General features: G+C 37.8%; 19 protein-coding genes and 3 pseudogenes across 20 annotated transcripts; 8 read left to right on the top strand and 14 right to left on the bottom strand.

The window, feature by feature from the left end:
* The first annotated feature begins 7,108 nt into the window (after positions 1-7,108).
* LOC103932114 (probable galacturonosyltransferase-like 4) lies at positions 7,109-8,682 on the top strand. Its single transcript, XM_048584493.1, has one exon. The coding sequence runs from the start codon at positions 7,463-7,465 to the stop codon at positions 8,513-8,515; it is 1,053 nt and encodes a 350-aa protein (XP_048440450.1). The 5' UTR covers positions 7,109-7,462; the 3' UTR covers positions 8,516-8,682.
* Positions 8,683-8,919: 237 nt separating this feature from the next.
* Positions 8,920-13,312, bottom strand: LOC103932113 (AP-5 complex subunit mu). Its single transcript, XM_048584492.1, has 8 exons — positions 13,175-13,312; positions 12,635-12,769; positions 11,939-12,250; positions 11,227-11,519; positions 10,194-11,089; positions 9,775-9,831; positions 9,574-9,621; positions 8,920-9,222 (listed from the first exon to the last, which is right to left on the bottom strand). The coding sequence occupies exons 1-8, from the start codon at positions 13,240-13,242 to the stop codon at positions 9,151-9,153; spliced, it is 1,881 nt and encodes a 626-aa protein (XP_048440449.1). The 5' UTR covers positions 13,243-13,312; the 3' UTR covers positions 8,920-9,150.
* Positions 13,313-13,822: 510 nt separating this feature from the next.
* LOC103932112 lies at positions 13,823-18,125 on the bottom strand (annotated as a pseudogene).
* Positions 18,126-20,459: 2,334 nt separating this feature from the next.
* Positions 20,460-24,709, top strand: LOC103932111 (calcium-binding protein 39). The gene is made up of 11 exons (XM_009341662.3): positions 20,460-20,732; positions 21,383-21,547; positions 21,628-21,746; positions 22,349-22,423; positions 22,713-22,806; positions 22,905-22,964; positions 23,220-23,285; positions 23,376-23,474; positions 23,611-23,655; positions 23,982-24,084; positions 24,217-24,709. The coding sequence occupies exons 1-11, from the start codon at positions 20,610-20,612 to the stop codon at positions 24,297-24,299; spliced, it is 1,032 nt and encodes a 343-aa protein (XP_009339937.2). The 5' UTR covers positions 20,460-20,609; the 3' UTR covers positions 24,300-24,709.
* A 734-nt stretch (positions 24,710-25,443) lies between these two features.
* On the top strand, positions 25,444-27,206 carry LOC103932110 (annotated as a pseudogene).
* A 272-nt stretch (positions 27,207-27,478) lies between these two features.
* LOC103932109 (BI1-like protein) lies at positions 27,479-29,378 on the bottom strand. The gene is made up of 4 exons (XM_009341660.3): positions 29,044-29,378; positions 28,369-28,482; positions 28,070-28,227; positions 27,479-27,979 (listed from the first exon to the last, which is right to left on the bottom strand). Exons 1-4 carry the CDS (start codon positions 29,321-29,323, stop codon positions 27,773-27,775), a joined length of 759 nt encoding a protein of 252 aa, XP_009339935.2. The 5' UTR covers positions 29,324-29,378; the 3' UTR covers positions 27,479-27,772.
* Positions 29,379-34,394: 5,016 nt separating this feature from the next.
* On the top strand, positions 34,395-37,652 carry LOC103932107 (protein FAR1-RELATED SEQUENCE 7). Its single transcript, XM_009341659.2, is given in 3 exon segments — positions 34,395-34,742; positions 35,114-35,576; positions 35,578-37,652. Coding segments are annotated over 3 exon segments (2,613 nt in total). The 5' UTR covers positions 34,395-34,458; the 3' UTR covers positions 37,444-37,652.
* A 601-nt stretch (positions 37,653-38,253) lies between these two features.
* Positions 38,254-39,850, bottom strand: LOC103932106 (membrane protein PM19L). The gene is given in 5 exon segments (XM_009341658.3): positions 38,254-38,548; positions 39,007-39,052; positions 39,258-39,336; positions 39,339-39,476; positions 39,639-39,850. Coding segments are annotated over 5 exon segments (510 nt in total). The 5' UTR covers positions 39,766-39,850; the 3' UTR covers positions 38,254-38,428.
* A 500-nt stretch (positions 39,851-40,350) lies between these two features.
* Positions 40,351-45,001, bottom strand: LOC103932105 (glutamine synthetase leaf isozyme, chloroplastic). Its single transcript, XM_009341657.3, has 14 exons — positions 44,842-45,001; positions 43,077-43,346; positions 42,916-42,955; positions 42,724-42,827; positions 42,594-42,642; positions 42,396-42,502; positions 42,084-42,171; positions 41,825-41,953; positions 41,649-41,723; positions 41,476-41,529; positions 41,357-41,394; positions 41,089-41,248; positions 40,924-40,984; positions 40,351-40,743 (listed from the first exon to the last, which is right to left on the bottom strand). Exons 2-14 carry the CDS (start codon positions 43,328-43,330, stop codon positions 40,604-40,606), a joined length of 1,299 nt encoding a protein of 432 aa, XP_009339932.2. The 5' UTR covers positions 43,331-43,346; positions 44,842-45,001; the 3' UTR covers positions 40,351-40,603.
* A 5,203-nt stretch (positions 45,002-50,204) lies between these two features.
* LOC103932104 lies at positions 50,205-56,292 on the top strand. Its single transcript, XM_009341656.3, has 15 exons — positions 50,205-50,393; positions 50,479-50,553; positions 51,063-51,144; positions 51,409-51,512; positions 52,090-52,216; positions 52,604-52,698; positions 53,258-53,381; positions 53,620-53,700; positions 53,857-53,955; positions 54,250-54,408; positions 54,511-54,571; positions 54,677-54,750; positions 54,985-55,029; positions 55,299-55,469; positions 55,565-56,292. Exons 2-15 carry the CDS (start codon positions 50,516-50,518, stop codon positions 56,072-56,074), a joined length of 1,770 nt encoding a protein of 589 aa, XP_009339931.2. The 5' UTR covers positions 50,205-50,393; positions 50,479-50,515; the 3' UTR covers positions 56,075-56,292.
* LOC103932103 lies at positions 56,104-59,649 on the bottom strand. Its single transcript, XM_048584463.1, has 2 exons — positions 57,339-59,649; positions 56,104-57,141 (listed from the first exon to the last, which is right to left on the bottom strand). The coding sequence occupies exons 1-2, from the start codon at positions 59,430-59,432 to the stop codon at positions 56,716-56,718; spliced, it is 2,520 nt and encodes an 839-aa protein (XP_048440420.1). The 5' UTR covers positions 59,433-59,649; the 3' UTR covers positions 56,104-56,715.
* Positions 59,650-61,275: 1,626 nt separating this feature from the next.
* On the bottom strand, positions 61,276-64,516 carry LOC103932102 (guanylate kinase 2, chloroplastic/mitochondrial-like). Its single transcript, XM_048584220.1, is given in 3 exon segments — positions 61,276-62,493; positions 63,499-64,106; positions 64,108-64,516. Coding segments are annotated over 2 exon segments (888 nt in total). The 5' UTR covers positions 64,396-64,516; the 3' UTR covers positions 61,276-62,493; positions 63,499-63,506.
* Positions 64,517-66,321: 1,805 nt separating this feature from the next.
* On the top strand, positions 66,322-70,469 carry LOC103932129 (BTB/POZ and MATH domain-containing protein 2-like). Its single transcript, XM_048584466.1, is given in 5 exon segments — positions 66,322-66,756; positions 66,759-67,134; positions 67,812-68,160; positions 69,106-69,385; positions 70,121-70,469. Coding segments are annotated over 5 exon segments (1,230 nt in total). The 5' UTR covers positions 66,322-66,713; the 3' UTR covers positions 70,303-70,469.
* A 982-nt stretch (positions 70,470-71,451) lies between these two features.
* Positions 71,452-77,390, bottom strand: LOC103932101 (mitogen-activated protein kinase 16). Its single transcript, XM_009341653.3, has 10 exons — positions 76,643-77,390; positions 75,397-75,805; positions 75,137-75,264; positions 74,959-75,018; positions 74,170-74,319; positions 73,895-74,050; positions 73,604-73,815; positions 72,719-72,820; positions 72,400-72,560; positions 71,452-72,181 (listed from the first exon to the last, which is right to left on the bottom strand). The coding sequence occupies exons 1-10, from the start codon at positions 76,664-76,666 to the stop codon at positions 71,889-71,891; spliced, it is 1,695 nt and encodes a 564-aa protein (XP_009339928.1). The 5' UTR covers positions 76,667-77,390; the 3' UTR covers positions 71,452-71,888.
* A 7,341-nt stretch (positions 77,391-84,731) lies between these two features.
* Positions 84,732-87,640, bottom strand: LOC103932098 (endo-1,3;1,4-beta-D-glucanase). Its single transcript, XM_009341648.3, has 7 exons — positions 87,458-87,640; positions 86,855-86,876; positions 86,278-86,398; positions 85,867-85,957; positions 85,614-85,703; positions 85,255-85,355; positions 84,732-85,175 (listed from the first exon to the last, which is right to left on the bottom strand). Exons 1-7 carry the CDS (start codon positions 87,603-87,605, stop codon positions 85,035-85,037), a joined length of 714 nt encoding a protein of 237 aa, XP_009339923.2. The 5' UTR covers positions 87,606-87,640; the 3' UTR covers positions 84,732-85,034.
* A 1,665-nt stretch (positions 87,641-89,305) lies between these two features.
* LOC103932099 lies at positions 89,306-91,757 on the bottom strand (annotated as a pseudogene).
* An 8,594-nt stretch (positions 91,758-100,351) lies between these two features.
* Positions 100,352-103,021, bottom strand: LOC103932100 (endo-1,3;1,4-beta-D-glucanase). 2 transcript variants are annotated; one of them, XM_009341650.3, is made up of 7 exons: positions 102,859-103,021; positions 102,538-102,559; positions 101,996-102,122; positions 101,580-101,670; positions 101,267-101,356; positions 101,064-101,164; positions 100,352-100,673 (listed from the first exon to the last, which is right to left on the bottom strand). In XM_009341650.3, the coding sequence occupies exons 1-7, from the start codon at positions 103,004-103,006 to the stop codon at positions 100,533-100,535; spliced, it is 720 nt and encodes a 239-aa protein (XP_009339925.2). In that variant the 5' UTR covers positions 103,007-103,021; the 3' UTR covers positions 100,352-100,532. The 2 variants fall into 2 exon arrangements, with proteins under 2 accessions (XP_009339925.2, XP_009339924.2); XM_009341649.3 differs by having other exon boundaries at positions 101,064-101,356.
* A 999-nt stretch (positions 103,022-104,020) lies between these two features.
* Positions 104,021-107,088, bottom strand: LOC125477369 (endo-1,3;1,4-beta-D-glucanase-like). The gene is made up of 7 exons (XM_048584390.1): positions 106,818-107,088; positions 106,500-106,521; positions 105,811-105,937; positions 105,400-105,490; positions 105,030-105,119; positions 104,829-104,929; positions 104,021-104,438 (listed from the first exon to the last, which is right to left on the bottom strand). The coding sequence occupies exons 1-7, from the start codon at positions 106,963-106,965 to the stop codon at positions 104,280-104,282; spliced, it is 738 nt and encodes a 245-aa protein (XP_048440347.1). The 5' UTR covers positions 106,966-107,088; the 3' UTR covers positions 104,021-104,279.
* A 132-nt stretch (positions 107,089-107,220) lies between these two features.
* On the top strand, positions 107,221-111,672 carry LOC125477368 (ribonucleoside-diphosphate reductase small chain A-like). The gene is made up of 9 exons (XM_048584389.1): positions 107,221-107,552; positions 108,906-109,066; positions 109,247-109,296; positions 109,403-109,528; positions 110,212-110,277; positions 110,414-110,530; positions 110,758-110,920; positions 111,059-111,129; positions 111,232-111,672. The coding sequence occupies exons 1-9, from the start codon at positions 107,381-107,383 to the stop codon at positions 111,344-111,346; spliced, it is 1,041 nt and encodes a 346-aa protein (XP_048440346.1). The 5' UTR covers positions 107,221-107,380; the 3' UTR covers positions 111,347-111,672.
* A 5,480-nt stretch (positions 111,673-117,152) lies between these two features.
* On the top strand, positions 117,153-125,301 carry LOC125477411 (mediator of RNA polymerase II transcription subunit 33A-like). The gene is given in 13 exon segments (XM_048584480.1): positions 117,153-117,552; positions 118,732-118,842; positions 118,940-119,287; positions 119,607-119,923; positions 120,027-120,118; positions 120,738-121,098; positions 121,448-121,658; positions 122,295-122,409; positions 122,566-122,727; positions 122,823-123,035; positions 123,037-123,484; positions 123,654-123,860; positions 124,004-125,301. Coding segments are annotated over 13 exon segments (3,978 nt in total). The 5' UTR covers positions 117,153-117,277; the 3' UTR covers positions 125,122-125,301.
* Positions 125,302-125,459: 158 nt separating this feature from the next.
* On the bottom strand, positions 125,460-128,975 carry LOC103955621 (pentatricopeptide repeat-containing protein At5g19020, mitochondrial). The gene is given in 10 exon segments (XM_048584481.1): positions 125,460-126,062; positions 126,235-127,129; positions 127,132-127,699; positions 127,701-127,819; positions 127,822-128,106; positions 128,109-128,152; positions 128,154-128,560; positions 128,562-128,701; positions 128,704-128,750; positions 128,752-128,975. Coding segments are annotated over 9 exon segments (2,019 nt in total). The 5' UTR covers positions 128,916-128,975; the 3' UTR covers positions 125,460-126,062; positions 126,235-126,884.
* Positions 128,976-130,025: 1,050 nt separating this feature from the next.
* Positions 130,026-133,078, bottom strand: LOC103934174 (uncharacterized protein At5g19025-like). Its single transcript, XM_048584290.1, has 2 exons — positions 132,369-133,078; positions 130,026-130,325 (listed from the first exon to the last, which is right to left on the bottom strand). The coding sequence occupies exons 1-2, from the start codon at positions 133,028-133,030 to the stop codon at positions 130,283-130,285; spliced, it is 705 nt and encodes a 234-aa protein (XP_048440247.1). The 5' UTR covers positions 133,031-133,078; the 3' UTR covers positions 130,026-130,282.
* Between the last annotated feature and the right edge of the window lie 7,049 nt (positions 133,079-140,127).

Here is a 140,127-nt window from a genome sequence, read left to right as displayed (position 1 = left end):
CACTCCCCATGCACAGTAACACTGAACCAACACCACACGACTACTCCAGCAAATTAGACCATTTAACCACCACCATGCCTTGTCCTTCCTTATCTCTGTTAAGCTTAGACCCTAAACATCAAACCCAGGCATGGAGCTTGCACTGCACAGTGGCCATTACCATTGTTTATCATCTTCTTCAATGAGTTCTCGTCGATTCTAAATAAGGTAGGCCTCAGGAACACTTTTTTTCCATTCCTTTTTTATGTTTGTGAAATATCTTAGGGTTTTAAACTTGTTTTGGTAGGGTTTAGTGACTGAAAGGACAAAATGAAGTTTTTCCAGTTTTTTGGAATTTGAACCGTGGTTATCCAACCATTTTTAGACCACTTTTCTGGCAAACTCCGACCATGACTCGACCTCAAATAGGTATAGATCTATTCCCTGCATTCCTAACTTTATTTAGGTTTTTGAATCACGGATTTTGGTTGAGAAATGAGCTCATTTGGAGCTCTGAAAGTAAGGCCTGCAACCTGCAAAAACTGTAGGTTTCGTGAAGAAGGCGCATGGGCGCACATGGGAAGCCACAGTGTGGTGGCGCGTGGCTGCCAATGTAGTCACCTTGTGGCAGCGCGTGGCGGAACCCGAGGTCCTATCTTAGGTTTCTCGACATGCCAAATCCGAATCCACCCTCCATTTTTTGAAATTCGACATTTTTAAAATAGTTCCTTTATTAGCCGCACTTTGTACGAAAAACGCGTTTATACATTTGTACATTATATATTTACGTTAATGGTTTCGTTTCTGGGTGAAACGCATCGCAAGGATCTTCGAAACTCGCAAGGCAGGTTCGACCCAACGACATGATCTGTGAGTGGGTCTTTTCTTTGATATATATACATATATTTATTTACTTTCCATATATACATCTAATAATGAATTTTCTCTACAACTGTTGTAATTAAATTAACATTTATAGGAAATGACGTAACGGTGAGAATTAGGAAATCACTATAAATCTTACTGAATGCCTTAACACTATGTTTGGATGAAGAAATTTAAGATTACTAAGAAATTTTAAAATGACGGAAATTGAAATGACAGGATTTTATTTTTTAGCATTTGTGAATTTTCTTGTTTGGCTAACCTAAAAGAGCAATAAAATTGAATAAAGAATTTGTTATTTTTAAGCTCTCAATCATAGAAATTGGAAAATGACACCTATTTACATGGAATTTAAACTTGGGAATTAGAGTCTCAAATTCCAAGTTTTTTTTCCACACAAAAATTCTAAATTCCTATGTTTATGAATCCAAACAAGGGAATTGGTGTATATTAATTTATAAATTCTGACTTTATCCAATTTCTAAGTCTATTTCCCTCATCCAAACATAGTGTAATTGAATAGTCAAATCACTGTGGCATGACTACATTTATGTTATTTGCTCATCATTTGCTACACCGGTGTCAGTACTCACCCGGGCCAGAGCTAGTCTTTCATGTGTATGTGCACATCGTACCGTATGCTCACTTTGGATCCATTGTAGGTGCCAGTCATGTCCTAAATTGCTATAAGCAATTAGGACTCGTATATGCTACGCATAGTGCTAGTCTTCATGTGATTGTAGTACTAGAGCGTATATCATTGTTACACTCACTCTTGTTCATGTCAGAATATCTCTACATGAACTTGTGTGTCAGCATATGTCAATGAGCACTAGATATGATATGTTTATTTATGCGAGAATATGTGATTACGGACGTCAGGTGTTTATTTACGAAAGTTTGTGACGTATTACATTTCTTGAGATACTGCTAGTTCTGGTAAGTATTTTCATACTATAAATAGTATGTATATTTTGGAAACTATACTTGTTTTACGATGAGGGGTTATAATGTTTTCGAAAAAGTTTTTATAAAACTTTATTTTTAGGCCCACTCACCCTTGTTTTTCGCCCCTCCAGGTTTTAGTGGCTAAGCATTCATGTCGACGATGGCAAATCCTGGTATAGAAGGTTACCTTAGATGGTATGATTCTCATCCTACCTTACTGTACTTTAGTTATACTCTGGCATCACGTGTGAAATGGGTTCATTCCCACTCACAAGCGCACTCTTATATTTAGGCACCTTTAGGTTTAAATTTATTCACCTTTTCCACATCACTGCACTTTATGGCTTCGTCACCCTCCTAGTGACTGTCAGCACAACTCGATTCAGAGTCCAGGTGAACATTTCGGATCAGGGTGTGTCAATTTTTTTGTTTTTCTATACTATGAACAGTATTTCCTAATATTTCAGTATTTTCTTGTAATTCTACTAAATTAACTTCCAATAATCTATTATTATAACACTTTTCACACAATATTGAATATGTATTATAATATTTATTTGCAACTAACATGCTACACTTATGAAATTTTTATGGCCAACCTAAATTTATATATTTATATTGTTCTTCATGTTGTTCTTCTATGAATGCACACATATACTCTTCTAAATCACTATATGAACTACTTGAATCTTATGAGTTTGAAGCTATCATATTTATACTTTCTATACTGTAAATACTCTCATTATCACTTAAATCATCTAAACTATATATTGACTGAATATCTCCATCTTCTTCTAACTTAAACAACTCCATCAAATGTACTTTTTCTCTTGGCTTTTTACCTAATTTTGGACATTTAGGTCTAATATATCCAACTTCTCCACATAAATAACATTTACAACTACTCTTATTTTTTGGTGCTTTATATTTTCTAATCCAATGTCTACCATTTCTTTTCCTAAATTGTTTTGGAATATATTTTCTCTTTCTATATGTTCTTGAAGCTCTTATGCTAAAATTCTTATGTTGTTTGTATGGTTTGTACGACTTATATTTCTTTTTGTATATTTTCTTATGCTTATTTTTCTTGTAATAACCATACTGTTGTGGTAAATTTATATTTTTATAACTCATATAAAATTGTTTCCTAATTTGTCTCTTAACTTTTATTTGGCTACACTCTTGTCTAAGTATGTCATATACATGTTGAATTCTAGGTCCTATTGCAATATCATTTTTCTTTGGATGCTTTTGTTATTCATTCCAAATCTTTTCACCTATTGGTCCTTTTATTTTTGTCATATAAGTATCTAATAAATTAATATTACTCATTCTACATGTTCTTCCTAAATATTTAAAGAAATCTTATGTATACTTAGCTCAATATAGTAAATCACAAATTTGTAATTGTTCTAAATTTCTAATTGCTCTTATTTGTTCTTGTTCGCTTCTACTATCTAACCTATTATGATCTAAAAATTCTCTTTTAATTAAAGCAACAAAACCATCAATATTAAAATATGTTTTAGCTATCTAATGTTGTTCTGGATTTTGAACTTTCTATGATTGAAAATAATCAAAAACTAAACCATCTAAAGTATGCTCAAAATAATCTAACATATTTTGTGAATTACTAAAATCTAACATTAATGATGCATGTGCGCAACATTTTTCCCATCTCTCAATTGTTCTCTCTCAATCTTGTGGATCTATATTATCTAAGTTTAATATATCACCTGCTATATTAATTTGTTTTAATCCTCTTAAATATGGAATCCTATTTTTTCTAGATGGTTTCATCATACTTTTTTTCATGTAATCTACTCCTGCTTATTCATTATATTGTTCATTTGTTTGTCTCAAAAATTGTTGATCATTTCTACCTACATATTTTCTACTCATGATGTGCTACTTTCTTCTGTTGGATTAAATTTTACTTTCAACTCTAATAAATTATTATATTCTTTTTATCCTAAAATATGTTCTACTCCTATTTCTAAAATTAATTTTTTGTTTTTTTTTCATCTCTTCATTTGAAATTCTATGTAGTCCTAAATCATACGTCTTATATTTTTCTAAGTATTGTTCTTGATCTAAATGATCAATATCTTTTATAAGCTTATCTACAATATGATCAAAAAATTTCTCTACGAAACTAATATCTAAATTATCAAAAGCCTTATGAATACTTTCATTTTCAATTTCACTCTCATCATCTTCTATATTTTCTAATAGCTTATAATTACTAAATCTATTTGTTGCTTCACCTATACTAGTTTCATATATTTGTACTCTATTTGGTTGTCAATTTCTTGCTATTTGTAAATTAAGTAATATCCATTGAGTTCCTTCTAAAAAGCTATTCTCTAAGGGTTTTGCTTCTGTCATATTTACATGATTACTACCAAATGTTTAAACTAAATTTTGAAATTCTAAATTAAACTTATGATTATATTTATCAAACACTTTACCAATATACATTAAGCTAATACACAATTTTTTATACTCTCCTTTCATATTATAATTTTTTGTTCTTATGCTTACTTTAATATACTAAATTCATTTATTATCATAACATAATTTGGAATACATCTTATAACTGCTAAGTTTGAACTTAAGTCTACTTCAACTGTTGTTATTGCTGCTTGTTGATAATTATCTCATCTATCATCATATATGTATACTAAAACTTTTGTGCCGACTTGTGCTCTAGTTAATCCTGCTATTCCAATTAAGATTGTTCCTATTTGAATCTGACCGAAATGTGATTTTCTGAAATGGGAAACTGCTTCTTTACTAAGTAAATTAAGTGTAACTTCTTTATCAATACAACTAACTTCATGTTAACTAATGCTTCTTACAATTCTACTTCTATTTTCAAATAAACCTAATTGATACAAATTATATTTATTTCTTTGTGTTCTCTCAAAACCTCTTCTAATAAATTCTTGTGCTTCTTCTTCATTTGGATAAATATCTTCAGCTCCAACTACTTCTTTTTTATTTTCTCCTAAAGAGTTTCATTTTCTATTATCAAAAGGATTTATCTTAGGTCTTCTAATATGATTATTTGTACTTAAAGTTAAATTTCTAATTTTTCTAACAAAGATGGTGGAAGTGATGAAGATGCGTTATGTAAAACTTGATTTATTTATGGTATTTGTTCTTCAACTTGATCTAATTTTCAGCTATTAAAACTAATTGGATAATTAAATTATTTTGTCTAATAGGGATATTACTACTAGCTACTAGTGTTGAAAAATATGTTAAACCTATTGGTATCTAACTTACTAATTTCTTTCAAAGCTTGGATATATTTTCTATTAGTTCTATAATCGGTTATTAAACTAATAATCTGTCTATTTTATTATGCAACTTATCTACTTGTTCACTCAAATTTTTTTATACTAATTGAATTTTTTGAACTTCTAATTTTAATTGCTAAACTATCTCTAGCAATCTAAGTTCTACATGGTTAGGCTTACTATCTATGAGGTTAATAAGCTCTTTATCTCTCTTTTGCTAGGAAACCTTTGAATATTTTTATTATTATCTTTTAACTGAGATGTAATATAAACTAAATTTTGTCTAATTGTTTTTGTGGAATTTTTCTGAAAATGCTCTAACAACTGGCTTAACAAATGATTATGATTATTATTTTCTAATTTTATATTTTCTGTTTGACTAATAATAAGATCTACAATACTATTAATTTGTGAATTTTCTTCACTATGTAAAATATGATTATGCTTTCTTAATGGAAAATAACGAACTAAACTATTTTGGTCTAAGGTTTTTTTTTTTTTTTTTTTTTTTTTTTGTGGTTCGCTAATTTTTAAATTAAGATAATCTATCATAAACTACACTCTACCTTTCTCTAAAGTTACGGCTAACTGGTTTCTTAGAAACTTTCTTTCTTCTCTCAATGTCTCTGAAGTTTGATTTGTTGCTCTTTTGGCTTCTAAAACTCTATGCTGCACTTCTGTATTATTATATTTGCTAATAAATGAAGGGTATTCAAGATAACCAAGATAAAACTTTTGCTTCTTCAGAGTCTTACTAATTCTTTTGGATGTATATGTTAATCTTCTCTTTATGCTAGTTATACTTGGGTGTCTAGGACAATAAATACCTAGTGGTTGTGGTTAACAAGGTCTACAAGGACAATAATATCTATTGTTCATACAAAATTAAACAAGTGTGTAATATCAGTTGTGTTAATAACTTTCATCCTCAATGTACTTTACTATTATAATTATACTATTAAAATGTTAAACTTGGCTTTGATACCAAATTCGCAAAGCAAATGCCTGGTTAAATAGTCAGATGGCCATTATAACAACTAGACGTAAAACCTTGCACATGGAACTCGACATGTTTCAGCATGACAGTCACTCATAATGCAAGTATAAGGCCTTAACAGCTGAACTCAGAGGTACCCTAGTCAATGTCCAGTTATTTGTATGGCAAGCATTCAACTATAACAGAGTGCTCGAACAAAGTATGATCGTCAGTTTAGCAAGTTAATAATATAACTACAATAGTGTTTTCTTATTTTAGACTAGAAGTTTAATTAAACAAATACACTAAAGAAAGAAAGAAAACTTACTTAAGACTTGGAGATTTCTTGAATATGTACACTTGAACTTTTATTGATATGCAAAATGTTTACAAGGAGAAGTGCTTACAAAGGATGCTAGGAAGGCTTCGGATGCTTGAGCGTATGAAGATTGAAGTATGGTGTGAGTATGATGTGTTTTTGCATGGGAGGAAAGGCTCCTTTATATACAAATCAATTTCCTAAGTGACAAAACACAATTTTTCAAAAAGCAAACAACTATTTACAACTTTTTTGAATAGTAACTTTGCACTATTTCTGAAAACTGTCAGTGTCACTGTTTCTAAAAGTGGACCGTTATTTGTCTTCTTTTGCTTTTGTTTTGAACGGCATGTGAACTTGCTGAATGCATGTGTACTTCCTGCATGCCTTGTCTCCTAGAGCTCATGCCCATACTTTATTATCTTTTGCATTCAGTTGTTGTCTGAAGGTTTTCAAGGGCAACTTTGATATTTTTGAAATTATTTGTCTTTATGGTTAAATGAAAGTTTTCTAGAGTGTTTTGGATAGTTTCCCATATTTTTTTTAATCAAAAGCTCGAACACTCTTATGGGTAGTAAAAAAAATAAACATAAGAAAATAATTTATGCACACCATGTTTCACCTCTTGCATATGTATAGCTTTTTTATTTCATTCTAGCTATTAAGCTGAATAAATAAATAAATCAAGTATGCAAAACAAGTATGCAAAACGTGAAATTGGGTATGCACAAACGACTCCTTTAAATCCTGTACTTTTTGGATTCTTTTTTACATTGTCAACGCCTAACTAAGATCATCCAAATTTGCCACAAATAGAAAGAAAAAAAAACGACCTCTTTCGACTTTTCGGCAACCCAAAATCCTAGGAGATTTTCTCTTCCTCACAATTATACTCGGAGATTTTCCCTCTCTACCAACTTCTAACATCCCAACTTCTCACATCCAAAAACCCCCAATTTCTAATGTTTCAAATCGCTTCCGTTGCCTACGTCTTTAGAGACAACCTCCCAAAAGTCCCCAAAAAACTAATACCAAAACACCTTTGACAGGATGGCCTTGTTGAGTACTCCAACCTCTCTCCCAATACTCCTTGGCCTCCTGTCCATCCTCCTCTTCCACCCCATCACCACCACCTCCGGCATTCGCCTAGGCTTCGTTCCCCGTCCCTCCCCTGACCTTCCCGTCTTCCGCGAAGCGCCTGCCTTCCGAAACGGGGAGCAATGTGGCTCCGAAAACGCGGATGGCATCCATGTTGCCATGACCCTAGATGCCAATTACTTTCGCGGCACAATGGCTGCCGTGTTCTCTTTGTTGCAACACTCGGCATGCCCTGAAAATCTCTACTTTCACTTCCTCTCCGCGCATACTACGCCTAAGTTCTTTTCCAGCATAAAGTCTACGTTACCTTACTTGAACTTCAAGACGTATGCCTTTGATTCGGACTGGGTTCGCGGGAAGATATCAAAATCTATAAGACAAGCATTGGATCAGCCCATGAATTATGCTAGAATCTATCTTGCTGACATCCTTCCGAATGAGATGAGACGTGTTATATACTTGGACTCGGACCTCGTTGTGGTGGATGACATTGCCAAGCTATGGAGTGTGGACATGGAAGACAAGGTGGTGGCTGCACCGGAATATTGCCGGGCAAATTTCACAAAGTATTTCACTAACGCATTTTGGTCTGACCCGGATTTGTTGAAGACGTTCCAAGGAAGAAACCCGTGTTATTTCAACACAGGAGTGATGGTGGTGGATGTGGATAAATGGAGGAAAGGAGGGTATACGCAGAAGGTTGAGGAGTGGATGGCGTTGCAAAAGCGAAAGAGGCTATACCATTTGGGGTCTCTGCCGCCCTTTTTGCTGCTTTTGGCTGGAAACATCAAGGCTGTGGATCACCGGTGGAACCAGCATGGCTTAGGCGGTGACAACTTTGAAGGAAGGTGTAGGAGCCTCCACCCTGGTCCCATTAGTCTTTTGCACTGGAGCGGGAAGGGTAAGCCATGGTTGAGGTTGGACTCCCGGAAGCCATGCACCGTCGATCATCTCTGGGCACCATACGATCTCTACCATTCGTCGAGACACTTTCTGGAAGAATAAGAGAGAAGAAAGTTGAACCATGAAGAGAGAGCATGAAAGGAGATAAAATACAGAGTCATGAACTATGCACATCATAACACAGTCCTTGAATGGAGTGTGTTCCAAGGAGGCAAACTTCGCGTTGAGATCTCGGGTTCTCCGTGCCTTCGATGTCATTTTCGTCCGCTGGCTCCTGCGAAGAAGTTGGGACCTGGATGGCAAAATTTTGTCAAGAGTCGACCATCCAACTTGTAAATGGCCATTTGAAGGCTTCTTTGTATGGTTAGGAACCTGTAAATTCTTGTGTTTCAAGGAACAAACGTAAAGGAAGGACAATTTGTCGAAAACTAGCTTTCAAACCAATAATATTCATGTAATTAACAGCATATAAGCAACGACAGGAAGATTGGCTTCTCCTCCAACACTAACTAAAATTACGAGTGATCTATTCAGAAAATTTAAGACGCCATTTCATAACAAATCAGACCATAAACTTGACCTCCCTTCTTTTTAACACCATCTCTAGCAAAGAACAAAGGTTTACGCACACATCGGACTTTAAAACACAGATCTGGTGTACTCGGATTACATAAAGAGAGCATTCTTGATCCCTGAATTTACATTTTATATTCCGGGGTTGCCATCGATATCCATCCCTATACTTTTGCTACAGCAACAGACGGGCACCTACCCAACGTATTCCACAAAATGTAATCCCCAGAAGTAACCTGTTTAACAAGTGAAAAGGAACAATGGATTGACAAGTATACCCAACTTTCACATTTAAACAATGAAATTGCTACTATTAGAAGAAACAAGAAACCAATGAGAATTTTACTGTCACAGGTTATGAAACAATCATTGGTCCATCTGTAGCATTGCCATGACTACATATAATATACTTATGCTAGTTTCTATATGATGAGCACAAATCAGATTCAAACAAGAAGATGCAAAAATGAACTGCTATGGACAGTGACGTCAGCAAACATTTTCTAACAATTTTTCCGCAGCATGCATTCTTAGAGTAATACAAATATATCAAGCTTGAAGATAGAGAAGTCCGAGGAAAAACCCACCTGAGTAGAGAACTCCACTGGTGCTTTAACGGTTGGATAAATGCTTACCTGCGTGTAGAAGAAACAATTAAGAAAGCCAGCAAACAAAAAATACATGTAAATATGAGCTAAATACAACAAGACTATTCCTCTTCTTGCCTATCCCTGGGTTCGTGTAACGAACCAGGCCATGACAGGAGAATTAAAGGAAGCAAAACTTACAGATTTTGGATCTGATGACATTCCAGACAATGAAGCCCCAACAATCTTGAACGACACCTGTAAACATGAGTCAGGAAACGCCATCTTCTGTTAAAGCTAGGTCTTCAATAAATGCTTAAACACTTTAAAGTACAAACGAATGCTTGACTGACACAAACAAAATATACACTTGACAAAATTTGTATTATCATTACTATTTTAGTATTCAATCCACATAGACACTGGCAAGAGAATAGAAACAATAACAGAGAACAAAACCAATGAAACCAAATTTAAATCCGAATATTCAATCAATATAATGGAAGCCATATCTCTAATTTGTAATTTCTAACAGACTTTTTTGGATAAGACATCACTCTCTGTTGCAAGAAATCCCAACTGATTCTGAGATAAAAAAAAAACAAAGACGAAGCAAGTACCTTGGCATAATTGTATGCATGCCAGCAAAATGGCTCCTCCAAATCAGCTGGATGAAGATCCTTGCTCATTTTTTCCGTTAGGAACTCATCTACATTTACCATATTATTATTGTTACCATCTGTCTCAATATCACTATCTTCATCAGCTATGCTTCCAAAGGCTGAACTAGAGGTAGGTGATTTTTGAGGTTTCCATGGTGCAAACTGAACTTTCCCAGGGAAAGTTGCCTCAATACTTTTGGTGAGGCCCCTCCCACCCATGACAATCTTCCATTCCACAGAATGGTCTGTAGTGGAAACCATTCCAACCGATGGAGTGCCATCAAAAGATACAACCCTTCTTGTTGGAAAAGGCATAGTCACAGTACAAAACTCCATAGCGAGAGGAGACTTGTATCCATCCAGTAGCCGTAATTTGAATAAGAAATCACCTTTGTCTTCGGAGACCATAGACAACTGGTAAAATCCTTTTATGGGTGGTCCAAGACCACAAACTGCTTGGTAACGCATTAGAACAAAATTACCCAACGGGGGTGAAAATATCACAGCTTGCTTGTCAGAACCTTGTTCTGGAACTTGAACACAAGGATGAAATGATAAAACTTCAATGTGATCTGCATTCAACCCTATTAAGGGGAAGGTCACATCGGGCAATCCTTCTAATTCTGCTCGGCAATTTATTTGACCAGAAATTGATATACTATCTGGAATCTCGTCTCGATCATACAAAGCAGCATGGACAGTCTCATGAACTGAGAACAGTATTCTCTGCCTTCCCTTGTATAGGTAAGGCTTCCAAGCAGGTTGCTTCAGGTCTGCAGGAGGAAGATCTGACGAAGAAAAGCCATTAACCCTAATGGAAACAATATTGGGGAAGCTCAAATCCAACGGTGTTCCTATATGTACAATCAGCAAGCACATCAGACACTAAACCAGCAACAGGTCAAAGCAAAGGTGAACCACTAAATTGTCAATAGTGATAATGATAATATAAAAATCCAAGATGAGAAATACCATAGTAAGAAGTACCAACCAAAGGGCATTGAACTACTTATGAAAGTTCGGAGAGCATCTTTATCTAAAGGCCTAGAACCAGTCTTGTGAGCATCTGATGTAACAGTTCCTGTTGCTGCAATGCCGGAAGGGGTTGAGGATGCAACTGGTGCAGCTACAGGTTTTGCCCTTGAGGAGATGCTTGATATTCCTATGCTGCCAGTTAGTGAGTCTAACAATCCTCCGACAGATGGGGATGCACTTACGACCACTTCAGGTTCCGCCACATCACCAGTTATTATGTCACCAATAGCATGTGCCACCATAAAAGCACTAGGGGATAACAAAAAAGAAAAATAACTGCTTACTGTTTTTAAAGAAAGTCGCACATTCCATTTACACGGTTGATTCAATTTATACTTTAGAGTTCATACAAACATGCAATGCCAGCCCTTTGAAAATGTAATGGAGGAAAGGGAAACGTGGTGAAATAACAGGAAAAGAAAAAAATTGGAATCAGTGCATCCCATCCATAGAAAGCAAAACGGAATGTGCAAGGTTTTAAATTTACACAAACATCTGGGACACACTAATCTCATTTATGCATTTTAATCTAATTTATGTGCCCTTCACGAGTTTAATTGAGGCACTGCTCATATGCCAATTTAAAAAATACGGAGAGGAATGACAAAACAACTATGGTTTCTCGTATGATATTCTTCCTGAACACTATTGAAAGCAACTTACCATACCCTGTGATGGACGGAAGATCAAGCAGAATGGTAGATATACTGTCCTCCACTCCAACAGCATTGCCACAATCAGATCTATTACATAACTTTACAAATGCCTTTAAATGCCTGGGCTCCACCATAGGCAATACAAGGATGCAATAATGGCCCTTTGTGTGCAAGATTAAAGGCCAGAGCAGATTATCGTCCCCTCCCTCTTCATTACTAATGTAAATTCCAATGATATGACGTGTGATTGGATCATCAACCCAAGAATCTGAGCCTTCAGCTGACTGACTTACGCGTACCCCAAACCCACGAAGAGACCCCTCCCTACATGCATAAAATGAAAATTCTAGTAACATTGACAAATAAAAAACATAGTAATAAAGTTACCATAATCTACAAAAGGAGGGATACAACAATTATAATGAGAAAATCACTTGTAATAACATAATACACGAAACCCATAAAACCCGAACAAGTGCGAGAGTGAGAGTGAGGTAACAGAGAAAAACTACATACTAGATGTAAGTCACAAAACTAACATGTTCAAACAAACAAAGACGTTTTAGCACATTAGTTGTGATTCAATCAACCAGGCTAATAAAATCTGATAGATCAAGATGTACAATTTTAGCAAAATACATATTCACATGATTTTTACAGAAACAGCCCAAGAAAAAAGTGACAAAGCAGAAATGAATCTCAACTGACCTTCTTTTTCTATCTACAAATGCAGCGGCTAACTCTGAATCACTAGGAAGTACAGGAAAAAAACTACCCTCGGCCGAAATCTCGTTCTCGCTCTTGCAAACCCCCCTCCACCGCTTCTCTACCACTGGAAACCTCCTGAGTAGTAAAAATTACAAAACAAAACCAAATTCAGCAAAACTCGGATTTTATAAATTCCTGTTTGGCTGCCAACAAACACAACCATAGACTCCAGTTATCAATCGTAGCTTCCGTACACCAATACACAAACTCCTCTAACAAATTAGTTAGCTTTACTCAATCAAATTAATAATTTTTTAAAAGAAAAAAAACAACAACAATTTGTATGTTGCTGAATTTTCCTCAGGAGCAAATTAGGGCGTTGGATTTCAAAATCCCAAAATCTAGCGTTACCAAATTCGAATCGAATTTGGAATTTTGAAGCAGAAGAATTGTATCTAAGATTAGCTCGTTGTGGTTGTGCAATATAATAGATGGATAGATATGGAGAGAGGGTAGCGTGAGAATTTGTTCGGAGAGGACCTAGAGAAAACGACGGCGTCGAGACTGTTGAGGATCCAGATGGCTCTGATGCTGCAACCTCCCGTCATGGCTTCTCTCAGCAACCGATTATCCGACAGAAAACAGCGTCACACAGCTCTGCGGGTTCCGGAAACGTTAAATCTTCGACTCACTGTTTTAAATTCCGTCACTACGCCGTCGTTTCAATGTACTTATTTAAAGGAAAAGGAAAGGGAAAATATTCTTTTTCATTTTTCTCTTGGGGAAGCAATAGGGGAAGTGATGGGGAAAGGGTACCGCTATTTTCAAATTCAATTTTACTTCTCACACATTTTTTTAATTTTCGTTTATTAGATCGAATGAATTGAAAAATATCAATGAATAAAAATTAACAAAGATGTGTGGGCAATTAAAATGAGCATTTAAATAGCACTACCCATGAAGAAATACTGAATTACAACTTCGTATTTTTTGCTAGGTGGATTCATTTTCTCGTGACAAGATTGTAATTGCACTTCAAAAACTTGTATGTGAAGAGGAATATTCTTAACCACTAAAACTACGAGTCCATGAAATTGCCCCCATAGTTTTAGCTCAAAGGAAATACGCAAGACGAGACAGAAGTTTAAGATTTTAGGTTAGAGTCTCGTTGTTGTAAGAAACTGTACGAAAATGAAAATACTCGAGAAAATTGGCCAGATAGTTACACCATCAGAGCATTACTTCTTTTATTTCTTTCCCCAACACTCGGAATAGGAATACTACTATTATTACAAAAGACATTACAAACATTTATTGCTAATATTACAGTACGGCCACAAAAAATAAACAACAAAAAAGTTAGAAAAATATAAGCAAAAGATCTTGGGCATGCGTACATAACTGGTTCTTACATGCGATGGGTTCACCACCACATGGCGTTCCAATCCGTTTTGACAACGTGCCATTAACTTACACATGTCATTGTTATATTAGAATGGAACGTTACAGTGGCGGTGAACCCGTTTCATGTAAGACCTAAGAGAGGATTTGGCTCCAGATGTTGTCTTCTATATATTGCTGTCCTGAATTCAGCAAGCTCAGGGTATGTACATAAAGCGGATTGCGGACATTACAGATCCACGCAAAGATAGGAAATGACAGAGGCTGCCCTCCGTTTGGTTCTTGGGCTAACCTTATACTTCTCAACCAGGACCTTCTTTATGTTGGGGCAACTCGAAACCACCGTGGCTACTCCGTCAGAAGTTATGCCCGGGCAATAAACCATGTGGCAGGATGTAAGCATTGTGCAATTTTTAACAAGATGGTTTATACCAACATCTGTTACTTGACGGCAATGTGACAGTACAATGTCCTTCAGGTTTGGACAGCCTTCTCCGAGTTCAGCCATTGCCATGTCCCCCAAATTCTTTTGAAAACGAAAATCATGTTAGGTTGAACACAGATTGGAAAAACGCAATCATGTTAGGTTGCATGTGCATCAATATGAACATGAAAACTTCCACTGTTTCTTCAAATGTAACAAGGATGCTTCCTGTGCTTCAGATATAAGTCACAAGATATATGTGTTTGTTGGGGGTGAGAAGAGAGAGTGCGAGAGAGGGAGAGAGAACACACCTGAAGAACACTTACGTCTAGGTAACTAATTTGCGGGCAACTTCTTGCAATGGCTATCAATCCAGCATCACCAATTTGGTGGCATCCACTGACATTCAGATATTGTAGGGATCTACACTGAGCAACAGCAATAAGGGCCTGGTCCCCAACTCTAGTAGTAAAAGGTAAGATTAGGAGATGACCAGTGTGATATACAACGTCACAGACATAATGTAGATAAGATTAGGAGATGACCCGTGGGATATACAACGTTAAAGACATAATGTAGATTCTGATCCACAAAACAACGAAAAAGTTACCTATCACAAAACTGGAGGCTAAGGTCTGTGAGTGACCTACAATAGTCTCCAACTGCTACAACTCCCTTGTTTCCAATCTATACCAGAAGGCAACAGATATTATCCAAATAAGTAACGAATAAAGAATTTTTTACAGAAGCCATATACAAATAAATCTTTTAACTTAAAAGAACACATTTATTGTTGAAGATAACATCTCAAAAAAGGGAATACGACTCAAATACAGAACCAAGAATTGCATTTTCTTGTTCCTGCATATTGTTCCGTTCTTCCAAACAAAAGGAAATATTGGATAACAGCAAAAAAAAAAATTCAAAATTAAATATAATCATATTCTGTAAACAGTAAATGAAGAATAAAAAAGGTGGTGATCAAGACTTTGTTAAGTTTGAGAGAACCTCAAAACATCGACTAATGTGAAGTTTCTTCAAATTTCTACAGCCTTTAGCTATATTGCAAATGTCTTCATCTCCAATACTTGAGCAATCTTCCAGACGAAGAGATTGCAGGAACTGACAGCCTCGTCCAACCTCACAAAGTGCAAAGTTGCCTATCCTTTGGCAATACAATAATGCTAACTCAGTAAGACGCCTGCACATTTTCAAATTCTTCGGATTAACTTATCATCAACAGATAAATGAATACATAACAAGAATGTAACATCAACTAGGTATTACCATAGGCATGCAAGAAATTATGTTAACGAACACACACATCAAATCTGCCAACTGAGCTGAATGTAAACAGGTCCAAGGATACAACTTCTGAATGTACATAAGTTTCCACCTACGGGCAAAACTGACTGCTAAACATCCATGCTAATTGTATCCTATAACCCATTCAAAGAAAAATACTAGTGAAAGCATGTAGCTCAATGGAATTTTCCCACAGCTTAGCAGCATCAATAAGCTAAACATGAGAACCACTCCAACCATCCATATAATTACCATCTAAATTACCAATTTAAGTTAAACCGAGACAGGAACATACGGGCAAGATTTTCCAATGGATTCCTGACCCAATGTTCCAATATTGTGACAACCATTCACTTCAAGATGTGTAAGTTCCTTGCAGCCAGTTGCAATTGATTCCAAAGCATTGTCACCCAGAAAGAAACAGTCACTAACAATAATATTTTTTAACTTCTTACATCCTTTCCAACAGCCCGTAAACCTCTGAAATGTAGCAGACATGAAAACAAAGAAAGAGTCATTTAACTGTGAGCTGAATTAATAAAATGAAACAGACAAGCTCAAAACTTCATCATTTTTCAGTAATCTTAAAAAATGATGTGTGCAGGCACAATCTGAAGTTGAGAAACTGTAGCGCTTCATTCCATAAAGAAGTTTCTTATTGGAAAGCCTCAATAAGAAACTACTAGGGAACAAAGAGAAGATAAAGAATTATGCTTAATTTTTTAATATGTAAGTCCTGTTACATTCATGTAATAAATGAAGAGCCATATTAGGAATAATGAGTACTGACTTATCAGTAAATTTCTGGAAGCTATATAGAGCCAACACCTCCAGCGACAAACAAGAAGTTCCAACAGCAGTCAAAGCCTCATCTGTGACATTAATACATTGTAGCTTCAAAGATTTCAAAGCAGGACATCCTTGGGCCACACAAACCACCCCTTTTTAGTGTATGAACTCTGCATCCAACGACAAGTATTCAAGAGACTTGCAGTGTAGCCCCACTGCTTCCATTGCAGCATCAGTTATCTTTGCACAGGCAGCGATACCAAGAGACTTTAATGAATTCCCAACACCAAGGGCTAATTCAACCACACATACGTCAGTCAATCCCTCACAAAACCGCAAATTCAAATATTCAAGCTGCTTGCAACACTTTCCCACGGCAGCTAGTCCCTGATCTCCAACATAGCAACCCTTCATAAACAGAAAATTAAGGTTAGCTGGTGCGTCATGTCATGCACTTAACATGTATATCAAATAGCAAATATCAATATGATTTTAAAATTATCGGGAACAATTATTGGCACCCCAAAAAATTCATCGGACACTGATACAGGTGCATTTTCTCTCCTATGTTTTTACAAGGAGTACAGGAAAACATTTTTTGAATGCTTACGGTAAAGAATGCACCTTTAACGAAAGCAAGATTGCAAGACAGTACCCAAAAGAAACCCATGTAGGAATATACTCATAATTTCCAATTAAGTGTCCAAACGAGGAATTGCAGACTTCAAGCATTTAAATTTAACTCTAACAAAGCAATAACAAAAGACATTAAAGGTCAATTAAGCAAAAATTCACCAGCAAATCCAATGATTTCAACAATTTACACTTATCAGCGAGCGAAGTTAGCCCGATACTGGAGACACTGGAGCACCAGATTAAGCTCAACTTTTCGAGCTTGGGGAATCCGTCGCCGATAAGCTGTTCGAATCAAGCACGCCGTCATCGGACCCATTGGCAGAATGCAGCCTCACCGACGAAACCGCCGCAATGTCAGTCGCGCGCCTCCTCCCCTTCAAAAACACAACCAAAATCATTTAGGCCCTGTTTGTTTTGACGGATTAGAATAAGTCGATTTGTATCGAATTGGGGATCGATCGAATCGACTGAGTGATTACGGGGGGAGTAGGGAGCGAAATGCTGAGGCGCTCGTTAATGTGAACGGTGCGGACGTTTCGGAAGCGGCGGGCGAGGAGGTCGACGACAAAGTCGGGGCTGCCGGTGGCGCAGATGCGGAGGGTTGTGCGGATGAGGCGCTCGAGGGAGAGCCAGCGGTTGCAGACGAGAGAGCAGGCGTCGCGGCTGAGCTTGGAGTCGAGAAGCCGGAAGACCTCGACGATCAGCTCGTTGGGGAGACACGCATTGATCCGATCGTGGCCTCGCATCGCGTCGAGATTCGAGATTCCTGAGCTCAGCTATGTGGGGGATCGAAATGGACGAATGAATGCGTGCGTTTTCAGTGTTTTTTGAAGGGGATAATAGGTGGAGGCGGCGGCGGTTAATATGCGAGGTGGTTTGACGACAATGCCCCTGCCAGGATTCCAAGGCAACGTTTTCTACTTTGTACTTCTGTTTTGGTCCATTTTCCAACTTTCCTCCTTAACCTCCACCAGAAACATGCTTTGCTTTCCTTTTGATGGAGTGCCATGTCAGTTTCGTTTCTGTATAATTATTTCAGTTTTTTTCTCAAAAAAAATTTATTTCAGTTTTAAGTTTTTTTTTTTTATGGATTTTTATTTTAAAAAATAAAAACTCGAATCAAGTTAAATTTCATATCCTTAATGTTTCTTTTAAAAATAAAAATGAAAATACTTAGAACTTATGACAAAACGATTAGTAAATATTCTCAGTGTAAATTACTAAACGGGGTTGTGTTATCATTCATTAATAAATCAATATGTTTTTACAAATTTATGTTTTAAAAAAGTGGTAATTTCAAACACGACATGAGAGAATGACTTATTAACACGATTACATAAAATTTGAAAAGAAAATTTTAATCCTTTGTGCACAAGCATACGAGGCTAATAATCCTCAAATTTGGATTCATGGTCCCTTTTTTAGAACAGCGAGGAGATATTATTCCAAGGATTCCTCGACACCTAAGCTGTCAGGGTCGATTATTATACTATACAAAGTTTGAAAAAAATTGTAGATAAAACTAGATGCCGCGGACAAGTCTGGACCAAAAAAAAAATATATTATTCAACGGGAATTTCGGATCACCTGGTCCCACTGCTTGACTGTCAAATGAGGGAGATGAATCTATATTTCGGAATGTTATCCACTCGAGTATTTGTACTTCAACCTCTTAAAGTAATGTTAAGGGCCTATTTGAGAGTGATTCTAAAGACATTGTAATTGCTTCGAATGAGAAGTCACGATGTTCTCTTACACTCCCAAACAAGCCCGAAGAGTCTACAAAAAAGAGTTATATTCCATAATTTATCTTCAACTTCTTTATTCTTAGGTGTGTTTGAATTCACACATACTTGTCAATCTAGATTTTATTTTTTTTTGGTAACAAAAAGTTTAGGGGAAGATTGACTACTTTCATCACCAACATCAAGGGCATAACCACAACCTCAAGCCGAAATAACTTACACATAGCACCTAACTACCAGTTGCAACCTATATGAATTTACATAGAAATTTACAAATCACGTACCAACGAGAACTGCTAATAGCAAAGATCAATCTTAGATTAAAAGTTAACCACAAACACACCCTTACCAACTGAATCAACTATCATAGGCGTGGTCAATTTAGATTTAGAAAACAATGAATTTTAGATATTTGTCCCATTAAGACATTATTCAATCACGAGAAAAGTAAGAAATGTCAACTACCTATTTATCATGGTTAATTAGAATTAAATTATTTAAAATCAGAAATTAATTATACTACGTAGTTTTTATTTTTGTTTTTCCTTCTTTTTCTTTTTAGGATAAAGTATGTAGATATTATTTCACTTTCATGATTTCAGAAATGTGTATCCAATTAGGAATTTAAGAGATTTTAATCGATTTATAAATTCATGGATTTTTATGGAGTTTAACTCATTTGAAGAGATTCTATGTAAAATTTTGATTCAATTCCCTTAAAATCTGATAAAGAGATGTGAAATTTGTGGATGCTTAAAATACACTACAAAATCTTTCCAATTCTCTCTAATTCCTCAACTTTTCCAAATTCTTTAAATTCTAATTCTAATTGAATACACCCGCAATGTTATAAACTTCTTTAAAATTCTAATTGAATACACCCGAATTTCTAAGAATTTTAATAAACTATCTTAAAATCCTAATTGAATACACATTAAATTTCAGAGGATCATTAAAATCCTAATTAAGGGGTGTATTCGATTGGGATTTTGAGGGATTTTAATTATTTTAATGAATCTATGTGTATTCAATTAGGATTTTAAGTGATTCTTTAAAATTCAATGTGTATTCAATCAGGATTTTAAGATAGTTTATTAAAATCCTTACAAATTCAGGTGTATTCAATTACGATTTTAAAAAAGTTTATAACATTTCAAGTGTATTCAATTAGAATTTGATTTTAAAGAATTTGAAAAAGTTGAGCAATTAGAGAAAATTGAAGAGATTTTGTAGTGTATTTTAAGCATCCATACATCTCACATCTGTCTATGAGATTTCAAGGGAATTGAATCAAAATTTTACATGGAATCTCTACAAATCAATTAAACTCTATAAAAATCTATGATTTATAAATCCAAATGTCTCAAATTCCAAATTGAACACACTCCTAAATATCCCTAAATTTTTGAGTTGTAAATTAAGAAACAGTTTTTGAGTTAAAAATCTTTAAGGAAATGGCTAAATTTTAGAGTTGTGAATTGAACAGTTTTTGAGTTAAAAATCCTTCAAAATCCCAATTCAATACATCCCCTTCCTTTCTACATACCCGCGTTTTATCTCACTGAGCCGGAAAAGGACTGGCTTGTCACAATCGCCATTGACAAAAGCTCCGCTGAATTTCCCTCAATTCTTCGTGGAGAGATAGGGAGAGGAGAATTGAACGACACCGACGATCATGTCGTTTTCGTTCTTCAAGCCGTCGAGGCCCAAAACCCCTCAGGAGGTGGCCAAGGCCATCAACGACAGCCTCCTGGCCCTCGACATCCAGACCGTTGTCGAAGTCAAAGCCCTCGAAAAGGTCCTCTCTCTCAATTTCTAGGGCTTATGATTTATTGTTCTTGTTCCAATTTCCCAAACTTGCATTTGTAATTTGGTTATGCAATTGGGGCAAATGGGTGCTTGGTTTTGCTTTGTGGGTGTGTGGCTTTGCAGCATTGCATAAATCAATGGGAAATTGTCAATTGGGTTGATTTATATAGACATAATTCTAAGAACTTCGATTAGTGCAAGCAAAATTTTAAGTGTAGAAGTGCTTTTCTCGATCGAATTTCGTACTTTGGTAAGCAAAGTTACTAGCTTTCGTTTTCCTAACTTTGTTGGCACTTGGCACTACTACTTGGGAGATTCGTAATCTGTTTTTATTTTGTTTTTGGCGTAACGGAGCTTGATGCGAGATGTAGTCGAGATTTAGTTTAGTTGGGGTTTACACTTTAGCAAAAAACACCCCATTAGTTTAGAAAAAAAACTGTACTTACTTTGTAAAGGAAGAAGGGAACCAAAGGAATTTCACGACTAAGAATCAATTAGAGCATGACAAGTGGATGGACGAGGGTTTTTCTTTAACTGTGCTCTCGAAATGTTTTACGTAAAACTTGTAGGTGTTGGGGTTTTAATTAATGATATGCAAGTTTAGTTTTTTTAAGCAGACGTTGCTTAACTTTATTATAGGCTTTGGAAGAAGTTGAAAAGAATTTCACGACAATGAAATGTATGCTTTCTGGAGATGGGGAGACCGAACCAAATATGGATCACATTTCACAGCTTGCTCTTGAGATTTGTAAGGAGGGTGTTCTTGATCTTCTAATTCACAAGTTACCTATACTGGGATGGGAAGTAAGTTACGGTAATTTTTGTCATACTGCCTAGCATATGAAGCATTGGTTGCACGTGATGATGAATTGTTTTCAATACAGGCAAGAAAGGATTTGGTCCATTGTTGGTCCATATTGATGAAGCACAAGGTTGAATCGACTTATTGCTGTGCAGAATACATGGAGAACCATTTGGAATTATTAGACTTTCTTGTCGTGTAGTAAGTTTGTTAATGTTTTATTAGTACGTCTGTGTAAAATAGAGATTCTTTACTTTGTGTTTTTACCACTTGTTTCCTCCCACACTTATTTGAGGTTTGTAAATTTTATTTGATTAGTCCCTTTCTCCTTCAATTTTTGGAGAATTTGTTTTCTGCTGCCAAACCGTGTGTCTGTGTTACAAACTAATTTTGTTAATTGGCAAGGCCGCTTTGTTTATTGTCATGTCACAATTTTGGTTCTCTATCTATGTAATAAACTACAGTTAGCATTGATTCTCAGATGCTACTTACTTATACATTCTATTTCATGAATGCATGTATGTTTCCATTAATAACTTTGACTATTTTAAAATTTGTTAATAAAACATTTTGTACAACCAGAGTTGTCTTGTCCAAATTCTGCCAATTTTGTCACATTCAGTTTCTTTATAAAGTTCTAGTAAGTAAACGACGGACTCATGCATGTAGCTAGGTGTAATTTCACCACCAGCTGTGACCAATGGGACATTGGGATATTGTCCTAATGTTTTATACTTGTCGTCATACTTTTTCAACTGGTAGATTAGTATTGCACGACCCTTATTGGTTTCTTTTTCAAACAGCTATGATAACAAGGAAATTGCTTTGAATTGTGGGAATATGTTGAGGGATTGCATTAGATTCCCTGCACTTGCAAAGTAAGACATTCAAACTTTTTATCTTTTTTTCTGCTAATGGTTGTTGCAGGTCAGTAGTGATCTTACTAAAGTAGATCATATTTTGTAAAAGGAGATGCTCTGTTACTTTCCATTAATGATAATTAATGATTGCAGAACGGGAAATTTTCGGAATAACTAATATGTGGGTACAGTAGAGCTGCTACCCCCTTTTGTTCATTCTTTTTATATTTTAAGTGTTTCTATTTTCCTTCTAACTGGCAAGCAAATTTCTTTTATTCACGCATTTGATTTGTGTAGTATTTTTCAGATACATACTGGAGTCTGCGAGCTTTGAGTTGTTCTTCAAATATGTGGAGTTGCCTAACTTTGATGTTGCTTCTGATGCATTCTCTACCTTTAAGGTCAGAATCATGAACTTCTTTGATGTTGGACCTTTCTAAACATTTCTGAGCTTTTGTGGCCCTATCTGTTCTCTCATAATATGTCCTGAATTTGGCAGGATCTACTTACTAAACATGGAACAGTGGTATCTGAATTTTTGACTGCTCACTATGATGAGGTTTGCTTACACTTTATCTTACTATAAACATGGAACAGTGGTATCTGAATTTTTGACTGCTCACTATGATGAGGTTTGCTTACACTTTATCTTACTATAAATTTCTGTACAAATATAGGACTTTTCATATGTTTATGTTAATGAAATATTTTACACATATGATATCTGCTTGATTAAGACGCTTTTTCACTGGTGTATTGTTAGATTCTAGTGTATATTATTCTGAGCTTATCTGATAATAAATTGTTGTTCCAGTTCTTCGATCTATATGAAAAGCTCTTGACATCTCCAAATTACGTGACCAGGAGGCAATCTTTGAAGGTTGGTTCTTGTATCTAAATTTTCAGCTTCTGTCTACTATTCTTTTGATTTATGAGATGCGCTAAAGGATAAATTGTTTATGGATTTTAGCTTCTCTCCGAATTCCTCTTGGACACTCCAAATTCACATATAATGAAGCGCTACATTTTAGAAGTTCGGTACCTGAAAGTCATGATGACGTTGCTCAAGGTTTTGAATTTATTATTGCTAGTACTCTCTAGGACTATGGATGGCCAAGCTATGGGTGCTACATTGAAATGTACGCAAATAGTGTTACTTTGTGCATTTAGCATGCTGTTTAATATTTTTATTTTAATATGAGCAGGATTCAAGTAAAAACATCCAAATCTCTGCCTTCCACATCTTCAAGGTGCGTCCCCTGCTCATTTTTCCCCTCCTGCTCCCTAGATGTGTGTGTTTGTATGAATGTGAAAGAATATGGAGTGCATTTTGTACGCTGCTTTTTGAACTTCATGCAATGAGGGATGTGGGTTGGAACAACGTACAGATTCATATATCGTATGAGTCAATTTTGTATGATGGGAATGTTGACCGGCGGTCTGATATTGATGCCATAACTTCTCATTTGTCAACTTCATAAATGAAAGTCTGAGATTACTTTGGTTCCCACCCATGTTTCTCATTTTTTGCATTTTGTTCATTATTGATTATTATATATCTGTGTTCTAAGTGCAGGTCTTTGTTGCGAATCCTAATAAGCCACGGGAAGTAAAACTTATCCTGGCTAAAAACCATGAAAAGTTGACGGACTTGCTTCAGAATCTTTCTGCTGGAAAAGGTTCTTAACTTGTTACTTTTCTGACCATGCAACTCTTTGTGTGAATTGGCTTGTGAAAGGATGATGGTGCTTCCAAAAATATTGAAACTTTCATGTCACGTTTATCCCCGCTGATTTATAGTCTCTTTGTAGGTGATGAAGACGAGCAATTTGAAGAGGAAAAGGAGCTGATCATCAAGGAAATCGAAAGAGTATCTCAACTAGTTAACCTGTAGAATACTACCTCACATCTGCTTGTTGTGCTTGTTCTGAAATCGTATTTTCTGCAATGATTGTCGGACAAAACGCCATGTGCCAAGAAAGGGAAAAGAGAATGGATGGAGTATAATGCTTTCAGGAGTGGGGTGTGTCAAGATCTGTATGCCCTTGTAATCTTTTGTTGAATTACAAAACGAGAAGAAAAAAGGAAGAGTCTTTTGACATACATGTAAAATATTCGAAAAAGTACGTAAAAATGGTTGGTTTTGGGTGCTCACGAGCACTTATGAGTTATATATGTGTTCTGTAGGTTTGCCATTTTATGGAGATTTTGTGTGTTGCTTTGTTTGATCAAACTCCTCCAGAATGGAGAGTTGTACATGGTAATGATTGTGAGATGAATTTTATAACTAGTTTGCTTCTAGAAGTTGCCCGTTACCTTTGGAATATGATTCTTGGAAGCATTGCATTGCTTCCTCAAGTCATGATTGATTTGGATATTTAGTTGGCTTTTTTTATTTTCAACGATAAATTTACATTAAGGCATGAAAGGAATAAGCTGGTATCGAACTCACAATTTCACATGCGTTTTGTGTAAGAACTAAAACAGAAAAATAAGTTTTTAACAAACGAGGAAGGGCCAAGAGAGACCTCACGGTGGATTCCTCTTGCTCTTTCTGCTCTTGGACTTCTGAGACCATTCTTCTTATTATTAGAGATTGCGCAAGAGCAAGGAGAATTTGGGAATTGATGGGAATGCCTAGACTGGTGCAGCTCTCCTTTAATCTAGATGTTACAGTTTGGTTTATGGCTAATTTGAAATCTAAGTTACGTGGGAGAAAAACTTGTCAATTTGAGCTATAATATGCATCTTGGATACCATTATTTTGAGAATTTTCTTGACTAGAGCGGAATTCAGTTATAGATGACATTAGCAATTGAAACTATAATATGCATCTGGGTACCATTATTTTAAGAATTCTCTTGACTAGAGCGGAACTCAGTTATAAATGATATTAACAATTGAAACTATAATATACATCTTGAGTATCATTATTTTAAGAATCTTCTTGACCGGAACGGAACTCAGTTATTTGATGGTACGATAGGACTCGAAGTATTTGAGTGATCCACCCCCTCCGCTACAATGAAAAAACAGAAAAATATCAATTTTAGCATTTAAACGGATATTTAATTCAAATTTCCATATTTTCAAAATATTAAAGCTAGATTAAGCCACCCATGTCACTATTATCGTAAAGAGTATTTATTCGGTACGAATAGAGCTCCGGGTTAATCTCGGACTCCGAATCCGATTGCAGAAAATCTCTAAGCCCCAAAAATTTCCACAAAAATCTCGAAAACCCCGAATTCTCCTCCTATCACGGATGAATTTCTTCAACTCGGTCTTCTCCGACGAGCCCCTTCCATCCGACGATCCGCACTACGACGCCCCAAACGACGGCGTCGACCCGAACCCGGAGTCGGATCCGGAACCGGAACTAAGTCCGCGTCCGAATTCCGGCACCGGGGCATGGAGCTTCGGAGGTCTGATCACGACTCTGGCGACGAAGTCCGGATCCGTTATCAAGAACTACCGCCGGGATCTCGAGGAGTTCGGCTCCGAGTTGAAGAAGGAGACGGCGGTGATCCGGGAGGTGGCTTCGCGCGCCGTCAAGGATCTTCCGGGTTCGCTTCGAGGTCGGCGCGTCGGTGGCTCAGGAATCGCTGGAGACGGTGGGCCAGGCGATCGATGATATCGGAGGCACCGTCTGGAAATCGACGGCGGAGATCATCTCTCACGGTAGGGACGCAATCTCAGCTGATGGTGATGTTGAATCTGATAATTTGGATGATAATGTTAGTGGTAATCGTGAGAGTAGTGGTGATAATAAGAGATTGAGTAGCAGTGGTAGTGATTTGAGAAAGTACAGTAGGTTTGAAGCTCAGGTGCGTGCGGTTCAGAGTAATTTGAATACTTATTTGGAGGAACCGGATGATTTGGAGAGCTATGGGAGCTGGAAATTAGGGTTTGTGCTGGACGAAAGGTGGAGGAAGTCGAGAATTTGATGAGGGAAAATGGAGGGCTTGGTGAGATTTATGGGGAGATTGTGCCTGGTAAGGTTGATAGTGAGAGCTTCTGGTCTAGGTACTTTTATCGGGTGCATAAGCTGAAGGAAGCTGAGGAGGCGAGAGCAAAACTCGTGAATCGCGCAATTTTGGGTGAGGAAGAGGATTTGAGTTGGGATTTTGATGATGATGGTGATGATGATAAAGATAAAGATGTAGGGAAGGAAGAGGGTGATGGGTCGGATATGAAGGTTGGTTCGAGTGTAGAGTTGGAGAAGCAAAAGCAAGCTTCTTGTGAAGGTGCTGCAAGGGAGGGTGACAATGTTGAGAGTGTTGAAGCTACTGCAAGGGAGTCTGTGAGTAGTGATGGTGGGGATAAGGCAGAGTCGAAATCTGATGAAGTGTCAGAAGGGAAGACTGATGGTGGTGATTCTTGCAAGGAGAGTGATGTTTCGATTGTTTCAAGCCAGCCCTCAATGCCTGAGGAGGAGGATCTTGGGTGGGATGAGATTGAAGATTTAGGAAGCATTGATGAGAGCAAAGGGGATGCAACGGGGAGCAGTGCGAATAGAGCGAATTTACATAAGCGGCTCAGTGCAGCAGAGGAAGAGGAGGATTTGAGCTGGGATATCGAAGATGATGAAGACGACGGCGCTATTAAATCATGATGAAACTGCGGTCACAAGAAGATGGCAAGCATTGTGAAGATAATTGTTTGTTTGGTTGGTTGTTATACGACGTAAATATGTTCTCTCGTCTGTTCTGTGATGTTTTAAGTGATTTACATTTGCGTTTATGTCACATTTTATAGTTCAATAAAATTAGAAACCCGATACGGGGTTTCCTTCGCTATACATTCAACGGAGTTCCTTGCACCCTTCAATTCACGTTATGTTACATTTCGGGTACAAATTTCAAAGGTGCACCGTGCAAATGCTTCGGAGTTGAGCATGGAGAATCATCCTTAAAAACCAAGTACGTTATCTCGTTTATATCGGCACCTGGTAGATACATTCTTGGCATCAATAGCCGGGGCTTTGCCGGTAAATAGCGTGTCGTGTGAGATACATTCATGGCAGCAATAGCCGGGGCTTTGCCGGTAAATAGTGTGTCGTGCGAGCGAAAATGAGAAAATCCGGTGTTCGAACAAGTTGAGTAACCAAATCCATACAATGTAAAATGTTTCGCATAAATGAGATGTAGCACACTTAGATTGGGCAAAAGTAAAAATACTAAGAAATCGGCGTAAAGCGAGGCAGCTCACTAGGCTTTAGAAACTGTTTAAAGAGTAAAAGGGAAACACATACGCCACATCCACAATGATTATGTTCAGGCTTGGACTATATATACGATGTCCGCACAGAGTTTAGCCAAAACCATACTGCAGAGAGTTGAGTCAGTTGTACGGTAATTGGCATGACTAATTGTTGCTCTGCCTCAGCATCCGCAATATGGTCAGGAAGAGGTTCAGAATGTCAAGATAAAGAGTGATGGAGGCCCAAATGTACTCATCGTACGTGAAGCGCTTGATCAGGTTGTCAGTGTCATAGACGATGTACCCAGAGAAAATGACAGCGCCAATGGCACCATATATGGCATTAGTTGTAGGGCCAAGAGGGAAGAACATCTGCAAGAGGGTACACAACCACCAGGTCAGGTCGATATTTCAAGTATTTAGGGAAAAGTACTGAACAAATTAATAGAAAGACAATCCGACCTGCATGAAACCAGTTAGGAGGAGGACAATGAGGCCAGTGAACAACACTGGTCCGAGGAAGCTGAAGTCCTTGCCCTTCCTCGACGCCCAGAAGGTGTAAGCAGTCAAGGATGCAACCACAGCTGAGGTTAGAATCAAAGCTTCAAGCACAATTGCTCCTGAAAGCACAAACATAATCAGATGAGTGTAATTCCAAAAGCTAAGGAATTCCCACAAAGATGAAAAATCAGCAACCCCCTACAATCTCGGATTGCAAGATGTCGGTAAAAACATTCAAAATGTAGGGAAATAAGATTAACCGTCCGTATTCGCGACGGCCACGCCAACTGTGACACTCAAACTCAGAGTGAAAAGTCCAAGGAAGACAAAATTGAGGGGATGCTTCTGCTGATACACATGCAGGGGCCACAACACTGCGTCGAAATTCAAGGTTAATAAGATAAAGCAAAATAAGAAAATAATGTAGAAAACAAAAACCCAGTAGTGGATATCGTAGTAATTAGAAAAAACACCCCAAGAAAGAAGAAACTATAAATTTTATAGAAAAAAACTTCCAAGAACTCATAAAAAAACCCCTCACCCAACAAACAATTAGATTAATGGGTAATTCAATGAAAATCTACCTTAGAAAACAGGCTCTTTCGAGTTTCATATCAATACGATCATATTCATATCACAGACCCGATAAATTTCTCAAATTTTCCAAGCATTTGTAACCATGTAACCGCATCATAGATAACAAAACTAGCAAATCAACCAATACCCAAATTCGATCACCAAATAAAAAGACCTAGATCGCCCACAGATAGTCAAATCTGAATCAATTTCAAAATCTAGTACCAAATAACCACCCAGCAAAACCCCAATTCAAAGAAAAAGCCTCGATCTTTGATTCAAAGTACCAAATTCAGATCTAAACGCAAATCCCACAACTAATGCAACAAATAAGGGTTTTTGTGATTAGGGTTACGTACAGATTAGGGGAAGGATGGCGAAGAAGAGGAGAATTCCAGGGCTGCCCTTGAGGAGATCGTTGATCGGAGCGTAGAGAACGGTGACGAAGGAGATCATAGTGGTCAAAACCATCTGGGCGGCCAAGATTCCGTACACCTTGCGGATGAATCCCCATCGGAGTTGGTTCTCGCCTTTACTCAGACCTGGGTACAGAAACTCCCCCGACTCTATGTCCACCTCCACCGCCTTGCCGCCGCTGTTCGTACCCACCTCCGTGTACCCGTGCATCTTGTTCATCATTTTCTCTCTCTTGCTCGAGAACTTTCTCTGGAATTTTCTGGGCGAGGGGAAAGGTCGTTGTAGAATGATGGGGTTTGTTTCTTCTGGTTGGCGGATAATATATAATAATTCAGTAAAAAATTAAAAATTGGACTTTTTGGCGTTTTGATAGAGTGACATGCGGGTGTCGTTTGGACTGTGACGCTGCGCTAAATAGAATTTAATTAGAACTTTAATTGAATAGTTTAAAATTCATTAACATAAGATTAGGTCAAGTGGCAGTGACATATTCGATAATGTCAAATTGTCATATAAAAGTGGGGAAGGGATCGGAATATCCTATATTCCCATGGGAGAAGTGATCTATATTTTGGGTGTAAATGACTCCAAATGAGAAATCCTATGTAAAATGTGATTTAAAAAAAAAATTGTAAATTAATCGATATTTATGAAATGGTCACACCGTCAGGCAAAAAAAAAGTAATTTTTTATGAAAATTTGATATTGCAAATTGGTATTCAAGTTAGTATCGAAGGCCTTGTTTATTCGTCAAATTGATGAGTTCTCAAAGTTTAAATTTGTTTGTATTAATACTGTGTATGAACTCTAGTATTTTAGTTTGGGGAAACATTGTCTTTTCGCATGGGGAAAAAGTACAAATTCAAGTTGACTTGTTTTGCTTTGTGTAGTTGGAAGTCTAAAACAATGTACTAACCATTGTCCCAAAGAAAAAGAAGACGCATGTTTTGGTGAGACCGTCCCACACTCACGTGATGTTGTTCATTAATATCGATTGGTATTGTCCACACATATTATAAGAATTAATAAAACTATGTGGTGTTGTGATTTAACAATCAAACCAAAACCCAGAAAACCAACATCAGAATTTTATCACCATTGCCAAAGTTTGAGCAAACCAAAACAACAAAGCATAAATGCGCCGATGCTCACCGAGATAACCAACCAAACCCCAGAATACAAGTCCGAAAACACACCAGACCAGAGGGACCACAGTAACCAGAGCTACAACACTGTCTCAAAACAAAGCATATTATGATTCTCAGGTATAGTTAAGCTGGAAGCGCAAGGTGAGGATGTGGATGAGTTAAAACATATAAGAGATGTGTGTAAAATAAACAACTGCATAATGATGCTTTGAGGCTCAAAGTATCGATTAACCATCGAGTTTAGATTCATAACTTTCATTCATCTCTCTTCGTCCAAAAACAGAAGAGCCTCCTAGTCATAAACTAATTGCGTATGAGTGGACCTTTACACGTAACACAGTAAACGTACAAAACAAGGTGCAAAATGATTACTAGCCGTAAAACAATTGAAAGAAAGGCACATATCATTTTTGCATTTATACCTACTGATATCTGTAACTTACGCAAGTTTCAGGTAAAAAAGAAGTAACTTACAGAAGTTACAAGGAACATATCAAGATGATTTGAAACATCACTTTCGTTCAAAGATCTCCCCTAGACATGTTTCAACAGAATGGTTGTTCTCCCTGCTTGTTGACCAGAGAATAACATATATGTTTTTCTACTATATAATCTGCCCTAAACATCCAACCTATCTCCTTGTGAAAAACATTCAACCAGTCACCCAAAAGTTTTGCGCTTTGGTTTAAGCTTACTCTTTAACATGTGTAAGAACCATTCCATTCCCTCTCCAGCATCTCCTTGATCATGCAATCCAATGAGGATATAATCTTGAGTACCGAAAGTTGGTTCCAAACCTCTACTCTTCATATCATTCCACAAACTTTTTACTTCTTGTACAGCTCCAACTTGACAAAGCTTTTCTATAAGTGGGGTGTATGTGTAAGTTGATGGCTGTAAGCCTTGAGTCAGGAGCTTTCGGAATAAGTTCTTACTTTCTACTATCTTGCTCTCTTTACAGAAACCTTGGATTAGAAAGTGTTGTACGTTATCAAATCACGAACAATACCCTTATGGGGCATTTTAGTGAACAATCTATATGCCTCATCGGTCCTTCCATGTAATCATAGTCCTCTCATCATTGCTTTGCAACCAACTTTGGTTTCTTTACGACCTTTATCACACATCTCCTTGTAAAAGATCTTGGCCTCTTCGAAACTACCAATCTTACAGAATCCGAGAATCATTGTATTGTATATGTAATCATTTGGACGATATCCCTTCTCAATCATCTCAAACCACAACTTCATTGCCTCCCCAATATAACCCATTGTGCAAAGACCCTGAATCATGGTAGTATACATGAAAATATTTGGAGCATATCCTCTATCCTTAAGATCATTGAAAACCCATAAACCTTTACGCCCTTTGGAATGACACTAAAAGGTTGGAGGGTTTTAGGTACTCAATACTTTAATATTGATATGTCTTAAATTAAAATTGATAAAGATCCTATCTGATATGAGTCTGATATGTCTAATTAAATTAAATTAAATTGATAGGTCAGGTCTAAGGATATGTCTTTTGACCTGATCTTAGGCCCTGACTCGCTCTTCTCGAACGAACGTTGAGGAGGGACCCTTAGGTTTTTCGAGGCATTGGATTCTCACCAATGTTTGCGTTACTCAAGATGACATTCTTGCTTCTGCTTCATACATCGCCGCTCGAGTGGGTGCTTCCCTCTAGGTGGAACGCTCCCCTATCGATGCATTTTTACATCCCACAGCTTCGGCAAATCACTCAGCCCCTTTCATCTTTGGCTCAAGAGATCAGTGAGTTATTAGCCACTCTTTCAAAGGTGGTTGCTTCTAGGCAAACCTCTTGGCTATCTTTGCACCCTTGCCTCCGTTATCACGGAGCAGTCATTTAGGGGCCTTAGCTGATGAACCAAGCTATTTCCCTCTTAACAATGAAGCTTTTCCTCCATCGTCTCGCTGCCAACCTTGACACCTATTATTTTGATGTCATATCTAGTATTCAGAGTTTGCCTCAATTTGATATAATCTCGCGGCCTGCACTGAAACAGTGCTTTACCCCCATAATTTTTTATTTTTGTTCAAGTTTAGAGAAAGTGTTAAGAATGATAATTTTTAGAGTTTCGGTTGACAAAGAGTGTTCTATTAATGAGTAGTATAGATAGAAGGAGTTTTCTTCTTTTCAATTTTGGTAACGTATGTGATTCATTTATCTAATAAGAAACTGAAACTCATCATACATCACCACATCCTACATTAAAACGAATAGTAAGTGAACCATCTATTTTGATATGAAACCTCGTGTGCATGAGTGAATGCTCTTAATCACCTGATCTATAAGCGAGTTGCGTAAAGTTTTTTTTATTTTGTAAAAAAATATTCTAGGTTTATCTGAGCAGACATTTATCTTTGAGTTTTATGGAAATTAAAGGCAAATGAATTTTTAAAGAGTAATGATAGGGATACTAAATTTTTTAAACCAAATTATGGGTCATTAATAAGAAATAAGCATGTTAATCGACACTTATTTAATAATCCAATCATCTACAACCACATCATTTAATTTACAAATTTAGTTGAAAAATTTAATCTCTCTAACATTACCCATTCTTACAAAAAAAGTAGGGTAAAGTACAAAAAACTACCTCAACTATGGGTATCATGACACTTTCATACCTCATGTTTTAAAATTGACAATGTCATACCTCATCTTACAAATTTGTGCCAATGTCAGATCTCTGTTAGTTTTTCTGTTAATTTCACTGTTAAATGCTGACGTGGCCAAAGACGGGACCCACTCACTAATCGAACTGGATTAAAAAATAATAAAATATATTTTTAATAATTAAATATTCAAAAACAAAAAAAAATTAAGAATAAAAAAAATAAAAATGGCCTAGGGGTGCGGGCATTCCCTTTCCTCCACCCGCACCAACCCCTTTTCTTCTTCTCTTCGACAATTACCAAACCCTTCCCCATCCCCTCAACCTTCCTCCACCATCCTCTCTTCTATGTGTGTCTCTGCCTTTGATTTCTAATTTTGAGCCAATCAAAGTCCCCACAAATCTCCAATTCACTATCTCTTCTAAAAATGTCAGCTTATCCTTTAGGTAAAACTTAGACCTAAACCCTCTTCTCTCTCTACACCTTTTTCTCTCTCTAGAAATTCAAACACATTTCAATTGATTACACACACAGCAATCTGTACTCCACAATTTCTATTTTCACTCCAACATTGTTTTGAATTTTCCAGACTCACACGGCAAATGGAGGAAGCGAAAGCGCAACTCCCATATTCGCTGGAACAAGCGCGAGGACAACGACGACGACGCCTATGCTGCTGCCGAAGACGACAACGAGCTCGACCCAAGTGCAACCCCCCATCTGCTGTAGCAGTCAATCCCGCCCCTCACGAAACTGAGGTCCTAGACGGTGGGGTCCACATAAGTGCCTTCCCTCGTGTCGTTTTGCACACCGTCAACCGGCCTCACTCCTCTGTTCTTGCCCTCGTCCCGCTCGAGCGAGGCAATCATTCCGGCGGGGACACCAAGGGGCCTGCCAGTACTTGCCACCCTCTCTTCTTCTCTTGCGCTAGTACTAAGAGTGGGTGGTGTTGTGGCTGCGAGCCTCGTCACGAATGTTATGGGGAGGGTGGTTGGAGGATGAAGAAGAAGACGAGGGAGACCATATCCCAGAGAGAGAGAGAGAGATGGTGGTGGAGGAAGGTTGGGGGACGGGGAAGGGTTTGGGGACTGTCGAAGAGAAGAACAAAAAGGGTTGGTGCAGGTGGAAGAAAGGGAAGGCCCACACCACTAGGCCATTAAATTTTTTTTTATTCTTAATTTTTTTAGTTTTTGAATATTTAATTATTAAAAATATATTTAATTATCTTTTAATCTAGTTGGAGTAGTAAGTGAGTCCTGTCACTGGCCATGTCAGCATTTAACAAAGAAATTAACAGAAAAACTGACAGAGGCCTGACATTGGCACAAATTCATAAAATGAGGTATGACATTTTCAATTCTAAAAGATTAGATATAAAAGTGTCATGACACCAATAATTAAGCTAATTTTTTGTACTTTATTAAAAAAGTAATACCTCTCCCAAAAAAATAAATAAATAAAAATAAATAAATAATACAAGAGAGATCATGCAAGTTCCCAAAATCAAGAAATAAAATAGAATAAAAAATTGGATGACGGTGATGTCAGTGGATGCCCAAATGGGCTCCAAATGACAATCAAATTAGGTCAAACCCTGAAATTAGGAGCAAACGAACGCCAGAGCAGAGAGATCCAAAACCCAAAACACTTCCCATTCATCATTTCACAAATTCGTCAGATTTCCGAAAGGGTGCCCTCTGATTTTTTTGCTCAATCAATTTTCCCGCCAAAATACGCTCACGAAATCCTCAAATGGCGTTTTGAGCTTCGAAATCATCGCTCACCACTGGTAGTGTTATTAATTTCAGAAATGGGCATGGAATCCAGCTCCACCCACTTCACAAATATCAGAAGGTAAATTGAAACTTAAACCCTAAGTTTGATTTTTCCCCAATTTGATTTGTCTTACCCAATCAAGCTTAATTCTTTGTTGTGCATTTTGTATTTGTGAAATCGAGTATTTTTCTTTAATTTAATTGGATAAGGCTGTGTTTGGTTGCTGAGAAATTGTTTTTATTGATTTGATAATTATGTTTTTTGTTTTATTATTTTGCTAATCACTATTCACATTCATGCGCTGCTGAGTTGCTGAACGTGTTAATAGATTAGTTTTTGCATAGAGTTTGCTTTTGAGGATCGGTTAATGTTGTTTCAGACTGTTAATCAAGTTGTTGTGGCTAATGTAGTTGTGATTTTTCATGTCGTTTTTATTTCGTGTGACGCAGCTTAGATACTGGTTCTAAGATTGAAGACAGTGGGAACAACTTAGTTATTGAGGCGTACCCTTTAGGAATGATGCCTCCAATGAATGCTGTCGATACAGAGGATGAGGGAGAGTCTGGAGTACTAGAACCGTATGTGGGGTTAGAGTTTGATTCAGCAGATGTTGCCCGTGATTTTTACACTCTCTATGCAGCACGGATGGGGTTTAAAGTTCGAACTGGTCAGTTGTATCGCTCGAGAACTGATGGATCAGTCTCTTCTCGAAGATATGTGTGCTCTAAGGAGGGGTTTCAGATTAGTTCACGGACAGGATGCCCGGCATTAATAAGGGTGCAGAGACGTGATTCTGGGAAATGGGTTGTAGACCTTTTCCTGAAGGATCACAATCATGGTCTTGGATCATCTACAGAGGAAAATCATTCCCCGATTTTTCAGAAGAAGAGTTCAATGCCCACAAATTCAGGTTGTTGAAGTGTCTCATAGGCCAAAAGTCAAATTGATTAAGGCAATTGAGGATAAACCACCTTGCCCATCTGGAGTTATAACTGCCAAGCGCTTAAAACGGGGTGGAGATGAAATGCAGTTAGAAGTTGATCTATCTGCAGGTCTAGAGTTCAATTCAGCCAATGAAGCATACCAATTTTATCATGCATATGCTGAGAATGCAGGATTTAGAATCAGGATTGGTCAATTGTTTCGTTCAAAGCTTGATGGGTCAATTACATCTCGGAGATTTGTGTGTTCAAAGGAAGGGTTTCAGCATCCATCACGAGTTGGTTGTGGGGCATACATGAGGATTAAGAGACAAGATTCTGGAAGATGGGTAGTGGACCGTTTTGATAAAAATCATAACCATGAGTTTGAGTCTCACCTGGAAGTTCAAAAGAAAAATCTATTTTCTTCAAAAAAGTTCATAGAAGAGGAGATCGGAGGGCTGGAGATTGAAGATATTGTTGACATAAACAATGGTAATCTTGTCAAAAGACATAGAGAAAATCACATTGGAAGTGATTGGTACAGTGTGCTGTTTGACTATTTTCAAACCAAACAGGCTGAAGATACAGGATTCTTTTATGCAGTAGAAGTTGATAATGGTAATTGCATGAGTATTTTCTGGGCTGATGGGAGGTCTAGGTTTTCATGCAGCCAGTTTGGTGATGCCATTATTTTTGACACCTCATATCGGAAAAGTATTTATCTGGTGCCATTTGCCGCTTTCATTGGAATCAACCACCACAAGCAACCGGTGCTTCTTGGCTGTGCCCTAGTTGCTGATGAGTCTGAGAAATCTTTTACTTGGTTGTTTCAAACATGGCTTAGGGCAATGTCAGGGCGTCGTCCTCTGTCAATAATAGCTGACCAAGATGATGTGATCCAGCAGGCCATCATGCAAGTTCTTCCAGGAACCCATCATCGTTTCTCATTATGGCAGATCAAGGCAAAAGAAAGTGAGCATCTAAGCGTAATGAATGGTTCTTTTAAATATGAATATGAAAAATGCATTTATCAGTGTCAAACAGCCAATGAATTTGAAACCGCATGGAATGCACTCCTCAGTAGGTATGGGTTGAAGGATAACGCTTGGCTGAAAGCAATGTACGAAAAGCGCAGGAGTTGGGTTCCATTATACTTACGAGCTACATTCTTTGCTGGCATCCCCTTCAATGAAAGTATAGAATCATTCTTTGGTGCACATTTCAATGCCCAAACACCACTTAAGGAGTTTGTTTCACAATATGAAAGAGGTCTTGAGCGACGGCGTGAAGAAGAAATAAAAGAGGATTTTAACTCTTTTAACTTGAAACCTTACTTGCAGACGAAAGAACCATTAGAAGAACAATGTAGAAGACTTTATACACTGAACACATTCAGGGTATTTCAGAAAGAACTTCTACAATCCTATAGTTATCTAGGATTTAAGATTTATGATGAAGGGGCAATCATCAGGTACTTGGTCCGCAAGTGTGGGAATGACGATGAGAAATCTATAGTCACTGTTGGTGCGGCCATTCCCGAAGTGGGCTGTAGCTGTCGAATGTTTGAATTTGAAGGTATACTATGTAGGCATGTGTTGAGAGTTTTCCAAATCTTGGACATAAAAGAAGTTCCCCATTGCTATATCTTACGCCGTTGGACTAGAAATGCTGAATATGGTATTCCTTGTGAATCTGAATTGGGTGGAAACCCTCAAGAGCTGAAGGCCTTGATGGTGTGGAGTTTGAGAGAAGCAGCCTGTAAATACATAGAGGCTGGGGCAACATCGCTTGAAAAGCACAAGCTCGCCTACGAAATTATGCGAGAGGGCGGACGAAAACTTTGTTGGCAGAGGTAAGTGTGTGGGGAACAAGAGTCAGTCATCTCTCATTGTCTGTGTGGATAGATTTTGAAGTTTTTGAGCTGCATAAGTAGCTAGTCCTTATTTTGACAGTCGGTCTAGGTTATGTAACAGAAAGACCATTGATTTGCCTTGGATAATTTGCTGTTGATATGTACCAGTCATGTAAATATTTGGTTGTTTATGAAGATTACCATTATTTTCCAGTTACTTGTGCAGGTGAGAAATGGGGTCTAATTTCTAAGCAATAGTTGGGAAATGGCACGAGTTTGCCTTCAAAGTTTGGTGTTTGTATTGATTGTTTTATGATTGGTTATCTCTTCTCTCTCTTGTATAGGCATTATAGTCATGAGTTCAATCTATTGAATTTAAAATAAGAATCAATCTCGTAGCATTCATATTTTCCGGCCCACTTTAGAGTTTGATTCTTATATTATTGGTATCACACTCAATATTTCAATGTAACACCGAAGATTTTATTGATATTTCAGCAATCAATCTCCCAAGTTTTGAGAATGAAATCCGAATTTCGACAAACATCTGACGTCGCAACATCATAAGGATATATGGATTTTGATCGAGGACAAGTTACATTTTCTTGGTTTATGAATACTCAGAGCGAGGCAGCCTGTATGGAGTCGAAAAAGCATCGCAACCTCATACGATAATACAATGGATAGCCAAAAGAAGCAATCCAAAAAAACGTGGATATCGAAAATAAAAATTGCACCGTACAAAATATACGCAAATGAAGACGAAAATAAAGAAATTAATAAACAAAAATTAAACATGACAAACGAAAAAAAGTAGAGTGTAGAAATCAATACATACAGCGATACTAAGAACAAACATTCATATCGAAAATACGTAATTCATTCATACATATGCTTCTTATTCTGCGCGCAAATTTAAATTTTTCTCTTATAATTTAGATAAATTTAATGTAAAATCTCGCTTGTAGTAAATTTTCTTATACAAGTACTTAAACTCTTCCAATGCGTCCACTTTCTTGAGCAATAGCATCTTCAACCCCAGCATGAATGACACATGTGGAAAACATTTGTGTTGCACTCACAATTATTGTTATGACCTCCAAAGTACGCTGTTAATCCAATACATAATACCATGATTAGTCATGTAATTAAGATTCATGTCTTTATGCAATTAAACTTTAAAAAATTACTACTCTATGCTCTTTCCCTATATGATCCACCTGAAAATTCTTACTTGTGAAGAATGTATTATGTATGTAACTTTCTTTTCACAACTATTAATCATGTGACGACTGGTGGATGAGGATCGTGTGCGAAAGGACAATGTATATGCATCTATTTCATGCAGAAAGGCTGCTAGTATAAATTGTAGTGTGCCTAGTACAAGAAAAGCTTAGGTCTAAGTGCAACCGGTTGTATCTATATTTGTTATTACACGAGAGTCACATAGTGAGAGAGAGAATTCATATGACTGTTTATACAAATCGGTGATAGGGAAGTATTTCTCGCCAAATACCAATGACCCTCCCATTGGTTTTATGTTTCAAAATTAAAAGCAGTAACTTACCAAGTTGGCATCTGTCCAACCAAGTTCAATCTCTTTACAAGCCAATCTGAAACAGCAAAAGTGGAGATGAAATTCGCAATTAAGTGTTTGATAACGTTACACTTTAGAAGGATAACAAGTAGATAGAAAAACTGGTTTTTTCCCCTCGAATTGAGCTCTTAAAATGCTTTTATATAAAATTTATCGTTGTTGGGATGTTTTTTCTAGTTTACAAAGAAAAAAAAAAAACAAGCAGCAGCGGAAATGTTCACCCCATGGCAAGAAGGGTGAGTGACCAAGTAGCAAGAGAAGAGGCAGCAGCTGTGTGCAAGCTGGGACGGTCCCATTGAAAACGTTGTGGAGCCCGGTGAGTGAGGTCCCAAATCCAACAACTCCAGCAATAAGGGAGAAGATCACAAAGAACCCAGTTGCCAAATTCCCAAATGGAAAATATATTGGAAATATCCGAGCTGGAATTGACAGAACAGATGCTGCATATGCAAGCACATTAATTGTTGTTAATTACCACAACTAAGTTGTAATTGACGAGAAATTGTTCAGCGTGACCGCCACAATTCAATCACATGACGCTGTGATGATGGTCACGCCAGAAGATTTCTCGTAATTGAAGGACTATGCAAATCAATAATTACCAGTTTCGCGAGATCTTTGGATTCCATGGTTGACAGCCCAAGAAGCAATGACAATGACAATGAAGTAGAGAATAAGATTAACAACTAGGAGAATTGATGCTGCAGATTTTGACCCTCCGGAAGCCATGGCCTTTGAATTTGTTTGGGGAGATGGAAAGAGAAGGACTAAATACTGTCACGCTTATTGAGCTTAGCTTACAGAAGTATATATTCTGGATATTAAATTGTTGTCTTTAATTCAAAGAAATGGCTTACATTCTTTCCCTTCATGGGGATTGCCTCAGGGAAGGGGCAAAGAATTTTTTGGTTTTTTTAATTTATTTTTTGGTGGAATAAAGTTTCCTTGCGAAGCACACAAAATAAAAGAATAAAGTTTTTCTTTTCTCTGTTCAATGATTATTGGCAAAAGAAATGAGCGTTATTGTAAACAGCAGGGCTTGAGTGCTAACCAGTTAATAAGTTCGACACAAAATGTATCCCATGATCTGAAATCGTTCATTGAAAGCTCACTTGTACCAGAAGCTAATGAAGAACGTTTAGCTGTCTATGCGTGACTATAAAAGTAGATGAACATAGTGTTTTCAGATTTTGGTGAATTTTGTAGGAACGGAGGATTTGGAGCTAACAGAAGACTTGAACGAGAATGAACCGTTCCAATCAGTTCCAAACTTTAGTTTTTATGCACAAAACCAGAGTTCATATGCTAAGTAAATTATCCAATAAACTGTCAAATGATTCAATTAAGGCGCTCTGATCTACACGATTAATTTCTTCGATACAAGAAAATAGTCTACAAAGTTGACAGTTGAGCATGAGATGAACAATCACTGACAATGGAACCTTTATTTACAAAGGATCTTCTCAAAAGAATTTAAAAGGTGAGGGAAAATGCTTTCCACATTTGGCTGTTTTGTCCCAATTGACAGCATTTGAAGCCCCAGTGGATTATCTTCGACGAATTGGTTTCAGACGTTCAATGCAAGCTTTTGAGCTGCAAGAGCTTCAGCCTCAAGGGTTGGCTCCCACAACAATGTAGTCTCTGCCAGCAGTGAGGTCACAATGTATGGGTCCATGTTTGAAGCTGGACGACGATCCTCCAGATAACCTAATACAAGAGCAAGCAACATCGAAAGGTTCAGTTGTGCAGGTCGTTTATAAAAGTGACATATCAGAAGGCAAACGCCGGGAGTATACTGGTGAAGCATACGAAAAAAAGACAACGCTGAAACATACTTTAACATTTAACCACAGGTTAAGATAGTAATACTGAAACTGATACTAGTACCTTTTCCTTGCTTCTCAGTTTCACGACCAACACGGATTGAGCAACCACGATTAGCCACTCCCTACAAATCCAGTGAACCGGTATTTAGTAATGAATATATGATGGCAAATTCCGTTGTTCCATTGATTAAAGTTCAATACCAACAGGTAACAATTTGAGGCATACCCAAGAAAATGTGTTAATGCTGGCTGTTTCATGCTTTCCTGTCAACCTTCTCTCATTTCCTTCTCCGTAGGCACTAATGTGCTCACCGTGGCGAAGTGACAGATTCAAAATTGCCTTCTTAATAACTTCAAAGCCTCCGTCTTCCCTCATGCTCTTTGTACTGTGAAAGCAATGTTATTCGATATATTATTTTTCCTAACAGTTATAGCATACCATCCAATTATACATCTATATTGTCCATTTCATCAATGTTATATCGTCCAAATACCTGTAATTGGTGTGGCATCCTGCACCGTTCCAGTCACCCTGTCGATGCAAAATAGGAGACAAGTTCTTTCATCTGCACATATTTACTGAAAATACCGGCATATGGCAAAAACTATTTACCTCTATCGGTTTTGGATCAAGTGTGAGAACAACACCAGCTTGTTCAGTGATTCTCTGCGGGGTAGGGAAAGACAATGTTTAGTAAATCATAGGACACATCGACACACCAACACTAGTTCAATGATACCATTCATTTGCAAAACTGCCGCCAAGTTATGGCCGGGATGAGTTACCTCAAGAATGTATCGTGAAGCCCAGATATGATCTCCCGCTTCAATTCCCACACTCGGACCAACTTGATACTCCCACTACATGATAACACCGATAATTGTTACTGATGGATGAAGCAAGGTAACTACAGTACTTGAATTTCGAAACAGGATGAGATAGAGAAGAGGAAGAGGAGAACCTGGCCAGGCATAACCTCCCCATTGGTGCCACTGATGTTAATTCCGGCATATAGGCAAGCCTTGTAGTGAGCATCTGATATGTCACGGCCGAATGACTTGTCAGCACCAGCACCACAGTAGTAGGGACCCTGCGATAAATAGACGCATTATTACCCCCGATACTTACTGATGGCGAAAGATTTTATAAGACAGACTTTAATTACTAGAAATGATACTATTTAGGCTGAACTGACAGATACTTGCAAACAGAATTACAACCTGAGGACCAGGATAACCTCCAACTGGCCAACCCAAAGGCCATTTCACATCGGTTTGGAGTAATGTGTACTCCTGCTCAATCCCATACCTGAAAATAATGGTCGAGATTAGTAGATTCTCGAATCCAAATATGTAATCGTAGTGTAACACATACTTGACACATTTATGTACATAAACTTGACAACGCTGTTAATCACTAAGCATACAAAGAGATGAAAATTATAATTCCAGTCCTAATCTCCTACCTGACACGCAGGCAGGCGCGCACACACGCAACTTAAAACCAAGGCAAAAGTATCAAGGAGAAATTACCATGGTACTTCGTCTATAACCTTCTTGTTCTTGAAAATCTCAGCAGCCCTGGCGCGCTTGTTTGTTGGGATAGGCTCGCCTTGCGGTGTGTATGCATCGCAAATTACCTTTGCATAGCACAGAGAATGATGTCAGCTAAGTTTTATATGATTAAATTCACCGGACATCATGGTACAAACATTTATATATGATACCTACCAGAATATTGTTGCCACCACGGAAAGGGTCCTTAAATATCGCCTGGGGGCTGGAAAATAGAAGTTATATCAAGTTCCTGTTGTAACAATAAAGAGAAACAACCAACAACGTGGTTTTGTGCTGATCTTACTATAAGATTACTTCACTGTCTTCACCGGGTGCTTGTCCGGTACTTGATCCGTCATAATTCCACTTGGGAAGCTCAGAAGGATCTTCAACAGGCTTTGAAATTGTCTGAAAATTTTGTAAACAAGGATATGCATGAGACTAAACTTCAAACTTTCAAGTTAAAATTTAAAAGTCCATGGATAGTTTATCATACCCTTGACTTGCTACGGACATCAATCCCTGACCCTCCAATCCTGTTTCAAAATGATAAAAGATCAAAACATTTTTCGGAAGCAACCTACCGTGATATCAAAGAATGAACAATGTTAACATGCATTACGAATATCAGATGCTAGCAGAGAAGATGAGGCATACCAAATGTACTCGGCAATAATCTTGTCAGTGAATGGAGTGAGGTCGAGGTTTAGTAAACCCTCTAGCCTGTTTATGGTATAACCTTCGGACTTGGTGGCGAGCACTCTAAATTTAGTAGAGCTCCGAGTTGGTCCTTTCTTGTTCTGTTTCAACACAAGAGAACCCCACATCTTTGCTGTCATAGGACTGGCAGTTGCTGAGCTCTTTGTAACTTTCATCTGCCATTGTGAAGTGGGTGCCAAAATCTGCGCCATTTCGGCCTACTCCTCACTGAAAAACAGTATAAACCATCATCAAGGACTTGTAAGTAAACGCATCAAGGCCTCTTAACATCAAGATCTATCGAACTTGCGAAACTTACATCAAAACACAACACTGACGAAATTGCATTCCTTCCATTATATAACATGACAGACCAAGTGTTTTCTAGTTCTTATACAATTTAACTATGAAATTCATCGAATCGACCGCCTCGTCTCTCCTTCTGCTTTGTTTTTTATATGGATATGCAGTGTCTATTCTTGCTACTCCAAATTCTACGTTAAGCACTTGTTTATGCATTGCTTTCTTATCATTACCGCAATTGTTTTACCATGCTTAACATCTCGTGAGCTTTTCAAGTTAGCGGTATTGTCTTGCCCTTGAACTTGTGACCTCTTCCAACATTCGAAAGAAAATTAGCACTAATTAGCAGTGCACATTAGCGTTTAGAAATTACTATTGGTGAATATCGTTGTATGAAAATAAAAAGGATGAACTACCAATTTAGTCTCTGAATTATCACTGAGTGAAAATTAGACCCCTAAACTATTTCATTTTTTTTCAGAAAAAATCAGTCCTTGAACCATAAAAATTTGTTAATTACATCCCCAATATTAGATTTGAAACTACTATAATTTCCATCAATTTAAGTCATATTACTTGCTTGTGATACAATATTAGAGGGTAGATTAGTAATTTTTCATAATAAAATAGTGTATGAAGTTAACTTTGGATAGTGAATTAGATGTTTGATTCACAATCTATATGAAATATTAAGAGCTTATAGGCAAGAAAAGGACGATGTTACACTCTAAAATATGTCAAGTGACTTAAGTTGACAAAAAAATGGATAAAATAGCTTTGAATATAACAATAGGGATGAAAATAACAATTTTTAATGAATTTAAAGACTTATTTTATCCAAAAAAATAATTTAGAGACCTAAAGAAAAATCAAACAGGTCAGCTTTAGTATTTGTGGGACAAGTGGAAAAGAATTGAAGAGGAATAAGGCACATTTGACATTGTAAAGCACGTACCAAATGACTAAAAAGACCCCAACTCTTTCCCTTTTTCGTTTCTTGTATTAAAATTAGAGCGGTACTATTCACACACACTCGTTAACTTTTATGCATTGATCTTCTTTAATTCAATTGATTCGACAATAAAAAATCGAAAGAAGTATGTGAGAAGTAAAAATAAATGCATGAGTAACATCATCATAAAATTTATGAGCGATTGGATTAAGCAATTTCAAAAAAGAAAGGAAAAGACAAAACAAAACCCCACCTAAAAATAAACAAGATAGTAATAATTCTCACAAAATAAAAAGAAAAAACAAAGAAAGAAAATATACTTAAAATCTACCATTTGTCTTACTTTTTGCAGCAGGAGTAACAGACTCATACAAGAAACGGTCAAATGTATCAGACATTGTTAATTTTGAATGAATGCTTGACTAACCCATTACCCATTCATAAAAATGTTCATTGCCTTATATTTACCTGAAGAAAGAAGAGCGCTGCAACTTGGCTGGAACTGCTCAGAGCTTATGAGTTAGATGAAGAGAGATAGAGAGAGAGAGACAGAGAGGGAGAGAAGGAGGAGAGAGAGAGGAGATGTGTTTTTTGGTCGGGGGAGTTTATGTATAACATAGTGGGTGATGGGTAAAAGATTTGTTGGCCTTTCCTCAGCAGATAGGGGTGTGTGTGGATGTGTGGATGTGTGGAGGAAAATAGTTTTTGGTGCTTTTAGAGGCTCCAAGAGAACGGTTTTGGATTAGTAAATTCAAGATAAGGTTCTTCAAATTTTCTTATACTTTCTTTCTCTCCCCACCAAATTTTCTTAGTACAATGAATGAGAATTATGTCATATTGTTGATAGGCATGTTAAGTAATAAACTATGGTGTGAATGCTTGGTCAAGGTTATATATTGCATGTCAAGTAATATATTTACTTCTCTAGAACAAGAGAGTCATGAGGACTGAATTTCCATTGTTTTTAAATTCATACTTAAATCATAAATTCATTGCATGAACTAATAATTGGGTTGTATAATACTTGATACATGGAACTGATTTTAGCACACTTTTTTTTAATTTTTTTTTTCCACATGCATACTTTACGCTTATTTCTAATTGTTAGATTGAATAAAGTAAATAAAATTAATAGATAAAAACAAACATAATGCGCAAATGGAAGAAAAAAATTGTGATAAAATCAATTCCGTTGATATATAGTAAGGTGTAAGCCCTCTTTTTCTTAATTTCTAATTATCCAACAAATGCTTGGTAATGGTTGCTGGAGAAATGGACATTACACCGCTGTCACCACCATTATAACCATAACTATTGTTGCCACTGTTCTTACCACCATTATTACCTCTACAGTCTAACTTTCACAACCCACTACACACCACCAATACCCCACCATTATGTAAATTACACTTTTGGGACCACAAGTTAAATGGTCATGGTGTGTCTTTATATAAAGATTTGAGATCCACATGTCAAATGCCATTCCTTCGAATGACCTCACAACTCTACAACATGGTGGCTGAGTTTTTCACATGCTTTCCAGCTAAGCTTTTGTGTGGAGAGTCTCTGTATTTGTCTTGCTAGCATCTGCACTTCTGTATCTCCAACAAAGCTCTTAGCTTTTAAGAGTACAAAACGGTTAAGAAAATTTGGACTTGCATATAATAATATAGCACATTTGCTCACCCATTTTGGTTTAGGAGATAGGTTACTTTATTCTATTAGTTGAAGGAAAGAGACTTACGTTTAGGATGTAATTGTGACGGTGTTTTAATATATTTAACTTCATCACATGATTGTGCCTCGCTGATTTGAGATACCGTTACAGTGACATTCTAAGTATAAATAAGTAGCGGTTGAAAGTGACTTACTAGTGGGATCCAATGTGAGATTGATGTAACAAATATTTCTTATTAATGAACTTCTCTTAACTTCATTTTCTTTTCTCAATACTTCATTCTTCTATGTTCTATATAAGAACTTTCTCAGTGACGAGAAGTAATGGATATATCTAAATTCTTCAATACAGAATAGTTATACGATATAAGGGCTCATTTGGAAGTACTTATAAAATAGCTCTTTAAAAAAACAAAATTTGGGTTCCAAAAGTACTTGAAGTGATTCACTTGCATATTTATCAAAGATTGATTCCAAAAAAAATTTCACTAAAAACACTTTCACTCGTTAAAAAAAAAAAAAAAAACTTCCAAACGAGCCGTAAATGATTAGTTTACCGGCATAAGTGGTTAGTTTACTGGTAACTCACATTTGTCAACCATCATATTTTGCATTTTAAAAAACCTAATGAATATTTAGAAATTGGGCTTTCTTCTTTTTTAGGTTGCAGGCCCAACTTTCCCTTGATGCAGGTCCACTTCCAAATGGGCCACAATGAAGTGGGATGACTTTAACTATTATTTTTTTAATTATACTTTATTTAAGGAAAAACAAAAACAATATGGATTAAAGTTTTCCACCCATAATACATGGTTTGTTAAAGCTAATATTAAAGGATGTAAAATTGGACCGTTATCTTTCTTGGTTTTCGGCCTACTTTTGGACCTTGGTGACCGATATATTACTCGGCAAGTGACATTCCCTTTAAAATATTTTAATAGATGAGAAATTTTTTTCGGATTCTTTTTATGGGGTTTTAGAGATCTTCACATTTTAGTCATTCATTGTATATTGTACGGTCAGTTTTTATTAGTTATTATTTGTGTTTAATTTTAAATAATAAAATTCAAATGATTTCTGATTGCACGATATACGATGAATGGTTAAGATGTGATGATTTCTAAGATCTTCACAATTTGAATCCAGGTGGTATCCAAATCCTATTTTAATAACCAAATTATTCATTTGAAAAATCCAAATTAAGGGTTGACAAACCAAAGGTTCTCGAATCCAACAAACTAAGTCCTGGGTTCGATTTTTTGTATTGATGAATCACGCGATGGTGGTCTGAACAACTTTTGTGAGTCTTGCCGACATCCCAAAGGGTGAACTGGCGTGACTTCCCTACCAGCTGGTCTCTCTTTTAAAGAAAAACAAACTAGGTAAGATGGTGGGCTAGAAAAAAAACAACATGTTATGTTTATGTGCATTACATCACTTCCATGAAACATGATTAAAAAATGTCCAATTGTTATTCTTCCTTTACAATAATGAATTGTGTTTTCTATTTTTGTCTTAAAAATTAATACGTTTAGCTCAATTAGTGAGTGTCTCATTATGTCTACACACTAGTTATTTGTGTATACAAATTTTTTATGGGAGAAACCGATTCAATGCACAAATTGTTCGTGTTATCGGGCACGGACGTGGGAATATTTGTCTCTAGAGAGTCCATCATGCGCTCTATAGGCCCTTCTTTATTTATTTATTTTGAATTTGAATTTGAATTTGGACAAGAAATGTGCTAGAATCAGTCTTTTATGTGCAAGTGAGCATCTACTTTTAGCATTTTTATTCGACTTTTCAGACAATTTCTCTTTTAATTTTTTAGATTGCTTCTAGCATTTATTTTGTGACTACGGGTTTGTTTGGAATTATTTTTAAAATGGATAAAAGTGTTTTTTTGTGAAATATTTTTAGAACCTAATTTTTAGTAAAAATGCAAGTGAATCATAGAAAAACATTTGAAGTGATTCCCAAAAGAAGCACATAACTGGTGCTTTTCAAGAAACATTTTAAGTGCTTTTAGAATCCACAAATATTTTTTTAAAAGCATTTTCAGTCATTTTAAATACAGTTTCAAACGAGCCTTAAGATTGTTGGCATAGAATTGGGATGTCTTTGGATTGGAGTGATTTGTTTGCCTATCATTTGAAGGCAAATGAGTGATCCTTATTGTGTTGGTGACACAAGTATAAAGCTAGTGGAAACCATTTGGTAAGGTGGGTGCTTCTTTCACATCATGAATTTCCCAACATTGCTATATGGTCATTATCATTACCTATTTTACTTTATCTATTCAACCTTGATGCAAAAGTGAGAGGCTACCCTTGAATCCCACTAACTTGGATTTTTTTGCCAATTTCTTAGTTGCCCTTTATATTTGTATTTGTTTTACTTCCATTTGGAAATAAATTAGACCATGTTAAATGCCACATATACCCTCAAAAAACATTTTAACAATATGATGCAAGTGATTGATTTTGTGCAAAAGGTAGATATGGATTCAAATTCCAAAGTTACAGTAATTTTTCATGAAAAAAATATAGTACTTTTATTAACAATATATTGCTCATTAGAATTCCCACGCACGTCTATTATCCTACTCTAAATGTGTCTTGCATGACCATTTTTCTTCACAAAATAATACAATGAACTAACTTAATCAGTTGCATATTTAAGAAAAAACAAAAAAACTAAGATATGTAAGTCCTCAAATAAACATATGATATGCCTTGATCCTGAAATGGGGTAGCCTTCCCTTCCTCTAAACATTTTGTAACCGATAAATATAAACCAACGAGTTAATAAGTCATTTCAATACAAATTATTTTGGGAGTTGTTGTTCACTTCAAAATAGTCATAGTGCTCTCATTCTTTATTTATTTATTTATATTTTCAAAAGAAGTTATTTATTTATATTTTAACAAATGATGTTATCTACACCAAAGAGGTGGGGAGTGAGCTTAGCCTCACAATGGGATAGCCATATTGTGGTTCAAATTCGCCTTTGGTGAGAATCGAACCTAAGACCTCACACTTACAAATAAAAAGAAATACCACTACACCATAATATTAAATGGCTCAGGGCCATGATTTTAAAATTGAATAAAAATTAAAAGTATAAATATAAATTTATAAGCAGAAAACTTTTTTATTTAGAATGCCAATAACATTTATATTTTTATAGGGGAAATCAAATACCATATTGATGAATGAGGATAGAAAGATTACAACGGAAAGGGAGTTGATTTGAGTCATAGAAAATTAGGCGAGTTAAACTACGCATATGAGCCAATCATCGACTAATCATGCAACTTAATACTCCTTTTATTATTAAAATTAAGGATAGTTCTCTCTTTACTATCATTAAGTATTGTGAAATTCGCACTTTACTATTCTTAAATTTTTTTCGTTTCAGTTTCATACCTAAATGATTTTTCTGACACTTAATATTTTCGTTAGGCTTTCTATCAAGTTCTTTGTTAAGTGATGACACAACATAACCTTAGCCGATCATATCCCAAGAATTAGCACTAGACATGGTGGCTTGGATTTACAAGAGAATCTCTCATCCACATAGCAAATATGATGAGCCAAAGTTATGCCACCTCATTACTTATAGGAGAACTTGACAGACAGCCTAATGGAAATATTGAATTGTCAAAAAATCAAAGTTTGGGTACGAAACTGAAACAAAAAAAAACTAAGGGTAGCAAGGGTATGAAATTTATGATACTTGAGAGCGGTAAAACTACCTCAAAATTAAACTCAATATGAAACTAAGATTATAGTTTGTTTTTTGTTGGATAAAATATTGTTAATTGACAAGTCTTAAATTGTCTTGTGGTTAGAGTTTTTCTTTTCAACCCGCTGCATTTTGGGTTGAGATCCTCCATTTGTTCTATATAAATTAAAATAGTAATATCATTTGTATTAAAAAAATTATAATTAATTGTATTAATAATTCATCCATATACTAATAATTAATATATTTTATGAACCAAGCCCGATCTGGGAACCCGGCCCGTACCTGGTTCCAGCTCTGAAACGGATACATACGCATAACACGTGCGAATAGCCAGAGGTTGGAGAAAGAAAAGAGCCAGAGAGGCAAAGAGCAAACAAATAAACTAAATAATAATAAAATGAAATAATACTCAAATAAATAAAATAATAAATCTTTTTTGTTCTTCTTGTTTGCAAGGAAACAAACACACAAATTTCTTGTTATATTTCCACCCCCAACAGCATAGGCCGCTCCTTTCTTCTTCTTCTTTCTTGTTTCGTATTGGTCTCTGCAATTCCGCATCACCCACCAAGTTCAATTTTTGTTTCTTCGGGTATTATTTTTTGTAATTTAATTTGTTTATTTTTCAATATTTATTGAATTTTTTGCTGAAAGAAGTTAAATTTGTGGGAGAACAGCAAAGAGCTCAGAGAGGGAGATCCTTTTTTGGAATCTATGGAGCAGCTTGTCAACTTTATTATTCGGCCTCCCAGGTTCACAATTACCCTTTAGCCCTCTATGTACTTCGTAGCTCTTAGATTTTGTGTTATTTTTTTGGATTTTGGGATTGGATTCGTGATGGGTTTTTGTTTTTACTGCGTTTGGTTGCTGGGAAAGATGAATTTGGAGCTGAAAGTTTGAATCTTTAGTTGCTTTCCTAATTGGGTTCTCTGGGGAAATGGAACCCTTTTGTTTAATTAGCCCAATTCAACTGTTTGTTTACATAAAATTCGTAGTTTCCTATTTGTAGAAAGAAATAGAGTATGGAGCATATGATTTGATTAGCATGTTTTTTTGTGGTAAAGGTGGAGTTGAACCTCGTCTCTGTTTTCTCCATTTTTTGTACTGGTGTTAATTTAGGATTTTGTGAAGTTTATTTGTTGAACGCGAAACTGTACTGAATTAGTGAAATTTGAGTGATTTCTTTGCCTTTCAGAATTAGAAACCAAAATGATTTGTAATTATTAGAAGAGTACATGAGTTTACGCGTGTTTGGTTTCAGGGCTGAATACGACCCAAAAAATGATTTGTTGGATGAAGAGTTCATACTGAAAGGGAAATGGTACCAAAGAAAGGATTTGGAGGTAAGCTTTCCATGTTTTGTGTGTCCTGAGAGCTAGATTAGTATTTTATTCAGTTTCTGAACTTACAAGCTTTCGTTTTGTTGGAGGGCGTAAATACCTTCTGGATATGCAACTTTTATGATTGTTTGTCTCAGAATTTCTTTTATCTTGCACGTTATTTCTAATTCTGAATGGTGTTCATTTTCTGCCTGCTTATGACTTCAGAATTCCATGTGGTTGTCTCCCTTATATAAAAATTATTACTGGTCTTTGAAAATCCTGCAGGTGAAAAATGGTCGGGGAGATGTCCTGAAGTGTAGTCATTACACGCCCATTGTTAGTCCAGGAGAAAAGCCTTTGCCTTGTGTAATATATTGTCATGGAAACAGGTCTGAAAATTTATGCTTTATTGGAGTTGCATGTTTGTTTCATGCGTGTTTCATACTGTATTTACAATCTTTATGACATTTCAGAACTTGGAAGAATGAGATTTTACTTTTAAATTTGAGTAGTCAACTACATAATTGCCTTCCCTGTGATTTACATAAATGGATTTCATTAGTAGCTAGCAATGAAACAATTTCTAAATGGCCTTAATCTTCACCAGGAAGATGAAGTTGCTTTACTGTTACGTATTTCAATCATGAAGTAAATGGGAATCAAAATTTTGACAAATACTAAGGCCCTAGTTACCTGGCCTCACATTTTTTTTCGATTCTTTGTACTGCTAGTTGAATTTGTAGAAACAGTCAGAGTGCTGTATTTCCTTTTCCAACCTATACTTATTGCACACGAGTAAATGATCAACCAACATTTACACTTCCATGATATTTCATACTTCATAGCTATGTTAACACTTATGTATGTGAAAGTTATGCGCCTCTGATAATCTAAATGACATTTTATGCCTTTTTGTTTGCCTTCATAGAATATAACGTGATTGACCGCAGTATATTGTGTTGACAGTGGGTGCAGGGCTGATGCCAGTGAAGCAGCTATTATTTTGCTTCCATCAAATATTACAGTTTTCACTCTTGATTTCTCAGGATCCGGAATCTCCGGAGGAGATCACGTGACTTTAGGGTGGAATGAAGTAAGTACTCAATTAAGTATTTTAAACAGATTCATCATATAACAACTGGACTACAATTCTGCTGTGTTTGTTCCACGTTAGCTTTGGATTGTATGATGACTACTATTGGCTTAAATAATTTGTATGTTGAAATGGAAGGTTTACTAATGAGGCAGCATAAGGGAGATCTTAATTATGTATATCTAATAATTGGTCCAATGAGTATCCAAAATTGAAGTCAATATATCCATGAGGGTGATTCTTACGTTTTTCTCCATTTGTCAAAACCATATTTATGATTGTGAATGCCTTGACTTCTTTATGACATTTACCCTGTTGCCCCTTGTATATGCATGTGGTTACCATTCTGCATCATGGGAATTGACATCTGACTTATTGTTTTTTCAGAAGGATGACCTGAAGACTGTGGTTGATTATTTGCGAGCAGATGGAAATGTATCTTTAATTGGCTTGTGGGGCCGTTCAATGGGTGCTGTTACCAGGTTTTGCTCATTCACTTATTGCTTAATTGTAAGCTTGCATACACGAATGTAAATTTTGGAGATCTTTCCATTTCTTGTATTATTGGTTGAAGAAATTTCTAAACACAAAATAGTGTTTATCAGGGTTTCTTGAAGATTTTTATGGTCAGTAAAATTTCTTCCGGTTATCGAAGAATTAGGACCATTTCATGAGCTTATAACTTGATGGTGCAAAGCCTCACATGGCATGCTCTTGCTTGTATGATATATAAGATTCCCCCAAGTGTTTGCATGTAGCCAGTGTCCTCCTCAACTGTGTTGTATAATGAACTATTGGTAGCATTAAAAGTGTTAGTGGAGATCTTAATGATGACCATAATAACAACAGTTGAAGAGTCCATTAGGATAAGCAACAAGAAGAATTGAAGAGATTGTGAACGTAAGGTGGATATAAGATATGTTAGCATATGAACAATATATGAAAGCAGATGTACGCTCTGCATCAATAATTGGATGTTTGTTGAGTAGCTATTACTTGAGGGTCAGCTTATCTGCTATTAACCATATACATATTTGGCAGTCTTTTGTATGGAGCTGAGGATCCTTCAATAGCAGGAATGGTTCTTGACAGTCCATTCTCTGATTTGGTTGATTTGATGATGGAATTGGTGGACACCTACAAAATTCGTTTGCCGAAGTTCACTGTAAGTAGATCCTATATGTCTGATTTTCTGGGATATTGTAACTGTATTTTGGTGCATATTGGGGAATAGATTGCTATTAATTAAAACCCTTCTGATAGTCATTATCAGTTCTCGCCTATATTGGGCAATTAAGTTTCTAATTTTTTATTTTTATTTTATCAGTTTTAGCGGCACACTAACTAATTGACTGCAAGGACCTATATACTCTGACCTTGACCTTTTCTTTTTGCTTATTTAGGTGAAGTTTGCAATCCAATACATGCGAAGAGCTATCCAGAAAAAAGCAAAATTTGACATAATGAAATTGAACACCATTAAGGTATTTTATCCATGAATGTTTATTTTGTTATCTTGATTCTGTGACTAAACACGTTAGAATAGAAAACATAAATTTACATTCTCTGTCACAATCTTTCATACACTTGAAGTTCTCTTAAGCAGTGGAGGTTTCTGGTTGACTCTGTTTTTTTATTAGGTGGCAAGCTCTTGCTTTGTTCCAGTTTTGTTTGGGCATGCCATTGATGATGATTTCATACAACCCCATCATTCAGATCGTATATTTGAGGCTTATATGGTAAATATTCGTAATGCGATTACCATAATTTTGTACTGTGTCTCGTACATTGTTTACATGGAGTTGAAACAAATTAGAACTCTCAATTCTCTGTGACGTCTAATGAGTTTAGTATTCATTACACATACCAGCTAGCTCTTAGTCCAATGGTATTTCTCTTCCCAATTGTGGAAGAGCTCCCAAGTTCGATTCCCCACCCCGATGATAAAAGCAAGATGTCTCCTGGGTCTACCATCATTTGATTTTCATCGTTCTGTCTTCCAAATATCCTTATGTAAATAAGAACTTTTGCAGGGAGACAAAAATATCATCAAATTTGAGGGAGATCACAATTCTCCACGACCTCAATTCTACTTTGATTCTATAAACATCTTTTTCCACAATGTTTTGCAACCCCCCGAAGATGAGGTTGGGGGAACATTTTTTGACACTCTACACGGTACCTTTGGTAAGGTAAAAAAACTGTAATTCATCTGGCTGTAAGTTTCTGTTGTATTAAAATTGCTAGATTTTATATTCACAGCCCTTCTCAAATGTTGACTGCTTTGCGTGCAGGGTACTTGGAGAAGTGTGCACGCTGCTGATTATGATCATGGACGTTCAATTGCTTCTGCAGGTGATTAAAGTGCATTATTGTCTCTTTAACATTGCAAGTGCACAGGCTCCTTATTTGGCGACCTGTTTCTTACTCACTGTCCTGTTGATTACTTCTTACCTGCAGAAGCAGCACCGAGCAGCGGCCAACAGGATGCCATTAGACAACTCCGGTCAAGAAGACCCATGAGTCGGATGGATGTTAGTAATTAGTTCGTTCTTATTTTTCTTCCACAAATGAAAAACTGCTGCATTAATTTTTTTTTTTAATTTAAAAAAAAAAAAAAAAGAGTTTGCAGATATTGACAACTGTTAGAGAGGGGGGAGAGGCAGAAATACCTTTTTTTTTTTGTGAATGATGGTTTAGTGTTCTGCAGGTGTATTAACTATATATATATTTTTTCTCTTTTGTTATCTTCTATCATTTTTCCTCAGGTACCTTCTGGTATTTCATCTACCGATGGCCAATCTGAATCCAAGGTATTTTGCCTTTTCTCTTCTTAAACTGCTTCCAAAATCCCAAATTTTTTTCCTCATAATTAACATTACGCACTAACATGACATATGCCTGATCACGCAAATGAAGAAAAAAACCTATGTGCCACTGTAGCAGATACTTGTGACAGATTGGTACATGATGTGGCTCAGAAATTTTATGGTGCATTGGTGCCTGAGTAGTTCAAAGTCATCTTCTGGTTTAACTAGAAACGTAACAGAGTTAAACGTCTTGACTATCCATGGTGGTGCAGGATGGAAAAAGCGATAATGGCCCATCATCTTCTGATATGATTAGCTTTGAATTTGCAAATGGCAGTCCTTGTGGGCCTCATGTTCCGACCACGATGGATGATGATCAATATGTAGAATACCAGCTTGATGACCTGGCAGGTTTTCCAAGTGATGTTGATGAGGAAGAACGGGTGAGTCATATAATTGACCTAGATGTGGTCTGGATACAGGACATTTTTGGAATGACTGATGAATCAATTAACGTTTAACTCGTCCAAATTACCAGATGTTCATGGAAGCAGTGATTTTGTCGCTAAAAGATTTAGAAATGAGAGGCCCTCAGGCAGAAGAGCAACCACCAGGAGATACCCTGGATTCCTTAAAGTCGTCACAAAAAGATGACCAGCAGGATGATGCATCTCCTGCAGAGAAGCGAGGGCTGTTGGAGACAGAATCTACTTCCACTTCAGTTGGGCACTTTGGATCCTTGAAAACAGAATCTTCTTCCACTTCAGTAAGTAAATCCCACGACTCGAGACCTGAAGATCAGTCTCGTACAAGAGTTCCGTCCACAGAACCTGCATTACAAACGCCTCTATCCATAATGGAGAATGGGAGCGCCGGGCCATCTAGCCGAAGCGATGCATCAGAAAGCATCCAAAGCTCTTCAGATGGTGACTTATCAGCCAAGACGACAGCCACTGTAACGGTGGTAAAAAATCCTGCAAGCAATGTCATGGATGGTTTGATACGTCGTTGGGATTTTAACTTCTTTAGAAACAACCACAGCCGATAGATGACTCTTTTCCTTCCTTTATTTTTTCAGTTATCTCCGTAGACAATATGATTGTATTTGTTTGTAACTAAAGTGTCAGGGTTCATGATTTGTAAAATGCTCGTCTGGAAAAGCAAAAACCAAACCGAAAAAAAAAGAACGAAAGAGTAGAAAGATTGCTTTGTAAAATTGTATTGATTTTTAGTTGTAACATAAAAAAAAATGGTTTCTTCTGGTTCCAGATTCTTATTCAGTGTACACAACACAAATGAATATATTGTTTTGTTGTTCTTGGTGTTCTGATATGGGAAATTATTTTTCAATATATCTTCCTATCACATGTGCCATGTCTAATTTTAAACAAGTGATAGTTGGGGAAGCAGAAGCGGAATCAGAATCGAACTCGAGACCTCAGGTGCAAAGAGTTGAATGTTCTTAATTAAGTGATAATCTCGTGATAGAAGGCAACAACTTCCTCAATTAAGTAGAAATTTGAACGTTGATGGTATAATATAATCACATCTACAGATTACAGTACAAGAAGCTTTATCCAAAAAATAAAAGAATTTAATTATGTGTTACGTGAAGTGATTAACTTCAAGATTATTGGATTCCCACATATGTATTGAATTTGGTGATGTACTGCATTATTCTGCATTATTTCACCCTTCAGCTAGCAACCCCAATGCAGTCTCTACCAATGAATGGATCGTCGTGCTGTGCCGGCTCATTCCTACGGTACCAGAGAAAATGCTGAAGCTTTCGAGCTCTGCGGTTGTGTCCAGCACAAAATCCAGCTCCTTTTCCATCTCCAAAGTCCTGAAAATCTGAACATTTTCCGGTTTGTTTCTCATCATCCAGATTGCCAGTTCTATGGCAAACCTCCTTATTCTTGGAACTTTGATTGGTGGATGCCTGTACCTCTTCAGGATCTGAACTAGTTCATTAGCCACTTCTGCCTCAGTAATTTCGGCTTTCTTAAACATGAGGCTTGATTCTTCGGGAGACAAGAATGCTAGAACTGGCGCAGCTAGTCCTACCATTGCTTCCTGCAGTTTGTGTTCTTCTGAAGTAATTGCACGAAGCACCTGCAATCAAAGCCAAATGCATAAGAAATGAGTTTTTAGTGCAGACCTGTTGTCACAGTCTGACATGTTATATTGTCAGATTGTCGATTTGGCAATCTAATATATCAGATTGTTCGACAAGAAAACATTACTCGTACGTAACATTTGTTAGTGCAGAATAAAATTACAGGTAGGTAATGTGCCAAGGAAGAACTTACTGTAGGTACTGCATTTGTAATCCCCTTTAGCTGGTGGAAACAGTTCGAGCCATTGTAGGTGCACAAATTCCTCAGAATCCTAGCAGCATGCACGCTAACCAGTCGAACCTCTAGAGCTTCAATGAGGCTTTCGAGCACCCCCAATTTGAATATCCGCTGACAGTTATTCGTGCTCTCCAAAACCAGCATAGCCAGTGCTTCTCCGGCTTTGATCCTCACTTTATCATTCTTCAGCATTCCCTTGTTGAAGAAAATTTTGAATAACTCCTTAAGAACTCCACCTGTTCCTCCTACTCTCTCGGTTGCCTCCTCTTCCAGCGCCAAACTTGTTAAGATTTCAATTCCCAATTGTTGCAGCACTGGCTGTTTCTCTCCATATCTCAGAATATCTCTGATATTGCTGATTGTGAAAACTATCTCCGAAAGATTTCTCCTCAGATTCTTTCCTGTGTTGCCGGTCGTGCTTGCAAGCCTCTTCACCAACTGGAGGGATCGTTTCAGCGTCAGTATCTGATCGTTTGGCATAACAGTCACGTCTTTTAGGATCCTCTCGTCGGCATGTGTAAAATCTATGATCTTTGGCAGGAGGCCTCTTGTGTTTCCAATCTTCCCACAGTTGTCGTGGACACGCGCAAGTTTCTTCAGAATAAGCAATCCCAAATGGTTGAATGTCAAGAATCCGTAGTTTGCGTGGTCAGAAATGATCCTCTTCTCACTGATCTCATCAGCTGGACCACTTGAGCTCCTGCATGTTTGGAGCAGAGATGAGATTGATTCCATTGCGCCAGGAACTCCAGCTACTCGAATGGAGTTCTGCTTTTTGCCAGCCAGTTTCGACAAAATCTCTGCTGCTGACCGTCTGATTTCCTCCTCCTCTTGATCTGTCCAATTCAGTATCTCAACCAATCGTTCAATCACTGCAATATTAATACCAATCTTCTGCAATGTATCATCTGAATACCGCCGGTTCATTGAAAACTGTCGAAGAATTTTTGCTCCAATGAGCTGTTCATCGGTGGACTTCGAGCCCAATAAGTCCATTCCAAAAGTAACCATATCCATCTGCAGTCCATCAAAAATGCTTCCATTCACACACCTCGAATACGCGTCATAAAAAAATCTCCTAATCGAGACCATCCCCGAAGGCCCCAAATCACACTCTTTGTTCACCTCCTCCAACAATTTACAACAGCTTATCATAAACTCACTGTAAGCCTTCTCCATGAGAAACAGCAGAGCTTCCGCCAATGCTAACGAATAAAAAATACTCAGTGCAAACTGCCTGTTGCTCTTGTTAGTGTTCCCCTTTTCAACCTCTCCATAGTTGTGGTTCACGAGCTTCACCAGCGAAAGAGCCACACATGATGAGGCGGACAGGAGCTGGAGCCAGTAGAGCAGCTTACTTATATGTTTTGCGCAAAAAAACCGGTGTGCGTAAGGCAGGAGAGGGACTTCCGAGCTTGTCCAAGTCCGGTCTATCTTCCCCTGAAGATCAGAGTTCCGCGAAAACACTGAATTGTCATTGGTCCTCGCAATGTCTCTGCTGTGTTGGCTTTGTTTCCTGAGTGCAAGGTTCTGCACAGGCCTGAAAACTGCTCTGATGTTGTGGATCACGGAGCTTGAGCTGATTTGCAGTGCGCGAAAGCTGTTGATTCCAGCGTCAGTTATGGACCATGTGGCCTGGTGCTGCCACTCAAGCTCGTGGCTCCTGCTGAAGATTCGTGTCCCTTCTATCAGCAAAATGATTGTGATGAACCAGAAGTCGGTCTGGTCTAATTCAATGGCGAAACCGCCCAGCAGAACCACCGTTGCCCAGATGAACCCGAGGGTTCCTAGGCCGGTTGCTACCTTTTCGAGCACTGCTAGGCGGAGCGCGAAAAGGGTCAGTTTTTTCTCTGGTGCTGGAACTGGTTGTGCAGTTGGAGAAGCAACGGAAGCTGCTGCGCTGCTGTCTCTCTTCTCAATGCTGCTCTGAGGCTCGAACATTGTGCTGAACGTGGCGCTGCTTGTTTCGTTGAGACGTCGATGAAGAAGCTCGTCAATCTGCAAATGAATGCTTCTTTCACCTTCTCCTGAGTTATCGCACTCAACCATGTTGCTCTCTCTCTCTCTCTCTCTCTCTCTCTCTCTCTCTCTCTCTCTCTCTCTCTCTCTTTGTTACTTTAAAAGTAAATAGAGGATTAGGCAATATTAGCTCTTCAGTATTAGTTTGAAGGCCGCAAAAACACCCACGACCCTCAAATCCGAAGCTACTCTCTCTATCTGTGTGTCGATTTTCGACGGAATATGATTGTGTTGAAGAAGAAGACGAAAGAATTTTGGTTTGGTTTTGAAGTTGTAGAAAAGGAGGAGGGGATGGGTTTATAAACGAGGAGGGAGGAAGAGAAGCTTGGGGAGCACGTTTAATCTGTGGAAATGGAGAGGAAAGAGTGAACGTCATATTTTGCTTTTGTATTTTCCCTCTTGTTTTCCTCCTAAGTTTGTTATGTTTTGTTGGGGAATCAATTTTTGCTCGTCCTAGATTCAATGTCTTTCTGTGGCTTAGCCAAATTAGTTCGAGCAATATCTTTCTCTTGTTGAGTATATAAGAATACTGTTGCTATGATGTCTCGTACCAATTATACAATTATGCGTGTAAGTTTTGTATATATATCATGAGAATACTGTTGCTGTAGTGTCTCGTACTAATCATATAATTATGTGTGTAAATTTTGTATATATGGCATTATATAATTTGCTCTCATAACTTAGAATCGCTTATGAGAAAACCAAAAAGAAAGAAAGGGTGGTGCCAGCTCAAGAAATTGCTTGGTGTTTTTCTCTCAACTTACCATTTCTCCATGTATCATAGCTTGTTGGAGACATTGACTTCTACTTTTTTATTTTTTTTAATTTTTTTATTTTTAATCTTTCTAAAAACAATGTGTTCCAAAAAGTCACTCTTATTCGATTGCAAAGAGTTTGATCTATATATAAAAACAATTTATTAAACACGCAAAAAAAATTTATGCATGTCAAACTGTAATTGGTCTATAAAGAAGAAGAAGCCAAATATTTTCCTTCTGGTTCGACCATTTTTAGACATATTGACATAGAACCATACTTCACTGCTGAAAGAAAAGCAGCAAGTGCTGATGAAACCCAATTACAAACGAACACGTGTCCTATTATAGTTTCTAATTTTAATTATTTAGACACGTGTCCACTTGTGATTGACTTTTCAAGAGCACTTGCTGCTCTTATTTCAGCAGCGAAGCATGGTTAATTGACATGTCTTTTAATTATATACAAGTAGCTTCTAATCAATAATTTTCTCCCTAGTCTTGCTCTTATGGGATAAACATTCCAATGAAATGCTAATTATGCCAACTAAGCATCTGCAGATAGTTAGGATATAAGGACATAATTAATGTTATCAAACTAACCACTTTTTCAACGCTAATTAAGATTTGATGAAGCAAAATTTGAATCCTAATTAAATAATTTAAAACTCCATCTAATCATATACATGCATAAGCCAGCATCACTGTTCGTCTAAGATAAAAAAGACCTGGATTATTAAAAATAAAATAAAATCGTTTAATATGTAGGATCCGATCGGCAAATTAGTTGGTTGTGGCTTGCAGAAAAGGGTTACGAGTTCATTTGTGTTAAGTTAAAGGCTCAGAAGGGTCCCACTCCCTGCTCTCCTCGAGCCCCTACAATCCCTCTGAGTTTGAGTGCACGGATCCCCATCTCTGTCGAAGAGTATTTTCGGCTGCAACTAAAAGGCCGCGGCTTTTGTTAAAAAAAAAAAAGGCAGTGGCTTTTAGTTTCCGTTTATTTGGAATACCACTACGTGATTTTATTAATCTACTAAATTACATTAAATGTGTTTGTTTTTTATTAATAAATCTCAAAATATGATATAGCATTAGTGTCGCCCTCTCATACCATATACATGTAAAATAATACATTACGTTACTAGTGTTTTAGATACTCATGAAAATTACCGCTTCGAAATTGGGATTTTATATACAGATTTCTCGAACTTTCAAGTGTTTTATATAAAACTTTAAACTTATACTGGTTGACTTTTATTTTTTATGTTATCAACATCAGAACATTCTTGTTTCTGCTGGGTCTTTAAACAATGCAAACCTGCAATCAATCCTGCAAGCCTGAAACAATTTAGCACATTTAATAGAAAATAACTCATAGCAGAGAGAAGGAAAAAAAGAATGTTGTATGATCAATGAGAAAAACAAAATATCGAGAAGAACTTACCTGCAACCGGACGCCATTGTAATTGTATTTCAAACCAATCAAGTATTTGATTGTTTCGGGATACCGCCACAATTGCATCTAAGTTTTAGGTAATCTTTCCGTAATAGTGGAATGAGTGGTGGAAGCAACATTTAAGAATTGGGTATTGAATAAGTCTGCTGTTTTGGGTAGATTTCAAGTTTAAGGTGCTGGGCGTTGAATGAGTCCCTGTGGATTAGGTGTGTTCAAATGTTGGTGGTAGTAGGTTTAGGAGGGCAGATGCTTGAGTAAGATAATTTGGCTGTGCTAGGGAGGAAGACATACTTTAGACAACTTGATCAAATTCTTCTACCTAATCTGGCTGTGCTAGGGAGCTCGGTCATGACCAATCTTCCCGAGGGGCTGCATCGAAAGTTCGAAACTATCAACGATATCAACTCAACACGTAAAATTGAATCTTCAATTCAGAATGAGATACATATGTTATTAGAGACGAAAAATTTCATCACCATTCAAAGCTTTTGTAGCGCAAGTACCGAATACACCTAGATAGTCATAGACAAATAATTCTTCTTCTTTTGGTGTTCCACGAAATCTCTAGAACGTGGGGACTTTCAGAAAACTCAAACAAGAGGCCGGCTACAAAAGCAACTAGATTACCATTTCCATGTCTTTCCACTGTTATCATCTAGAATAGTAGTACCAGTCGCTAACATACGTAAAAAACAGATAGCAGCATATACCTTTTAATGTACCAACTGATATGACAACGTTCTCTGGCCTTTCACAACAAACAGAATGCAGCAAAAACAAGCAGTACTAGGCACTTCAGGTCCCTCTCTTAGCCAAATTCCAGCTCAAAGTAGAAAAAACTTAATTGTACCTGGAAGCTTGTTAAGCTATAGGATGGCTAGAGGAAGTCACATGTAGCAAACGTCAGCGCTTAATCAATAAAATTTAAGACAAACAAAGAGATGACAACGGGGTAGGGTTGAATTATGAACTTAACCACTTTAACATCATCATGAAATATAGCCGTCTATATATTGCAAAACACAAAATTGACAAACAAAACCAGATAAACTCTTTGAACCAGTTGAGCAAAACATGGGGAATAGGCAGGTTAAGCACACATGATTTGACCTTTAGACGGCCATGAATGATATCTGATAGCAAGGAGATCGAAACCAGATTTCACTCTAAACATGCCAAGCTAATACAGGTTGACTTCTCCAATTCACCTGCTTAAATGCCAGCTAATATACAAAGATAGGACTTCTGTAAACGTTGGCTAACAGATGAGTCAGTTGTTACAAATGTATCTTAAACCAGCAAAGCCAGTGCGAAGTGAAGCATTTTGGTTCAGTATGGAGCACATTAGTTATCAAAGAGTTGTATAGCAAAAAAACGAATGTCACATCTTAATGCTTATCTTGTAACAAACTCATTTTACTAAAACTTCATGCCATAAACATCTCCAACGAACCTGAATATTTCGTAATCAAAGTACCTTTCATTACTTAGTGCATCAAGTCCGACCATATCTAACACTGTACGATTAAGGATCACTAGTGCGGATACATGATTAATAAAGAGAACTTCGATAAACATAATAGCTTGGTTCCGATTTGTTGAACAATTGTTTTAATATATCGCATTTAAAAGACACAATGACTGCAAAAAATGATGTAACACATTGTGATTCTATGAACTGCAACTACTTAAAGCAGTCGATTTTCCTAAGTTCTAAACTTCACATTCCAATTGCCACAAACTAAACAACTTCCTACAAAACAATTAGAACTTGGATTATTGCGTTCATTGTTCCACATGCGAAACTAATCCATTCAAATTGAACAATTTATAACTAAAATTAAACTCGAAAAACACAAATTCGATCCGCTACCACATTTACCTCCACAGCTATATCACAGACCTCTTCTGCTGCACCTTAGCTTTCTCCGCATCGATAATGGACTCCACCAACTTAACCGCATTGTCCAACCTCCCCTCCGCATTCACCACAACATAATCGAAATTCTTAACATGCTTCACCTCCTCCCTAGCCATGGCAACCCTCACAAGAAGCGACTCCGTTGTCTCGGTTTTTCGATCAATCAGCCTCTCCACAAGCTTGGCCTCACTCTCTGCCATAAAAAATATGAAAACGGCCGAATTCCCAAGAATCTTCCTCAGTGTTTGAGCACCCTGGATGTCGACCCTCAAAACGATGTCGTACCCTTTCCCCAATTCCTCCCTAATCTGCTGTTTGGGGATCCCCTTGTAGTCCCCGTACACCAACGCGTACTCCAGAAGCTCGTTCCTTTCCACCATTGTCAAAAACTCCTCTTTACTCACAAAGTAGTAATCTTTGCCGTGAACTTCGCCGGGCCGCGTTGGGCGGGTCGTCGCCGTCACCACGAAATGCAAGTTCTCGTTGGAATCCTTGAGCTTTTTTATGACGGCGTCCTTCCCGACGCCGCTGGGGCCACTGATGACGATGATTAGGGGTCTGGGGCTGGGACCAGAGCGGCTCGGAGCTGAAGGCCGAGCCCAGAGAGGCCTCCAGAGCGCGGAGGAGCTCGGAGCGGTCGGCTCTTTCGATGTCGGGAATGGGAACCGAACCGGGTCGGCGGGCGTCGCCCATATGGGAGGATAAGGATCGGGTGTTGGGGGGAAGTGACTGTGAGGGGGTGGGTTTCGGGTAGGGGCGGAGGAGGGAGTTGGGGGTTTGGAGGATTTTGGGGCGGAGGTGGAGGAGGGGAGGAGGGGAGGAGCGAGAGAGTGAGGTGGCGAGGAATCTGCGAAACATTGAGAGGGAGAGAGAGAGAATGTGGGAGTGTTCGAAGCTCTGTGGTTATCGGATAAATTAAGCTCTCTGGTAATCTTAATTTTCTCTAAATGGAGGCAAAAATGATGGTGGGGGGAATGTTCGAAACTCGGTCCTCGGGCGTGGGTTAATTGCTTAATGCCACTAAAACTAAACATTTCATTATTCGTTTTTTCTAATTGTGAAAAGATTTTTACAATCAACAAGTGACTGATTGAGCGCTTGAATGTGTACATATAGTACGGCTAATCCATAAAACAAGTGTAAAATTCCGTTGGAAATGTTCTAAAATCCCCCCAGAGGTATGAGCAGATAGCTGACTTGGAATTGGACCACAATAAAAACAATAATCCAAAACAATTCAGTTCGTAGCATTTAATGCATGAAGGAAAGCATTTTCCAAGTTTTGGCCATTGTTTGCAGTGTGTAAATAGTACTTGATGTTTTGCAAAGCTGTGATTAGCATTGTTAGTGAGCAATGCAAAACAACGTAATCGTTGGGCCTGGATTTCGACATTGTCGAGGGTGAAAGACATAACTGAGTAGGTTCAACTTTTGAATGTTGCAGACTACTACCTTAAAGAAGTCTTTTAGAGGCATCAGACAACCTTAAAGACGATTGCCTTTTAATATATGTCGTGTTGGTGTTGTTGAGACGAAGCTGAGACGAAGACTGAAGGACCCCAAAACCAACCATTGCTTGAAGGCGATCAGTCGGTAAGAGCTACTAATTAATGCCGGTGATGCGAGGGTGGTGCAAGGGTTGTCCTAGACGCAGACCGGCCTATCAACTAGATATATAGCATGAAACAACAACCCTAGCTAATTGCTCTCCGGGGAAAGAACAATTCCAAATTCAACACACACGATCAAATTGCAACATTCTTCCTTCAAAATTAAAAAAGTATTCCATAGTAAGAAAATGAGTGTCAAATGTTTTTTGGTATTCAAGCAGTACTTCACGTGTCATAAAAGAAGTAGAGAGATTCATAAAAGTATAACATTTTTCCTCCACTTGTATTATGAAATGTGGAGCACCTCTTGAATACCTAGTACTTTAAAAAATGTGATGCTAGAGAGGCTATCTATTTAAATCATATTTTATAAACCACATTATGTGGCAGTTGATTGTTGGGTTCTTTGATTAAATCACTATAGAAATGAGAGTGATGCTAAAGAGATTATCCACTTGAAGTCTTGGACCATATTTTGTAGACCACATGATATGGCAGTTGATGCTTGACTGCATTGTTATATCATTGAAGGAGGAATCCAACCATGAACCGCTGCATCAAGTGGCATACGGGTCTTGTAACTCGTGGATCCAAAGTGTATAATCTGACCTGATATAAAATCAACTGGTTCTTACTTTTAATTTTCCAAACGATATGAGCTGGACTCGGCTTGTGTAAAACCGAGTCCATATTTCTTATGTGCAAGCAAATCTGGTCCAAACCGTTTAAAGATTGTCTTAGAACTTGTCATTTTATTAATAGTCTAGGATGAAGCCCATGATCGATAATTCCATATATATCAAAGTAAAATAACAATCAAACTTCTTCCTTTAGAACATTTGTTGGTATTGACTTTATAGATGTAATTATTTCCTAACGGAAAATTGTTGTTTTATTATACAACATATTATTGAAAATGTATCTATTTGATTTATAAGAATTAGGTCGTATCAAACAAATTCAAATGAATTGATTCTACTAATAAAAAATAAAAAAACATAAACCTAAATTGACTCAAACTCGTATGAAAAAAAATTCAAATCCAAATTTACCAAAAATAAATCCAACTCGATCTATGTCCACTCCTCTCTCTCTCTCTCTCTCGTATTTTTCCTTAGAAGAAATCTCTTCCGAAATACAAAATATTCACATTTAATTACTTAATCAATGTGTGACATATGTTTTTGGCAGGCGTCGTCCTGTTTCCTATAAACTCCTACCTCATTTCAACCATACAAAAACCTTTACCCCACACGATCAGAATCAAACATTATTCTCACCACCATCCACCGCCAATCCATCACGAATCCACATCACCACCACCGCCATCACCGCCTCCCGCCAATTCATTTCTCTCCCTCCAACCCTTCAAATTCTCTGGACCACCAAATTCAACCCCAAAACCCCCCAATTCCCCCAAGTTAACACTCCAATCCTCGATCAAAACCCTAATTCTAAATCCAATCCAACGGGCCAATTCAATCCAACCCTCTTCACAATTCCCACCCCGAGAAGCCCCAGAACATCAAAATCGGTCCTTTCCGCGCCACCAGCCAGTAATTGTTGATGGACAGAATCAGGGTCCCAAATGAAGCATTAAAGCCCAGCTCATCCCCGCGGCGGCGGCTCCGCTGGTCACGTGCTCGACGTCGTGCACGGAGACCGTAAATGGGTGCCACGAGTTTAAGATCAGTGGGTACTCGCTCGCCAAGGGCATGGGAATCGGCAAATACGTCGCCTCCGATTCGTTTGTGGTCGGTGGTTATACATGGGCTATATATTTCTACCCGGATGGCAAGAGCGTCGAGGACAATGCCGGGTACGTGTCGGTGTTCATAGCTCTGGCGAGCGAGGGCACCGATGTCAGGGCTCTGTTCGAATTGACGCTTTTGGATCAGAGCGAGAGGCAGCGGCACAAGGTGCATAGCCATTTTCTGAGGATGCTTGATGGCGGTCCTTATACGCTTAAATACCGGGGAAGCATGTGGTATGTATTCTGAAATTACTGTTTTGATGTATAATTTTGTATAAGTTGTATGTTTATATGTGTGTATTGGATTCTGATTGCATATTGTGTGTATAAAAGTGTGAAACTTTTCATGGAATTGGTTAAACTTATGATGATAGGTGTGTCTTTGATATGAAATGTTGTTGCTTTGAAGTTTAATCATTTTACTTCGACTTTGACCACAAACTTAAAGCTCCTTGAATGCAATTCGGAGATAAAATACCGTGTGTGTGAAATGTTTAAATGTAAGATAGTGTTATTCACACACCCATTTTTACCTCTGACTCACCCTTGTTAATTTTGGCCATTGATATTCTTCAATTTATTGGATCCTGGGGTGTGTGAGAAGTAAAAAATGGGTGTGTGGATAGCACTACTCTAAATGTAATGAAAGTAAAATAAAAAAAATGGTATTATCTTCTATTATATGTCTCTAACCATGCCTGACAACTCGGTAACTCCTTAATGTTTTGGCAAAGCTGCCATCAGCATTGTTAGTGAGCATTGAAAAACAACATAATTGTTTGGGCCTGGATTTCCGCAAATAAATAAGCTGTTCTTTGCCTTGTCATTACAATATATACAACATAAATTGTTGCCTGTACTGTTTTGGATGAAAAACATAACTGAGTAGGTTCAACTTTTGGATGTTGTAGGGGTTATAAACGCTTTTACAAAAGAAGTCTTTTAGAGGCATCAGACTACCTTAAAGATGATTGTCTTATAATAAAATGTCGTGTTGGTGTTGTTAAGACGAATACAGAAGGACCTAAAACGTACAATATAGCAGAACCACCTTCCAATATTGGCCAACATTTTGGTAAGCTTTTAGAAAGTGGAAAGTTGACTGATGTAAGTTTCAAAGTTGACGAAGAAGTATTTGCTGCCCACAAAGTGGTGCTAGCAGCACGCTCGCGTGTCTTCAAGGCACAACTTTTTGGTCCATTAAAAGATAAGAACACTGATTCCATAATAGTTGAAGACATTGAAGCTCCCGTATTTAAGGTTCTCTCTCTCTCTCTCTCTCTCTCTCTCTCTCTCTCTCTCTATGTGGGTTTGTCTGTGTGTGTGTGTGTGTCTGCGTGTGTGCACGAGCCCGTGCCCCTGCGTGTTTTGCTTCCCTAGAAAGAAGCATTAAGAGGTGTAAACTGTTAACATCAATGGGGTGTGTAAGATGCACTGATTTTTGTTTTTGACGCATATGGCGGAGAAAATATTTCAAAATTTAACAGAAGTTTGATTTTCCTGAATGAAGTGTTCATGTTGTGGTATGAAGTAGGACATTTCTATAGGAAGCACGAATTTGGAGATCATACACATGAATTTTTCTGTCTTTATCACCAATTTCGTAAAGCTGCTCATGCTAGTTTTTTTACGACTTTACTTTATTGTTTATATATGGATTGGTGAGTAGGCTTAGGGCTAAATACTCTCTCTTCTTCATGTTCAAATGACAATCATATGATAAAGGGGATGTCATTTTTGTTTATTAGCTTTAGAGTGCAGGCTTCAATATGTTCAGGAGAATTAGGTCCCGTTTTGGCTGATTATATGGTACCTATATTACAGCTTTTCTTTTGGACTATAAATGTAAGTTTTTATTTGCTGAAGGATAAATAATTCAAGTAATGCAACCTTCAAGTGTGTATCTGATTTTGGCTAGTGGCAGCCAGGTGTTTTGTTTTTGCATTATTGCATTACTCAACTATGAAATGCATGTTTTAAATTATTCAAATATTTAATGGAAACGTATTTACGAAGTATTTCTTTGTGTTGCTTCTGTCTTTGCTCTTTTACTGCATATTTAGCATTAGCATTGACAATACCCTGTTCCCTCTTCAATACATCTTTTATTCCCAGAAAACGGTTGCTAATAGTTTGATTGATTTCTGTTATTCAAGTAAAGGGAACATATGAGCTTGATTGATTTCTTGTTTTGGATGTCTGCAGGCATTACTCCACTTCATCTACTGGGATTCTCTACCAGACATGCAAGAGCTTGTTGGGCCGCTAAATTCAAATTGGGTGTCTACAATGATGGCCCAACATCTGCTGGCAGCAGCTGATCGCTATGCCCTCGAGAGGCTCAAGCTGATGTGTGAGGCTAAACTTTGCGAAAATGTTGCCATAAATAATGTTGCAACAACGTTAGCCTTGGCAGAGCAACACCAATGTGAACAACTTAGAGCTGTATGCCTCAAATTTATTGCAGTGCCTGAAAATTTAAGAGGTATACTTCTTTCTTTTTTTTTTTAACCGATATGTTCTTACTGTGTTAATATTTCTAGAGCTATTTTTTTAAAATAGAAAAATCGTCCATTGTTGGTCTACCACTGTTCCTTGGTTCTTCAATGTCTTTTTCTTCAGTTCAAATATGAATGATGTGGAGATGAGATCAGAAAAGAGTCAAATCTGGTGGGAGTGGGGAAGTTTTGGCTTGCAGTAATTTTCTTGAGGGTCTTCGAGGGGTGTAATCTGTTTTTATGAACTTCTTTCCTGTTCTATCTCCTTTTTTGAGGAGTGTAATCTGGTTTTGATGAACTTCTTTCTGTTCTATCTCCTTTTTTATCTGTAAAAAAGCTTGTCTTTGTAATTTAAAAAATATTTAATTCTTTTGTGGGCCATTGAATAACACTCGAGCAAACCAGGTTCTTGAGTAGATTTTCAATAAACAAACCTAAAGTTACCTTTCTTTCATTTTAAATATAGAATCAGTTATTGGTGTTCAATGAGTCGCTTTAAAAGACTTGTGGTTGTGGAGGGGACTTCCATTTTGGTGTGTTTTGGGTTTGGTTTGGAATTAAAGATGCTTCACTTGTTGGTTGGAAAATGAGAACTTCTCGAGCATATGTTTTTCTTTTCATTTACTCTTTAATTAACTCATGGTTTAATGCGGATTGAATGTATGTGTTGCTGTCCGTTGAATAACTTTATATTGACAAGAAAGGTGGTAAATTGTTTTCAGCTGTGATTGAAACTGATGGATTCAAGTACTTGAGGGAAAGCTGCCCTTCTGTCATCACTGAGCTACTGCGTTACGTTGCAAGTATTGGTGAGCATTCTTTTGTTACTTCTGGGTACGGGAAAGGGAACTTATCAGACGGCACTGATGGGAACGGAAGGCGGGTTAAGGCAAGGTTGTATTGATTTGGAAAATAAGCCATTAGAATAATAAAACAAAAACGAGAGTTTGGTTCATCTGTTTTTTCTTGTTTGATTGTAATATCTCGTGTTGCCAAGGATTTGTTTGCGATGTAGTTTGTAAACCTCTGTTGATGGCTGGCTATAATGTGTGTGCATTTTTTCTTGGTCCAGATTGGAGTTGTCGTTTTTAATATTTTATAGATAATGAAAGATCGCAGCATCTTTACTCGTATAGACAGGACAGGACGCTTGATTATATATATATATATATATATGTATCACTTGTACTCATTTTCTTCCAACTTTGATACAATATATTTGACATATTGATTCTATTGTGTGAGGATTCATCACTTAGAGATTAGAAAATGGAGATCAATATTATGTTTTGCTAGAGGAGATCAAAGTTGAAGAAATTTGGGTACAAGTGAGGTTTTCTAAGATCGTTCCGACTCCAAGAATTTGACAGAGTACAATTGATCAAAGGGCAAACACGTCATTCACGTGAGTTACATATCATTCACGTGAGGTTAAATCAAAGGTCAAACACGGAAAATCAAATACGAAAAATTGTATCAATGGTCTCTCAACTTTACTTCAACTGGAGAAATCGGTTCTTAACTTTAACCCAATTTGAGCAATTATTCCTCAACTTTAACATAATTGTAGCAATGGTCCTTCTCACATAACTTATTTTGACACAATTTTGACGGAGTTGACCAAAAGGACCATAACTACACATTTTAATGAACCGAGGGGCCAATAGTATTGAATTTTTAGTTGAGGGACCATTGTACCAATTTGATTAAAATTATAGGACCATTACTCTAATTTACTCTTAGAATAGGACTGGAATAAATTTGGGAGGATCGGATGGGATATGTTTTACGAATGAGTAATTATCCAACAGTTCAATTATTATCGAGTCTTAGACACCAGACGAGCCCTTAGCATAAACTGAATCACAATGGACAAAATGAAACAGTTCATCGTGAGGATCAGGTTTTTTTAACTTGCATTTATTTATGGTCTTCAACACCTTCACAATGGTTCAACACTGATAACGAAAGGAAAATGATTTTCACACTCCATTTTTTGTGGCGGACTTGGGTGCATTGGCGCATGCATGAGAAACTGAAGCACTCAACCCAATTAACAAAGCAAAACACGTTTAAATTTGCCAGTAAAGTAGCACAAAACCAAATCAGTTATCGCCATAGATGTCCAAACATGATCAAGGAAAGGAGCGTTAGAGAGACCATTATTTCAAGTAGAAAATAATACAAGGTGAATATACAAACACTGATGTTACGCCATAAAGGATGAAACGAAAAATTACCCTAGTTACTGAGCGATGGAACGAATCGGGTACGTCAACGCATCACTTAGCATTCTTCCTCCAGTGGAGATTGAAAGGCCTCAATCTTTCTCGCGCAGATGTGGCACTATCCGGAACTGGCATTCAAACTACTTAAATCGATGAAGTTTCAATTAGTGATGGATCGATCCCGGTTAGTATGCGGTGGATAACTGCTCCATCTAACATCTGTTACGGTTAGCGGATTCCACCATATAAACCTGCCATGGAATCAGTACCATTGGCTACCAGATCCACCCTGAGCAGCAGCAACTTTCCTTGGTATGTACTGAGGAGGCTTTGGCTGCAGCCGGTTGGAACCTTCAACGCCTTCACAATCTCCCCTCTCATTTTTACAGGGCATATTTCTTCTAGGATATGAAGCTGCACTTGCAGCAGGATATTGAGTTGGAGCAGCTGGATTCCTCATCACCCTTCGCTGCTCAAGAGCCTCTGCTGCAGCTGCTGCCCCGCAATTATTAAAGCGTAATACTGAGCCCACAACTTTCCCAGGCCTTGCAGCTCCTGCATCAAAAAGCAGCATTGTAAGTAAAAAAAAAAAAAAAAAAAAAACCAAAAAAGCAAAGTGACAGCAGTTTAAATAGATAAAAATATAACTCAAATTTTAAAACGCAAGAGTAGGAATAGTGGGAACAAGAGAAATATTGCAAGTGCATTTGGAGTGTGAAAAAGCAGACACCCTAACAACAACAATTTGTAATTTATTGTAATCATGTCTGCACCTTGGATGGTATGAGGAACTTGAATTGGGTGCCTTGTCGTAGGGATCCCACTGCTCCTGTCTGTCTGTGGCTTCTCAACTTCTTTGATGCAGCATCTTGAGAGGTCATCTGTGACATCTGTTGAATGCTGTACTGGGTTATCTGAATATGAAACACATGCCCTGCAAGCACAAATTTTAGTCAATACCCAGATTTTGAAATCAGATTAGCACAAATTTCAGTCAATCCCCAGATTTCGAATTCAGATTGTGAGCAATTAGACAAGAATGCTTATAAAATTTACAGGTGATGCTTAGAAAACAGATGGTACAAGGGATACCTGGGCAGTGATGCATGTGTTCTTTCAGGCGCAACAGCTGTTGTGCCATTTCCGTAGTGCTCCTCAAGATAAGTAAATTGTTTCTTGAAATGGTCAACAGCACTGTGTTGAAAAAGTAAGTAAATTAAAAATTAAGATAAAGCCTTCTCCTTTGAAGAGCAATAAAGCTTGCAAATCAGAGGAAACTTGGTTTGCATGCTCTCCTGGTAGTTTGCATACTGTCCCGGTGGTTTGCATGGTATTCTCCCACCAAATTTGATATTCAAGGTTTAGCAACCCAATCAAATACTTGATTACATGAAATCAACCTAAAATCTGTTAATATTGTGTCTACTAACATTATAATGCCATATTTCTTGCTTTTTTCAAGATTGTACGACGTACATATCTATCTTACTTGTATACCGACTCCTGTACCTTACATACACCCTGCTTCCAGAGCAAACAGTGATGGTTCCTGAGACTGACAGTTCACTTCACTACAGTGGGAAACTCATTAACTAAATAGGCTTCAAGTTGCGGATTTTAGCTTTCTTTGTTTATACCTTTAGAAGTGATAACACATACATTATTCTTATGGAAACCTGGAACAGTGTTAAAGTTTGTTTAGATCCTCATTGCATAAACACAAGAGATATCATCTACTTCGCTGGGAAGAGCACTAAGGGTTTTAATTCGAGGTGCTTCAACTTTTCACAACTCAGAGTAACAGTTCTATTAAAATACCCACAATGTTGGCCAGACATTTTATGTTATGAGAAACACAGATGTTAACCAGACGATGAACATATACATGACTACAAATATAAAGACTCTTGTAAGAGAAATGTATGAGTTAGGATGTTTTAAACTAGGTTGATATTTTAAAATTTCGGATGAGAATACCTTGGATACATGAAGCCAGTTGGCTCAGATCCTTCTAAGTACTCCTTCAACATCTTTGGATGGTACTCGAGAGTCTCACGGTAAATGAGCTCTCTTACATCTTCCTTGGTTATCCTTCGCCTCTCAAATTCAAATTCCATCTTGGTAACTGGTTGAGCAGAAGGTTCTCTCTCCACCTTTGCCAAACCCTTAAAATAGGGATCAGCAAGGGCCTAAACGAAGCAGAAGAATATCTTCATTAGCAGGATAATTTAAATGGTAAAAAAATGAAGAATTTGTATGAACATTTACCTCTTCAGCAGTAGGTCTATCCTTCGGTTCAAATGCCAACATTCTTTCTAATAAACGAAGTGCAAGTGGGTCTGCATTAGGGAACTTCTGGGAGAAAGGAATTTGCTTCTTCTTTCGCATACTGCTCAAGTATCTGCGCGCCTTCTCATTGCGTACCTGTTTGATAAAATTTAGAATTAGACTCAGATAAGAGTAGTTCAGACAATGAAATGTACACAACAACATATAGTCAGAATTTGTTAATATTGTAAATAAATATATTCCAGTAAACTGACCCTGGCAATTGCGTCAGCAGATGGTGTTCCCAATAGATCAGTCATCAGATCCAATTGATGAACAACATTTTTGCCAGGAAATAGAGGCTTCCCAGTTAAGAGCTCTGCGAAAATGCACCCTATGCTCCATATATCTATTGCAGGTGTATACTGAAAATAGAAACAAGAGTATCAATGGACTGAATATCACACCTGGAAAATAAAGCAGAAAAGTAAAAGAAACACATCTATCGCAGCGGACTGAGATGGCTATCACTGGGTGACTGCATGACATTACTTGCAATGGTTACTGTTCAATGCTATTACAGGAAGTAGAGGTAAGGTAATCAATGGAAGGCCAAGCAAATTAAGATTTAGAAGATAGCGAAGGTATGGCTCATTCTAATATTGTTTTGTATTGTATTGTGTTGTATAAAATTATTAAATATCTGTCAAACAGCACCAAATATAGAAAGGGTTACAGATGCAGCATTGTTTCTAATGCAATGCCTTTGTTAGCAAAAGGGTTAACAACAGATTAAATAAATTGTTCTAACCATACTGAAAATAAGTTAAGGAGAAAGGGACATATTGTGAGATCTCCACAGGCTAATGTTTACTGTAAAAATGTGAAGTAAATTGGAGAAAAGAAGAGGTGAGGAAGCATTACATGTAATGGTGCAATAACACAATAAAATTCAGTTGGAAACTTTTTAAAGAATCATTTTAGCACACGAAGCTACAACTACAGTACCAGACAAAAAGATCCAACAGCATCCAAAATAATGAAAGGGGTAATGATTCTTTTACCTTTGAGAAAAATGATCCACACAATTCAGGGGCCCTGTACCATCTTGTGGCAACATAGTCCTGCATGTATAAGAAATGAAGTTAGAGATGAGACCTGAACAACTTACATTTTCAGAAAACGTGCAAATCTGATATCATGTGGAAATCAAAGCTCCCAAGTTATTAAAGAAAGACTTACTGTCCAGAATATAGCGGTAGGAGTATCATTGAAAGCTACTCTTGCAAGACCAAAGTCACAGATCTTGAGTTTGCAGTCAGCATTTGCTAAGATATTTTTGGGTTTTAGATCTCGGTGAAAGACATTTGCTACAAAACCAATATATAAAGAAAATAAGAACATGTATTGTCATGATCTAATTTGAGTTTGAGGTAAAAAGAATCTACAGTAGTGCTAAATATTATAGATGTACTGCAAACAAGGTCAAAGTATAAAACTACCTGTGTGTATGTACTTCATGCCTCGAAGAAGCTGATAAAGAAAGAACTGATAATGTTCTGGTGTCAAATCGTCATTTGCTTTAATAACCTGGTGCAAATCAGATTCCATGAGTTCAAAGACAACATAAATGTCCTTGAATTCCCTTCTGGATGGTGGCAACAAGATGTGCTTGATCTCCACAATGTCTGGATGGCGTAGGAGCCTAAGAAGTTTAATCTCACGAAGAATGCGGGTGGCATCCGATACATGTTCAAAGATGTCATTTATTTTCTTTATTGCAACCTTTTCTCCAGTATGTGTATCATATGCAGAGCAAACAACGCCATAGCTTCCTTTACCAATTACTTCCTCTATTTTATACCTACTACCCTCACCATATTCTGTGAAGAAGTCCACATCTGCAGACGACTGCATGGCCACAAACATACCATTTCATCAACACAATACCATAAGACAAGTCATTATGCAATCAAAATGATTCACAACATTGGGTGGAAACAGTTGGTCACAATACAAGGATGCCTAAAAGAGACCCAAAAATCAAATAATTCGTATTTTGCAAATTTAAGTAGAAGAATATGAAACAAGTCAATCTCTACCCTTGTTAGTCACAGTACGAACATCACCAAATCAGGCTGAACACCCACTAGTTATTTTCTTAAAATGTTTCCCTCTACATCTTGACTGAAGATTACAAGTACTTATCATGATCAAGTAGGTAAACGGCTAGAAAATGTAAAGAACAATAACATGAGATTTGTAAATGACACTGACTATTCTTTAGTTAAAGAAAACTTAGATTCCTGGTTAAGAATACAAGAAATTTATGTAATGTATTGTATTTCAGCTTGACTAACCTTTACCCCATGAACAAACCATAAAATGTTTTATGATACAAAACGAAACTAAGCAATAACAGCTTCATAAGACAAATTATAAGTGGGCATTTACCCATACAACCAAATGCACAAAAGCATATGGCACAGAAATGAAACATGAACAGGAACACTGTACAGTCCATATATCGGAACACCACCATAATACAGCAGGAAATAATACGCTAAAATCTGCACCAGCAAGAAAGTTTTGATTCCAATTATCATGAAATAGTTAACAAATGCAAGACCAAATCTTCGAATAAAATCAACTATAACTACTAATATCAACATATGATTGCAAACATCGGAAGGACATCAGAAACGTTTTGCATTTTTGCAGGAATACATCAGAAGTGATTGAATATACCTTTTTTCTTTGATCCGGCTGCATCTTAACAACAAAGCATCCAAAGGGTTTCTAAGCAACAATCCAACAGGTGCATCTAACACCTTGAGTTGAAAAAACCCAGACCCAGATCACAAAAAACAGCAAAAAGAAAACCCAAATCCCCCTAAAATCAAAATACCCAGATGACCAAATCTCCCAAATATAACCAACTGATGATCAAAGCAAAAAACCCAACACAATACCGATTAAAATCCAAATCCAATTCGAATTCGGAGGTTGCAAGAACAAAGCAAAGAGCTTTAGTCCAAAATAAGACAGCTAAAATAGATAGCGGAAGTGTCTAATTTAGTTGGAAACGAAGGTTTTACAGATCACAGAGTTGGAGTGTGACTTGTGCAAAGCAATCGAGCGGAAATAACTAAATTTGGAGGATCTAAAGAAGGCGGTAATCTCTAAAGTTTTCTAAGGAAAATATAAAAATAAAGGTGGATGCTTTTGGAGAAGAAAGTAATGGGTTTTAAAAAAGCATGGTAGAAGTGCCTTCGGATTCAACAGAAATTGGTAGTCGAAGAAGTGGCAGATATCTGAAGATTGGGCTGGAGATTTCTGAGCGGAGGTGCTTTTGGATCTCGAACAGAAAGCGAGGAGAGAGAGAGAGAGAGAGAGAGAATCGCAGAACGGCGTACTCCAAGTCGCAGCTTTTTGGAGCGAAGAGAGAGAGAGGGACAGAGAAAAACAGAGAAGAACAGTAAAATATTACTAAAATGAGAAAACAGCACATTGTTTAAAGATGGCCATTATTTTGCATTATTTTGCTTTCCTGATAAAATAATAATTTTAGAGAGGGATTTGCAAAATAATTATATTTAGGTGAAAAGACCTTTTTGCCATTCAGTTTGGGCTTTTATTTAATTTTTTGCTTTACTAAGATAAATAGCAGATCATCTAAAAGAGGTATGAGAATTGAGAATTTGCCTTCAACTTAAGATGACATTGATCCAAGAATCATGAATTACTAGCAGATCATCTAAAAGAGGTATGAGAATTGAGAATTGATTGATGGCATGTTTACTTGCTCAGAACGAGGAAATCATGAAATCACACTTTTTTTAATTTTCTGTATACTTTTATTAATTTTTATCTATTGATCTTTTTCAATTAATTCGATTCAACGGTCGAAAATTGAGAAAGATATGTGAGAGTTAAAAATTAGTGCGTGAATAATAACACCTTACCCTAAGTAGGAACTCGAATTAAGTTTTGCCTGTTATTTTGGTAATATAAATTAAGAGGTAATTATTGTACTAATAATAATCCAACATTAATTTGCATACCCCAGGCAGGCGGCCCAGGTGCATGCGTGCATCACATGGGAGCTCCAAAGCATAATCTTTTATAATCATGAATTGGTAGCCATAAAATAAACAAAAGTACTTTATCTTTCAGTTTTGTTTTTCATCATTGGAGAGCCGACAGCCAAGCCATAAAATAATATATATTTTTTAGAAAGATAGTAATATATTGAAACCGGTAAAGCGGAACATAAGAAGGAATCACATTACGACGGATAATGTCACATCGTGATCCGGGCTTCCATCATATTTCGGATTTGATTCTACCGTAATACGATATTGTTCGTTTTGGGCCTCTATCACATCCTCACAGTTTTGTTTCTGAGAATTCAGATGAGGCTCTCAGGTGAACTCGCTTAACTTTTGAGTTCCTACGGAACCCGAAGTCAGTGAGCTCCCAAAAGGCCTCGTGCTAGGTAAAGATGAGAATATACATATAAGGCTTACATGATCATCACTCCTGAGCGATGTGGGATCTTATAGATAATGCTAAAGAGAATAAATTCCTAAATTAAATTTTAAACATCAATTGAAGATGATATTAATGATTGGATTATTACTTAAATGTTGATTAATGTGCTTACTTTTTATTTGTGACACATTATTTGGTTTAAAAATTTGATCTCTTTTTGAATGTCTTTGTATCACTGCTTACGAATATGGCCAGAAGCATATTCACGAGAAGCTGGAACGTTTCCCTAGTAGGTTGTACATAACAACCATTTGCACCATTGAGACCCATCACGTGGCCGGCCCTATGGCTAGGTTCCAGATCACTCTCTTGCTTTGGCATGACCAAATGAGACACCCTAGACGAGATATGATGCACCGTATCCTCAAAGTATCACATGGGCATCATTTGAAATCTTATTACGGCCATCTGCTTTGCAAAGCATGCTCCCTGGAAAAGTTGAACATTCAACCCTCACTTACAAAGATTATTCACGACCCCCCTTAAGTTTTTTTTTTGGAATATTGGGGATATTTGTGGACCTATCCAACCAACATGTAGACCATTTAGATACTTTATGGTGTTGGTTGATGCATTGATGCGATGGTCACATGTCTGCTTATTGTCCACACATAACACTGCATTTGCAAAACTTCTAGCACAAATTATTAAGTTCATGGCTCACCACCCTGATTATCCAATTAAGTCAATTTGACTGGATAATGCTGGAGAGTTTACGTCACAGACTTTTGATGATTATTGCATGTCTATTGGGATTGAAATTGAACATCCCATACCCCATGTTCACACCCAAAATGGCCTGGCAAAAACTTTTATAAAGCGCCTTCAAATGATAGCTCAGACTTTGGTTATGTGAACCAACTTGCTGGTATTTGCATGGGGCCATGCAATACTGCACACAGATGTGTTGGTTTGCTTGAGGCCTACCACTACCCAACCTCATTTGCTGTTACAGTTGGTCACTGGATACGAGTCTAACGTCTCACATTTACGTGTGTTTGTGTGCGCAGTCTATGTGCCAATAACACCGCCACTGCATACCAAAATGGGCCCTCAGAGAAAAATGAGAATCTATGTCGATTATGATTCACCATCCATTATTCGCTACTTAGAGCCCTTGACATAAGATCTCTTTACCACACGTTTTGCGAATTGTCACTTCGATGAGACAATCTTCCCATCGTTAGGGGGAGATAAGATCACTAACATTCGTGTAGAACACCGCAAATTATCGGGGATTACTCCCACTATGTCTCATTTAGATATCTGCACCCCTCAATCTGAAACTGAAGTGCGATGTATTTCAGATCATCACAACATCGCTTAAAGCATGCCAAATACTTTTACTAATCTAGCAAAGGTGATGAAATCACATATACCCGCAGCAAATGCACCTGCAAGGATAGACGCTCTTAACGTATGCCGTATCACTGTCTTAGAAGGCTGAACCATCCCCAAGAGTAGGGCAGCTGCACATCCTATGCGGTACGGTACACTGGCGGCTAGCCAATCATATGCTCTTCCCTGAAGCATGGCAGACCCCCTAGTTCAAAAGATTCACAATCTCGGAAGAGGAAAACGACACAAACTAGTGACCCTAGTCTAAATCTGACCATTGCTTACTCATCTGTTCCAACACATGAGGTTATTCTAGATTACGGTGATGTCTTAGATGAGACCTACCAGCTTTTCGAGAATCGAGAGATTTCGATCCATTACATAGTATTGGATAAGGTTTAGAATCTGAATGAGATGATTGTCGATGATGCATTCGCGTATACTGTTGCTTCCGACATCAGGCTTAACGATGACATTGAACCATGTTTTGTTGATGAACGTCAACGTAGAACGGATTGGTCAAACTAGAAAGAAGCAATCCAAGTCAAACTCGATTCGCTTACGAAACGTAAGGTGGTTGGGCCTGTAGCTCCTACTCCATCACATGTGAAGCCTGTGGGTTACAAGTAGGTTTTTGTGAAGAAACGTAATGAGAAGAATGAAATAGTATGATACAAAGCACGCCTCGTAGTGCAAGGCTTCTCTCAACATCTTGGGATTGATTACGAGGAGACGTATTCCCTCGTAATGGACGTCATAACGTTCTGCTACCTTATCAGTTTAGTAGTTTCTGAAAAACTAAATATGCAGCTTATGAACGTGGTAAATGTCTATCTTTATGGGTATCTAGATACAGAAATCTACATGAAAGTTCCAGAAAGACTTCCATTGACTGGTTCAAATAGTTTTATACCACGGAACACTCTATCGATTAGATCGAGGAAATCACTCTATGGATTGAAACAATCCGAGCAGATGTGGTATAACCATCTGATTGAATATTTGAAAAGTCAGGGTTATGTGAATTATGCTCATACGTGTTCATAAAGAAGTCACATTCCGAATTTGCGATTGTTGCAGTTTATGTCAATGACATAAACCTTATTGGAACTCCTGCAAAGCTTGAGGAAATTGCCGTTCACTTGATATCGAAATTTGAGACAAAAGATCTTTGGAAAACTTGATATTGTCTCGGTCAAGAGATCGAGCATTGTTCGGATGGAATCCTAGTACATCAATTCGAACTACACCCAAAATGTGTTGCGACGTTTTAATGAGGATAAAGCGAAACCTTCGAGTACTCCTATGGTCGTTCGAACTCTAGATGCTAAACGAGATCCTTTTCGTCCCAAGGAGGATGAGGAAGAGATTTTGGAGCTTGAAGTTCCATACCTAGGTGCAATTAGTGCTTTATTATACTTGGCTCAATGCACTAAACCCGACATCTCCTTTGATGTTAGTCTTTTGGCTAGATACAACAATGCGCCTACACGCAGACACTGAACTGGTGTTAAAGACATTTTCCACTACCTTAAGGATACGACCGATTTGGGCTTGTTTTACACCCATGAATCCTCGAGAAGAGCCGCCACCTTCCTTGGTCCTCGGGTTTATTCTCGCCTCGTTGGTTACGCAGATATTGGTTATTTGTCTGACCCATACATGGCACATTCTCAAACGGACTATGTCTTTATTGTTGGAGACACCGCTATATCTTGAAGGTTTACCAAGAAAACGCTAGTTGCAACTTTTTCGAACCATGTTGAGATTCTCGCCCTTCATGAAGCATTGCGTGAGTGCTTTTGGTTGAGAGTTGTCATGGAACATACTCAAAGCACTAGCGGTCTTACTTCCATTGTTGACCTTCCTACAACAATCTTTGAAGATAAAGTAGCATGTATCGAGCAGTTAAATAAGGGATACATCAAGGGAGACAACACCAAGCACATAGCGCCAAAGGTATTTTATTCTCACCAGCAACAACATCAGAACATTGAAGTCAAGCAAATCCGTTCCTAGACAACCTGGCCGATCTTTTCACCAAGTCATTACCCAAGTCTACTTTTCAGAAGCTTGTCCAAGGAATCGGTATACGTAAATTATCTGAGTTGAATTGCTTGTAGTTCTCTTATTTGGAAGTTATATCTAACTCAGGGGAGTATCCAGAAGCATACTCACTTGATCTTAATGTACTCTTTTTCCTACGATTAGAAGCATTTTTCCTACTAGATTTTCGCTACATAACGAGGTTTTGATGAGGCACCCATCCTGGGATGATTATACTTCGTTGAGTTCACTACTTTCATTCTGTTTGATGTTTGTTGTAGACAATATGCATTCTTCTCACTTTTCTCCTTAATTTATGGGTTTTCACCTACCTTAGGCTTTATAGCAAGTTCTTTGAGTTTTACTACCAATGCATACTTTCTTTTAAATTTTTGACTCGCATTCACCCGTTGTGCCGACAACTTCATCAACTGTTCTACCTTATCTGCTGAAGATATGATGTGATGTTTTGTTGAGTTTTTATACACTCAAAGGGGAGTGCTGCAATCCTATTGGATTAGGAATATGATTGTGTAAATCCTAGTGTATCTAGGAGTATCTTTGTATATTCCCTTTAGTAGTTAAATTCCTATTAGAGTTATAATCCTATTAAGGTAAGGATTACACCTTCCTTACTACTATAAATAAAGGAACAATGAGGTAATACAACACATACCTCAGAAATTACATCTTTATTTTCTCTCTATTACTGTCAGCCCCCTCCCTCTCTGTTCTAAATACAATTCAGTTAAATAAGCCTATAACATATAGTTCATTTTGTAACACTTAAAATGATGATATCTGTCAAAATTTCTAGACCAATAGCACCAAACTTCCTTTTCTATTTTGATTGGAAGCCATTAAACTTCTTTGAAAATTTTATTTTAATTCGGTTAAACATTCTAATACCAAACCATTGTTGTGTCACAACTTCTTAACTGATTTTTGTCATACTTTGAGGTGTGGTTTTGATGTTACGTAGCATTTAGTATTGTGGGTATTTTAACTATTAGATATAATTTTCATAATTATTAAATCTTCTATTTTCAATTTCAATTGTTCATTTTTTTTGTGTCAGTAATGACACTTATATTGAAAAAGGGACCGAAGTATTGAAATTTTACTGAAATTCTAGATATTGCCCAAAATATTTCCAAAGTTTCAAAGATATTATGTGTAGATATTGCTTCCTTCTAAAAAAAGATTCCCTTCAAGGTTCTACATTTCTTTCTCAAATGCATAAATTTCATCAAATTATCCATTTTCCTGATGACCAATGAATGAAAGCCATGAATGAAGAATGAACAATACATGCGTAAGAATGAACAAGTGGTGTAAATAACTGTTGACCCTAAAAACTACTTAGCCTACGTGGTGCGCATGCCGAATTACTAATAAGTTAACTACATCTTTCGATTGAATGCAGGGCGTGCCAACTCATGGGTCGAGCTCGGTCGGGGAGTGAATGAATGTTGATTTGGTGTTGGGTGCGTTGATGGCTTCTGAATCTTGCGACTGTGATCGAGGAAGGAACACGTCTTAGCTTTCAGGTTTTAGAGCTTGAAGACAAGGCTGCTAGTTATACAAAGTTCATGAATCGTCGGCACCAGATTCGGCGACTGTAATTATATTCATGAGAATATAAGCGTGCCGAATCAATACCAGACTGTAGGGACACAAGTACTCGAAAGAAATGTGTGTCTTGATTGTAAATACGGTTCGGCCGTCTATGTGTCGAATTCTGACATACACTTATGAGTATCCAATCATAAAATATCAAATTCAGCTTTCAGTATTCCGAATATTAAGCAACTTGGTAACACTTTACTTTGCCGAGAAGGCTAATAATATGACATCTTCCAACAAGGACTCAGGAAATCCTTACTGACCGAGACTTGGATAGATAACCAGTCGGTCTTGAAGCAGTGTTTTTTATCCAAACTGAAGATGTTGCCAGTTACCAACACAGTGTTGTTTATCCAAATTGAAGATATGTTGGCAGAAAAAGGGTAAAATGAAAAGATCTTAAGATGTTTGAGAGATTTCGCATAGAGCGAGAATTTGTGCATGGCATATTTGTGTGTTGATTTAGATGGGCCTTGAATGATGCACTCCCCTCTCTATTTATAGTAGTAATACCCACATGCCGAAGTAGAGTTCCACTCGGACTATAATTCCTTGATCAAATCCGAATGGGCTTCGGCTAGTCTTAATTCATGTAGGACTCTAAATCCAACCATATTATCCTTCAGATTCAAACCCTTGATTCTCGGCACCTTTCTTTATTCAAACATAATAGGCATCCAAGGACTCCTTGTTATATCAGGATTCGGTTAGACCTCCTATCCAAATAAGATTGTTTTCTGATAGGATTTGGCCGAACCTTACTGGGCTGGGCCTTCTCTGGGAATATTCTAAGATTCCCATCATCTTACATAATAGGCCCGAGCCCATAATAATCCTCGACCCAAAACTGTTATTTTGGGTCCAAACAGCACCACACTTTGTGGAAGTTATGTTGTCATCAAATGGAATGATCGAGTTGATCGAATGGTTCTTTCGGAGCTATGTGCTTGTAAGCCATGTTGATTCAGCAGCACATTTGGCAGTGGATATACAGTACCCCATTATTCTATAAAAACCGTTATACGATAGTATTGGATCAACCAAAACAAAACTATCCGCGCGCACCGCAAATAGAATCGAAATAAAATTTCAATTTAAACCTTGGCACTTGAAACAAATCAAAACTGTGATGTGGAGGACAATGTCTGATTCAAAAGTGACTAGTATTACCTTTTTATTCCAAACATGACAGCTAACATGGCAACTCAAAAGTAAGCTAGAAATAGTCTCATCAAGAAGATTACACAAAGGACAATGGGACTTTCCCAAGGCATAAAACGATGAAGTCTACATTTAAAATTTGAACTTTAGGTACCTTAATTGTTGTTCTTTATTCCAAGCAAGTAACATTACAGATAAATTAAATAGATAAAAAGCAATTGAGTACAAACGATAATCTACATTAAGAGGAGAGGAGGGTTTGAACACTGGATGTAGCGGGTCAAAGAGGAATGCCCGAGTCACCGGGGCAATCCACCGCTTCCAAATAAAAAACAACATATAAGAGAATTTAAGGTACTCCAAACTGTCTTCCTAAGTGACAACAAAACACTTCAGCAGTGATATATGGTGCCCGTCACTTGATATGCTCCAAGAACCACCCCAACAAGTCTTGATGAGCCTCCTCAGCTGCCTTGACAGCCGCCGCGTCTTCATCGTTGTACCTCAACGTCCACCCATGTACGAGCTTCGGGAATATCTTCACATGGCTTTTAATCTGTGATTCCATTATGCAGACAGTCACTTACAAGGAATGTGCATTGATCACAACCAAAATCATTGAAGGATATTCCTACCTCAGGTTTTGCAGTTAAAACCTCTTCAAATTGTTTGACGACTTCGGGTGGAGTCAGCTGATCAATCTCAGCTCCAAGTACAGAAATCGGAACCTTAACCGCTGAAAGTAATACCGGGAACAGATCAATAATCAACACACAATACTTTTGTTCTTTTTTGAAAGAATTGTAATACCACATTTTGTTTCTTTTTGCAGCCATGAGCAGATGTGGCGGTCAGGGTTGCGCAGCCATCGCGCAACACAGGTTTGTGCAGCCATCGCGCAACACAGGTTTGTTATCGTTTTCAAATTTTGCTAGTAGGAATAGAGAGAAGTGGGTGCGGAGAAACATTTTGGCTGTAAATACAGAAATCTTACCCTTGATATCATCCAGAGTGACAAATGAAGGATGACACAAAACAGCGGCTTGGATAAAGTCATGCTTCGCAAGTTCAACGACACCCTTGCCTAAAAACAGCACAAATAATTCAATGTCATGTGAAACGACCTATGCCATAATGAACTGAGCAGGAAAATAAGCACTTCCTCCTACGAGACATTGTTAAACTGGAATAGTACTAATAAACAAGGAAATAGATATACATAACGGAGAGCAGGAAAATGAACTCACCGCCCCAACAGAAGCCTACAGCACCAACTGCAGAAACACCTTTACTTTTTAAAGCTTCAATTACCAGTTTTGCATCTTCGATTGTTTTGTCCTGTAGATACGAAAACAAGAGCTCATAACCTCAGTTTTAGCGGCACTCGTACGCTCGACAAGTCCATATCAACTTTTAAAACACCACTATATAAGGTCCTTGTATTTTTTGTCACACTAGTCTCAATAGGTGGAAACATCCAAGAGTTCAAGACCATATGAAGCTCAAAACAACAACAATACTGGGATGCTAAGCTGAAATGAAAATGTCCCCCAAGTTGTACGTAAAATTCACGAATCACACACAGATACTTGTGAGAGTACTTAAATTACAGATAAACAAAATACTTAGAGATCTGCATCAAAACAAAAAGAACCAACCGGTGCATGAGCTTTTATCCAAACCGGTAGAGAGGCAAGGTCCCCATTAAAAGGGTCTCGATTGAAGAAGTCCGGGAGCACAACAATGAACCCAGCAGCTGCAATTTTGTCTGCAAGCATCCTTTACAAGAGACGGGTGGCATTAGTTTAAGGGTATAGGGCACTTTGCAATCTTGCAAACTTAATAGTGATTCAGGTAAATGTCACAACTGTTTCTTCAAACAAAAAAATTCTGATGTCAGGAAACTAGAAGGACCAACTATGCATTGTTATTGTAAAGAGTTGACACAAAAAATACAGGTGTGGAACTTTTAAGCGTAACGAGAGGGCATTAGAGAAAAGTGTGAAGTTCGACAGGTATATGGTAAACAACCTGATTCTGAACTATTCTTCAAAACTAGTGATTCTCTTTACATAGACCAATCATAACCATTTTTTCCTCAAGGATTGTACTTCTGAGTAAATAATTTCAAAATGTTCACCAAGTCATCAATTTAATCAGAAAGTGTTATTTAAAATCCAAGAAAAGCGATCGATTTCTGAGAACTCATCTATCAGATGTGGGAATCAGTCGTACCTAGCCTTTGGAGCTTCATATCCTGCATGGCAAAAACATGTAACATTAACAAGTGGTTTGGTGATAGAACATCACAGAAAGCAACTGTACAATAGAGAGAGAGGCATATGGTTTGAATGATCGAAAATCAATTATGCTATTCGAATTCCCAATTGGAAGCAAACGGGAAAAGAAAGAACAACAATCATGCAAAAACAGAAGAAAGAAAAAACAGAAAATGGGGTAGTTGCTCAGTTAATCAAACATATGCACAGCACCCACAAAGCCAAAAGGAAAAGGAAAATGCCAGATCTGATTGCTTCATCAATTAATCAAACATATGCAACAGTGTCAAAGATTTCAGAAATACAGGCCAGCTTTCCACTACAAGACCTCGATATAATTAGAAGTAGAACCACTCGATATAAGTTATAATTTGTCAATTTTCCGATATGGAGATTCTTGCACCCATAAATTTACACAAGCTAAAAACCAGTTCCCATTAAGCTAAAAACACACACAGACCACTCAAACCCACAAACCCAAATCACAAACTGAACAAAAAATGCAAGCTTTTGAAACAAGTAGAAAAAAGAAAGACTTTTGGAGTGGTGGGTAAGGTACCAAAAGCGTCATGGACGAGAAGAACGGCAAGCTTGGAGTCAGGGGAGCCAGTGACATAGGAATCGAAACCGCCGAGCTTTTCGACGTGGCCGGAGCCGCTGGACGGGTTCAGGGCTGGTGGGTTTGAGCAGCACTCAGAGCTTGCCATGATTCTTTTCTTTTTTTTTTCCTCCGAATTCACAAACACAACCACTCTTTGCCAGTGTTTGATTGAGCTAGAACAGCAGAGGCTATATTTATAGAGGGGAAATCATTCTCCGGCCAATAAAAAAATATGAAAGTTTGGAAATGGTCAGCAAATATGTCAGAATTTGATATTTTGTTGGCAAATTGGAAAGTCAATGCTCCGATATATGAGTTTGGACGTTGTTTGCTGAATTGTTTACTTTTGAAGTGACGGGATGAATGACGTAGGCCTAATGCGAAAAGTTTGAGGAGAATAACTATTAGCCGCAGTCCAAGATTCCAAGACTGGCACTCCAAACCGTTTACACCTCGTTGGTTATTTGTGAAAGTATGTTATGGTTCAAAACTTCAAAGTAAATTACAGTTGTGCATGTTGATTAGTTACATACACTCCACAACTCTTCAGAAAAGACTGTATTGTGCATATCGATTAGTTACTCACACTATACAACTATCCAAAAATGACCGTATTAGAGAGAGAAAACCGTTTGATCTGTAGTTTCGTTCGATTTAGAATACAAAAGAAATTTTTTTAAAATGCACTAATCAACTTCATCAAACCTATTAACATGATTTATACCACTCACAAAATGCCAACCTAAAAGCACCACATTGTTGTTAAACCTCTACTCTTCTAAGCAACAAATTTTACATACAAATATGGGTACTATAAAAGTGCAGGCATTCTTCTGATTCATAGTAAATAGAATGTAGTTGATGTGATAAGGTTCAAATTAATCTCGTCTTTTAGTGACGATAAAACGCTTCACAGTGATGCCAATACCATTCACTTAACATGGTTCAAGAACCACTCCAACAAGTCTTGATTAGCCTCCTCGGCAACCTTACAAGCTGCTTCATCATCACGTCTTACCTCGTGTTCCACTTTCAGGAAAATCTTCACACGGCTATCTCCAATTCCATAAAACCAACAGTCGTTCCAAATGCATAACGCAAAACATTGAAGAAACATAGCGGCATTAAGAAGGTAGAATATCCAAGCATGTCTATGGCACCTGAAGAATAATTTGTGTGCAATGCAGGAAGGCACTGAGTCCATTGATGTGTGCTGGAAGCGTGTTCGAGCTTTGAGACAACAACTTGCTGCTGTTGGTGAAACAATTTCCTATCAAGACATGGTCATCGTCATTAATTTTAAAAGGGTTGGCCATTGAATATAACTTCTTCCAATCTCACATTCGTGCAAGACCAATTCGTATCGCTCTTATTGAGCTGAGAGATTTATTACTTGAAGAAGAAAATGATCTTGACACTGCTTCTATGTTCACTGCTATGATGACTCAGAAATCTGCTTGTCCAAATGTTAAGGATAGTACTTCTGGTTCACAACTTTCTGGTTTCTCGCACGGTCGTGGTCATTTGAATCGGAATTGGGGTTCAAACTGGAACGTGAACGTGGACGTGGTCATTTGAATCGTGGATGAGGATGGAGAGAGAGGATGGAAGGGGAAACGATGAAGAATGTAGGAAACCAAAACTAGGAAAGAAAAACCAAATTTGAGCTATCTTCCGTGCACATTTCTTCCAGTTCCACCAACATTCGTTTACCTCTGCTCATCCCTCTTTTCTCCTTTGTACTTCCCCTCGTTCCTAACAAAAAGTGAAAACTACAACTAAAACCAAAATGGCTATCAAGTATCGGAAACAAAATTATGACGTTTATAAAACTCTCATTTTTGGTGGCGGCATAACCCATAGGGCATCTCCAACTAGTACTTCATTTATACACCAAAGTGGTGTTGTGGGTTCTTCCGGGTTACACGGAGGAGACCGGCAGTTCAAACTACGAAAGTTTACAAACAAATACTAGTACATAAAACTCCGGAGGCATTGTTTAATAAAACTCCAGAGGAACTGTTTTACCACTACCAATAGAAAGCAGCTGATAAGATAAGGAAAACCGCTACAGTGATGATGCCAGTCACTTGACATGGTTCAAGAACCACTCTAACAAGTCTTGATGAGCCTCCTCGGCAGCTTTACAAGCTGCTTTGTCTTCAACATTGTACCTCACCGTCCATCCATGTGCCACTTTCGGGAATATCTTAACATGGCCCTTAACCTGTGATTCCACAAAACCAACAATCGTTTCAACAAACTTCAAAAGTTTAGTACCACAAGCTACCGCAGTGGTGAACCCTAATGTGAAGGGGGTGTTTCTGGTGTTGTCCTATCATTTCTTCAAAAAGAACAAAAATAAAATGTTTTTGAATTTCATACAAAACGGTATATGACCGTGATTGGAAATTAAATTAGAATCTAAGCGTAGCATATAAGCTCTCTGGCACCCTTCCCTTACAAGTCGTTTTTGCAAGGGCAGGTTACCTATAACTGTAAGCCATGCACAATTATATTTCACAATGTGATAGACAAAGTTCGTCGGGCATCTCAAGTTGAGGAATGTCCGTGATAAGAATAAACAAACTATCAAAGGCACAAAGTATTGAAGACTGGTCAGATGAACGACATTCCTACCTCAGGTTTTGCAGTTAAAACCTCTTCAAACTGCTTCACGACTTCAGGCAGACACATTGATCAATCTCAGCTCAAAGTATAGAAATAGGAACCTTAACCTATGAAAGTAATAACAGGAATAGATCATAAAGTGAGTGTGCGACTAATTTTTTGTGCTAATAATGGTATCTTAAAGAGATATTTCCTGAATATTAATACCGATATCTTACCCTTGAAATCATCCACTGTGACTACTGCAGGATGACACAGAGCAGCAGCTTGAATTAACGGGTGCTTTGCAAGTTCAACCACAACCTTGGCTGAAAACAGCGCAAATTTTTCAATGTCGACCAAACAAGAGTGATAAGTAAAACATCGCCTAACATTATCCAAATGTCTAAATGAGAAACTTTTCTGTTGCTCTATTTCAGTGCAACAAAAATGAAATGGAGCAACAAAGATCTTAACGAGAAAGGAAAGTGAAGTCACCTCCCCAACAGAAGCCTGCAGCACCGATTGCAGAAACACCTTTACTTTTTAAAGGTTCAAGAACTGGCTTTGCAGCCTCAAATCCCTTGTCCTATCAATCCCAAAACAAGATTCAGAAGCTAACAATACTTGAACATATCGAAATTGCAGAAATTTTTTGATAGCACCCCAATGCCTGGGACTCGTAATTTAACCATTGTCACAAAAGGTGGAATCAGCCTAGTAGGCTAGTAGTGAACAACCATAAAAAGTTTTAACACAATAACATTCATGGGACTGCCCAGCTGAACCCACACACATAAGCATCTAAAATTGCATACAGAGACTTGTAAAAGTACTTCGATCGTTAAAGAAACAAAAGAGAGATGCATAAAAGTATACATAATAGCAAAAGAGCCAACCGGATGATGATCAATTTTCCAAACATCAAATGGTCTATTGGCATCTTCAGGTGCATAAGGGTCTTTGTAAAAAAAATCGGGGACGACAACGACGAACCCAGCAGCTGCTACTTTGTCAGCAAGCTTCCTTCACACTGGAAGGCAGGTGGCATTAGTTAAAGGAAACAAGATATTATGGAAACAACGACCTATACGGTGATATTCAACACTGTTGTTCTGTGATGAAAATATCTGATATCGGTAACTGTAACTGGCAAGTGAAGTTTTATCCTTGTAAAGATCATAGAGTGAACAATCTAAATTGCTCATCAAATTTAAGCAGCAAGTGTAACTGATGAGCCCGAGTCAATATCTGAAAGCGAAAAGTCATCATACCTCAATTTTGGAGCTTCAAATCCTGAATGACAAAGCAAACATTCAACATGACAAAGCAGTAATACAAAACACACACTTTCTTCACAGAATTGAACATCACATAAGCTACAGTATCAAGACGTTACCATGAATGTCAGAGACGAGGAGAACGGCAAGGTTGGAGTGATGGGAGCCAGTGACATAGGAGTCGAGACTGCCGAGGTTTTCGACATGGCCGGTGCCGCTGGAGGGGTTCAGGGTCAGAGGGTTTGAGCAGCACTGAGAGCTTGCCATGATGTCTGAATTCACACTCTTTGTTGGTGTTTGATTGAGCTACTACTAATAGACTAGTACGTAGTACGGTAATACCACATACTATGTCAACCACTTTTTAGGGTTGAATTTATGATTTGTTTTGAAATGACGGGATGAATGCGTAAGCCTGATGCGAAAAGTCCAAGACTCCAAGACTGGCACTCGAAACCCAGCAAGTGAAAGTATGTTATGTGAGTTGAGCGACCAGTCAACTGACTTGTATTGTGCACGTCCATCAGATACTCATATCTAATAAGTATCCAGATAAGACTGTATTAGAGATAGTATTTATAATATTCGTAAAATTATTGATATTTTTGTTGAAATATCTGAAAAATCAAATATCAATATGGAAAGAGGTGAAATGCAAACTTTACCTTGTATCAACGAGATATACAAAAATCAATGAAAATAGACTATATTTACCAATTTATTACAAAAGTTTTGTCAAAACCCATTGCAGTTTTTGAACCTTTACAAAAAAAAATTGAGAATTTTTTCTCTAATTTTGACTAACTTTGAATGAGTTGATGCAAACCCCCGTTGCAAATTTCTATAATTTTCGTCGAAGACAACTAATATTCTATAATTTGCATATCGACATTTCCACCTACATCGATATTCTAAATACTGCTTGGAGAAAAACGCTTAATGTGTGGTTCTGTTCGGATGATTGGATTTGAATAACAAAAAAAATATTTTTTTTTGGTAATACTGTCCACACACTCATTTTTACCTCTCACAACACTCCTCATAATTTTTTGTCATCAAATCGAATGAATTGAAGAAGATCAATGATAAAAACTTAACAATAATGTGCGAGAAGTAAAAAAAAAAAAAGTGTGAATAGCACTCTTTTTCTTTTATGATGCACCACTCAAATTCATCAAACTTATTTGCATAAATTATAACACTCACCAAATGTCAAACCTAAAAGTACCCACTGTTCCAAGCAACAAATTTTACGTACAAATAATGGTACTATAAAATAGTAGACATTATGAATAATAAGAGCACTTCCACCCGTAAAAAGCCTCTTGAGCAATAGTAGACATTATTCTTATTAATCCCCCAAGTGAACTTGTTCAAATACATCTCCATCCTAAATTGAATAGCCAAGAAATTTGTATTAAAATATTATTAATATTTTTTTATAAATAATAAAAAATCATTTATTTTAATTTTAGATAGGATTTTAACCAATCTCGTCACTCCATGTATTTTTATCTGAAAGTACAATTTTTATAGATAGATTTTCAAATAGATTTTTAACCAATGTCGTAGTGCCAAGTGTCATGATTCTATCAGAATTTTGTGAATAAATTTCCACTAAGATTTTTAACCAATCTCGTCGTGTTACTTGTCACTATCCGTTTAGAACCTTTGAAAATAAATTTCAATAAGATTTTTAATCAATCACAGCATGCCACGTGGCAAGCAAGGAGATTGTTCGATCTCGAGGAGGGTGAAAATGCGGTGTTCGAAATAGAAGAGAAAGAGGATGAAGAATGTAGAAGCGGGAGAGTCTCACATTCTCGTCGTGTCATGCAAGTTGTGGGTGAGATCCCCCAAACCCAGGCGTTCCACAAACCTCAATAGAAAGAGGGAACATCGAGGTAAGGACCTTTTAGATGATTATTTTATCCCAAACAATGCATGCCTTAATGCGTATTTTAGACGTCGTTTTACAATGCAATGAAATTTGTTAACAAAATCATGATCCATATTTTGTGCAAAAGAAGAATGCTTTTCATGTTATGGGCCTCATTCCTGAGCAAAAAATTACTATTGCAAAAGAAGGATTTTTATTTTATTTTATTTTATATTTTTATGTATTATTTTAATAATTTTTATTAACTTAATTAATTTGGACAGTTGGATTATAAAAAAAAATTAAAATCCAACAGGTCATACTTTGACACGTAGCCAATGGTAACATTTCTTATTTTTGTTTTCATAATTTTTGTTTAATCGAGAAAACCTAGACCGTTGATTGGAAATCAAACGGTCCAGATTGTGCCACGTCATCTAGCTGTTAGGGTTAGATTTCAATTTTTTTAACCATTAAAAATTCAACAACCCAGAAAAATAGCTGTTGGAAATCCAATGGCCTACCATGTGCCAAGTAACCCTTTATCCGGACTCATTAGTGCGCTTGTAAGCAGGCCTCATGCATTGCAGCGGCGTCAGAGAAGTGCGCCCACTCGTGGGTGTTTATAAGCGCCTGGTGCAAAAAAAAAAAAAAAAAAATCTAACATAGCTGACATCAACCTTATGTCAAATGGCTTAGGAGTTGGGCTTATCGATTTTTGCCTAGGTGAACAATTGGGCTTTCCGGGAGCTTAGCGGATTACAAAGGGTTGGAGGAGCTTTGGGGGTGGGGAGTGGATTTAATCCACTCTCTCCTAGGGAAGGGTTGGAAGTGCTCTAAATAGAATACAGTTGATATGACAAGGTTTAAATTATTCTTGTCTTTCCTTGACAATAAGACGCTTCATAATGATGACGATACCATTCACATGACATCGTTCAAGAACCATTCTAACAAATCTTACCTTGAGGCCCACCGACTCCACCCGTGTTCCACTTTCGGGAAAATCTCCACATGTCTTTTAATCTGGAATTCCTTATAACCAATAGTCATATTCTAATGACATTTTAGCCAAAATGGTCCCTAAGATTTACATAACTCCTTATTTTCGTCTCTAAGATTTGAAATCAATAAAAGTGGTTCCTATTTTTGTCCACCATCAATCATTTTGATCATTCCTTGAAAAATTATGTTAAATAAGGACCAAACCTGTAAGGATATCCATGATTCATTTCAACAAATACATAAAAATCATTTGAGAGTTTTTTGAATTGAATTTAGGCGTTGGGCCTTGCTAAGGCCTTTAAAATTAATTTGGTTTTCTTATTGAGTACTTAAGTTTAACATAGATGAACAGTAAGTAGCCAAAGTTAAAAGTATTTTTGAAGTGCCATGTTTGGGCGGCAAGATCATCCTTGTTCACACTAAAAGAGGGATTTGTAGTCCCTTTTTTTTCTTTAACAGAGAAATCACTTTTCAATGCAAAATTGTAGATACAAGATGATCAAAGCTCAAGTATCCAAGTGGAAAACTCACCATCTAACAAAATCACATCAACAACTTAGGCCAGAACTAAGAACATACTTTAGAAGAAAGAGGCACAATGAAGAGATTGAAGAAAGGACACTCAACCCAACATACAAAACGACTTCTAAAAGCTCTGCAACGTACTTTTCACATATTCCTTTTGTGGTTCAAACATTCCCTTGTATTTACAGCTTTGCTACTTCCTTTGTAGTATTGATTTCCTGTATTAAATTTTACTTCTCAAAACACTCCATGTACTTGGCATAACTTATCCAAATAGGTTGAAACTTTGCCTAATCGCTTGTATTTATCATTTACTTTCAAGTTATTACTTTTCATGCAATTTATTTTTATTTTGGCTAACACTTTACGAGAATTTACAAGCTCTTTACTTTCAACTTTTTACTTATTTTTGTTTCACTTTGCTTTATCTCTTTAATCTTTCACAAAGATTGCAAACTGGCTTGGACCGTTTCTGATCAGTTTGCGGTCAGTGTTTTGGCATTCAACAACGAAAAATATAAAGTCCTTGTCTTCAAGGCATGGAAAAGAACCTAATATGGATTTAACCCCTCCATTAAACAATCTTTTCTAAGAGACTCAGTTTACTTGCACATCAACAAATGACCTGTAAACATCTAAACTAATTAAACAACCTGTTGGACTTGACCAGTAATGGCATGCTTGACAATAACTAACTTTGCAAGAAAGCCTAAGAGCCTATTCAAGGTTTTGTCAAGACACCTTCAATTAACTTAGTGTTTGCAACCCGCAAGAAGAGTTGTGTGGGGATCTTGCAACCTAACAAGAGTGTTTCCATGAAGGATATTTCCTATCCAACACGGTCCTCTCCAGATCTTTTGGTGAGGATCCTGAGGATTTGTGAATCGTGTCCATTTATTGTACATCGTGCGGTCAGTTTTTGTCAAAATTGTTTATGTTATTTTTAAATTAAAATATTTAAAATGATTTTTGACTGCATGATATACGATGAACGAACATGATTTACGGATTCTCGGGATCCTCACAAAGAGGATACGGCAATGATCTAGACTCATTTCCTACCTCATATTTTGCAGTTAAAGTGTCCTCAAATTGTTGCACGACTTCAGGTGGGGACATATTTGTTAGCATGCATCTTCTATTGAAAACCAAGTGACAGCTCAACAAGTTAATTAGTGTAAAAATGATTAGTTAGGTAATTATCGATAATAGTGATTAGTAATTTGTGTATATAAATAAATATGTTTTCAAGTTTTTAATTTTCAAACTGCACTCTCTACTGCACACATTTCTTGTGGTTCCACCAACATTCTTTTACATTTGTTCATCCCTCTTTTCTCTTTTGTATTTCCCTTCTGTTCCAAACCAAAATGTGAAAACTGTTATCATGTATCGGAAACAAAATTATCAAGTTTATAAAACTCTCTTTTTTGGTTTTTTTTTGGGGGGGGGGGGGGGGTGGGGGGGGGTGTGGGCAGCACAACCTATAGGGCATCTCCAACTAGTACTATACTTACATGACACCCAAATGGTGATGGGGGTCACTACGGGTTACATGGAGGAGACCGGTCCAGAACCTTCAGTTCAAACTATTGCATGAGTCAATGTATAGGAAAAGGGAATGTAAATATTACAGTCATTTTTTAGGAAGGTAATATTAGTGTCCTTTATTGTTTCCTTATGTAATAAGGATTGTATGTACTTATATTTAGAATTATGGCATACATGGAAATTAAGCAGTAAAATTCTATTTGGCATCGAAACCTTGTTGATGTAACCTTGACTGGAAAACAATTTATGTATCGTGCCACTACTGCAAGGGCTATGATTGCTGCCCTGTCGTGGGTCTTGTGTCCCTGCCGTGTTTCTTTTTTTTGCTATTTGCAGGAAATTGTCACGCTGCTGTGTGTGTCGTGAATCAAGATGGCCAATGTCGAAGAAAACTCACGGCTGAAGTTGGAGGGGGTCTACGTACAACCACCAACAATTTAGTTGTGAGCCATGTTGTGATACATATTGATGCTTCAAACGTACCGAATACCGTAAAGCTCAATGGATCAAATTACCCTATTTGGTCCAAAATATTGGAGATGCATATTGCTGGGTGTGGTAAGAAAGGGTTCGTGATAGGGAATATAAGGAGCCCAAGCAAGAAAATGCTGAGTATGAAGCTTGGGAAATTGGGAATGCAATTGTGAAATGGTGGTTGATTAATTCCATGGATTCTACCATCATGGGTTTTTTCATCCATCTTCGTACTGCTAAAGAAGTGTGGGAAGAAGTTGCTAGGACATATTATGATGGTTCTGATATCTCTTAGATTTATGAGTTGAAGGTAAAATCGTTTCGACTCCATCAAGAAGGGCGTCTTATTGTTATGTACTATGCCGATCTCAAGGCAGTATGGCAAGAACTGGATCAAAGAAGACCGATTAAGATGGAGTTTGCTCTTGATTTGAAGACACGTCGAGAAGAGATCCAATTGGACCGAGTGTATGCCTTTTTGGCGGGACTTGATGATGTATTTGATAAGGTACGTAGTGATATTCCTACCATCTGTCGAGGAGGTGTTTTCTGTGATTAGGCGTGAAGCCTAACATCATGCTACCATGATGGGAGGAAATGGTGTCAGCAGCCAAGGGAGAGCCTTGACATCGACGGTAGCCATAGTGCCTCGGCCATTCCCTACTGGGCGCCCATTTGCATCACTTTCATCAACAACTTCTCTTCCTTTTACTCCAGAAAATAAAGATGATTTAAAGTGTACTTTCTGCGATCAAACCCATCATACTGAGGATAACTGTATTAAAAAACATGGAGTCCCCGAGTGGTTTCCGGAATTAAAGAAAAAGTTACGTGCCAAAGAGCGTGCTGCTAATGGAGCAAGTGGTCGTCATTGTCTTTATATAGTTGTTGGGAGAAAGAATCGTCATATTTTGGAAACTGCTCGTGCCTTGCTTATTAGTATGTTCATCCCTAAACGTTTTTGGCTTGAAGATGTTACATATGCCGTGTATATGATTAACTGTATGCCATCTTGGGTTGTGGATTTCCGTACACTTCTCCAAGTCTTAACCGAACATGTTCCCATAGTATCTACCAATACTTTAACTCCTCATGTGTTTGGATGTGTCGCATCTGTTCATATCCACAAGATTCATCGTAGCAAATTGGATTCGTGTGCCATTCGATGTGGTTTTGTTCAGTTTACCTCTCAACAAAAAGGGTACAAGTGTTATCATCCTGAAACTCGCCATATGTATGTGACCATAGATGTTACTTTTTCTGAATCCGAGTATTTTTATTCTTCTACCCCGTCATATTCAGATCACCAGGGGGAGAACACTAGTGGTGATCAGAATGATCTTGGATGGTTAGAGATACCAGAAAGTGTGATATGTAGTTCAGGGGCTTGCATGTGTTGACGATAATGAAAATCAAGGGAATTGGCAAGAAGTTGCCGAGATAATGAACCAACCACCTCAGCTGTTGTCTGTCAAGATAGGTGTAGCAGTTCGACAAGACTCTACCGAGATAAGTAGAGAAGATCAGCGAAAGTCTGCCGAGACAGGTATAACAGATCGTTAAAGTCCTGCCGATCTAAGTCCAACTGCCCAACAACTAGTTGTTGCCGAACCAAGTGCAATAGGGGAAAGAGTGTTATTTGTTGAACCTACATTACCCTCTCTCTCTCTAGCTCGCTACCCAATGTGTCTTCTTTGAATATCCCTAAGGTAAGTACAACGGATAATCATGTAACTAATCCAAATAATGTTGTAAGTACATATAAGTTGCCACTAAGGTAAAATCATGGTGTTCCACATGACAGGTTTTTTCCTAAAGGAAAAATGAAGTATCCAATAGCAAATTATGTGTCATGCAAGAACCTTGCACCGGAACGTCAAGCATGGGTGAATAATGTGGAAGCAATTCAAGTACCAACCCGAGTTGAGGAGGCATTGAAGGATCCAAAATGGGTTGATGCAATGGATGAAGAAATGATGGCACTACATAAGAATGATACATGGGAAGTAATCAAACTATCGAAGGGGAAAAGGCCGGTCGGATGTAGATGGGTCTTTACAATTAAATACAAGGCCGACAGATCAATAGACAGGTATAAAGCAAGGTTAGTGGCAAAAGGTTATACTCAAACATATGGTGTTGATTACCAGGAAACATTTTCTTTAGTAGCAAAGATGAATACAATATGGGTTCTTATTTCAATAGCTGCAAATTTGAATTGGCCACTGAAACAATTTGATGTTAAAAATGTTTTTCTTCATGGGCATTTGGAAGAAGAAGTGTATATGGATTTTCCTCTAGGTATAATGCCGAAGGGAAAACCTGAGTACGTAGGTTGCAAAAGTCGCTTTATGGACTTAAGCAATCACCTCATGCATGGTTTGGTAGATTTACTCAAGTTATGAGAAGGAATGGATGTTATCAAGGTCACTCCGACCATACATTGTTTGTAAAACGGAGATGCAGTAAAGTGACAACCTTAATTATTTATGTGGATGATATGATAATAACAGGTGATGATTCGGAAGAGATGATGAAGCTGGAAGCAAGTCTTGCCGCCAAGTTCAAGATGAAGAATTTGGGAGACAAAATATTTTCTTGGAGTAGAAGTGGCTAGTTCATCTTGAGGTATTTTCTTGTCTCAACGTAAATATATTATGGATTTATTAAAAGAGACAGGCATGCTGGGATGTAAACCAGTGGACACTCCTATTGTAAAGAAGCATTATTTAGGAATTGATCCAGATCAAGAACCGGTTGACAAAGGTAGATATTAGAGACTGGTAGGGAGACTAATTTATTTGTCATGCACTCGTCCGGATATTGCCTATGCAGAAAGTATGGTGAGTCAGTTTATGCACTCGCCGAGTGTGGAGCATATGGCGGCAGTTATGAGGATTCTTGTGTATTTAAAGTCTGCTCCTGGAAAAGGAATTCTGTATAAGCCTCATGGACACATGAGGATTGAGGGGTTTACTGATGCTGATTGGGCAGGTGATGTGACTGATAGGCGTTCTATGTCTGGATATTTTACATTCGTTGGCGGAGCAAGAAACAGAAGGTGGTGTCTCGATCTTTTGCCGAGGCCGAATACAGGGGCATGGTGCATGGTGTGTGTGAGATTCTTTGGCTACGGAAGTTGCTTTAGAGTCTCAGATTTAAACAAGAAGAGGCAATGAAATTGTATTGTGACAAGTCGGCAAGAGAGAGGGTAGAGAATCCAGTACAACATGATAGGACTAAGTATGTTGAGGTTGATCGACATTTCATTAAAGAAAAGCTTGAGAAGATTGTTTCAATACCGTTTCTGAACTCGGAAGAACAACTTGCACATGTTCTTACTCATGCCGTGTGTAGTAGAGTTTTTGATGACTCACCTATCAAGTTGGGCATGTGGGATATCTATGCACCAACTTGAGAGGGGAGTATTGCGTGAGTCAATGTATAGGAAAAGGGAATGTAAATATTGTGTAAATATTAGTCATGTTTTAGGAAGGAAATATTAGTGTCCCTTATTGTTTCCTTATGTAATAAGAATTGTACGCACTTATATTCAGAATTATGGAATACATGAAAATTAAGCCGTAAAATTCTATTACAAAACTTTAAAAACAAATACGAACATAAAACTCCAGAGGCATTATTTATCCATTACTAATAGACAGCAGCTGTTAAGGAAAACCACTTCAACAAATCTTGATGAGGCCACTCACTTGACATGGTTCAAGAACCACTTCAACAAATCTTGATGAGCCTCCTCGGCAGATTTACAAGCTGCTTCGTCTTCAACACTGTACCTCACCGTCCACCCATGCGACACTTTCGGGAATATTTTCACATGGCTCTTAACCTATGATTCCACAAAACCAACAATCGTTTCAACAAATTTCAAAAGTTTACCACTACAAGCTACCACAGTGGTGAATCCCAATGTGAAGGGGGGTGTTTTTGGTGTTGTCCTATCATTTCTTCAAAGTTCGTACAAAACGGTATATGACCCTGATTGGAAATTAAAACAGAATATCTTATCGTAGCATATAAGCTCTCTGGCCCCCTTCCCTTACAAGTCGTTTTTGTAAGGGCAAGTTACCTATAACTATAAGCCATGCACAATTATATTCATAATATGATAGAAAAAGTTCGCCACACATCCCAAGTTGAGGAATGTCGACGATTAGAATAAACAAACTAACAAAGCCACAAAAGTATTGAAGACTGTTCGGATGAAGGAGATTCCTACCTCAGGTTTTGTAGTTAAAACCTCTTCAAACTGTCTCACAACTTCAGGCGGAGACATCCGATCAATCTCAGCTCCAAGTATAGAAATAGGAACCTTAACCTCTGAAAGTAAGTCCAGGAATAGATCATAAAGTGAGTGTGAGACTAATTTTTTGTTCCAATAATGGTGTAGATATTTCCTGAATATTAGTACAGGTATCTTACCCTTGATATCATCCACAGTGACTAATGACGGATGACACAGAACAGCAGCTTGAATTAAAGCGTGCTTTGAAAGTTCAACCACAACCTTGGCTGAAAACAGCGCAAATAGTTCAATGTCAACCGAAACAATATTTTCCATATTGGTTGAACTACTGAAACAAGAGTGATAAGTAAAAACATTGCCTAAACATTATCCAAATGTCTAAACGAGAAACATTTTTGTTACACTCAAAAAGCAACAAATTAAATATATATATAAGGAAAAATGAAATAGAGCAACTAAGATGTTAACAAGAAATGAACGTGAACTCACCCCCCCAACAGAAGCCTGCAGCACCAATTGCAGAAACACCTTTACTTTTTAAAGCTTCAAGAACTGGCTTTGCATCCTCAAATCCCTTGTCCTATCAATCCCAAAACAAGCTTCAGAAGCTAACAATACTTGAACATATCCAAACTGCAGAAAAACTTTTATAACACCCCAATGCCAGGGACTCGTAATTTAACCATTGTCACAAAAGGTGGGAATCAGCCTAGTAGTGAACAACCATAAAAAGTTTTAACATAACAACAGTCTTCATGCGACTCCCAAGCTGAACCCACACACATAAGCATATAAAATATTTTTTAAACTCAAGAATTGCATAGGGAGACTTGTAAAAGTACTTTGATCGTTAAAGAAACAAAACAGATATGCATAAAAGTAGACACAATAACAAAAGAACCAACCGGTCCATGATCCTTTATCCAAACAGAAACAGGTCTGTTGGCATCTTCAGGCGCATAAGGGTCTTTGTTAAGGAAGTCGGGAACCACAACGAAGAACCCAGCAGCTGCAACTTTGTCAGCAAGCTTCCTTCACAATGGAAGGCAGGTGGCATTAGTTATAGTGTACAGGATATTATGGAAACACTGAACAACATGAAAATATCTGAAGTCGGTAACTGGCACATGAAATTTTATCCTTCTATAAATTATAGAGTGAATAATCTAAAAATACAGGTATAGATCTTCAAACCGTCATGAAAGGTTATTGTAAAGTCAGAGGATCCGACAATTGTTATACGATATCTGATACTGATAGACAATCCGAAACTATTGGTTGTGACTATCTTTCAAAAATAAGTCATAGATATAGAATCATAGATTACAGACCTACTGTAACTTTGTTTTTTTTTTTTTTTTCTTCCTTAACGATTGTACAATTTCCAGTAAAGTGGTCATCAAATTTAAGCAGCAAGTGTAAATATCCAAGCGAGAAGTCATCATACCTCAAGTTTGGAGCTTCAAATCCTGAATGACAAAGCAAACATTCAACATTACAAAGCAGTTATACAAAACACACACTTTCATCACAGAAATGAACATCACATAAGCTAGATTATCAAGACTTTGTCAGAATTGGAGGGGAAAAAAATCCAAAAATTCAAAGGGGAAAGGAAAATGTCATAAATTCGGACACCAATCAACAAATATAGCCTAAAAATGAATACCCATTAAACCAAAAACCCATATAAAAATAGACAACAAGGGAACAAACCCATGTCGTAGAACGAAGAAAAGAGAGGTTTTATAAGTGGTGGGAAAGTTACCAAAAACGTCAGAGATGAGAAGAACAGCAAGGTTGGAATCAAGGGAGCCAGTCACATAGGAGTCGAGACCGCCGAGGGTTTCGACATGGCCGGTGCCGCTGGAGGGGTTGAGGGTCGGAGGGTTTGAGCAGCACTCAGGGCTTGCCATGATTTCTTTCCTTATCACTCTTTGAGCTAGGACGGCGGAGACTATATTTAAATATAAAAAATTATTAAATAGTACAGTACTATCACGTCATCAATGACGATAAGGTGAACTGTTTTTTTTTTTTTTTTTGTTTTTTTTTTTGGGGGGTTGAACTTTCAACTTGTTTTAAAAAATTACAAATTAAATAAAAAGAAAATATCACCCGTCCATTCCTATCTTCCATTTACATTCCAAACAATTAAATTTCGTGAATATTTCTGCAAAAAATTATCAATTCTTTTTTGTTTTGATTGATTCTCATTGAATTTCAAGTACGTGTGGGACTTTTTTATATTTTATTTTTATTGAATTCTTTATTTTTGTAATGACTGAATAACGTAAGCCTAATTCGATTTAGATTTTTTTTTAATTTTTTATTTTTATGATGCACTAATCAACTTCATCAAACTTATTAGCTTAAATTATACCACTCGCCAAATGCCAAGCCTAAAAGCACGTTCTCAAACCTCTACCCTTCCAAGCAATGAATTTTACATACAAATACCGGTACTATAAAAAGTGTTGGCATTATTCTGATTCATAGTAATAGAACGTTGTTGATACGATAAAGTTTAAATAATTCTTGTCTTTCAGAAACAATAAAATGTTTCACAATGATAACAATACCAGTCACTCGACATGGTTCAAGAGCCACTCCAACAAGTCTTGATGGTCCTCTTCGGCAGTCTTACAAGCTGCTTTGTCTTCAACATCTTACTTCGTGTTCCACTTTCGGAAAATTCTTCACATGGCTTTCAATCTGCGATTTCATAAAACGAACAGTCATTCCAATTATGTAATGCGAAACATTGAAGAAAGAAGGTAAAATATGTAAGCACATATTGATGATTGAATTATTATTTAAGTGTCGATTCACGTGTTTATTTCTTATTAACGACACATCATTTAGTTTCTCTTTTTCTCCTTTGTACTTCCCCTATGTTCCCAACCAAAGTTTGAAAACTGGTTATTAGGTGCAGGAAACAAAATCATGAAGTTTATAAAGCTCTCTTTTTTGGTGGGGGGCATAACCCATTGGGCATCTCCAACTAGTACTATACTTACATGACACCAAAAATGGTGTTGGAGGTTCTTCCGGGTTACATGGAGGAGGCCGGTCGAGGACCGTCAGTTCAAACTACACAACTTTACAATCAAACACTAGTTCATAGAACTCCAGAGGCATTATTTAACCACTACCAATAGAAAGCAGCTGATAGGATAAGGAAATCCACTACAGTGATGATGTCACTCCCTTGACATGGTTCATGAGCCACTCCAACAAGTCTTGATGAGCCTCCTCGGCAGATTTACAAGCTGCTTCGTCTTCAACATTGTATCTCACCGTCCACCCGTGTGGCACTTTCGGGAATATCTTCACACGGCTCTTAACCTGTGATTCCACAAAACCAACCATCTTTTCAACAAATTTCAAAAGTTTGCCACTACAAGCTACCACTGTGGTGAACCCTAATGTGAAGGGGGTGTGTGCTCCTGGTGTTGTCCTATCATTTCTTCACAGAGAACAAAATTAAAATGTTTTTGAAGTTCATATAAAATGGTGTACGACTGTGATTGAAGTTCATAACATATAAGCTCTCTGGCACCCTTCCCTTACAAAGTTACAAGTCATTTTTGTAAGGGCAAGTTACCTATAACTACAAGCCAAGCACAATTATATTTCATTATGGCATCTCAAGTTGAGGAATGTCCGTGACTAGAATAAACAAACTAACAAAAGCACAAGTACTGAAGACTGTTCGGATGAAAGATATATTCCTACCTCAGATTTTGCAGTTAAAACCTCTTCAAACTGTTTCACAACTTCAGGTGGAGATATCTGATCAAACTCAGCTCCAAGTATAGAAATAGGAACCTTAACCTCTGAAAGTAGTTCCAGGAATGGTCGAGTGTAAGACTAACTTTTTGTTCCAATAATGGTGTCTAAGTAGATATTTCCTGAATATTAATACAGATATCTTACCCTTTATATCATCCACAGTGACAAATGTAGGATGACACAGAACAGCAGCTTGAATTAAAGCGCGCTTTGCAAGTTCAACCACAACCTTGGCTGAAAACAGTGCAAATAGTTCAATGTCGACCGAAACAATATTTTCCATATTGGTTGAGCTATTGAAACAAGAGTGATAAGTAAAACACTGCCTAAACATTAGCCAAATGTCTAAGCGATAAGTAAAACACTGCCTAAACATTAGCCAAAAGTCCAAACGAGAAACATTTTTGTTACACTGAAAAAGCAACAAATAACCCACAAAGTAAATGGATTATGGAGATAAGGAAAAATAAAATAGAGCAACCAAGATGTTAACAGGAAAGGAAAGTGAACTCACCTCCCCAACAGAAGCCTGCAGCACCGATTGAAGAAACGCCTTTTCTTTTTAAAGCTTCAAGAACTAGCTTTGCATCCTCAAATCCCTTGTCCTATCAATCCAAAAACATGATTCAGAAGCTGACAATACTTGAACATACCCAAATTGCAGAGAAAGTTTTATAACACCCCAATGCTAGGGACTCGTAACTTAACCATTGTCACAAAAGGTGGAATCAGCCTAGTAGTGAACAACCATAAAAAGTTTTGACATAAATAATCATGGGATTGCCAAGCTGAACCCGCACAGATAAGCATCTAAAATATTTTAGTAAACTCAAGAATTGCATAGGGAGACTTGTAAAAGTACTTCGATCATTAAAGAAACAAAACAGATATGCATAAAAGTAGACATAAGAACAAAAGAACCAACCGGTCTATGATCTTTTATCCAAACAGGAAGAGGTCTATTGGCATCTTCAGGTGCATAAGGGTCTTTGTTAAAGAAGTCGGGAACCACAACGAAGAACCCAGCAGCTGCTACTTTATCAGCAAGCTTCCTTCAAAATGGAAGGCAGGTGGCATTAGTTAAAGGGTATACAATATTGTGGAAACACAGAAACTACAAAGTGATGCCACAGTTTTGTTCTTCGATGAAAATAGCTGATGTCGGTAACCAGCATGTGAAATTTTATCGTTCTATAGATTATAGAGTGAACAACCTAAAAATACAGTTATAGATCTTCAAATTATCATAAAACGTCATTGTATAGGCAGGGGATCGGACAATATCTCATACTGATATACAATCCGAAACTATTGGTTGTAACTATCTTTCAAAATTAAGTTAGATATAGATATAGAATCATATAGATTATAGACCTACTGTAACTTTTTTTTCCTTCCTTAATAATTGTAAAATTTCAAGTAAATTATTCATCACATTTAACCAGCGACTGTAACTAATGTCCCCAAGTCAATATCCGAAAGCGAAAAGGGACAGCATAAAACGTTCGGATTCAAGTAAAAGCGATTCGTAAAATTCATCTAGCACATTATCCACTGCAAATAAAATTAGCAGTCGAAAGACCAATAAAGAGAGTAGTCAACTAGTCATCATACCTCAAGTTTGGAGCTTCAAATCCTGCATGACAAAGCAAACATTTAACACTACAAAGCAGTTATACAAGACACAAACTTTCATCACAGAAATGAACATCGCATAACCTAGAATATCAAGACTTAATCAGAAAAGGAGGAAAGAAAATCCAAAAATTCAATAGGAATGGAAAATATCATAAATTTAGGAAACCCATCAACAAACACAGCCTAAAAATGAATACCCATTAAACCAAAAACCCATAAAAATAACACAATAAGGAAAGAAACCCATGTCGTTGAACGAAAAAGGAGAGGTTTTTGAAGTGGTGGGAAAGTTACCAAAAACGTCAGAGACGAGGAGAAGGGCAAGTTTGGAGTGAGGGGAGCCAGTGACATAGGAGTCGAGACCGCCGAGGTTTTCGACATGGCCGGTGCCGCTGGAGGGGTTCAGGGTCGGAGGGTTTGAGCAGCACTCGGAGCTTGACATTCTTTCTTCCCCTGTGTAGCAAAATAACGTAAAAAACCGGGCAATCAGAGAAGCAGTTCCAAACCCGCCAAAATTGGGTTCTTTTTTTCTTTTACAGAGCCCAGTTCTCACAAGGCTAAAAGCGACTGGCCCAACCCGCCAAAAATATAACCGTCCTCACTACGTCGCCGTTTATACAGAAATTCCGTGCCGGTCGCAAATGGAATCCCAAACATAAACCACCATGCACGAAAACGAACAAAAATAAATATAATTTAAAAAATAAAAATAAAATAAAAATCTATCTTCGACCGGCCTTGTCTGATACGCTATCCCATCAAAATTCAACATCCTCAGTGATTTTTTCTAGCGTGAAGGTTTTTGTAGGGTTTCTCCTTAGCCCCCACAAAACCCAACATCTGGAAACTGCAAAAACATGGGTTCTTTGGGAAATGGGAGAGAGAGACCAAATGGAGAAAAAGGAGCAGAGAAGGAGGAGGAGGAGGAGCCGATATTAATGGAGCAGACGCAGAGGTTCTGTATGTTTCCTGTTCGGTACAAGCAAGTCTGGGAGATGTACAAGAAGGCCTTGGCCAGTTTCTGGACTGGTAAGTGGTAACTTCTTCGTTTTTACCTCTTTAAAGTTTAATCATTTTTTGAAAACCAGGGAAAATACTCTAAATATTTGTTGTGAATTGTGGTGTTTTCTTGCTTATCTGTGTGTTTTCTGAAGTGGGTTTCTGTTAATTTTTCAAAGTTCAGTTTTTGGACTGGTAACTTGTTCATATTTCCCTCTTTTAATCCTCCTTGTAAGAAACAACAAAGGTTCCCATATTTTCTTTTGAATTTTGGTTTTTTCATGCTTTTCTGTATGTGTTTTGAAGTGGGTATTTCTTTATTTTCTTCAAGTTCATTACTTTTTGTTTTTGTATCTGTGCAATGTTAGTGTTTTTCCCTTTGTCTTTGTTGGAATTTAAAAGAAATATGAGGTGGGGTTTTTTAATTCTTTTATTTTGGTTCCAAAATTCAGCTGTGTAATTACTTGGAAGATATTGTTACTGTTGGTTCATGAAAGTAGTATCTTCTTTTCCTTAAATGGATCCGCAAGAATATTAGTTAAAAATTATAGTCATGGCGTCTGCATTGTCTCTCTTAAGGGGAACAAATTTGGGATTTTCTTGTGCTTTGGGAAATAAATTATTTATCCTTTATTCTCTCTCTTAAGTTTATTGTACATTACTTGTTTTTGAATTGTTACATGAAGAAGAAATTATCAAACTGTATGAAAATCCAACAAAATCGGAACATTTTCGAACGCAAACCCTTTGGGGGCTGCGAATTTCAACTGCAATATGATGTCTGAAGGCATATTGATATGTCAAATACATGTATAAGTGGGTAGCATTGCCTCTGATTTACTTGGTTTGTGTTTGTGGTAAATAGCACTAGCATATAGTGTCTTACTCTGGAGAATTCTGAGTCTACAATCTCGAGCATATAAGTTCTTCACCTTCTACCGGACAGCTCTAGTCGTTGGCGGGTGTAGAATGTGGGCATAAGGCATTTATTTCAGCAACTTGATTCCTTATGTTTAATAAGAACCTTGTTCTAACCTTCACGCATGGCATGGAAACTGTGTTTGTATTTATCCACAACAATGTAGTTTTTTAACAACAACCCTCCTTGCACAATTAGTCTGATATATATCAAGCTCAGACTTGCAAGCTAAGCTTTTACAACAATTACCACCACAACTAATCTTTCTAATCTATTGACAAGTGTCAAACATTTAACAAGGGTCCCTTGAGCTAGTAGAATTATACTCATACGCACTAATTTGTTTATACCTTTTCTGGTATCCTATCAATGTTATACTGTTGAGTAGATGTTCCGTTTTTTTTTTTTTTTTTTTTTTTTTTTGCCATGGTATATGTTCTAATGACATGTTAATTGGCTTACAGCTGAGGAGGTTGATCTCTCCCATGATATACAGCAGTGGGACACTTTGTCTGACTCTGAAAGACACTTTATAAGCCATGTCCTTGCATTTTTTGCTGCATCTGATGGGATTGTTTTGGAGAATTTGGCTGCAAGATTTCTAACTGATGTTCAGATTCCAGAGGTGATTTCTTTTCTCTGGTCTGTTCTTTAGATAAGATGCGAAGAGTGTTTGAAGTTCCCAAGACCTAAGTTTCAACTTTTCATCTCCTTAGTTTCACCCCCTAAGATTCAGATATTTAGTTTTTTTTTTTTTTTTTCTCCTGGTTGACTTACTAACATCAAGGTTTCTCATTCTTCACAGGCTCGGGCATTCTATGGATTTCAACTTGCAATGGAGAATATCCATTCAGGGTAGAGCTTAAAACATAGTTTCTCTGGTTTCCTTAGTTGTAATGTATATGGCCACCTGTCTAAGGAATTTTCTCCTTGTTCCTATTTAAATACTGTCTACCATCAGAGATGTACAGCTGCTTTTGGAGACATACATCAAGGATTCTACGGAGAAGCATAGATTGTTCAATGCAATTGAAAGCATTCCTTGTGTGTCTAAGAAGGCTAAGTGGGCTTTGGATTGGATACACAGGTACTCATGCTTTCCTATGAGTGAATATAATATCGCCAATAAGGGAGATAGTACGTTTTGACAATTTTGTATGGTTGGACATGTTTGTGAATGATATATGCGATCACAAGCAGTAGTATATGAGCATTAATTTGTACAACTCAGGTACTTGAATTTTTAATATAGAAGTCCTCTGGTCCTTTCAAAGATTAAATGTTTAGATTTTGTTTGAGAAGAGAACAGATTGTTTAGATGCGTAGGATGGCCATTTATGTCAAACTTCGGTATTGGACATCTGCAGTAATTTTGAACTTCCTTCTGTGTGAAATTATACGTAATGACTGTCAGTTCAACCTTCAAGTGTGTATGGTATTGGAAAGGGGAGTGGGTTTTTAACATTCACTTGGTCTTTCCAAAGAGGAGGTTTATGCGTATAGGGAAAACGGGAGTGGCTCTTTAACCATCTATCATTCAGTTTCTAACAAAACGAAGAGCTCCTTCAGTAGTCTATGCTGTATCATATGTTGATATCACAAGATTCAAACTTAGTACCATCTGCTTCACTCTGCAAATTAGAAGGCGCCTTTCTATACCCTGTCTGCTTGTTCTCATCAAGCTTCATGTGTAGCTTGTACATAATCTTTGTTTGATTAGAAGCATGTTAATGCTCCATAAACCAATTTCTTATTCTGCATGATGTGCAGTTCCAATTCATTTGCGGAGAGACTTGTTGCTTTTGCGTGTGTCGAAGGAATCTTTTTCTCTGGAAGGTAATTTGGGCTTGCATTATATATGCTTAAGTTTATATGTTTAATTGATACTTTTCGTTATGAGGCTTGTAGGATCTTTTCTTTTGTTTTCATCACCCTTTTCTCTCTTGTTTTTTACTTTATTGTTCATTCTTAGCTTCTGTGCCATATTCTGGCTTAAAAAGAGGGGACTAATGCCCGGGTTGACATTCTCAAACGAGCTTATATCTAGAGATGAGGGTCTTCACTGTGATTTTGCTTGCCTTTTGTACAGGTAATATCTATTTTCTTTCTGGTTCCCAAAATTGAGCTTCCTGTGTTGCTAGGCACAAGATAATAGTTATATGGTGTTGTTTTCACCTTCTTAGAACTCAGTGGTTTATTACTTTTAGTCCTTGCAGAATCCGGGAATTGGAGAAACTTGGGTAAAAAAGAGAGATTTAAAATTCTTTTCCATTCTCGATATGCAAATGACAGAATCTATATTTGTTTTGTTATTAGTTTGTTGCAGAAGCAACTAAATTGGGAAAAAGTTCATGGAATTATAAATGAAGCTGTTGAGATTGAGACTGAATTTGTTTGTGAGGCCCTCCCATGTGCATTGATTGGCATGAACTCAGATCTTATGAGCCAGTACATAAAATATGTTGCTGATCGACTCTTGGTAAGTATCTCTCTGATGATGTCTTCCTCGTTTTTCATTTCTTTAATTCCTAGATGATAGGGGAGTTGCGTTTAACTTGTATAAGTATTCTCCGCGTTAGTATCAATATTCATATAGTAGAATGTTTCTTCTTTCCAGGTTGCGTTAGGTTGTCAGAGGAAGTACAATGTCAAAAATCCTTTTGACTGGATGGAGTTTATTTCTTTGCAGTGAGTATTTCTGAGAATGTGGTTTTGCTTTGCCTGCTTTAGTCAATTCATGGAACTGGTTGACGGATAAATGATCTTGATCTCGTTTGCTTGATTCTGCAGAGGAAAGACGAACTTTTTCGAGAGAAGGGTCGGTGACTATCAAAAAGCATCTGTTATGTCAGGCCTCCAAGATGGTGGCAAAAATTTCGTCTTCAAGTTGGACGCCGACTTCTAGTTCACCAAATTTGTTGCAGCCTGCAACTTCCACCAGCATTGTACTGACTCTTATCTGAAACTAACTAAAATTTTGTTACTATTCTTTGTGGTAGCAATTTGTATATTGTATTTCGAGGTAGTCATAGTCACCGACACGTGATATTATGTATTGATGAGTAGATGTACGTGGGTTTCAGTGGACTCATATACATCAACGATCAAAAACCCGGCCTCGTGGGATCAATCCTAGTATTATTCATATATTCATTCTGTTAACTTAGGTGGTTGTCATTATCAATAAAGAATTTTTTGTTTCTATAATTTAATTTTTATTATTTATCATAATTTGGAATGTGCATAATATCATCATTGTGTTTGAAAAATGGTACATGCTTCAGCTGCTTTTCATCAGTGCTTCTGATTATTAGCCTTCTGACTATGGCATGGGCGCACCCTTTTCCCAATTTTGCTTTAAATCATACATGTACTTTTTATTTCTCTGCGTACACCAACATTTTTTCCAATTTAGTTTAAGATTTTGCTCGGGATGGCGTCACACACGTAAGTGACTTTCAGCTATTGATTCAGTCTGTTATCTTTAAAGGTTTTTGATATTGATAGATGATGTCACAATTTATTGCCCCATTAATTTAAAGCAAGCGATTAGCTAATATCCAAAAGCATATTTCCTCATTAAGGGTTTTCCTTAACCAACTCCAATGGGGAGTTGTCAATTCCTAAAATTTGGCATGCAAAAGACAAATTATGAATTGACAAATTGTTTTTCTTCTCCAACCTTTTAGCGCTGAATTGAGCAATTTAGCTATATTACGTGTCAACAAGTGTTTTAGCATTATTTTATATTTTATTAAATTTTTTTTTCTTTAGGTTATCTTTATTTATACTAGTATTTATCTACATATTTTTTTAGAAAATAAGAAGGAGAGAGAGAACGTGGGGGGGGGGTGTGGGAGATTTTTGTTTATGGTTTTTTTTTTTTAATTTTAAATATTAGAGATATTTTAACATCACCCGTAGGTGAGATTTCAATAAAAAACAATAAAATTTGGACCTTTCAAATTACATTATTGCCCATCATTTTTTTTGTGTGATAGAAGATTAAGTTGTCTTTTCACCCTCTTTTGGTTAACAAATAAAGTTTCATTAATTAGTAGAGATTTACAAAATATAAGTAAAACAATCCAAATTTCCGACAAAGTTTGATGGACTTATGAGCTAAATACTTTTAATTATTATTTTAGCCTCTTGATATAAATTGGGATCATTTGATCATATTCATCACTATTAAATTTGATCACATTTGATATCATCCGTTAGATGTTTCTAAGAATTAAGACAAAAATAAAAATGAACACTGATGTTGCGATTGTTGTGATTAAAATTATTAATTAAGAATATAGTTGTGTAAACATAAAGTAAAATCCCAATAGAAGATCAAACCCTCATCTGCTTCACAAGAAAACCCATCAAAACTAGTATAAATAGTAGAAATCCTCACTCGCAATGGGATAACCCAACGAAGTGAATAACACGTTTTGGATAAAAAAAAAAAAAAAAAAAAGCCATTGTCTCTCCTTTTTAAGTAGGATTTTCTCTCCTCTTATTCCAATCTCCTTCATTCTCTTCTCTCATACTTTATTTTTTGTATGTCTCTATAAAAAATTAATATAAGATTTTAACGTGACTTAACCGTAACCGTTCAAGTCTGAAAGAAGAAAAGGAAAGAGAGATTAAATGAGAGAATTATCATCATATCGTGTCAATTCTAGGCGTCCTTGTCAATTGGTTTTTTGGCATCAAATGGGTTGGGTTGGACAAATACTTCGTTGCTATATCTTAAATTTGGGACTTGGCATCTCCCATTGGAGATGGTGTAAGGATGTTGATATTTTGGAAACATGCTAATTTCATCTTAATGCTATTATGTGCAAGCTCGTTCACCACTAGTGTTCGTCACTGCCTTTTCATGGTAGAGGAGGATAAGGCACATCATCATCTACCAACCAACAAAGCTAATAATGCTCCCAATTTGTCCTTTTGGACCTATCTCCATGTCACAACTTGCACTTGATGGATAATAACTTACCTTGTTTCACTTATTATGTGATGTATGAAAAATAAATATATATTATTTACTTGAGAACTGGTTTTTTGGCTATCCACGAGAGTGTGTATATCAATTTTTTTCTTTTATTTCTCACATCACGCGATACTTTTCTAATTCACATATCACGTGACCAAAACAAGTTTCACAAACATATTGAGACAAAAATATATATTATCGGTTGTATGCTTGAAGGACATGGAAAAACTTAGTAAGAGATTATGATCACGTCATTCGTATAACAACTCTCGTAAAAGTAAAGCTTTGTATTTTCATTCTACATCTCCCAAATTGTATGAATCGAATTTAGAGCTGCCCTAGCGACTCAATCTTCCCAATATCTCTCTCGTGGCACAAGATATGTGTCAAAGCTTTTATTGGACAAGTACTTACTTCTTGACGACGTAACGAACATTAATTAGTTACAAGATAGAATTTGTGGAAGGAGCATAGTGTCTTTATTCTCTTAGTTTGGTGTGCGCTTGAGGTGACCACAAGCACTAAGATTAGGTACCAAAACTCCACCACCTTCACCACCCTTTCTTATTATTTTAGTATTATCCAAATTTCCTAGTAATTATTACTATTAGGTGCCCCATCAATTTAGAGAGAAGGTTATGCTTTTCTCAATTTTAAATTTGCATCTCAATAGTTTAGTTTGATTTATGTTTTGCTTGCCTTGGCCGCCTTGATTTTTGGTGCCAAGCAACCATCTTTTGAGCACAACTGGATCATTTTGTATGGTCTATTAAAAAGATGACAACAATGCTTACTAATTAAAAAGATGACAACAATTTTAATCTTATGCACTAATTTCTTCGACACTAATCTCCTTAATTTTATAGTTTCAAAGTAAGTGTGGTCATCTATCATCGGTCTTATCTTAACGGTGGAAGAAGACGAACGTTTGTGTTTTATTTCTTTACCCATATTGCTGGATTAAAATCAAACAGTAAGTTAGTATAATTTTTTTAAACGGTAAAGTTCAGGAGAACGAGACTGATTGGTTCTTCAATCCCTTGTAAATTACATCATCTTCCAAATAAAATGTGGGTTTGTCAACCATATCCTCTCCCACTCTACCAACTTCAAATCATATCATAACAACTTTGAACTTGATGTGGTTTCTTAGAGATGACTGGACCAATTCACCTAACTCACTTTCTTCTATGTCATATCTAATCTATCCCAATGTTTTACAATTAATTGGCTCACAAACTCCGAAATTGAGTTTAAAGCCTTTTTAGTGTGACAAATACCAACAAATTGATAGGAAATATCATGTTTTGTCCTGTAGTATTATCTTAAGGCTGTCCCTAATAAGATTATGTGTGCGTTATAAATTTCTTTCGACTCCCACGAGCAACTTTCCTACCAACAAATTGATAGGAAAAATGTTGTTTTCCACGACAAGTTTTGGGAATGTCATATCACAACATCATCATATCACAATGTCTATTATCTTAAACCATACCCTAATGTCATATCACAACACCGTTATCACTAAAATCAAATACAAGTTATTTCTTAATGTATAACCAATCTATTATTCAACCATTGATCTCTCATTCATTATGTGAATTCTTCATGGTATTCATAATTGAAAAAGATCTTTTAGCTAGAGCAGTTACAAGTAGTAAAATAATTGTAAATGTCACAAACAAGTACACCGAGAATTATTGTCTATAAAGGTCATATATAAATTCAAAGAGAAGAAAAATATGAAGTTGTTGAGGTTATGTGGAACCAATGACCTCATGCTGCCTCCGCTACTTGCATGCTTTCTGCAATATTTTGTTAATTTGTTTCTCATTAGTGATTACACCATGTTTTCCACAACATAATCCAATCTCTCTCATGAAGAATTATTATAATTAGGATAGGTAAGGGAGGTTGAACCACATTAGTTGAGACTTTTCAAGATTAATGCCCAAAACATAGTAGTTAATATATAAGATGCCCAAATGAAGGCATGCACTAATACTATTGCTTACCTACCAAGACATGCATAGTATATATTATATAATATCCACACACAACATGATATAGGATTGTAACTTGTGACAACATACCAAATAGTTCTTCCCAAAATGGTCCTCAATTGAAGAAGTGGGGAAAGGGAGGACCACCCTTCCCATACCTAAAGCCTCATGAGTCCTAACATGCCAATTTCATTGTGGTGTATTTTTTCTCATCACTCTAAAGTTGTCTTAATACTCAATACCTTATTTATCATTGTTTATTGAATTTAAATTTTGATAATTGTATCTATCTACTACACAAATATTAAAATCTAAATTCATTTAATGATAGTAAAAATAAGTAATAAGCATCACAATTACTTAACGATGGTGGAAAAAAATATTTTCATTCTATTGTCACTTTTTTGCTTGGAGGTGGACCCACGCTACTCACTCAAACTCTTAAGTGGACTCAATCACCACCTACCACCATCCACTATGGTCTTTCAATTATTATATTTCTGGGACTGAAGAATAATGTAGAAATTAAGAAAAGAAATTATTAGGAAAATGATTTGAAGGTCCTCATCTCCTGGTGGCAAAGCCATTGGACCCTATGGACCGGTTACCATTTGTGGGCCAGGGTTGGCCTCAAACATGAGAAAGGTCAGCACAAGATTACATCTTTACCCTTCCTTACTTCCGACTTAAAAGTTGAGCTGTTGTGGTTCTTGTATAGAGTTGGATGCAATGGCTTGTACCTAAGACATTGGTGGGGACATGATTTTGGTTATAACATTTGTAAGTACATTATAATATTAAAGAGAATGACTACATATAAATCCTCTTCGAATCTCACATTATGAAATTTACAGATCTAACAATTCGGACTATATTTCACGACTTTTATTCGTTCCATTTCATTGGTCCATCTCACACATAATCTCTCTTCAATGCTTATATATCTTTCTTTCTTAAACGGTCCAGATTGCTAAACCTATGAGCTTCAAAGTGCGAGATTTGAAGATAATCTCAATCTGTTTGCATATGATCACCCATTTAGACCAACACCCAGTCTTATACATTGGTCATATATTGAATAATTGTGTTGATGTATAGGGTTACGCTTGTATAGACATTCGTGACTTGGCATACAAGAAACATACGTGAGGTTTTACAATAAACCTAAGCCTACTAGCCCAGTGTGACGGGACGGATTCTCCTATTCGAATACCAAACGACATAAATATGCTTCATCTTTATCGAAAGGATTAATAGATAGATACAAACGTCAGCACAAAAAGGCTACAACAGTTAATAGAGATGTTTAGGAAAATCTGATTAGACTAATGAAGCCACAATTCATTTGTCCCCACATTCCACGTATAGGAAAGATTATGTGAGCAAATCGAAAAGAGTAATGTTAGGTAGATCAAGTTTTTAAATTAAATTTGTATACTATGTAATGTGTTATAGAGTGATATGAGAGAAGGTATGATCATTACATGAGATAGTGGTGAGCCTCAAAATAAAAAATTACGTGTTATGAGATATGTGGTCTGGTTGTCGTACCTAAGACTTTCTCCATGTAAAGGTAGAAGACATTACCTAAATCCCAATACTACTCCTCACAGTTTTAACTTTACCGTTTCTTAACACCAATTTATACCCAAAGCATAAGATAAAACCATGATACTATTCTCGCCCATCCTTTTTCACTCATCAGAGTCACCACTCTGCTATTTTTGATCTGCTCTGCTCTGCTCTCTCTCTCTCTCTCTCTCTCTCTCTCTCTCTCTCTCTACACTCACCAAACCATTCCGAATTCCAAATTCCAGAACCATAATCAAAATCTGTCTCATAAATGGAGGTCTCCTTACAAGGCAACCTCTGGGACAGTGTGGTGGAACTGACTAAAGGGGCACAGCAAAAGGGCAGTGATCCTCTGCTCTGGGTCATGCAGTTGTCCTCCAACTTGAACTCCATGGGAGTTTCTCTGCCCTCAGTGGAGCTCGCCAATGTGTTGGTCTCTCACATTTGCTGGGAAAACAACGTGCCCATCACTTGGAAGTTTCTGGAGAAGGCTCTGATGCTGAAGATTGTGCCCCCCATGCTTGTTCTTGCCCTGCTTTCACAAAAGTTGGTGCTTTTGCTCTCAAATTTGCTGTTTGAAGATTTTTGGCTTCGGGTTTTGGTTTTTCTGAGTGGGTTCGGATTAATGGAAATTACTTTTTGATAAACGATGAAGATAATCTACACTAAATTCGTCTTTAACTGCGAAGAAGGGAACTCAAACTTTGGAGCACTCTAGCCAACTTGGCTAATCGAGCTCTGCGGTTTTTGGGATTTTAAATGAGGTTCTTTTGAGACATTTTTTAGTTGGGATCAGTTAAAGGTTGTGAATTTGTTTAAAGGTTTCATCTTTTCTTCCACACACACACACACACACACACACAGTGCCCCCCACCCCCGGGGCCGCTGCGGAATGTTTGATTCATTGCTCTTTGTGTTTCAATGGGCTTTCTGTGTTTAATGATTTGTTTTCTGTGCTGCCTGTTTGGTTGCTTAGAAAATCAAGGAAGGGAAAGTAATACCAGAATCTTAAATATTGGTGATGGCGTTGGCTGAATTGTGCAAATACTTGCGTGTTCAGTTGACTAGGAGGAGAAATTAATGTGTTTTACAAAGACTCTTTTCTATTTCGCTTTTGAGTTTTTAAATTCAAGCCTTTTCTCACCTTTCCCCCCACATTTTCAAATTGTGGAATGGTCTCACATGTTTCCCCTTGTACTTGATTTTTTTCTCTCGTAAATGCAATTCGATTCTTCTCTAATTTCCATCTCGGTTTTCCCTGTTTTGATTATTCAGTATGATCGACGTTGTAGAAATTCTTTCTAAAACAATGGATAACGAGTGAGCCAAGTTATTGTATTGCAATTAGACGTGTGGATGTGATCTTCCTAATTTAATTTTCATTTGCTTGTGAACTCTATTGAATTCATGGATCGCAATGTGCTACATTGATGAGCGAGTGTGGCGTTGTTTATTATGTATTTGCAAAGTTTTATTTTGAAGTATCAGATGAAATGCAGATTACCGATCTTAGGCTGCATTGCTTGCCACTGATTTTCGGGTTTTGTTTCTGGTACTAGGTTTGGATAGTTGGGTTCTGTTTGTTTCTCTGGATCTAGTTATGTTCACTTTTTCTTAATTTGCCTTCGTATGGTTTCACTTGTGAGCAACTGGTAGCTCCCTTGCGTTGTAGGAAAGTGGAAACTCTCATAATGGTCTTACTGTTGTCTACCATTCTTTCTGCAGGGTCATTCCAAGTCGACGTTCCCAGCCTGTGGCATATAGACTTTACATGGAACTCCTTAAGAGACACATTTTTACCCTTAAATCTCAGATAAACGGGCCAAATTATCAAACGTAAGTTTTCTCTCGTACAGAATGATTATTTACTTGCATTGTACTGACAATGGTGCTTACATTGTATCTGGAATTTGTAACTATATTCTTTGGACAGAATCATGAAATCAATAGAATCTATTCTTCATCTTTCCTGGAATTTTGGCTTGCGAGCAAGTGACCCAGGGATTCTTGTGGTTGAGTTTTTATTTTCAATTGTATGGCAATTGCTTGATGCATCATTAGATGACGAAGGATTGCTGAACTGTACCCTCGAAAAGAAGTCCAAATGGGCAATTGAACCTCAAGAAATGGAGATAGATTGTCATGGAAGTTATTATGAGAAGAGGAGCGAATACAATGAGATATTGCAGGAAACAAATACAGTCATGGCCATTGAGATAATTGGGAAATTTCTTCAAAATAATTTAACTTCCAGAATTCTTGACTTGGCTCGCCGAAACTTGTAAGTCCTTGTTCCCTTAGCAATTGCTTCTATACTTCGTCCTAGTTCCCTTAAATTTATACGACTTTAATATTTGGTTTTCTCAAGCAGTGGATGGCCTTAGTACTCAACTTATATGCATACGGAATTTTTTGAATGTGCTTTCAACAGATTTCCTTCTACTTACGTTGGAACTTGCATTGTGTTTTTTCATTCGTTTGCCAGCAAGTCCGAATATTAAAGACTAACTTTTCCTTTCGCCAGTACCTTGATCAGTTTCCTTTTTGATCTTGGCCTCGACTGCAAGTTTTTTCTTAACATGCCATCCCACTTTTTTCAGGCCTGTACACTGGACAAGTTTTATTCAACGATTACAGATTCTTGGATCAAACTCATTAGCATTAAGAAATTCGAAAACTCTTACTGCAGAGGCTCTTATAAACTTGACTTCAGATAGTTGCATGGTCTTGCCTCGAGAATGTAAAACAACTTCTTTGCTAAAGTATCATGCGGTGATGGTTTCTAGATCTCTGACTTCTACTGGTTTGTGTCACGGGGCTAGTCGTTCTGCTCTGTGGCTTCCTCTTGATCTTTTATTAGAAGATGCCATGGATGGATATCAAGTTGACGCAACAAGTTCTGTTGAAGTAATTACTGGTAAACACAAATTTTGTCCCTTGTGCTTAAAGTAGTATTTTTTAAATTACGATTTGTTCTTATGAAACCAGTTCTGTGAGAATGAAAAAGCAATGTTTTGTAGGTTTGATTAAAACCCTTCGAGCAATAAATGGCACAAGCTGGCATGATACCTTTTTAGGCCTTTGGATAGCAGCTCTTCGTCTTGTACAGAGGGTTCGTTTCTGTTTTGAATAACTTTAAAATTTCTCCTCTTCTGTCTGAATGGTTAGCATATTTCCTGAACAAAAATCTTAATACTCCCTATAAACTTTCTACTAGCTATATGTCATAGAAGTTTAAGCAACTTGATTTTGGCTACTTCCGTCAACTTTGATTGCTGACTTGCAAAATTTCTTACAAAGTTCTAGAACTTTATGAGTTAGACATTACTGGCGGTTGAAAAATTGTTGTATTTTATCACTGGTCCCAAAAGCTTAGGTTGTTTACTCTCTTAAGATGTGAGTCACAGCTATTTTATATTCCAGCACTTCTCTCACGTGCGGGTCTCATTTCATCGTTAGAAAGTCCAACCTATGAAATTCAACATAAATTGGGAGGTTCCAGTTGTAGGGATTTTAACACAGAACCTTCTGCAGCTCTGCTATGACACCATGGATGAATAAGTTGGTTTACCATTTCTCTAAAAAAATCTTAAGCTGTTGCTGTTAGAATTTACTCTATGTTTAGAATTAGCACCAGATTTACTCAATTTTCTAAATATTATATTAGCTATGGCTTCTTGTTTATAGTTTTGTTTTGTTTATTTTTTATTTTTTATTTTTAATTCCTGTAGGAAAGGTATCCCATAGAGGGTCCTGTGCCTCGCCTAGACACTCGCTTATGCATGCTATTGAGTATCACTACGCTTGTGGTTGCTGATCTGATTGAGGAGGAGGAAATTGCACCAACCAACAAAAATGAATGTGGCTCAATCAATGGCTGGAAAGAAAAAGAGGTTCCAAGACAGCGCTGCAATGATTTAGTCTCCAGCTTACAGACACTGGGTGATTATCAGGGTTTGCTGACTCCACCGCAGTGTGTTGTTTCCGCTGCCAATCAGGCTGCTGCAAAAGCAATGCTGTTCCTTTCAGGTGTCACTGTTGGGAGTGCTTACTTTGAGTGCGTCAGTACGAAAAACATGCCTATAAACTTCTGTGAGTAATATCTAGCTCTAATTCAATGTCAACAAGTCACTTCAACATGAAAATACTTTGTGAGTATCTTGTTATAAAGAGTTGGAAGCAGCAGAAAAATAAAATGAAAGGCTGTTTGGAGCATGGCGACACGGTTCACTACAAAGTTTCTTATCATTTTTTCAATGTCTACTGCTCTACATAAAAACTCTTAGAACTGTGTTGCACGTTGTTGTCCATGGTTGTTGCGGTCTCGTATTCTTTTTCTTGTTGAGTTTTTCATTTCAGTCTTATTTTATTTTCCGATGTTGTTCCTGTTTCTATGTTTTAGTTTTGTATTCTAATCTTAGGTTTTTGTATTTGTTTACAGCTGGAAACATGCGTCATTTGATAGTTGAGTCCTGTATTGCTAGAAATCTACTGGACACTTCTGCATATTCGTGGCCAGGTTATATTAACGGATGCATCAACCAGTTACCTCATGGCATGCCAACGCAAGGGCCTGATTGGTCGTCGTTTATGTTGGGGGCTACGCTTACTCCAGCAATGGCTAATGCTTTGGTTTCCAGTCCTGCTTCAAGGTATACTAGCTTTAACATTTTAAATATGTTACATTTAGTAATTCATGTTGTAATTAAGTGGTTAGGACTTCATTTCCACAATTTTTCATCGTTATACGCCAATGAGTAATTCCTTACAAGGATTAGTTCCTTGCTGCTTTTCTGGGGCTTGAAACCGCTGTTCCTATGCTACATAAGTCAAATAAGAGGAAAGGCAGTTTTTTTTTCTCTCTCTGGTAAAATTGATTCGTTAAATTGGATTGCGACTTTCTGAAGGCGCATCAATAGATGATTTCTAAGTTATCGGTTTTTCTGTTCACGCTTAAATGCACTAACTAGGATGGAGGTTTTAAACGGGTTTGCATTTGGTTCACAGGAGTTTAAGAATCTAATAATCTGACTGATGTCGTACATGGATACCTTTGGCCACTGGCGTTATGATTCCTATGTCTAAGTAGCGGTATAGTGCGCAAACTATTAAAAGGGGAACTCTGTATGGATAGATGACCTTTAGATTACCTTTTTAAACTTCTTTGACTATGGCCTGGTCTTCAGTTACTCCTTTTTCTTTCCTGAAGCCAGGTCTATCAGATGCTCTTTTTTGTAAACTTACCCAAAGGTAAAGCTACTGAATTAAGCTCATGGATTTGATGGAAGCTTAGCAGAACTCGAGAAAGTATTTGAGGTTGCAGTCAATGGATCCAATGCTGAGACGATTTCTGCTGCTACCGTTTTGTGCGGCGCCTCATTAATTAGAGGATGGAATATACAGGTGAAAAACAATATTGTTATGCTTGATATATATTTTGAATCCTTTGCCCACAATGCAGTAGCTTTTTCACAGTTGCGTGTTTGAATACTAAGAGTTCTTGCCATTTCCTACGAATCACTCAACTTTCTAATAACTTATGGTTCACATGTAATGCAGGAACATACTGCTCATTTTATCATTAGATTACTGTCCCCTCCGGTTCCCGCTAATTATTCTGGGGATGACAGCCATTTAATAGGTTATGCACCGATGCTGAATGTCCTCATTGTTGGAATAGGATCTGTTGACTGCGTTCAGATTTTCTCTTTACATGGCTTGGTATGTATAGCATTTGAATTTGATGTGCCATGTTTGTGTTAGTAACGAGACCCTCACATCAGCTGTAAACTAATGTCATCTAATTTTCTTACCAGGTTCCACAACTTGCGTGTTCATTGATGCCGATTTGTGAGGTGTTTGGTTCATGTGTTCCCAATGTCTCCTGGATTCTAACAACAGGAGAAGAAATCTCTGCTCATGCTGTGTTTTCGAATGCATTTACTCTCCTTTTGAAGCTGTGGAGGTTTAATCATCCTCCTCTTGAGCATGGGGTGGGAGATGTACCCACAGTTGCTTCCCGACTTACACCCTGAGTACCTCCTGTCAGTGAGAAATTCTTACCTAGTATCTTCCGGGAGTGCTTACCAGGATCGAAATAAGAGGAGACTCTCTGCTGTTGCAAGTTCTTCATCTCCAGAACCCGTATTTGTGGACTCGTTTCCAAAATTAAAAGTTTGGTATCGGCAGCATCAAGCATGTATAGCCTCAACCCTCTCTGGTCTTGTTCATGGAACACCCGTCCATCAGATTGTTGATGGGCTTCTTAACATGATGTTCACAAAGATTAATCGTGGAAGCCAGTCTTTGGCTTCTGTCAATTCTCCAAGTAGTAGTTCTTCGGGACCTGGAAATGAAGACAGCTCTCTAAGACCTAAATTGCCAGCCTGGGATATCCTGGAAGCTGTTCCCTTTGTGGTTGATGCTGCTCTAACAGCCTGTGCTCATGGAAAACTTTCTCCTCGTGAGCTGGCTACAGGTTAGCCTTGTTTTCTCATCTCATTTTCTGTTGATGTTTTGTTATTTACATACACCGATACTCCGGAAAATATATGAATTAGTTTTTGACTTTTCTTAAAACTAATGGCTAAAATTTAGCGAACTATGGAACTTGAGTTTAAATGACTGAAGAGTTTGCACTATTTCAGGGCTTAAGGATTTAGTAGATTTTCTTCCGGCATCTTTGGCGACCATTGTGAGCTACTTTTCTGCCGAGGTAACTCGGGGTATTTGGAAACCAGTTTTTATGAATGGAACAGATTGGCCCAGTCCGGCTGTGAATCTATCTTATGTTGAGGAACAGATCAAAAAAATTCTAGCTGCTACCGGTGTTCATATCCCTAGCCTTGCTGCAGGTTTTCTCCTCTTACGAACTTATAATGAGATGAGCTATTACATTGTTTTGGGAGTGATTTCGTTTTCCATTTTCCCCATGCTGTGGAGCTAGTTTTGTAATGTCGTCACCTCTAATATTTTGACTGAGACTTAACTATTGCAGGTGGAAGCTCGCCAGCTACACTTCCACTGCCCCTAGCTGCCTTCGTGAGTCTTACTATTACTTACAAGATTGACCGAGCATCAGAACGCTTCCTCAGTTTGGCTGGCCCCACCTTGGAGTGCCTTGCAGCTGGTTGCCCCTGGCCTTGTATGCCAATTGTCGCATCGCTTTGGACTCAAAAGGCCAAGCGATGGAGCGACTTCCTTGTTTTTTCTGCCTCTCGGACTGTTTTCCTCCAGAACAGGGATTCAATGGTCCAGCTTCTTAAAAGCTGCTTTACTGCCACACTTGGCCTGAATGCCACTCCTATCTCAAGCAATGGTGGTGTTGGCGCACTTCTTGGCCATGGATTTGGATCCCATTTCTGTGGTGTGATTTCCCCCGTTGCACCAGGGATCCTTTACCTACGCGTTTACAGATCGATTACAGATATTGTCTTCATGACAGAAGAGATTGTTACTATCTTGATGCATTCTGTACGAGAGATAGCATGCCGTGCTTGTCCTAAAGAAAGATTGGAGAAGTTGGAGACAAGAAGAAACGCAATGAGATATGAACAGGTTTCACTTGATGCAGCAATGTCTCGGGTGAAACTAGCAGCTTCACTCGGGGCATCTTTAGTATGGTTGACAGGAGGCTTGTGTCTGGTTCAGTCATTGATCACAGAAACCTTGCCTTCTTGGTTTATATCTATGCATGGCTCCGAGCAGGAACAAGGGTCAGAAGGAATTGTTGCAATGCTTGGCGGCTATGCACTGGCATACTTTGCAGTGCTTGGTGGAGCCTTTGCGTGGGGCGTTGACTCGTCATCATCAGCATCAAAACGACGTCCTAAAGTCCTACGTATCCACATGGAGTTTCTTGCAAGTGCACTTGATGGGAAGATATCACTTGGTTGTGATTCAGCAACATGGCGTGCCTATGTCTCGGGGTTTGTAACGCTAATGGTGAGTTGCACGCCTAATTGGGTGCTCGAGGTGGATGTAGACGTGTTGAGGAGACTGAGTAACGGTCTGAGGCAGTGGGGTGAGGAAGAGCTTGCTCTGGCCTTGCTGGGGATTGGAGGCGTCGGTACAATGGGAGCGGCCGCTGAGCTCATAGTCGAAAATGAGATGTAGACTCTATTTCCTCAGCACAGCTTTAAGGTTTTAGGAGGTCGGATGTACATGTTAAAAATGGTTTTAGATTAGATTTATCGCCGGAAACATTTGCAGCATTTCGTAGCATTTTGAATCAAATAGTCAATCGGATCTCAGCATTGTATGTAGGACCTAACTGTATTAAGAGAGTTTGTAGCATATTTGTTGGTTTTGCAATAAGCTCCAAACACTTAACCCTTTAAACCCAATATGAGTTGTATAATCCGGATAAGGAACATACGTTTATTGAGTACGTCATCGACAATGTGTTGACAATATTTCAACTTTTAATTAACAAAATGTACCAACATGTTGGCCATCCCTAGAGACAAGAAAAATGAATCAGTTTAACTGAACTTAAAGATCTGTACAAAATTGTTCTAAATTCTCAATTTTTTTCCTCAACAAGATTGAATCCAAATTCCAAGTGGCAATCTCACAGCCAGTTTGACAGATCGTATCGCTTCAGTTTCACGACCAAAAAAGCACACATGCACATCATGCACTGTCACAGAAGGAGAAGCAAAACCAAGAGACAATCCTTCAACGTTGTTCTGATTCTGCACCATCCGAAATCTCTCTCTCTCTCTCTCTCTCTCTCTCTCTCTCTCTCTCTCTCTCTCACTCACCGGAAACAGCCCGAAACACTGGCCATTGTGATCGAGAAATGGCGGAGCCCAAACAGAGCAGCCTCTGGGACGCTTTGATAATGCAGACCAAGGAAGCTCAAGAAAATGGTAGTGATCCTCTTCTCCGGTCGATGGAAGTCTCATCGAATTTGAGCTCTGCCGGGGTGTCCCTGCTATCTATGGAGCTCGCCGGCGTGTTGGTGTCGCATATTTGTTGGGAGAACAATGTGCCGATTATTGGTTTTGAACATGGTGCCCTCCATCTTGTTCTGGCTTTGCTTTCTTCCAGGTCTGTTTTGGTTAAAGATCGAATGGTCAATATAACAAAACATACTGACATGGAGCTCCTCATGAGACATGTTTTTTCACTGAAATCTTACGCGGCCTAATCATCAACAGTAAGTTTCTAGTTTCTTCCAGGTCTGTTTTGGTTAAAGATCGTATTGTATACGAAAAATATTACCTTTTACATTGTCTGATATAAGTAATTCTAGCCTTCCCAGAATCACTTCCGAACCAGCACTTGGTGTATATTATTTTTGTTTGCAATGTATAACTTATCTTCCTCATTCAGGGTTATGAAATCAATAGATACAATTCTTAACTTGTCCCAGATATTTGGGTTGCAAACAAGTGAAGCTGGTACTACTGTGGTTGCGTTCATCTTCTCAACCGTGTGGCAGTTGCTTGATTCATCGTTAGACGATGAGGGATTACTGGAACTTGTTCCGGAAAAGAAGTCCGTATGGCCAACTAAATCCCAAGACATGGACATAGATGGTCTCGAAAATCATCATGAGGAGAGGAATGAACAATATGAGAGACTGCCGAGTCGGAACACTGTGATGGCCATTGCGTTAATTGCGCAGTTTCTGCAAACTGTATTGGCTTCCAAGATTCTTAACTTGGCGAAACGAAACATGCATGTTGCCTTGCAATGCACGTAATCATTTTACCCTCAGAAACGTTTTTTTGTATGGGGGATAAATGCTTGATAGTTTTCTGCCACATTCTCAGGCTTAAACACTGGGAAGCTTTGGTAAAGCGACTGCAACTGCTTGCCGAAAACTCATCGACGAAAACTTTGAATGTTCTAAAACCCCAGCACCCTTATTATTCAACATCACTGTGCCCCGATGATCTCTCCAGTTTTAGGCTCTGTATTGCTCGCCGCTCGGAAAAAGGCTTTTTCCCACTTCCCCCTGCATCCGCGTATAAATTGGATAGGTGAACTCTAACTGGCCCATGAGATGGTTGCAACCTTGTCAAACTCTCTGCAGCCATTTCTCCTCTTTCCAGATTCCCATGTGTTCCACATGCCGCCAACAGCGTGCCCCATATGACTACATCAGCCTTCATGGCATGCTCCTTATCATTTTCTCAGCATCTTCTACTTGACCAGCTCTTCCAAGGAGATCCACCATACAACCATAATGCTTGATATTTGATTCTACATTGTAAACATTCTTCATGCTCTTAAAGTACCTCCCCCCCGCCTCCATGAAGCCAGCGTGGCAACATGCACTTAGGACTCTGATGAATGTGATTGAATTGAGTTTGATATTACACTTTTGCAAATCTGAAAATATTTCAAGAGATAACTTTGCATGTCCGTACATGGCCGACCCACATATGATGGCATTCCATGGTGAGACTGTAGAGGTTTTATCTCGGATTTGATAGAACACCTCAAAGGCGGTATTGATACTCCCACATTTGGCATACATATCAATGAGTGCTGCACTTAGATTGTCATTGAGAGGAATGGAGTTTTCAACTATATATTCGAGTGCCCATCTTGCCTCTTTCAATGTGCCTAATGAAGCAATGCCAGATAACATACTCACCATTGTAATTTCATTCGGTCGGATCCCACTAGCTACCATTCTTTGAAGGAGTTCTAGAGCTAATTCAGGTTTATCACTCTGGTGCATAACCAGAAATCATGGAACTCCATGAAAAAACGTCTTTTTCAGGCATCTCATTAAACAATGCAATTGCCTGGTTGATCATTCCATTTCTTACGTATCCTGCAATGAGGGCATCCAAGATGCAACATGCTCCTTGATGCCCTTTTGAAACTGATGATGAGCAGGGCTCATGTCGCCACAGCCTGCATTAAAATTGGTGATTATTGCCTGTGTAAAGTCATCGCAGTCAAAACCTTCCTTTACAATTGTCCCATGAAGTTGCTGACCTTCATGTACTGCCTTAGACCGGCCACAAGCCGAAATCAAATCTACAAGCATAACATCATTCGCCCCTAACCCAGTACGCAGCATTGCCCGATGAATCATCAAAGCTTCACTCAACCACTCTACTTGCACATACCCATTGTACCCCATGAAACCACATCCTTTGCATGAATCTTGTCAAACAATCCACGAAACTATATTCTCTTCAGGCATCTCATTAAACAAATTTCTCGCATCACATAAACTCGAACAACCCCAATACATGTGCAGCAAATTCGTAGAGACAAGAACAAACCCCTCAAGCTGCAACCTAATCACCAAAGCGTGAAGCATTCGACAATTCCAAACACCGCCCAAATGTGAGTAAGTTGAGATAACAGTCGCCATTGTCACCTCATTTGGGATCACAACCGCTGACCTCATATCCCTGAAAACCTCAACGGCTTCGGTCCAACGCTCATCCTGGGCAAGACCCATTATCATAGTAGTGTACGAGACACAACCCTTTTTCGGCATTTTCTCAAACACCTGGCGTGCACTCTCCAAACGACTCGATTTGACATACCCAGCAACCATAATATTGCAAGACACCGGAGTCTAACTTATATCAAGAATCGAACAGCAACTCGGCATCGGCAATGAAGCCGCATTTGGCATGCGTATTAATCAAGCTGTTCCTGATGAAATTGTTGGAGTCGAGCCCGGCTTTGAGAACAAGGCAGTGGATTTGCTGGCTTGGAAGGAGGCCGCGAGGGAAGAGCGAGACTTTAAAGCCGAAACCAGAGAGCTTGTAGTCGATTTGGGTTGGGTTCATTCTGCCGGTGAAGAAGGAACGGAGATTGTCCTCTGGATTTTGGGTGGCGGCGGCGGCAGTGGAGAGCCATTTGAGACCTGAAATGCGAAGGTCTGGAAGTCCAGGGAACGATTTGGGTCTCAGAGATACGAGCATCCGACGAAAGCATGAGACGCTTTTGTAAGGGAAGTGAATTCAAGCAGAGAACTTGACAAGGTGAGAGTAAGGATTGGTTTGGTACTGGGATTTTTATAAAAAGTGGGTAAAAAAAAAACTGAGCTCAAAAAAGTATTTGGTAAACATTTAAAAATAACTTATTTTCATAGGTTTTGGTGAAAAAAAAAAACTGAAAACACGAAGCAACAAAAATGAACTTATTCTCACAGCACAGCAGAAGCACTTTTTTTCTTCAAAGCATAGAAATACCAAACCAGCCCTAAATGTGATGAAGCAAAAGGAGGAGTAATTTTTCGGTGTACCCGGCACACCAAATTTTTTTGGTGTACCCTCACTCATAATGGTGAGGGTGCACCAAAAAAATTTGGTGCACCCTCACTTTTTGTACACCAAAAAAATTCTAATGAGTGAGGGTACACCAAAAAAATTTGGTGTACCCGGTACACCTAAAAATTTTTCCAAAAGGAGGCAGATTGTCTGCCCTTCTTTTACCATGCCCTTTCCATCCCCTCTTATTTGTGCAATCACGATTAAACCATGTTAACACGTCTTATTATCTCTATAAAAAAATAATATAAAATGTTAACGTGGCTTAACCGTGACCGACAATATAAAAGGGGATGGGAAGGGCATGGTAATGAGAGGGCCGACAATCTGCCTCCGAAGCAAAACCAATTGAAAAGGAAGTAAATTTGGACCCAAGCTAACTTTAAATAGTTCGCCCAATAAATTAGGAAGTCATATAACGAATAATTTGTTATTAAACTCGAACAGCTAGTATCACTCAGTACTATAATTTGGTGGTACCTCTTCACTTAGAAGTAAGAGGTTTTAGGTTCCAATCTCGTAGATGGCGAATTCAATACCAAATTAGATTGCCCTTTATGTAGCTTAACCGAACTTCTCATTCCCTTAATGTAAAAATATCAATGTACTCAAAAAAATAAAAAATAAAAATCATCAATTTTGAGAACAAGTTCTTTCATCCATAGCGATTCATCAATTCCCCCGTTTGGTAAGAGTACATAGCTTTACCACAACTCAGTTCTAAAAGGGTATTGATGGGGTATAGAAGTTCAAACCCATTAGTTAGGCACACAAAATATCCAATTGACATTTGATATATTTGTTCTCACTCAATTTGTTACGCCCTTCCACATACGAGAGACAATCGCTCGAGAAGATGCTCGTCTACAGACTCTACATATAAATGCGCCACCGGAGTATATGATTAATGAAAAAGAATTGTTTTGATTGAGAGTGAAGCCAAGAATAACGTCTATAATTTAACAGGTAAATGATCGAACATGTAATCGGAACTCCGGTGGTGAAAGCATCCTTAACAATCAACGATGATCTCCTCCATTAAGAGCCATGCTGGCCAGAGCCCTGCAAGACCAAAGAGACTAGATAAGTATAAAACTTGCATGGTTTACAATTCTAAGTAATTGCTCAATACCACTTTCAGGGTTTGACAGAGTCGTACAATCGTTACGACACAAAACTTGCCAGCCTACAAAGCAGTAAGTTCACCTACAAAGCATATGATAGTGCACCCAACAAAGTATATTGAAACCTACTGAGGGCATTGTCTTCTAACAAGGTAAGACAAGCTGCAAATAACTAAAGCCAAATCAAGATACATATTATATTTTCAATTATATTTATAAGAAACACGTGCCATAGGTAAAACCAAATCAGCAGAGTCGTACGTAACTGCCAGATCTATCGGTACCAGAAATGCAGCCCAAAAGGGGATGCTGTTAAACTGGACCAACACTGAATGAGGACAAAGTGAACCGTAACTGCTTACAGGTCTTCCTAAACTATATTGTTGCTTTCTCTGTATTGCCCGGACAACCACTCCTGCTCTCATGTGCATTGTAGGTACGGCGCTATATAAAGAGCCAAACTAATCTCTCCCGCAAACAGAAAATATATCCATGAATGCCTCTTATGAGGGGTCACCTTCTGGAACAATACAAATGGCTGGTCAGATAGATCTAGAACCTAAAATGACTGGGTATATGCCCCAGCATATCATCAGATCATCCTATCAGTTTATGTTGAGGACTCAAGTTTGTGCATATACTTATTTTGTGGAGAAAATTCTTATCAAATCATGATTTATTCCACATTGTCAACCATGGTGCTGAAGCTAACACTTTTCAGTAACCATTCTCAGTTACTCGGGAAATGATCATTCATGGCATACACCCCAAATTATACCGTAGTTTTCATGCATTTAGCACTTCAGAATATACTCACTGCTACCATTACATTGATGTTCATCCTGCCTTTTTTCATATTCTGATTAAAAGCTTTCCACAGAAATCCTATAGTAATCTATCATGTATACCACTGAGGTTGATGTCTGGGTTATGGACCTTAAAGACCCAAACAAATTCTCTCCCTAATGCTTCTGGAGTAGAGGTGTAAAATGGGGCTGTCATTAAAATCCTTCCATCTGTGCTTCCTTTGGTACTTAGGGCAACTTAATCGTGCCATGCTCATGCATCATATTAGTGTGGTGCCTAATCCTGCCATATTTTTCTACACTTCTTCAGGACCTCATTTTTTCGGTTATTTTCATTAAAGTTATTTTCAGTTCTTTACTTGTTTAGGGCATTATCATGCCAAACTTTTTGAAACAGGCCATGTCCATACCATACTCGAACTAACCTAGCTTGCTTATCTCTATTGGGAGTACTCTCCTATATGACTAACAGATGTACATGCCATTTACACAGATCAATCTGAACTCAATCATAATTCTATTGGTGCACTACCTAAGATGTTTGTCCAACCGATAACATATATACAGTATTTACCATTAAACTCCAGATTACTCAGGCTCCACTGAGCAAACAAAACATTATTCTAGCCTACAATGTTCAAAAATGCCAGATGAAATACGGCACAGCCACCTAACGGATCTAGCCAGGGATACAAAGTGAAAAGACATATTAGGTACACATAATTTTTTAGGTGGGGCAAAGTACGAAAGGTCAAACCAAAAGGGTCTCATTTCCCCAAAACCCCTGGTGCCTACCTTCTACAGTATCGACTTGATGCCATCACCTATGCTTCTCCTCTTCTACAGGGATCATCTGATTGCTTGAAGAGTGCATATAAGAGATATCGATCTTGGTCAAACCTAAGTCTAACGGAAGTTCATATGATCCAAGCTCTACCTCTTCAGCCTCAAGGAATTCAATAAACCTTCCAGTACCCATCAAAGATTACTTGCAAATTTCTGTAAATTTAATCAACCCCTTTGAAGTCCAATTGTTCAATTCATAGCTTCCAATAAGTTCCACACAAAATTGTAACTTACACAGATCAATACAAACAACATTTACTCAATCCAATTAATTTCCATCTAATCAAATAATCAAGAAAATGCAGACATGAAAAGAGAAAGACACTCACTTTTTATGCCGGCGTCCTCTCTTGGGACCCCAGCCTTCGAGCTTGGCCACCGGGCATCCGCATCGCGCCCGAAACAGCAGCACGGCACGGCCATTCGTCGGCGCCATCCGCCTCAGCTCAGTCCTGAGGCACTCGTAATCAGGATTGCCCTCGCTGCCGCCCTTCCACGGCAGCCTATCGATATCTTTAGACCCGGACTTGACACACTCCTCCGATTGCAATTGCAAATCGAATTCCATGGCCTTCTTCAAGCCCTTACATCCGGGCCTATCGCACTTCCTGGATCGAATGCCGCAGCAGAACTCGACTACGAACAGCGTGGCGGCGAAGAAGGCGACGAAGCCGACGACGTAGGGGACGGGAATGTGGTGGAGGTGGAGGGTGGAGTGAGAGAGGAGGAGCGAGAGGGAGTTGAAGATGTAGGAAAAGTAGGAGGTGATGAGGAAGGTCCCGGAGAAGAGGACGAGGATGAGGATGAGGAGGTCGAGGGTGGCCGACGGCGAGTGCTTGCAGAGGAGGGTGCAATTAGGGTTTGAGTTAGGGTTAGGGTTTGAGGATTTGGGTTTGGGGGTTGGATAGGAGGAGGAGGATGACGTGGCAGCGGCAGAGAAGGAGGAGGAGGGCATGATGGTGGTGGTGGTGGCGAGTAGCAAATGGCGCATGTTAGAGAAACAAGGAGGACGGGGGTTTCTGTAATTTTCAAATTTATTTATTTTTCATAAATAATATTTAATTTTTATTTATATTTTTGGGTACGTAGAGGTAGAGGTTTCGTCCTTCCGGGAAAACGATGGGGGACAGGGGAGAAGAAGGCTTGCCGGTGAAGGAGAGCGCACTCCGCTCACGCGCCTTCTGGAGCGAGTACGGCGTGGACCTTGCAAGCCTTGTTACGTCAACTATGTGAAGTTGTGAACAAGTAATTCCATTTTATTAATTTTTAATTAATTTCCTATGAATCAATCCGGGGTAAGTAGTTGAAAATATTACCTAATCAAAACGAGACAAGCCATGAATCATGGATGTTAGAAATACGACAACTTAAAAATAGGTCAAGTAGGGAAACGTAATCAAATCAACTAGTCTCTGTAGTCAATTTGATTTTCAACTTTTAGATATTTAGGGGTGTAGTCAAATGAGAATTTAGATAGATTTTAAAGATTTTAAAAGATTTTAGAATTCAGGTGTAGTTAATTAGGATTTTAAAAGAATTTAAGAGAGTCCAGTCAAATATAGGTGTAGTCAACTAAAGAATTTTAAAGGATTTTAGAATTCTGATGTAGTCAACTAGGATTTTAAATGATTTTTATTGAGTCTATGCAAATCTATATGTATTAAAAAATTTATAGATTTTGAAGGATTTCTTTGAATGAATGATTTTGTAGGATTTGAGAAGAAATGGTAAGCTTAAAAAAGACTATAAAGAATCCATAGTCTACCCCTAGGATATCTTTCTAACCCCCTTGGATTTCCTCTCTCTCTCTCTCTCCCCACTCTACAACCGAGCTTTCTTTCTTACTCTCTTCCCATTTCATTGAAAATATTTGATCTTACCTGCTAATTATCCACTCTGCAACCTTTTTCAATGAAATGGACAAAGGCAAATCAAATAATTTCAATGGAATAGGGTAATAATTTCCACTCTGCAGTCAAGTTTTCTTTCTTTCTCCACTCTGCAACCGAGATTCTTTCTCTTTTTTTGGAGGTGTATAACACGCAAAGGCAAATCAAGCTAATTATCCACTGCATCCCTCCCTGACGAGGTAATCTACGCATTCATTCCTAATACTGAGATTGTTTTCCTATTTACAGTGTTGGGAGAGCTGGGCATTTTAAATTAAGGGTTAGGAGAACTTGGCATCTGGAAAACATGGAGGATTGGGAGAACTGGGCATTTTACATTGGATGGCAAGGTATTTTAAATTAATGGGTGGAATTCGTCAGGGAGAACTGGGCATCGGGAAAACATGGAGGATTGGGAGAACTAGGTAAAGTTCTTAAATTTTTTTTCTTCAAGTTTTTTTATTTTTTTATTTTCTATTTAAAAAATAATTCTTTAAATGACAAGAAATCTCTCAAAATCCATTCAAATCTTTAATCAAAATCCATAAGAATGCTTGAAAATCCATTTGAAAGTTGTAAGGATTCTACGATCCTTTGACATCTATCACTTAACAAAATCTTTTTAATTCCTGTGAAATCCAAATTGACTACACCCTCCTTAATATAGATTTCAAAGAAAAAATTTATACATTTTTTTTATTTCTTACATAAATAAAAAATAAGGAGTAAAATGATTTACACATATTACGTAGTAAATACTCAATAATAAAAATGATTCCTTGTAAGAAACAATACTTTTTTTTTTTTTGTCAAAGAGTAAACTTTATTAAATTCGAATAGTAATGTTTACATCTTCAGCCAAAATATTAAATAAAAACTCCGAACCAATAGCATCTCAACCGAAAGCACCTCCACGTGAGGTTACATAAGAGGCAACAGCGTGTGCAGCAGTATTTCCATGCCGTTCAACAAACGCAAACGTCATCGTTCTTAATTGAGATGCCAAGAACCGAATATCATGAAGAAAACATTCCAAAGTAGCATCAATCACATACTCCCCATTAAGCATGTGAATAATCAGCTAAGAGTCTGACTCAACCTCCACCTCCGTGCATCCTAACTCAAGGCAGGCCTATAAAGTCGCACGAATTGTCGCTACTTCAGCCATCTCTGGAGTATTAAAAAACATGCCACATTCCCCACCAGCCGCTTGCAACAACCTCACAAAAGTCTCTTAATACCCACCCATAGCCACCCTTGCAAGTTTTCCCACACCAAGCCCCATCACAATTAATCTTCAACACCCCAAAAACTGGTATCTTCCACCGTACCTGTTGACCCGCAAAGCTTGTATTCCCACCAGACGCAACACCACCAGTAATAACCTTTTTCGTGTCATGCCATGCACGAAATTCAACTACTTGCTGTCTGGCTATATTAATCACCTTCATTGGGTTTGCCGACACCCTTTTAAAGATCATATCATATCGACACTTCCATATTCTCCACATAAGAAAAACACTTTCCAGCAACAACTCATCTTGCCTCTCATTATCACGGAACTGATCACAGAGTCTCCCCCAATACTCTCAGAAATCCCTTCCTTTCAAAGCCACAATGTCAAGTTGCAGCGAACAACCATACCACATTACCCTACTAAACTCACAATCGAAGAACAAATGGTGCTCTGTTTCCTCCGCTTCTCTACACATCACACACCTATCATCCATTTGCATACGCCGCTAAATGAGATTAACTTTCACAGCTAAAGAGCCATTACAACATCACCATATAAAGAACTTTAACTTATTTGGCACCACCAGTCTCCATATGTCATTCTAGCATCGATTAATCATATCCTGGCGACCACTACCCCCTTTCCCCTGCCAACCAAACTCGCCATTTTGCTACATCTCTATGGCAACTCCATATCCTGTACGCACCGTATATTATCCATTCTTAGCATAATGCCATATGATTCTATCCTCACATCCCACAAAACTGACTGGCAACCCAAGTATAAGCTTACACTCCTCCTTGTCAAAACATCTCCTAATTAAGTCACCCTTCCACACTCTATCCACAGGTTCAATTAACTCATTCACCTTACAGGCATTTCAATGTGCTTCGATCTCACTTTATAAGTATGAGGTTTGGGCAACCAAGGATTATGGGCTACACGGATCCTCCTTCCATCACCCACCTGCCAATGCATACCTTCTCTAAGATCCTTCTCCCTTGAATAATCTTTTTCCATCCCTAGGAGGAGTGTCTCTCCAACGTAGCTTCCATAAACGATCTCTCTCGAAAGTATTTATCTTTAAGAATTTTGCCAAGCAAAGTGTCCAAATTATGTAAAAGTCTCTAAAACCAAGGCCTCCAAACCTCTTTTGACGTTTCATTTTCTTCCAAGATATCCAATGCATATCACCTCTATTTTTATTCCCCCTCCACCAAAACTTAGCTATGGTAGATTTCAATTCTTTAAGAGGCTCACTGGAAGCTTAAAACACGACATTGCGTAGTTTGGTAACGTCATGGCCACTACTTTATGAGAACCTTTTTCCTGCTAACGATAGAAACTGCTCAGCCTACTCATTGATCATTCCCTCCAACGCTTCCCGAACACTCTCAAACACCACTTTCTTAGATGAACCAAAATCAGCTGTAGTACAAAGAGCAATTTTCCTCCACCGTTGCCGCCCACAATTCGCCCCAAAATATAAGGAACTCTTCTCCTTATTAATCACTTGCCCAGATGCTTTTGCATAACATCTTAATACCTCTATAACGTCCTGAACCTCAGTCTCCTTCGCCTTACAGAAAACTATAGCAGCATCGGCAAAGAACAAATGTGATATTGACAACCCACCAGGAACCACTCAAACTCTATGCAATACACCTCGCTCCTTCCTACGTCGAAGCAAAGTTGAGAATCCCTTGACACAAATCAAGAACATAAATGGTGACATCAGGTCTCATTGCCGCAACTCTCTTTGTGGTTAAATGAATCCAGTGGATGCACTATTGATTAGTACATTATACGTGACAGTAGTAATACACTCCGTTACCCGCTGACAAAGCTCAAGTGGAAAGCCCAAAGCACCCATCATTGCGAACAGAAAACTTCATTCCACTCGATCATACGCCTTCACCATATCCAACTTCATAGCTAGGGAAACTTCATCACCGTCACTTTGTTGATTAAGAGAATGCAATATCTCGTGTACCACCAAAATATTATCCTGAATCTGTCTCCCAGCCACAAACGTCGATTGATTTGCACTAATGAGATGTGGCTTAGCCATCTTCATACGATTAGTCAATAATTTATCAATCACCTTGTACACCACATTACATAATGATATCGGCCGTAATTGAGACATAGTCTGTGGAACCTTCAGAATTAGAACAAAATGAGTATGATTTGATTTCCTCAACAGTTTTCCAAAGAACCAAAACGCTCTCACCATATCATCCATATCTTTCCCAACGAAATCCCAATATTCATGGTAAAAACTCCCAGTGAACCCATCAGGGCCAGGGGACTTATCCGCTGGGATTTGGAAAACCGTTTGCCTTACCTCCTCCTCTGATATGGGCTGCATTAATCTAGTCACATTCGCTGTGAAATTTGAGTATTAATGCAATTCGTGATCTCTTCCACCCTTTGCAGACGGTAGGTGATAAAAAGGTTTTGAAAATAGCTCACAACAATCGCATTCACCTGGTTTGGATCAATACACCAAGCCCCCTGAGCATCCTCCAGACCCAATATCTTATTACATCAACATCGTTTCACCGTTTGAGCATGGAAAAATTTAGTATTTTTATCCCCTTCCTAAATCCACTGAGTCCTTGACTTTAGCCTCCAATAGATCTATTCCTCCTTAATTAAACACTTTAATTCACTCTTCTTTTGTTACACATTCGCATTAGCAAAATCCGAAGACTTATAGGCTTGCTGTAACTTAGTTTTTAAAGCTTCAGCACAAACCTTTGAGTTTCTGCTGCTAGTCCGTCTCCAACCTTCTAGCCTACGGCAAACCCATTTCAACTTTTCAACCACTTTAAATACATAGGATCCCATAAACCACGTCCCCAATTCTTCTTCACAATGCCTTGACACTCTTCCTCCTTATTCCACCTTGAATCATAAATAAACCGTCATCTCCGAATAAGTAGTCTGACCACCGTATCCAGAATAAGCATAGCATGGTCAGACCCTTCTAAAACTTCATGCATAACTTTCGCCTCCAGATACATATTGACCCATCCATTCATTGCCAACCCACGGTTCAAACGTTGTTGTATGGGCCATTCTTCCCTGCAGTTCGTCCATGTATATGGGTATCTTGTAAACCCTAAGTCAAGCAATCCTTTACCAACAATAAAATCACAAAAATCCCGCCTACTCGCTACTGATCTATAGTTCCCTCATTCATTTTCCAAGTCGTCAATAATATCATTAAAATCACCAATAAGTAAACAATTGTCCCCAACAGCCTCAACTTGGCGAGACAGCACCCTCTATTGCTTATTCCTCATTTTCTCAACCGTTCTCGCATAAATTGCAAACAACCTCCATTGTTTATTATTCTGCCCATCATTAATGCCAATCTCTATAAAGAAATCCACAAATTTGACAAGTAAGACATGATCATAACTCCTTCAAAAAATACACATGCCACTCGTAATTCCCCGTGGCTCAACAACATGCATGAACTCCATCCCAAGCATTCGTTTTAAATAAACATAGCGATTACCTTGATTTTTAGTCTCCAACAAAATCACTATGTCAGGGGTATGAAGCATATTTTGCTCCATCAAATCGTTAACTGTCAGGTCACCCCTGATACCCTGATAGTTCCAACATATTAGCTTCATGGGGACTTAGGAAACCCCTTAAGGCTGGTCTCCTCCGTCTCAGAAAATACCATCTTATGTGGTTAATTGCTTTGCGGTTCAATGCACTCCACTGGCTCAACATACTCCACATCCTGGATAGCTCGTTTCCTCCCTTTCTGTTGCTTCATCACAACCTCAATTATAAAATCTAAATCAAAAGGATCATCCTCCTTCACACCACTTCCATTTCCCAACACGCCACCCACTCCATGCAACACCGGACCCTTCGCCATGCCTCGTCCACCAACATCGACTCCTTCCCTAACCTGCACCTCAACATTTAAATCAATCTCACATCCCGTCTCCTAGGACACAGATACCACATTGACTTTAGAACCATATTGACAACACCATCCACGATCACCTCCTGGACCAATCAACCTCGCATCAAAAGCCTTATCTCGAGCCTTCCTCGCTTTCTTTTCCTCTTCTCTCTGACAATGAATCACATCACCAAGGCTATTACCCCTAGGCCCAGACTTCCTGTCACATACCTCAGCATCCCCCCTCCCCCCGAGTACAAGTGACACAATTAGCGCCATGTTGAGTTACAATTTCCTTGACCTGCCTTGTCCCCCCGTTACAAATATCGTCGGAGACCGAGCCTTTCTTTGCAAGTCGTCTCATTCAGTACTTCGTCCTTCTGGATAATACCTCCTACCATGTGATCCACTTAATCCATCACCTTGAAATACCATTCTCAAAGAAATACCACGGAGATCAAATTCTGTGTCCAATCCCCTATACGCCAATTTCACTCCTATGTGCGGAGTCCTCACCCACCACCCTATCATCTTTCTGCATATCTCTACAAACTCATGTCACATGCCTCATAAGCCCATATATGAGGCAATATTTAGGTAAAGATTTGTATTTAAAATCCACCCAAACCGTTCCTTCATTCAGGAAATCTACGAACGTCCCACGCATGAGGGGTTCACGTACATTGAGCCGTATCTTCACTCTAATAGCTTCCGCCACTGCTGCAGTCATACTGAGTGGCGGAACATTATGAATTTGCACCCCAAAAACACCAAGAGACAATGGGCTCCACCGATGAAAACTCTTCCCCGTTTTATCAGCCACAAACACTAGATCATTCTTGAAAGTTCAAGGATGGTCCGCATCCAACACCCTTTGCATGTCACTTTGCCCTACAAACTATGCTAAGAACCTACGGTCACTGATATCTCGAATGGACACACCCTCCCTTCCTCGCCAAAGTGACGTAAAATAATCAATAAATGATTCACCATGCACCTCCTTGGACATAAGGACTTCCGCAACCATA

This window comes from the organism of the source record quoted next, unplaced genomic scaffold, assembly GCF_019419815.1.
Source record: "Pyrus x bretschneideri cultivar Hongxiangsu unplaced genomic scaffold, Pyrus_bretschneideri_v1 Contig21, whole genome shotgun sequence".
NCBI classification, from domain to species: domain Eukaryota; kingdom Viridiplantae; phylum Streptophyta; class Magnoliopsida; order Rosales; family Rosaceae; genus Pyrus; species Pyrus x bretschneideri.
The sequence above is the reverse complement of the archived record's forward strand: the minus strand, read 5'-3'. Positions and strand labels throughout refer to the sequence as shown.

What these genes read in the sequence shown, in the direction of transcription:
- LOC103932103 (XM_048584463.1), bottom strand. Translation starts at nt 59,432, where the DNA reads ATGGTTGAGTGCGATAACTCAGGAGAAGGTGAAAGAAGCATTCATTTG. An exon ending in TTACAAATGCAGTACCTACA is followed by an intron (nt 57,142 to 57,338) that starts GTAAGTTCTTCC and finishes CTTTGATTGCAG; the next exon opens with GTGCTTCGTGCAATTACTTC.
- LOC125477368 (XM_048584389.1), top strand. Translation starts at nt 107,381, where the DNA reads ATGGGTTCTTTGGGAAATGGGAGAGAGAGACCAAATGGAGAAAAAGGA. An exon ending in CTGATGTTCAGATTCCAGAG is followed by an intron (nt 109,067 to 109,246) that starts GTGATTTCTTTT and finishes CATTCTTCACAG; the next exon opens with GCTCGGGCATTCTATGGATT. An exon ending in ATGTTGCTGATCGACTCTTG is followed by an intron (nt 110,921 to 111,058) that starts GTAAGTATCTCT and finishes TCTTCTTTCCAG; the next exon opens with GTTGCGTTAGGTTGTCAGAG.
- LOC103932111 (XM_009341662.3), top strand. Translation starts at nt 20,610, where the DNA reads ATGTCGTTTTCGTTCTTCAAGCCGTCGAGGCCCAAAACCCCTCAGGAG. An exon ending in TACCTATACTGGGATGGGAA is followed by an intron (nt 21,548 to 21,627) that starts GTAAGTTACGGT and finishes TTTTCAATACAG; the next exon opens with GCAAGAAAGGATTTGGTCCA. An exon ending in CTGCCTTCCACATCTTCAAG is followed by an intron (nt 23,656 to 23,981) that starts GTGCGTCCCCTG and finishes TTCTAAGTGCAG; the next exon opens with GTCTTTGTTGCGAATCCTAA.
- LOC103932109 (XM_009341660.3), bottom strand. Translation starts at nt 29,323, where the DNA reads ATGATGAACAAGATGCACGGGTACACGGAGGTGGGTACGAACAGCGGC. An exon ending in CGCCATCCTTCCCCTAATCT is followed by an intron (nt 28,483 to 29,043) that starts GTACGTAACCCT and finishes ATTTCGACGCAG; the next exon opens with TGTTGTGGCCCCTGCATGTG. An exon ending in TCCTAACTGGTTTCATGCAG is followed by an intron (nt 27,980 to 28,069) that starts GTCGGATTGTCT and finishes ACCCTCTTGCAG; the next exon opens with ATGTTCTTCCCTCTTGGCCC.
- LOC103932104 (XM_009341656.3), top strand. Translation starts at nt 50,516, where the DNA reads ATGGAGCAGCTTGTCAACTTTATTATTCGGCCTCCCAG. An exon ending in GTATATTTGAGGCTTATATG is followed by an intron (nt 53,956 to 54,249) that starts GTAAATATTCGT and finishes GAACTTTTGCAG; the next exon opens with GGAGACAAAAATATCATCAA. An exon ending in ATGGCCAATCTGAATCCAAG is followed by an intron (nt 55,030 to 55,298) that starts GTATTTTGCCTT and finishes ATGGTGGTGCAG; the next exon opens with GATGGAAAAAGCGATAATGG.
- LOC103932113 (XM_048584492.1), bottom strand. Translation starts at nt 13,242, where the DNA reads ATGACGGGAGGTTGCAGCATCAGAGCCATCTGGATCCTCAACAGTCTC. An exon ending in TTTGTAGATAGAAAAAGAAG is followed by an intron (nt 12,251 to 12,634) that starts GTCAGTTGAGAT and finishes TTATGCATGTAG; the next exon opens with GGAGGGGTCTCTTCGTGGGT. An exon ending in TGTCATCAGATCCAAAATCT is followed by an intron (nt 9,622 to 9,774) that starts GTAAGTTTTGCT and finishes TTCTACACGCAG; the next exon opens with GTAAGCATTTATCCAACCGT.
- LOC125477369 (XM_048584390.1), bottom strand. Translation starts at nt 106,965, where the DNA reads ATGTCAAGCTCCGAGTGCTGCTCAAACCCTCCGACCCTGAACCCCTCC. An exon ending in TTTGAAGCTCCAAACTTGAG is followed by an intron (nt 105,938 to 106,499) that starts GTATGATGACTA and finishes TCCATTTTGAAG; the next exon opens with GAAGCTTGCTGATAAAGTAG. An exon ending in TGCAGGCTTCTGTTGGGGAG is followed by an intron (nt 105,120 to 105,399) that starts GTGAGTTCACTT and finishes CACTGTTTTCAG; the next exon opens with CCAAGGTTGTGGTTGAACTT.
- LOC103932098 (XM_009341648.3), bottom strand. Translation starts at nt 87,605, where the DNA reads ATGGCAAGCTCTGAGTGCTGCTCAAACCCACCAGCCCTGAACCCGTCC. An exon ending in TATGAAGCTCCAAAGGCTAG is followed by an intron (nt 86,399 to 86,854) that starts GTACGACTGATT and finishes TCTCTTGTAAAG; the next exon opens with GATGCTTGCAGACAAAATTG. An exon ending in GGATAAAAGCTCATGCACCG is followed by an intron (nt 85,958 to 86,277) that starts GTTGGTTCTTTT and finishes TCGTATCTACAG; the next exon opens with GACAAAACAATCGAAGATGC.
- LOC103932114 (XM_048584493.1), top strand. Translation starts at nt 7,463, where the DNA reads ATGGCCTTGTTGAGTACTCCAACCTCTCTCCCAATACTCCTTGGCCTC.
- LOC103932101 (XM_009341653.3), bottom strand. Translation starts at nt 76,666, where the DNA reads ATGCAGCCGGATCAAAGAAAAAAG. An exon ending in ATAGACCTACTGCTGAAGAG is followed by an intron (nt 73,816 to 73,894) that starts GTAAATGTTCAT and finishes TGCTTCGTTTAG; the next exon opens with GCCCTTGCTGATCCCTATTT. An exon ending in ACACATGCATCACTGCCCAG is followed by an intron (nt 72,561 to 72,718) that starts GTATCCCTTGTA and finishes TTGTGCTTGCAG; the next exon opens with GGCATGTGTTTCATATTCAG.
- LOC103932100 (XM_009341649.3), bottom strand. Translation starts at nt 103,006, where the DNA reads ATGGCAAGCCCTGAGTGCTGCTCAAACCCTCCGACCCTCAACCCCTCC. An exon ending in GGATAAAGGATCATGGACCG is followed by an intron (nt 101,671 to 101,995) that starts GTTGGTTCTTTT and finishes TGGGATTGATAG; the next exon opens with GACAAGGGATTTGAGGATGC. An exon ending in TGCAGGCTTCTGTTGGGGGG is followed by an intron (nt 101,357 to 101,579) that starts GTGAGTTCACGT and finishes CGCTGTTTTCAG; the next exon opens with CCAAGGTTGTGGTTGAACTT.
- LOC103934174 (XM_048584290.1), bottom strand. Translation starts at nt 133,030, where the DNA reads ATGCGCCATTTGCTACTCGCCACCACCACCACCATCATGCCCTCCTCC. An exon ending in AGAGGACGCCGGCATAAAAA is followed by an intron (nt 130,326 to 132,368) that starts GTGAGTGTCTTT and finishes TTGGTCTTGCAG; the next exon opens with GGCTCTGGCCAGCATGGCTC.
- LOC103932105 (XM_009341657.3), bottom strand. Translation starts at nt 43,330, where the DNA reads ATGGCGCAGATTTTGGCACCCACTTCACAATGGCAGATGAAAGTTACA. An exon ending in CTTCACGATACATTCTTGAG is followed by an intron (nt 41,530 to 41,648) that starts GTAACTCATCCC and finishes CCTACCCCGCAG; the next exon opens with AGAATCACTGAACAAGCTGG. An exon ending in GCATTAACACATTTTCTTGG is followed by an intron (nt 40,985 to 41,088) that starts GTATGCCTCAAA and finishes CTGGATTTGTAG; the next exon opens with GGAGTGGCTAATCGTGGTTG.